Source organism: Aethalodelphis obliquidens, unplaced genomic scaffold (assembly GCF_003676395.1).
Source record: "Aethalodelphis obliquidens isolate GAN/ISIS:26980383/991018 unplaced genomic scaffold, ASM367639v1 scaffold1, whole genome shotgun sequence".
Taxonomy (NCBI): domain Eukaryota; kingdom Metazoa; phylum Chordata; class Mammalia; order Artiodactyla; family Delphinidae; genus Aethalodelphis; species Aethalodelphis obliquidens.
This window is the reverse complement of record NW_020837945.1, coordinates 1,409,171-1,547,277: the sequence shown is the minus strand read 5'-3', so window position 1 is coordinate 1,547,277 and position 138,107 is coordinate 1,409,171. Positions and strand designations below refer to the sequence as shown.

The 138,107-nt window shown below is 58.0% G+C and overlaps 3 protein-coding genes and 1 long non-coding RNA gene across 10 annotated transcripts; 1 reads left to right on the top strand and 3 right to left on the bottom strand.

Annotated features, from left to right (window-relative positions):
• Positions 1-3,091: 3,091 nt before the first annotated feature.
• Positions 3,092-20,212, bottom strand: PTTG1IP (PTTG1 interacting protein). The gene is made up of 6 exons (XM_027078822.1): positions 20,042-20,212; positions 13,282-13,334; positions 11,436-11,544; positions 7,428-7,602; positions 6,629-6,675; positions 3,092-4,888 (listed from the first exon to the last, which is right to left on the bottom strand). Exons 1-6 carry the CDS (start codon positions 20,139-20,141, stop codon positions 4,842-4,844), a joined length of 531 nt encoding a protein of 176 aa, XP_026934623.1. The 5' UTR covers positions 20,142-20,212; the 3' UTR covers positions 3,092-4,841.
• Positions 20,213-27,265: 7,053 nt separating this feature from the next.
• Positions 27,266-53,706, bottom strand: ITGB2 (integrin subunit beta 2). 3 transcript variants are annotated; one of them, XM_027078628.1, is made up of 16 exons: positions 53,547-53,706; positions 42,940-43,000; positions 42,547-42,635; positions 39,662-39,842; positions 38,221-38,391; positions 37,735-37,976; positions 36,699-36,854; positions 35,824-35,919; positions 33,435-33,524; positions 32,495-32,635; positions 30,821-31,008; positions 30,492-30,736; positions 30,155-30,374; positions 29,785-29,987; positions 27,870-28,036; positions 27,266-27,730 (listed from the first exon to the last, which is right to left on the bottom strand). In XM_027078628.1, exons 2-16 carry the CDS (start codon positions 42,995-42,997, stop codon positions 27,668-27,670), a joined length of 2,310 nt encoding a protein of 769 aa, XP_026934429.1. In that variant the 5' UTR covers positions 42,998-43,000; positions 53,547-53,706; the 3' UTR covers positions 27,266-27,667. The 3 variants fall into 3 exon arrangements, with proteins under 3 accessions (XP_026934429.1, XP_026934357.1, XP_026934511.1); XM_027078556.1 differs by lacking the exon at positions 53,547-53,706 and adding an exon at positions 44,642-44,833; XM_027078710.1 differs by lacking the exon at positions 53,547-53,706 and adding an exon at positions 43,291-43,309.
• A 15,066-nt stretch (positions 53,707-68,772) lies between these two features.
• SLX9 (SLX9 ribosome biogenesis factor) lies at positions 68,773-96,990 on the top strand. 5 transcript variants are annotated; one of them, XR_003427076.1, is made up of 7 exons: positions 68,787-69,052; positions 73,791-73,899; positions 83,432-83,500; positions 90,490-90,625; positions 92,853-93,038; positions 95,464-95,529; positions 96,557-96,607. XR_003427076.1 is itself a non-coding variant. In XM_027078344.1 (6 exons), the coding sequence occupies exons 1-5, from the start codon at positions 68,915-68,917 to the stop codon at positions 93,004-93,006; spliced, it is 606 nt and encodes a 201-aa protein (XP_026934145.1). In that variant the 5' UTR covers positions 68,787-68,914; the 3' UTR covers positions 93,007-93,038; positions 95,461-95,521. The 5 variants fall into 5 exon arrangements, 4 of the variants coding, with proteins under 4 accessions (XP_026934227.1, XP_026934145.1, XP_026933970.1 ...); XM_027078344.1 differs by lacking the exon at positions 96,557-96,607 and having other exon boundaries at positions 95,461-95,521; XM_027078169.1 differs by lacking the exon at positions 92,853-93,038 and having other exon boundaries at positions 68,793-69,052; positions 95,461-95,529; positions 96,557-96,990.
• Positions 96,991-126,540: 29,550 nt separating this feature from the next.
• LOC113625031 (uncharacterized) lies at positions 126,541-131,375 on the bottom strand. The gene is made up of 3 exons (XR_003434609.1): positions 131,225-131,375; positions 128,748-128,892; positions 126,541-127,737 (listed from the first exon to the last, which is right to left on the bottom strand). It is a non-coding gene; the product is annotated as an uncharacterized LOC113625031 (long non-coding RNA).
• Between the last annotated feature and the right edge of the window lie 6,732 nt (positions 131,376-138,107).

Sequence of the window (138,107 nt, the reverse complement as noted above, 5' to 3'; positions counted from 1 at the left end):
TGCCAGGCCAGGGAGATGATGCACAAGCCTGACTGGGCTGAAGGTGCCTCCGTGAGAGCCGCCCCAGGAGGCGGGGATGGCGTCACCAGTCTGGCTAATGGAAACGTGGGCACCACCGGCATCCGACCGCTTAGAATAACGAATGTCCCTGGCGTTCTAGAGCAACCTTCCTGACGTCCCTAGACCAGCACCATCCACATCTGCTGGAAACATGTTACAAGTGCACACTCTGGGGCCCCTCCCAGACCCACTGGCTCACAATTTCGGGGGTGGGGCCCCGCCACCTGGGTTTTAGGAGCCTTCCAGGCGGTTCCGACGCAGCTCAAGCTTGAGAACCCCTGGTGGACAGTGGTGCTGCTCAGATGGGACACAGGAGACAAATCGGCAGGGAATTCTGACTCAGCAGGTCCTGGGTAGGGACTGACGTTCTGCAGGCCTACCGAGCTCCCAGCTGATGCCCGTCCACTAAAACTCGGGCCACATCGTGAGGAGCGAGCCTCGAGGGCAGTGGTTCTCAGCCCTGGCTGTGCACTAGAACCACTTGGAGATGTTGGGGGAAAAACCACCTGTGAAATGAGACCCATGAGATGAGTGTGGCTGGGAGTGTGGCCTGGCACTGGCGAGCGCAGTGAACAGCCGAGGCGCAGGCCCGCTGCTGCGGAGGAAAGGCCTGGGCTCCCAGAAACGGCGGTGTTGGTGGGCCTATTACGTGAGCCTGCGCACCTCCCCTCCAGCTGAGCTCACGACACTCCCTGCACAGAGTCATGGAGAAATGCACGGGCAAAGTGCCCCCGTGGCTGTCCTCTGCGGACCGGGGAGGCTGCCATGGAGCAGGGTCACCCGATCTCCCTGGGGATGAGGGGTCCCGGCGTGGTGGTACCAGATGTCAGTGCTTAACACTAGAGACAGACGCAGAGCAAATGATCATGGAAGGAGAGGAATCAGAATTTTTTGAACCGATGGCAGGGACCCTGGGAATGAAACCGATGCACAGCTGCTAAACTAGCAGGCAGGATAATTCTAGGTCTTCTGGTCAAGCCCCAACCCGTCACCGTAACGGGGATGCCCGGCTCTTCCCAGCAGCTTCCAGGACTGGTGAGGAAGGACCCTGCAGTTCAGCCCCAGGTGAGACCAGCAAGTGGCGCTCAGGGCTTCCTCAGAGGGACCGATGACCGTTTTCAAGGGTCACTGTGTCCTGGAGCAAAGGAAAGCCCCTGACCCTCAGGGGTTACTACACACCAGCTTTGAAGAGGCCCGGTCAGCCACTGAGGTCCACTGGCCAGAGTGGGCTTGTGGAGGCCGGATGAGAATGGGTCTCACCCCGAGTCTAGCTCACCGGGGGCCCGTGGGAACCAGAGGCCCAGAACGCGTAGCGGGGACACGCACACTTAGCGCCCTATGGAGTCTCCCCACTTGTGCTCGGGGCCGGAGCGGAGGCCATGCCGTAGAAAGGCCCCGTGGAAGCCCGCGGAGCCCCACCCCCTGCTGCGGGAGGTGGCCCAGAGGCGCCACATCCCCAGAGGGAGTGCTGCAGGTCAGGGACCCCCGAAGCTCAATCGCAAGGCTTCCGGCCTGTGACTAGCTGGACTGTGTCCCCCCAAGTTCACAAGCCAGGGCCCTAGTCCCAGCACCTCAGAATGTGCAGAATCTGGAGAGAGGACCTTTAATGAGTTACTGAAGTTAACACGAGGTCGCTGGGTGGGTCCTAATCCAACCTGACCGGGTCCTTACGAGGAGAGACGAGGACACAGACACACACGGGATGAGCACGCGGGAACACGGGGAGGGGACGACTGTCCACATGCCCAGGAGAGAGGCCTCGGGAGGGACAGCCCTGCGACCCCTGGGCCTTGGACTCCCAGCCTCCAAACTGTGAGACGGTCGATACATGTCTGTTGTTTAAGCCCCGAGTCTGCGGTGCTTGTCATGGTGACCTGAGCAGATACCCCACGGCCCACTGAACCCCCTCTGTGGCTGTTACAGAGCACGGGTCCTGAAGAGCGGCTGGGGGTCACAGCCAGGGCCCTGGGGTCGCAGATCCTGGCACCCAGGCTTTGCTTTCTTCTCCCGACCCCGCCGGCCGAGGTCGCCAGCCGGCGGGTGCCTGCGCAGGCTGGGAGAGCAGAGCGCCTCCATGCTGACCTCGGCCGGGCGACCTTCTGGTGCGGTCACCCGCAGCGCACTCCGACATCCCTGGAGGAGGTGGGCCTGGTGCAGCCCAGATGCTCAACTAGGACCGGCGTGGGCCAGGGTGGGGGAGGAAGCGGCCCCAGCTCAGGACACATGACCCTGGTGCCCCCCTCGGGGAGGGGAGAGGGGCGGGAACGTGGAGTCGGGGTCACCAGGGCCTGGGGTAGCCTGAGCAGGGGGAGGGGAGGGAGCTGGCCCGGCTCTGAGGCCGGACCCTTGGCCACCACGCTCTGGAACCCAGGACCACGGGGTCAGAGTCGCCGAGCAGGCAGGCTCCTCACGGGCTGGCACAACCTCTCCGTCCCTCGGGTACGGGGCGCCCGGACCCTCCTGGGAAAGGGGCCGGCTCCCCCAGGCAGCCACCCAGCCTCGCTCCCACCACGGTTTCCCTTCCCTAGAAGCCGGGTCCTGGGGTGGGGCTTTGAGCCGCTCGGTCCCGGGCGTGGATCGTTGCACCTCCTCCCAGGGCGGCCAGAGGGGCCCGCAGTGCCCGCCGCCCCCTTCCAGTCACCGTCAGCAGCCCTGTCACTGAAGGCAAGCTCCCGTGCCCAGTGCACAGTGAGGCCAAGCCAACCAGAACACTGCAGTCTGGCGCAGAGAAGGGCCCCGCGAGGAGACGGGTGGCTCGGGCTCAAAACACCCCTGGGCCTTAGGGGGGGAGATGCCCGCTGCTGGTCGCTTGCTTCAAACAGGAGAGCCAGGGACTCCGAGCTCACAGGTACAGCTGCTTCCCCTGGAGCTCTCTGTACCTGGTCCCAGCGCTGCAGGGGTGCTAGGAGGGGGGCTGCTCATTCACACCGATGGGTGCAGAAGCCCATCTTTACCCAGACAGTCCCGCGGTCCTCACTCCCCAAGCAGTCACGTCCACACCGCCCAGAAATGACACACAAGGAACGCAAAGCATTGTCAACAAAAGCGTGTATTAATCTGCTGATTGGAAACTGGTTAAAGAGTAAGGCACTCAGGCTTACGGTCTCCGTGCGGTTACGGTTTCTGGCTGCTCTTAGTACCATTTCAGAAGCTCGTGACTACAGTGTCGCTCCCGGGCGGGCTCCGCGCCGTGTGGGAGGACGGCGCCCGCTCTAACGCCTCGCAGACTCGCACTCACAACCCGGCTCCGCTTTCAGCTCGGCAGCCTCAGGTCCAGAGAGTGACTTTACATCCACACGAGCTACCGTGTTAATACAAAGTTCACTGAAGTCTATCACAAAGTTTCTTTTATGAACAAACAGTAGAAAGTAAAAATTTGCAAACTGTTATAAAATACTTAGGAATGTTTCATAATACTTTCATTGCTATCAAATGCCCAAGAAACCAGAGAAATAAGACTAAAGAGTTTGTTAAAGGTTGTTTGTGAAACTTAAAGGTAGGACTGTTAACTCAAACAGATCTGTGTAGCTAACAAGGCACGTGCAACCGTTTGATGACACGTCCTTTGATCACTGGGTCCGCGTGAACTCACCCACTTGACGTGCTTGTTCACCCGCCTCCCCAAAGCTCAATGGTTTTCACATTCAAAGCAATTTGGCAACTAGGACTATTTTCAGATTTAAGAAAGGCTGTTCACGGTGACTCCACGGTCTGCTGTCCCTGCCAGGAAGCGCTCAGACCATTTACTGCAGTCACGCGTCTTGATCTGGAAGAAAAGGAACCACCACGTGTGGCCATGGAAGGAAGTTCCCAGAACACGGCCGAGACAAAGGAGCAGAGGCCGGAGCTCAGGTTGTCGGCCAAGCAGGACAGCCACCAGCGTCTGTCGTGCGCGGAGATTCCATCAGCGGCCCCGCGGAGCCTGGCCAGTGCAGGCCCCTGCTCGCCGGGGGCGGACCTGTGGTCACCCAAGAGCCCTAGGTGACCGTCGCAGATGGCAGGGCAGGTCTGATTCAGGAGACTCTGCCCCTGGGGCCTGAGGCCTGTGGTCAGCGGGGCGGGAACGGCAGGCGGAGCCTCTTAGACACTCCCCCCTGCCAGCCACACACCAGCACCTGACCGACTACTGCCCTTCAGAGAGGTTTTATAATTCGAACTTTTACTGGAAAAATATCTTGATGTTCCAGTAAAGAGACACACTAAAAAGTCATCCCATAAGTGGCCTGAACTTTGACAGTAAAGCTTTTTGGTGGAACCTTTTAGGTGGGAGAATAAAATCCAAGAATTCTTAAAAAAAGAAAAAAAGACATAAGGTGAGTTTAACTACCACTCAGTGCTATTCGGTATAGTCAAGGTCAGAAAGCAAACCCTCGTCCAACTGCGTCCTGTACCCTGATGTCAACGGCAAGTCGTCTGTGCTTTTCTGGGGAAATGACAGGGGCTGGGGGGTGGCCCCAAGACGGACTGCAGACGCCCCACTTCCTGCGCGTGGAGCTGCGCGGGCCCGGATGCAGGGAGATGGTCTGCACTGGCTCGCAGACGGAGCAGAGGCCAGGGATGTGCAGTTTCCTCCCCAAATGAACAACAGAAAAGCCCTGACAGTCATAATGTCTCAAGTGACTAAATACAGAAATCAGAGAAGAGGGAACAGAAGCTCCCAGGCCTGGGCCTGGAGGGCAGCTTCCCTCCCCAGGGTCAGAGGCGGATGGGGCAGCGGGTCCCTGCTGACCCACAGCCCGAGGAAAGGCGTGGAGACCGCTTGCCGTGCCACGAAGTGCGTCTCAGTTGTTCTCGAATCTAGCATATGGGTTTTCTTCTCTAAACAAACCTGAAAACAAAACGGGCCTGATTAGAAATGCACTCAGCCAACAGGAAACGAGGGTCAGAAAGCAGCACATGGTGTCTTATATGAAGATTTACTGCGGCCAAAAGGAAGCTGGGTATGCTAATAGGCAGGTTCAAACACTACCCTTCACCTTTTCGTGAACGTCACACCACAGGTGACTTTAAAACTGAAGTGGAATTTATTGGAAACAGTATTTCTAAGAAACACAGATCCTAAGAAATAGACTTGTTTGCTGATTCTCTCAAAGGGAAATAAGAAATTTAAAGCCACCGTTTCTTCCCTCAGTGGTTGACTAAATTATACAGAAGAAAACAAAACCACCTTACTTTAGATATTCTTATAAATGCTGATTAATTTTCAGAATTAAGGCCACACACAGAAGGTGACCGTCAGTCTACCTGCGAAGGAGCTAAGCGCCCAGAGACTCGGCGTTTTCTCTCTGCATCGTGGAAACGCGCCCTCCCCCTCTTTACACACCTGGGCTGCACACGCAACTCTCCGGAGCCACTGCAACAAATCTACTTACCGCAGGGTTTGGGGGGTGGGGGACAGTGGGGGAAAGCTAAGGGTGGGGGAGAACGCCCTTCTGTCAGAGGAACGGGGGGGGCCCGGCCGGGGGGGGGGAAGCGCTCAGCGGGGGGGGGGGGCGGAGCGCACAGCTGGTTTTGGGTAAAAAGCTATCGTGTGCCAAATACCGAATACTAGCAGTCTTGTTAAGGCCCAGCTCCGGCTCTACTTCTAGTTTAGAGGGAAAACACACAGAAACTGCTTTGTGATAAAGAAACCAAAGGCCTTCTAACGTCAAGAGACGGGTTCGTCTGCGGTGCATTTGGTGTTCATAGGGCCAAGCACCTCCCTCCCCCTCCCACCAGCAGCTCGAAGGTTCCCCACAGCTGAGGCTTCCTTCCAAAGTCCAGGCCACTCAAAGGGCTTTACACAAAGGGCACAAGAGAATTCTATCAGTGCAATTAAAGGGCAACTGACCAGCTCCAAGACAGGAACACAGGGAATCCGTGACTGTTCCAGAAAAGGCCTCGTGCAGGCCGAGCAGAGCAAAGGTCCAGGATCCCATCACGACCTGTGCTACGTTGTGTGTGTGTGTGTGTGTGTGTACACGCACACGAGCACACAACCATCTCGTCTTTTATTTACATTAATGTTAAAATCAGATTTCAAAAAGCTTTCCATGATTTCCAAATTTCGTCGGAAACCAAGTGCCAGGGAGCAGAAAACACCAGTGATATCGGTGGTTTGAAAATCAGTACAGAGCCAGCTAAACACAGAAGCAGGTTCAGTGCTGCCAAACACCGGAAACATAGTCCCCCACTGAACACCTCACCAAACAAAAGCCCAGAACAGAGCCTGGACACAGCTCCCGGGAAACAAGCGGTCCAAGGCCTCAGTGTGGCTACTGCTGACTCGGTCAGGAGGCGGGCCAGGAGCAACTCCAGCACAAGGGAGAAGGCGGGCAAAGCCCCGCAGGTAAGGGACTCACCCCACCGCAGGGCAAACAAGTCCACAAGGCGGCAAAGGGCGACAGCACTTCACCAGCAAGCAGGTGCCAGGAAGGCCGGCAGAGGCAGAGCACTTGCGGGCCTCGTCTTACGGGCACTGCTCCCAGTGCAGCCCACACCCTATAGCAGAGCCCGCTGGGCGCTGGGCGCAGCCCAGACGGCCAGGCCAGCTCCTGCCGACGGAAATGCAGAGCCAGGCGATTCTCACCGTATTTCTTCCTGATCTCATCATGTCTCGACTTCATCTCTGCTCTCCTAGAAAACACAGAAATCCCTTTCAGCAGCAAATTACAGTGTACATTTCGTGTGTGCGCGCGTGTGTGTGTGTGTGTGTGTCTGCACGGCTTGTGGGATCTTAGCTCCCCGACCAGGGATCAAAGCCGGGGCCCCTGCAGTGGAAGCGCAGAGCTCTAACCACTGGACCGCCAGGGAAGTCCCCACAGTGTAATGCCAACAGCTGTGCCTTTCACTCCATTGTGGCCTCTGGGAGCCAGAGCCAGGTGGTGGCGGCTCTGATGTGGCCACAGCCACGCTCCCACCGGGACAGGCAGGGTGCTGAGCACGGACCCCTTCATTTCAAGGAAAGCAATTCCAACACCCCGTACTGTGACTGAAGACATTTTTTCCGTATGAAAACAAGCCAATCAGCAAAGACCTTACGCTTGGTTCTGAGGATGGTTAGGAGCTCGCAGGAGCCTCGGCCCGGCCGCTGCGGGCTGACAAGCCCCCAGCCCCCCTGCGCACATGCCTCGGACAGACAGGAGACCCCAGGCAGAAGCCTTCCTCCTGCTGAGCCCCCGTGGGCTCAGAACCAGACGGGCCTCCAGAGGCCTCGCCGGCCCTGCCCCAAAGTCCCAGCTGGTGGCCACCGGCCAGGTCCCTGTCACGCGGCTTCCCACCCTCCACGCCACCACCGAGAAGCCCCCTCGGACGCCCGACACGGTCCTGACTTTCCCACGTGGAGAAAGCTGGGACCGAGTAACGGCCCCCGGGGCGCGGGGCCTCACCGCTCCTCCTGGCGGACCCGGCGCTCCTCTCGCTCCCGAGCAGCCCTCTCCTCGCTCTTGTCCGGCCGCCGGCTCCGCCTCCTCCCGCAGCAGCAGAAGCAGCAGCAGCAGGCGACGCCCAGGAGCAGGGCGCCCCCAAGCACCGACAGGGCAATGATCAGGGCCTCGAAGTTCACTGCCAATGCAAAGGCGCACAGTCAGGGCCCCGCTCACGGCCACGCCTCCTCCTCGGCAGGCGGGGGGGGGGGCGGGGCAACGGACGGACGACGACGCCCCCGCCTTCCTCCAGCCTGCTTCTGTGACTTAGTCACCATTTCCATCAACCTGAAGCAACAGGTAGCTTTTCTCATCACCTGATGCTGAAAGGCTGTTTCCAACCTGAGAAAAGTTAACAAAACCAGGAAGAAAGAGAAGCTCCGCAGTGCACTCAGCTGCTACAACACTTGAAACTCAATCTCACGCAATCAGACGCTAAGCCCGACCGGCTTCCGTGATTATCTAAATCAAAGACCAGAGCCTCCCATCTGCTGCCAACAGGACACACGCCTGCCCGCCGGGCAGGGCACCAGCCGGAGCTGCGGCCCCGGCCAACGCCCAGGGGCTGGAGAACGGTGACTGTGATTTCCTGTCCAGACCAAACGCACTCAGAACAAGTTGCAATTCTTTCCAACTTCTCTTGAGGATTTACAAATTAAAACCAGTCAGTCGGTACTTTTCCACTCCATTCAAGCCAGAGCCTATCACAGGACAGGCTGACACCTTCCAGTTAGCACCACCCCGCCCCGCCCTGGACAGCGGTGCGACCATCACAGGACGGCCTCCTGCCGCACAGAGCTCAGAGCTCGTAAGCTCGGGTGCCACTGGTCTCTTGGTTGGGGGGAGGTGGGGTGGGCTGGGGTCTGGAAGGTGAGAGCTCTTCCTCGGGTCGGGGAGGGAGACACCAGTGCCCCGGTGCCCCCAGCCCCCCTCAGGCTGCCAGTGTGACAGCACCCGCTCTGCCTTCTGAGCTTTGAACCATGTGGTTTTTCCTCCTCTGACCTGTTCTGGAAGTGCGAGAATTGCAAGATACAGTAGTAACAGGAGACCGCCACAAGCAGGTGGCGTAACTTTTTGACTAGAGAACTCGAGAACAATCAACTTTATTTTTATTTACTTTTTAAAATCAATTTATTTATTTTATTTATTTATTTTTGGCTGCGTTGGGTCTTCGTCGCTTCACGTGGACTTTCTCTACTTGCGGCGAGCAGGGGCTACTCTTCATTGTGGTGTGCGGGCTTCTCATTGTGGTGGCTTCTCTTTACTGTGGAGCATGGGATCTAGGCGCATGGGCTTCAGTAGTTGTGGTGCACAGGCTCAGTAGTTGTGGTGCACAGGATTAGTTGCTCCGCTGCATGTGGGATCTTGCCGGACCAGGGATTGAACCCGTGTCCCCTATGTTGGCAAGTGGATTCTCAACCACTGTGCCACCCGGGAAGCCCCGAGAACAATCAACTTTAAAAACCGACGAGGGGCTTTCCTGGTGGCACAGTGGTTGAGAATCCGCCTCCCAATGCAGGGGATGTGATTTTGATTCCTGGTCAGGAAACTAGATCCCACATGCTGCAGCTAAGAGTCTGCATGCCACAACTCTGGAGCCTGCGAGCCACAACTAAGGAGCCAGTGAGCCGCCACTAAGGAGCCTGCCTGCCACAACTAAGACCCAGTGCCACCAAAATAAATAAATAAAATAAAATTTAAAAGAAACCAAGAAAAAACAAAAACCCATGAGACCAGTCAGACAGCTGGCTCTAAAATACACCTGCCTCCACAAGAGCTTTTCTGATTAGCAGCTAAACCCAGTTATAAAACAGAACAGAAATTCCACCACGATGGGAAGCTGAACTATGGGCTTACTTCCGAGAAATCTACTCTAGGACGTACTAGACCTGAACAGAGAGAGAACCTGTTCCCAGACGGGGGTTCAGACGGTAAAGACCTTGCTGTTCTCCACCTGAACGTGTGTGTGTTTTTGTTTGTTTTTTGGCTGAGCTGTGCAGCATGTGGGATCTTAGTTCCCCGACCAGGGACTGAACCCAGGTCCCCCGCAGTAGAAGTGCAGAGTCTTAACCACTGAACCACCATGGAAGTCCCCTGAACGCATATATTTAAGGTCGTTACAATCACAACCCCAATTTTGCCTAGAACTGGTTAAGATGATTCTACAGTTACTTGTAAGAATAAAAGCACCTGTGGCACAGGGCTGAGGTAGTGTGAGGTGCTGCCCCGACGGGGTGGACCACAAGGCCCCACCCACTCGGCTCCCGGGGACGAGGCCCCAGCTCCCTGCAGGCCCGAGGAATAAACCCGACGAGGCCAGCGCACCTTCTCTCAGGAGCCGGGGTACCGCACCCTCCTGTTACTACAAAGTCTGCCCCCAGCGCCCCTGCTCACCCCCCGAGAGCCCGTGTGCCCTGATGCTGCCTGGAGCGGCATCAACGGGGGCAGCCACGCTTGAGAACCGTGTGGCCCACCGACTAAGGCTAGACGTGAAAGGGGTGCCAGTCAGCAGTGTGCCCCTGAGCGCACGCCCAGGGCGGTGGGTGTCTGTGTCCAGCCCACGCGGGAGCACACGGCAGCCCGCACACAGCCCGGTGTCCACCAGTGCACCGCAGCGGTCGCCCACGGTGTCCTGAGGGATAGGCGAGCGCTGGACGTGGTCTGTGTGTTTTGCTGAGTGGCGATAACCTGCAGACCCACGTGAAAATTCGCTGAGTACGCAGGCATTTGTATATGCACAAGCGTACACGCATGCGTGCACGCATGTGTCTGTACTTGCACGTGTGTACGTGTGCGTGTCCTCTGGAGTCCAGGGCCCGGAGAGAGGGAGCGAGGGCTCACGTGTGCACTGTGTTAGAGTCATGCTTCAGTTTAAAAGCATTTTAACAGTTAAGGTCCCAGATGCTGATGGTTGGTTCCCTGGTGCGGGAGCCATCTCTGCGGAACAGATGGGGAGGGAAGGTTCCACGGAGGAGGCGGCCGCCAACATGGAAGCAGACGGCCGTGTGGCCCAAGGAGCCTTTCTGGAGTGAGGGCAATAGAGGGAACGGCCAGCTGGGAGGACGTGACGGGTGTGCCTGCACATGTACACGCACCCATACACACACACTCCCACAGACACAAACTTCTGGGTTCCCTGGGTTTCAGCTGGTGAAATCAGAAGTGAGTCGTTTCAGATGGAGGCTGACAGATTCTGAGATGGAAATCAATTAGAAAAAAGACAGATAAAACAGATCATCACAATTCTCTGCAAGAGCACTGGCTCCTATGACCTGTAGCCAGGGGGCCTCCCGATGGCCCCAAACCAGAAGCCATAAAGGAAAGGATTAATAAGCCCAACTCATAAAAATGAGCTCCACGTGGCAATACACACCACAAACCAACCTAAAAGGCCACCTAGGAAACAACCTGGGTCTCACCTAGGGATCACTTCCCTTGGAGAAAGAGCAGGGTTAGGGTTAGGGTTAGGGTTAGGGTTAGAGTTAGGGTTAGGGAACGGGCACGGTTTAGGGTACAGGTTATGGTACGACAACAGTTTAGGGTTAGCGTACGTGTTAGGGTACGGGTTAGCGTTAGTGTACGGGTTAGGATTAGGGTACAGGTTAGGGTAAGGCTTCCGGTAAGGGTTAGGGTTAGGGTTAGGGAATGGGTACGGTTTAGGGTGCAGGTTAGGGTACGACAACGGATTAGGGTTAGGGTATGTGTTAGGGTATGGGTTAGGGTACGACACTGAGACAGGTGCTGACACGCCACCCGCATGGCCCCGGGACGTGGGGAGATGCCTGCAGAACAGAGCCAAGGCCGTGGCCTTCAGGGCAGCCTCCAGACCCGGACCGGCCACTTTCCCAGATGCCACCGCTCTCACCGGCCTCCCCCACCTCCCCACTCCTGGCAGCTTACATTAACTGAGCACAACCAGAATTTTCAAAACGGCACTGGTTTTGCAAGAAGCCAATGAGAACAGTGCCTTACCCCAGCACACGCCCCAGCGCGCAGAGCTCAGCTTGCAGAGAGAGCTGGGCGGCAGGATTTTGGTCACCGGGTAGTCCAAGCACGCCTTGTCAGTGTTGCACCAAAGACACTGCAAGAGGCAATGACAGGGCATCAGACGCGTAAATGCTGAAGGGCCAGCCCCGCCGGCCACACTGCTGTCCCCCCTCGGCCCCCTTCCCAACACTGGCTCAACGCCGCCAACCCACCAAGGCCCTCCTCACTCAAGCCCCTTCCACCAGGCGCCCTGCCGGCCTCGCGGCCTCCTTGCTGGTCCCCGCCCGGGGCCTCTGCATGGCCTGCTCCCCTCGCCCGGATGCTGCCCTCCCTTCTAACACCCAGAGCATCCAGGCGTCAGCCGCCTGCAGGAGGGACCGAGCCAGGCATGGCTGGAGTGGTGTCCGCCCACGGTTATCACCCTGTAAAGATGCTAATTTGATCTCTAGGACTGAACCAAGCGGTCTGTCTTATTGCTGGCTGTCTTAAAGATGATTCTACTAGAGCACAAGGGCATCCGTCCAGAACCGCAGAGCTGGAGAAAACCTGGCAGGTGTGCCCGAGTCCCTGGAATGCACGGCAGAGACCTGGCCAGCACACCAGCCGAGGGGCCCAGAGCCGGGCAGGCACTGGCACAGATGTGAGGTTTGGGTCAACCTAACAACCCGCCCAGGTCAGGACGTTCGGGATATTTTCAAGCTTGAAGGTAAAGATTTTACTACGTTTTTTTTCTTTGAAGTTTTAACAGGATGGAAAGTCATGGTATGTTTTGGTCCCAAGTTAGGGTGAAAATCTGTTACAGAGAAATGTTTTAGTGAAACCTGGGGTCCCAGGGCCACTGACACAGTGTCCACTTTGGTGTCTTGTGCTCAAAATGACAGACAGCAGGGAGGCCCTCTTCATTTCGGCCGTTTCAGAATAACTTCCGTTTCAGCGGTTCTTTCCTGGCTTAACGACTTCTGGGAAATCCACCATTTTCAAACAGCTCAAGTTTTAAACACCTAATTTTCCATTTTTACGTGACAGTTTCACCGAACGCCATGTGAGCTCACTGGGAGGATAAGTTCTCTTTGTGCTGGTGTCGTGGCTGTTTGTCACTCGTTTTTTAGATTAATGAGGTACACGCACGTGGTGAACAACGCAGGGGTGCCGGCAGATCCTTCCGGAAGCCCGTGTGCATTAAGGATTCGCACACAGCGGGGTCTGCCCTGGCTTTCATCTGCACTTCTGACCTCACCTGTCTGGGTTCAGAGCGGGGGTCAGGCTTTCAGAGGAGGTGTGCACCCCGCTGTGGTCTGGGCACCCCCCAACCCCACACAAGGAGGGCGAGCACGGGCACTCCAGCTCGAGGCCCCCTCAGCACTGCGAGAGCCCGGCGGGGGCCGGGAGGGCTCCGAGCACACCTGCTGCATCTCAGGGTCCGTCTGTAAGACAAGAGGCCTCCAAGGTGGAGTGAGCCCCGTGGGAAAGCCCTGGGCACAGGTCAACAGTCGCAGACGAGGGGCTAAACGTGCTCCCGCCTCCCTGGCCCCCACCCTGCTGCCGGACACCTCTGCTCAGGCCTGCGGGCACCAGGGGCTCACACAAGTTCCGGGCTGTGTGAAACGTACGTGCTTTATTTCAGGAGCGGAAGGAGCACGTGAACAGCACTCAAGTGGCATGTGCAGCTTTCACCAGACGCTTTAATATGCCTGAGAAAGGCTGCTAAGAGCCGTCATGAAAAATACCTCCACAAACCCCAGACCACAGAACCCGGAACACACACAAGCAGCCCTGGAGCCAGAGGCATGGGGTCTGCTTCTGGGTCACATGCTGACCCTGTGCTACTTACAGAGACATTCTTCAGGCACTCTTCACAGGTTCTGTTTGTGTTCTGAGAACAACCTGCAGGGCAAAGAACACACATCACTGAGAATCCTGCGGTGTCCACGCGGGGAGGGTGGGCAAGTGACGCTCAGAGCCCGGAACAGGCGGCCCCTCCCGCGCCAAGCCTTCAGGCACGCAGACCGGGCCTCTACAGGCAGGGCCCTGGGAGGACACACAAGCAGCACACGTGTGGTCCTGACCCCAGGGGTCTCCTGGGAGAGAAGACGGCGCCGCCCAGCAAGGCCAGCGCCTGCGTCTCACCTGCATGGTCACACACCACTGACTGTCTAGTCAGCAGACACCCTGGAACCAGAGGCCACAGCGATGCCAGGCCAGACTCAAGCCAGGCCATGGCCCCCTCGCCGGTCCCAACCCTGCGGAGCACCCCCTGCACCCCCAGGCACTCTTCACCGCACAGGTGCTACGGGAAGGGCTCAAACCCCGAGCAGCTGACAGCTCTGGAACGCAAGCTAAGCAGAAGCGAAGAGGTGGTGTACGAATAAAGGATTCCAGTCCACCATCAAGCAGCCGTTCTTCACCCCACGCTGCCCCTCAAGACACGCACACACTTGGAAGAGGCCTGAGCACATCCCATCAGCCACCAGGAAAGGCACGTGAGAATCGCAGTCAGGCCCCACTTCACACCCACCAGAACGGCTGCATTACAAAGACTGACAATGCTAATGGTGGTGAGGACGGGGCGGGCGGGCTCAGCGGCTCAAAAACAAACACGTGCTCCTCCGAGACTTGGCAATTCCACTCTCAGTCTCGTACCCAAGACAAACCAGAACACACGTGCACAGGGACACATGCACAGGGAGACATGCACAGGGGGCTGATGGCAACTTTATGTATAGAACAGCTGAGAGCTGAAAATGGCCCAGATGTCCAGGCGCCCCGCATGCCCCTCAGCCTCCCCACTGGTCCTGAGAGCTTCCAGGTGGCTCCCTGGCCAGGGCCTCTGCGCAGCCTGCTCCTCCTGCCTGGATGGAGGACCTGACCCTCCCCGGGACCACCTCCTCCTAACACGCTGTACCCAAGGGGCAAGGGGACAGAGGTCGTTGGAGGATGGACAGGGAAACTAAACTGGTCCAGTCCTACAGTGGGACACTCTTCAGCCCTAAAAAGAAGTCTACGTCACACACGATGACTCTACAAATCACGTGCGTTGGGGGAAGCCTCCCGCAAAGGCCCGCAGCGCAGGGCTCGGGGACGGGTGAGACTCCTCTTCGGGGGCCGGGTGGGGGGGAAGGATGGGTTGGCTGGGGCCCCAAGCTCCTGGAGAGGCCTGTTCTGAGGCTTGCAGGAGGTCAGGGTCTCACAGGTGTAACTCACTGGATGGCACACGTAGGATTCCTGCACTTCACTGTATGTAAACTTGATCTCAAAAGAAGGAGGTGAACGCTGAGCTCTTAGTGATGAGGTGCACGGGGAGGAGGTGGGGGCGTGCGCGGCTGTAACTTCAAAACGCGACAGACCTGGTGGTGGGCGGAGGGCCGCTCACTGCCCAGGTCTCCCAACTTCCCTCTACTTTCCAAGGTTTTCCTAATAAAATGCAGGGCAAAGAGCTTTAGCTTTAAGTCGTTTGCTAAGCAGGACTCACGCAGTAACTGCTGCTGTGAAATAGCTGGAGAGTTCGTCTATTCAACAGCCTTCCACGCTCCATTCTTAAAAACCAAAATCCTCTTTTATCTGAAACGAAAGCCCCTTCTGTGACAACACGCCGTTCTGCGCAGTCGCCATGAAGCAGCACCCTCCGCAGAGCCTCCAGCGGCCTGCTGCTGGGTTCGCGTTCAGCCGACCCTCAACTGCTTTACTCCCTCAGCCCCAGGAAGCTGGAGCCAGAAGCAGCCCCTGAAATACCTCCATTCTCAGAGGACTGCCGAGAGGGGCCCCGGGGCCCTGTGGACCAGCAGGAGGGAACGGCCTCACTCACAAGCCGGATTCGCAGTTCTGTCCACCAAGGGGCTGAGAGAGGACGGCACACATGTTGCCAGGTCTTTGGTCTCCAGCCACTGTCCCCACTAAAAGGAAACGGGCAGAACAATAACGCCACAACCGGGGCAGAGAAAGGACAACACCGGCCTTGGACAGCTTGCAAAGCCAGAAAGTGGCACAAGGACCCAGAAGCCAGCGTGGAGGGGGTCCTCCTTGCCAAAGTGGCACAACTTAACGTCAGAGTGAATGACAGTAATGGACTCTCACCTCCTGAACGCCCACGATTTCACACGGACACAGAATAAACACAGGGAAGGACAGCTAGGCAAGAGTCTCCGTCCCAGTAAACAGGGACACCAAGACCACTGCGCCGTTTGCGGAGGGACAAGATGTTACGTACGCTGTCAGAGCACCCCCCACCCCGGCTTAATTATACCTGTGAATAGAAAATGGCACCTGAAAAATGATCGGAGATATCACCAGAACAACCTGTGACAAGAACGGCACAAGTGACAGCAGGTGCCTCTGAGGGGTGCCGGAAGGACAGTCACCCAGTGGCTGGGTCCCCCCGAGATGCACCTGAATCAAATCAGAGGAAACCAGGCAGGACCACAGAGGGCCTCTGAGCACAGGACAGGCTGAGGGGCTACTCCAGGGGAGCAGAGGCTGAGAGACATGACGCCCAAAGGCAACACGCCAGCCGCCGTCAGAGGACCCAGGACGCTCCTGAGGTAACTGGTGATCTGTGTGCACAGGCGTGTGTTAACTCAAGGGTCCGGGGTCGTACCAATGGTCACTGTGCAGACGTGACCGTCACGCTCCGGCTATGCCCTTCTTAGGAGATGCACCCCGGTGAATTTAGGGTAAATGGCCACATCACAACTTGCTCTCAAACGGTTTGGTGACAAGAGTAACAGGCAGCGACTTCCCTGGTGGTCCACTGGTTAAGACTCAGCGCTTTCACTGCAGTGGCCCGGGTTCAATCCCTGGTCAGGGAAGGAAGATCCCACAGGCCGCCAGGCACGGCCAAAAGAAACAGAAGCACGCAGACACAGACAAGGAGCAGCAAAGCAAATATGGCGAAGGCTGGAAGAGCAGAAAGGACTCAGGAGTTCACTGGACCATTTACTCCTTCAACTGTTTCTCTAAAGCGCCGGGCAAGGAGGTAGGGCAAGGAGGTATGGCGGGGACTGCACGGCGCCTACCACACCCACTCTCGAGTCCTTCTGAAGCACCGTGAGAGAGGCCCCGGGCAGCAGGTGCTAAAGCATGGGAACTTCTTCTCAGGCCTCTCCAATTTAAAAGTCTGTGTGACAACTGGTCTTGCGTGAACTAACCTAACCAACATCGGCTCCAAGATACACACCATAAACCGGTCCACCCTGGGGTCTCTGGGTCACGGGCCAGATGAGTCAACAGAGAGGCCTGGGAGGGGAAGGGCCAAGGAGACGGCCTCGCCCTTCTCCTGCTCCCGGCAACGCCAAGGTTCAACAGCCCTCCCAATGTCAGTTCAGAGCCGAGACAAGGTAGTTCCCTCCTCGCCCTTGAAAACACCAGGGTGTTTTTCGTAGTAAGACAGGGAAATACGTTAACCATTTGCAGCTGCTTCAGAGACTGGGCGTCAGCAGTCACTCACTGCATCTTATCTCATCCCGGAAACAGAAAACTTTGTGCTGAAAGCCAGAGCCATGTCAACATCTGGCCTGAGTTTCCGAGGCCTAACGCTGAACGCCACTGTCCTGACTTCGGAAGGCCCGTGGCCGGGACTCTTCAGCTTGGACTCCCCTTACCAATGACTAGAGAACCTTAAGTCTCATGCTCTTGGGAAACTAAGTTAAAACAAAAAAGGTTCTCAGGACACACTAACCCGTGATACATTTGAGTTCCTTCCTAAACTGCTTAAGCACAAAAGGACACACTAGTGTGTGTAAAGAGGGATGTTGTAAAGAAACAAGGAAGTGAGTCAGTATATTTACCGTGGAACACAACAGGCCAGAGGGCTGCCTGCCTTCGGCAGCGCCCTCAGCAGTGGAAAAGCCCCAGAACCGGGCACTATGGCCATGCCGCACGGTGACAGGGCACAGAGTGCCCGCGCGGTCAATTTCACATGAGAAACGAGGCAGAAAGTTCACCTAGACAGAAAGTCCTGGCTGTCGCACCGCCTCAGCAGAAAAGGGGGAGTGAGGAGGGCAGAGGGCAAAGGCTCGGACCCGTGCACACACCCCATGCCCCGCAACCTGCCTGGAAGCCCCCGTTCTCTGCAGCAAGACCCTGTAAGGAGCCCCCGCCCCCAGCTACCCCGGCCACCACCAGCTCCTCCGGACCCCTCTGTTTAGGACAAGACTGAGGTCCCTTTAGGGGCTGCCTTCCCTCTAGATGTAAAGGTGAAACTCTGGGGTGGAGTCTGACCCCACACCCAATTAAAGCGGGGTCCAAAGCCCATGAAACTTCTTTAATTCAATGAACTTCCCTCTGAAGATCTTCAACACCTTGTCGGTTCCTAACGTCTCCCCACCACCCAAGTGCACAGTAAAGACAGACGTTAGACGTGGCTGGGTTTGGACCGTATGATGCTCTGTGACGGTTAATTTTATCTGTCAGACTGGCTGGGCTAAGGGATGCCCAGAGAGCTGGTAAAACACTTTGTTTGTTTCCTTCTTTTTTTAAGATTTTTTTTTCTTTTTTCTTTTCCTTTTTTGTGGCCTTGCCGTGCAGCATGCAGGATCTTAGTTCCCCAACCAGGGATGGAACCCGAGCCCCCGGCAATGGAAGCGCAGAGTCCTAACCACTAGACTGCCAGGAATTCCCAAAACACTCTTTCTGGTAGTGGCCGTGAGGGTGTTTCCAGAAGAGACGAGCATGAGTTGGTGGACGGGTGAAAGCACCTGGCCCTCTCCAAGGTGGGTGGGCATCACCTAACCAATTGAGGGCCCGAACAGAACAGAAAGGCAAGGAAGGAGGAGTCTGCTCTTTGTGTGAGAGCTGAGACGTCCACCTCCCCCTGCCCTTGGGCCTTCAGGCGTAGACTGGGCCGTATCCCCCGGGCTCCCCACTGCCTGGCCTTGAGGTGTGGCCTGCGCTACACGCCAGCTCTCCCGGAAAGCAGACGGCAGCTCATGGGGCTCCTCCACCCCTGGGTCACGTGATCCAGTCCCTCATAATAACTCTTTCTCTATAGCTATGTATATCCTGTTGGTTCTGTTTCTCTAGAGTGAGTTTTCCTAATACACACAGCATGCTTGCGAGGAAAACAAAGTCTCTTAAATAGCGTAGTCACATTCCTACGGCATGACAAGTGGTGAAGTCTCACAGCGAGCCCGGGCTCAGTGTGGCTAGAAGAAGAGCCACTTTTCTCCTGAAATACTAGGATTACAGTCCAGTTTCACTCCCAAGCTGTCACAGGACGTGCTCACGCAACCCACAGGAGTCTCTGCCCCTAAGTCCAGGGCGAGGGCAGGGTGAAAAGCTGGCAGTCAAACACACCTGGGGCGCTTCCTGACACACCCACTTCAACAATACACACCCGGCGGCCACCAAGGAGAGGTTCTCGGGCGACTGAGGACTCTCGGCTCTCAGCCACCCAGTTTGGTAAAAAGCACTCGCACCACACTTGTGCTGAACAAGCCATCTGGGCCGAAAGTTCCCTATTCTGTGTCACTCGACTCTGCATTAACGAACAGTATCACAAACGTACACACAAGTACGCTTAGAAGGCGATGAGAAAAAACTCAAGTAGTCCTGCCCTGGAACCGACACCCCACGAGGTCACAGAGAGGAAAGGTGCTGTGCTGTGCTAAACAGAAGGTACCGAAGCCGCAGCTAACTGGCGCTGAGAAAACCCCCGGCCCCTCAGGCTGACCCAGGTCGGTTAGGCCACCGGCCCAAGGCTCGATTCCCCACACTAGCGACCACGCGGGGATGCCACACACAGCAGCCAGATCAAACGCTCCCAAGATCCCCAGCGGCCTGCAGACCTGGAGAGAGAAGCCACCCTCCAGCACCAGCGCTTCTGGAACTGCTGGGCCCTTAGGTCATGCACTCCCCTCACCACCACCCCCTGACTCTCAACTGCCGTTTCCTGGTCAGGCCCCCCAGGAACTCGTCGCCTCCACTTGCCGGTCACCACCGTGGGCCCGGCACCTGGCACAGGTAGTTACTGAGGACAGGGGGGATCGCCTAGCAAAGCCGCCCACCTGCCCACGCAGCGCGGGCCTGCAGAGCCCAGGAACCAGCGGCAGGGCGGGCTCAGCCCAAGCACCGGCCGCTATCCCTGGAGCTCCTCGAAGGGGCCTACTCCGTACGGTGGCGGGTGTAGGGGCCGCATACAGGCCTCCTCGAAGCGAGCAGGGCCCCCAACACACCAGCCGCGCCCGCAGAAGGGCCCGGCCCCTGGACTCCGGCCGCCGACCCGCTGTGGGACGAGCGAGCTCCCCAGCTCTGCTTTCGACCCCGAGTCCACACCCGAGACGGCTCTTTCCGAGGGTCGTGGCGCCGCTGCGCTCGGCCAGGCCGACGCCGCGGTCCCGGACCACCCCGCATGCTGAGCCAGGACAAAGGGCCGGCCCACCGCCGTCCCCGAGCCCCGCCGCCCCAGGCTGCGGACCGACACTCGGGTGGCCTCCCGGCCGCAGACCGCGCGGGCCCAGAGCAGCGACCCAGAGCGGCTGCGACCCCCGGCCCTCCGCACCCCTTGACCCCGACACTGCGCCCCCCCGCCCTCCCCCTCCGCCGCGACCCCGCCCCGCACCCCCGGCCCCCCCGCCCCCGAGCCCGCCGGCTGCCCTCACCCTGCGCGGCGGCCGCCGGGAGGAGCAGCAGGAACAGCGCGGCGCCGCCGAGGGCCAGTCCCCAGCGCGGAGTCGGCCCGCGGACCCTGCCGGACGCCATGGCGGCTGCGACCCCGCCAGTCGGTCGTCGTCCTCGTCTGCCGGACGCGCAGCACCTCGGACCCCGGCCAGGCGCCTCCGCCCGGAAGGGCCGCGCTCCGGCGGTGGGCGGGGCGGCGGACGGGCCAGTGCGGAACAGGGGCCCGCCCCGCGCCGCTCGCGGTCCCGCCTCCCGGCGCGCGGATCAGTGCGCCTGCGCGGCGGGAAGGGGGCGGGCCGCGGGGGCCGCTGAGGCTCAGTGCGCTTGCGCGGTTGGGAGGGGTGCTACGCGACCTTGACCCTAAAGGGGTGGAGGAGCGCTCAGCGAGTGGACGGGAGGCCTTGCTTTCTGGCCTGGTCCCGCGGGCCTCGCAGAGCCAGCACGCTGGGGCCCTGACCCCCGCCCGGAAGACCTCCGACCCGGAGGTCACCTCCCCCGAGTCGGGGCTCGGGCCGCGGGGAGGGAGCGGGCGGGCGGAGGCCGGCGCCTGGGAGGTCTGCTGGACCCCGGCCCCGGACAGCGTCATGGAATGATAAAAACATATACTGCGAGGGTCCAGTTGCTTTCTTTTTAAGATTGTGTTTCCATAGCCAAAGTACAGTGGGGCTTTGGGTATTGTATAGGGAAGCCAGGGATACTTCTCCTAAGCTTCCTGGGGTCACTGGCTTGTGGCTTCCTGGACCAGCCTGATAAGACCACCTTCCCGGTAGCAGCAGTGCTGGGATCAGGGGTGGGCCGTCCGTCACGGGGGAGGTGTCTGCCATCTTTGACCTAATTCAGGGCCCCAACGTCACTTACTGGGTCGTGTTCCACTGCTGTCCCACACCTACCTCAACTCTTGAGGGCTGCGGTGAAATCCGGGCAGTGGGCTTTGCAGTCCAGTACGGAATCTACTGACCCCGGCGAGGTAGGTGTGGTGCAGGCTGATCAGAGCATCCCTCCCGCTCAGTGTGCTGGGATTCAGCGGTGTGGCGTTTAAAATCTTCCGTACTTGCTCTCCCTGAGACGGCCCCAACTGGTTGGAATGTAACTGGTCCTCAACCCCCAGGGTCAGTGTGGAAAGACTTTTCTCGGCCAGGAGGACACAGTTGGTTGCAGTGTATTTGTGCCTCTGCGATGTGCAGGGACCAAAGACAACGTGACCTCATCCTTCCCCGCTGCCAGATGTGGAAAACTGGGCCCAGCAGGGTGCCTGTGGAAGGTCATAGGGCCAGGAAAACAGCGCATCAGGACTGTGAGGCTGGCATCCCAACCCTGCCAGTTCCTACCTCCATGACCTCCGCTTCCGTGCGCTTTAGCGGCACAGCTCAGCTCACAGCACTGCTGACCATCACGAGGTCACGGGGTCACGCACAGAAAGGACCCGAGGGCTGCAGGTTGGGGCCCAGTGTTAGCGTCCCTCAGCCTGGCGCTCCTGCACACAGTGACTGCACGTCTGTGACGTCACACCAGTGTGGATGTCCAATGTTTTAACGAGCATGCCTTCAACTTGCCTCTGGCTCTTTGTAGAGGAACAAAGTTCCTTCCTGTTCATGTGAGGCAGCAAAGGGCCCTTGACTGCAGTAAGCTGTGTCTGCCCTACATCCTCCAGTTCAAATACTTCTTATCTCCCTTTGGTTTGGATCTTCTGTTATAGAAAAAGATGTTTAAAGACTCATTTGCCATTGGAACTGGAGTAAACACCAGACCGGGATAAACAACAAGGTCCTACTGTACAGCACAGGGAACTATATTGAATATCCTGTGATAAACCATAATGAAAAATAATATAAAAAAAGAATGTCTATATGTGTATAACTGAGTCACTTGTCTGTACAGCAGAGATTGGTACAACACTGTAAATCAACTAGACGCCAATTAAAAAAAGTTTTCTTAAAAAAGAAAGTTTTGGAATTAAAAACAAAAATACCAGCCTGGGCTTGGAACTATGGCCCCAGAAAGCAACATTGTTTCATCGTAACAACCACACAACAACCATGTACTGGCATTTGAAGGACATTGAACATTTGTAAACATTAACCAAGACACAGTGAACGCTACTGCATCTCAAAGAGTGCCATCAGCAATGGCATTTGAAAATACAACTGAGCTGTGGGACAATTCGACAATGAGGAAGTTCAAAAAATACTCAGGGGCTTCCCTGGTGGCGCAGCGGTTGAGAGTCCGCCTGCCGATGCAGGGGACGCGGGTTCGTGCCCCGGTCCGGGAAGATCCCACGTGCCGCGGAGCTGCTGGGCCCGTAAGCCATGGCCGCTGAGCCTGCGCGTCCGGAGCCTGTGCTCCGCAACGGGAGAGGCCACAACAGTGAGAGGCCCGCGTACCGCAAAAACACACACACACACACACAAAAACAAAAACAAAAAAACACAACTCAGTAACTAGAGCCCAAGTCCCTGTTTGAAAAGGGGGCGGACGGGACAGCATTATTTAACTTGACACATTCGATTGTCAAAGAGCTTCAAGCTGATAGGAAAGACCCAAAACCACACAGGATGAGAAATACGAAATACAGTGACTTTCCAGAGAAACATATGAATATTCTGTTTGCAATCTGGAATTAAAAAAGAATGTATGGTCTTTCCAGAACAGTGGTTAAGGGATGAGATTTGATACAGTTCGTGGTGTTAACTTAGGAGGAGTGCCCAACGGCAGCACCATGGACAGGGATGTCCGGGGGTAGACGGGCCACGGTGGGCTGAGGCCTGAGCCCAGCTGGTTCTGGAATTCCAGCGCCCCCGCCCCTGGACCGTGCATATGGGAATCACACAATTTGGGCCTTTCACCTGAGTTGTTTTTATTTGGTGGTTGAGTGTGCCATCTGATTTTTTCATCATTGTTAGTACATTCTTTAGTAAGTTAAAGAATTACTTCCAGAAAGGCTGTGTAAACAGATCGAAGCGTCTACCTGGGCCGGTCACATTTCAACCACCGTGATCATTAACACTGCGGAGAGCTCATTTGCAGCTCAGCTGAGGACAAAGGGTGCACTTGAGGGCCTCAGAGTTTGGAGGTGCCTCGGAGGGATCTGGAAAGGTCTGTGGGTGCTCTCAGGCCGGGGAGGGGCAGCGGGGCTCTGGGGCAGCGGGAGGGATGGACAGAAGCAGAGGACTGTGCCGACAGGCCAGAGCCCATTTTCTGTGGTTGGGTTAAGAGATGCATGCACCGTGCGTGCACCCAGGGTATGAGGATGGCTCCAAGGGGGGCTGCAATTGGGAAGGGCTCCCTGGTCCCTGCCAGGCTGGACCTCTTGGAGCCCAGGGATTTGCCCTGGACTGAGACACAGAAAACTCTGCCACCTGCCCCCTCCCACGCGGGCAGTCATGACCCTCAACGCACTTCCTCTCAGGGACGGGGAAGGGGGCTCTTGTGACCCCTTCACCTGCACTTTGACAAGACAGAAAACTTAATTCTTTCAAGGTCATGCAGCCAGTGAGAGGCAGGGTGGACGGGTGGGGGGGTGGTGGGGGGCAGGAGGGGAGCGCCCTCTGAGCTTTCTCCTGAGGGGCACCACCCCCTGCACCCACAGCACCTGCAGCCCCCATGCACAGAGGCACCCTTACGTCCAGGATTAGGCCTCCAAACTATAGAGTGTCACAGAATCACCTGCAGGACTTGGCAAACTCAACTGTGGAACTCAAGTCCCAGAGCCTCTCATTCAGCAGGTCGGGGACCAGGTCCAGCCTGGTGAAGCTGAGCCTGCTGTCTGAACCAGCCCTTCAGAAATGTGGTTCTGGGCCAGCGGGGTCTCAACCTCAGCTGCCATCACCTGAAGTCCATTTAAAAGTGGCAATGCCAGTGCTCTCAGACAGACAGACAGACACACACACGCACACACCAGCAAGGCAGTCAGAACTTGGTGGGCGAGGTGTCGTTGAAAGCTCCCCAGGCACAGGCTGCTGAGACCCTGAGCTGGGAAGTGCTGCTCTGCAAGGGCAATAAGGCACCCACTATTCTAGCTCCTCAACTGCCCAGGTGGAGAGCCCCAGGTCCCGTACAGTAAAAGGCCCTCAGCAGTTAGAATTTAAAATGAAAGTAGCGGACTCAAAGCCAGATGCCCTCCAGATGTGCCCATTCGCAGGTCTGCTGGAGGCCCAGAGGGTGGTGTGATACTGTGATTAATAAGAAATATATATTTCGTCTTCATCTGTTCAAGGCACAGAGCTCCTAAAACCCTTGGAATTTCCCAAGTAATCAGTGATACAAGAGTGTCTTTGTTATTCGTAACAGTCCCCTTTCAAGCATATCAGAGTTTGTTCGTGTGGTGACCTTTGGAAAGCAGCTGTGGATGAGATCTGGTTGCCCGGGGAACTTTCAGTCTCCTCTGCGTCCCCTGCCTTCAGGGAGGGGAGAGGGGCTGGAGTGCTTTGTTCAACCATGCCTACGCCTGTATAATGGAACTTCCATAGAACCCCAGAAGCACCGTGTTCAGGGAGCTTCGGGGTGGGGGGGGAGAGTGGGCTCAGAGGGCTTGGGGGCCCTGTGCCCCTTCCCCATCCCCTGCCCTGTGCACCTCTTCATCTAGCTCTTCATTTATTACAAAACTAAACTGGTAATCTAGTGAGTAAACTGTTTTCCAGTTCTGCGAACCCCTCTTGCAAATGAACCGAATCTCTGATCTATAGCTGGTCCGTCAGAAGCACAAATGACAACCTGGGATGGTCAAGGGATGGGGGGTGGTCTTGTGGGAATGAGCCCTTAATCTGTGAGATCTCCAGGCAGATGGTGTCAGAATGGAGTTAAATCTGTGGGAGTCTGGCCAGTGTCCTCAGAGAACTGAGTTAATTGCTTGTTTGTGTGGGAAAAACATACGTACCAGAGATGGCCCACTGTCCAGATTTGCCCAGACTTCAGGGTTTCCCGGGCTAAGGGACTTTGAGGGTTAAAACCATGACATCCCTTGGGAATTCCCTGGCGGTCCAGTGGTTAGGACTCCGCGCTTCCACGGGCTAATCCCTGTTTGGGGAACTAAGATCCTGCAAGCCACAGGCGTGCCCCTCCCACCCACAAAAAATGGGATATTCCAGGGCCTCCCTGGTGGCGCAGTGGTTGAGAGTCCGCCTGCCGATGCAGGGGACGCGGGTTCGTGCCCTGGTCCGGGAAGATCCCACATGCCGCGGAGCGGCTGGGCCCGTGAGCCATGACCACTGAGCCTGCGCGTCCGGAGGCTGTGCTCCGCGACGGGGGAGGCCACAACAGTGAGAGGCCCGCGTACCGCAAAAAAAAAATATATATATACCAGAAGGTGAATGAGGACATCGCCAAAGCTGGAGGGTGCGGCTCAGGACATTTTCTCTGGTCCACGGGCTTGTGCTGCCGGAGGAAGAAGGGCACTCGTCTAGCTGGAGTTTTGGGGACCAAGGGGCATCAGGAGGGAATTGCACCCCAGTTGTAACAGAGGAAATATGGTCATTAAGTGTCTGTGGACGCGGATGCACAGGAAGGGCACGGGGACTGCACACAGGGGACCCCAGAGGAAGGAGCCGTTTGGGGGAGAGTACGAGACTCCATTGGACGTGCCTGTGCGACATGGCGGGGGGGGGGCGCGTCTGCAAGGGCTTGGGACCGGAGTGGGGACCTGCGGCTTGCAGACCACGTGTGAGGAGGGGCTCGCCTTCCGGGGGTCATGGAGGGAAGGGTCAAGGCTAGGAACGTGCACAGCCATCCACATTTACCAGGTGGGGAGACTGGATGACCTGCAGCCCAACGTTGTCTGCAAGTGATTCCATTTTGTTCAATCGGGTTTTAACGTTTTGGAAAAATAGAGCCTGATTCTTCGCCTAGGTGTGGAAGGATGCAGCACCACTAAGGTGGTAGAAGGTTAACCGTTGGTTATTCTGTTTTAAACCCGCTTGTTTATGGACAGGCAGGAAGGACGGATGCCAGGGGTGCTAGAGTGATGGGCAACAGGCGGGAGCGCCCGTGGGCCTTAGCCACGCTCCTCACTTGGTGTGTGGATGGAGAGGCGTAAGAGGCCTTAGGTGGGATGAGGCGACACAGGACGAGACAGGACAGGGTGCTGGCATCCAAGCAGCAGTGAGTGGGCTCGAGCAGGGAAGGCAGAGCTTCCCCCCTGCGGGGGACCAAGCAGCAGTGAAAGTTCTCAGCTGCGGGAGTGTAGAGGGGGAGATGGTCACTTTTATTTTTTTAAACCTCGCTCTCAGTCCTGGACCACGTGCTTTTCCGTCTCAGTGGGCGTCGTTTACCATTTTACACTGGCTGTGAGGCTACCCTCTGTGTACCTCCAGGAGGGCAGCGAGGGTCCCTGCTTCTGCGCACTGTTCTCTGCACAGAGACGGGCATAGGCAGTGCTCTGGAAGTGCAAGTGCAGGCTCTTAACCACTGAGCCGCCAGGGAAGGCCCTGAACTGATGTGTTTTTAATAAAGAGTTATGCTGGGGTTTTAATAAAAAGTTATACATTTTACGGAAAAAAATAAGGGGAAATAGCATCTGAAACTATGTCTATGCACGTGAATGAATATTTACAGATATGCACCCCGTGCTCACATCTGTCTGCGCCTCTCAGGTCTGTGTAACGTGAGGAAAGAGCAGCATCGGCAGGGCTGCAGAGGATGTTAACACACCGGAAGAGAGCCCTTTCATTGGGGACCCAGGACCGCCCCACCCTGACGGACCCTCACGGGCCACACCCGGACCCTGACCCGCACGGAGCCTGCAGAGGTTGGCAGACACGCACACGGCTAGGTGATCACGCTGGGACCTGCCACCTACTACCATCACACCTGATCACCTTGACCTCCAGGTCACCCCAGGAAACAGCCCGTGAGAAACACACTTATTTAAACTCTCTTCCACTCATCACCCAAGAGCGGGTGTAGACAGCCGAGAGCGTGACAGACGCCCACTTTCCCATCTTGCCTCGGCCCCGTTCAAGCTCTGCAGGGGGACCCCTTTGCTGGGGCCGTCCCCTGTCTTCTGAAAGCTGCCTAGGAGGTGGGGCCGGGACAGGGACAGAGAGCGGCTTGCACGGCCAACAGGTGAGGAAGGAGGAAAAGAGAGCCCTGAGCCACGGCCCAAAGTCTACACGGACCCTAGGAGTGTGTGAAGAGCAGTGGAGGTGGGGCACAGAGCGCGGCTCCCAGGGAAGCCCCTGCGGAAGGGTTATTAATTTTTTCTGTACACGTGATTGGGGGCAGCATGATCAACGGGATGTAATTTTACACTCTGAGAAGTTCACATATAAATAAATCTGTACCACCTTTCATCAGACTGCTGTGCTAATTTTTACAAAGGACAACACATGTCTAACCTTACGGGACGCGAGCAATTCCTTCTTCAAGTTGCTATCAAGAGTCACTCATGTCAGAAGGGGGAGGCTGGCCCTTCTGATGCGTCCCTAGAATTATCTGGCCGCGTCTGTCATTCTGGGGGCAGGAAAAACGGTGGACTTTCCGTTAGTGGTGAAGTTGTCAAGTGCCGTCAGCCGAGTCCACCAGGCGACGGGGTCACGGGCGGCCTGCGGGAGGGGACGCGGCGTGGGGCGCTCCCACCTGGGCGGCGCAGGAGGCCCCGTCTTCACCAAGCAGCCCTAACTCTCAGCAAACTTAGGGTTCATGACTGTCGTGGTGGCGCTCTTGAAAAGGGGGTTGTCCTGGTGAGAAAGCAAGCGTGACTTGTCAGCGCGGGGGGGATGAGCTGCGAGGGTGGGGTGAGGCGGCTCGCGCTCCCGTGGGCGTGCCCTCGGCGCACAGGTGGGAGGCGCGCCTTTGCGGGGCCCCAGGGCCACTCACGTTATTCCACTGGGACTTCAGCTTCTCCTTCTCGAAGCGCTTGTACTCCCTGAGGTCACTCAGGTGGGTCAGGACCTTCCAGATGCCCAGGAGGAGGAGGCCGACGAGCACGACGCCCGCCACGGTGCCCCCCACGATGGTGGCGACGTTGGGGCCCTTCACGCACTCTAGGCAAGGAGGCACACACGCGGGGGCGTCAGGCCCGCCCATCCCTGCACGGTGTCGGCGCTCCACTGCTGGCTCTCAGTGACAGGCAGTGAGCAAACCGGCCCGGCCCCGGCCCCGGCCCCCAGCCAGGGAGGGTGCAGAGCTGGGCACAAGGCCAGGCCGTGTGGGTCCAAATGAAATTGAGAGGCCCTTCGTTCATGGAGAAGGAAAGGGGGCCGAGGGGGCCAGTAAGTAACCAAGGCCAGACCCTGGCCTCCCACCTGGACAGCCAATGACCCAATCGCTGGAACCTAGCCTAACCCACGTTGGATCACAGTTTAGGGGTGGGCACTCTCCTCGTAAAGGCATTCCCAGGGGAACCAATGGCAGCAGCCTTGGGAATGAGGGGGGTGGGGTCCCAGTGCCTGAGGGGCTGCACCCAGCCTCCCCCTGAGCTTGGGGGAGGGGAGGCTATGGACTGCAGCACGCCTGCGCGGCGCCTGATCAAGGCACGATGCTCAGCGTGAGCCCGTCTGCCCAGCTCGTGGGCACTGGGGTTCGCTGGCACTCCCCCCCCACCATCCTGGCCTCTCCAGGGAACCTCCCTCCCTCACAGAAGTGGAACAACTTAGCCAGCACAAAGCCAGACCTGACCCCACACGTGCCTGTTAAAACACCCGGGGACAGCTGTCTGCACCAGCAGGCTGGGCTCTGCCGCCCTGGTAACAGACAAAGGGCTTGGGCTCTATCTGCCTTCCTGGGGGTCCTGTCGTGGGGAGGGGAGCTGGGAGCAGGTCTCAGTCCTGTAAGGTCCCCGGGGTGGGCTGCTGTCCCACGTCTGCTGCGCTCACCCCAGAGGCCGGCCTCGAGGCCTGTGCCCCACCCCCGCAGCCTCTCTGAGCAGTAAAGGGGCGGGGGTACCGAGAGCTGGTGTGTCCACACGGCTCCCCGTGCTGCTGCTGTAACCCTCAAGCCCATCCCCTCGTGGGTGTGTTACTCTAAGTCCCCGCGTCCCACACACGCTTTGCCATTGTCCACTCAACCTACCTCCTCAACACTGACCTACCCTCCGACCCTACTTGTTGCCCTTCCTCCTGATCCCGCCCAGAGTTCCATCCAAGGGCAGGCTCTGTCCACGCCGCCCCCAGGACCCCAACCCCGCCCTGCTCAGTGCCCGGACTGGGCAGTGGCCCTTCCCAGGTCTGCGCCCGGCCTGTGAGAGCACAGCGCACTCCTCTGAAAGCCGGCTGGCCCTCCGGTGTGTCTGGGAAGAGACATAAGCCCAACCCCTCCCACCCCGCCCCCGCCCCCGGCCTCACAGGGGCCCAGTAAGAGCCCAGCCCAGCACCTCTGACCCTCTCATGCCCTGGTCTCAGCTGCAAGCGTCCTCTTCAGAGAGACCTTCTGACCTCTGAGACACGCCCCGCCAGCGTCTTTACCCCTGGGAACCAGTTCATGTGTCCCCACCCCGTGTCCCGGGAACCTATGAAGACAGAGTCAGCCTCTGGGACCCTGGCGAGCCGGGCGGCGGCCCCTGGGGAAGCCGGCTCCGGCTCCGCGGGCCCCTCCAGGGCCAGGGCCGGATGTGGGTCCGGCGGCCCCAGTGGTCCCCTGGGCCGGCTCTCGGGGCTTGCGCTCCAGGCCGCGCTCAGCGCCAGCGCTCCGGGAAGCGCCCCTGCGGGACAGCCGGCCGCCCCGGAGCAGGGCGCACGGCGGGCGGGCTGAGCGGTGCGGGGACCCGGTCCTGACCCCACCCATCCGGGCTCACCGCGCGTGTCGTTCACGTGCACGTCGTATCTGTCCCGCCCCTCGCGCTGCAGCAGGGTGTAGGTCATCCAGCAGCCCTCGGAGTCGCGCTCCTTGCACGTGCGGCCGGGCAGTGGCCTGGGCAGCAGCTTCGTCTCCCCGCACGCTGCGCTGCAGTTCTTGGCGAAGGGGCCCTGGTCGAACTTCAGACACTCGGCGCAGTTGCTGCGGGCGAGGCGCAGCGTGACCGCGGGCAGGAGGGGCGGGGGCGCGGGGCCCGGGCCACCCGGAGCTGCGGGGCCGTCCTCAGCGCCCTGCGCCCCGGGTCCGGCCAGACGGCGGTTTTCCCGGGCCGCGGAGGCGCGAGGCGGGCGGGGCAGCGGGATACTCACGCGTAGCGGGCGCAGGGCGCGGGGCAGCCCGGACACTCGAGGCACAGGGGCGGCTGGTAGCCGGGGTCGCACTGGCACACGTTGCAGCGGCACCGGCCGCGGCCGCTGCACTCGACGCCATCCAGGTTGAGGCAGCCCTTTGTAGACTTGAGGCACTGGCACGCTGAGCCCTCGTGGCCGTTGTGGCACCTGCAGGTGCCACAGAAGCAGAGCCCTCGCTCTGGAAGACAGGGGCCCCCGCAGACTCAGCCCCGCCCGAGCCCCAGCCCGAGCCGCCCCCCGCAACCGCCCCAGGGGCGGCTGAGGCTCCGCCGGTTGGTCTGTTCCCCGCGCTCACTCTCGCCCCCGCAGACTTGGCCGTCGTAGCGCTCGCAGTTGACGTTGTCACACTCGCAGAACTGGCCGTAGATCTTCTTGTTGGGCACATCGCTTGTGTGGCACACGCACTGCCCGCAGATGCAGTCCCCCAGCCCCGAGCAGATGATGGAGCCGTTGTCCTTCCGGCAGCTTCCCTCCAGCTCCTGGCTGCTCCGGCCCTGCGTCTGGCACTCGCAGTTCTTCCCTATGTAGCCGGCGTCGCACCTGCATGGGAGATGTGGGGTCAGGGCCCTCCCGCGCGGGCTCTGCCGCGGCGCGCCTGCGCGGGAGGCGGGGCCGCGGCCGCACCTGCAGACTCCGCACTCCATGGAGCCCCTGCCGCCGCAGAGGTTGTGGTCCCGGCTCGCGTCCCGGCACCGGCACTTGCACTGGGGGAGGACCCGCACAGTCACCGTGTCCGTGAAGCCCAGCGCCCGGATGACGAATGACTGCTCCTGGATGCACTCTGTGGCTGTGACCTTCACCTGGAAGGTGATCTGTAGTGGGAAAGCAGGGCTCAGGTGAACATTGGACCCCGGGCACACAACCCTGCTCCCACCTCCTCCCTGGGCAGCGTGGACAAGGGCACGGCCTAGCAGGGTGAGGATCAGCGTCCTGGGCTTCCAAGCATGGAGGGGACCGCCTCTGCTGGGCCCCCAGGGGAGTGCATGTCGGTGGGGGGAGGGAAGGACATGGACACTCCAGGTGATTCCAGGACTTGGGAGGGGAGATGACGGAAGAGAGGATGCAAGTTGGAAACTCAGAGTCAGAGATGCTGGAACATGCCCCCCAGCCCTCCTGCAGCTCCCCCCCGCCATCCTCTGGTGGCCTGGACTTGAGCAGGGATGTCTTTAGAATACTTTTTTTTTTCTGCGGTACACGGGCCTCTCACTGTTGTGGCCTCTCCCGTTGCAGAGAGCACAGGCTCCGGACACCCAGGTCCAGCGGCCATGGCTCACGGGCCCAGCTGCTCCGCGGCATGTGGGATCTTCCCGGACCGGGGCACGAACCCGTGTCGCCTGCATCGGCAGGCGGACTCTCAACCACTATGCCACCAGGGAAGCCCTAGAATACTTTTAATCTCACATCCCTTTAAAAAAATTTTAGAATGACTCTGTAAATGATGTATATTTTCTCCATGTATTTTGTCCCGAAGCCTGGAGGCTAAGATGCCAAAATCGCACAGGAAGTCCTAGGTTCTGCATGTGGGGTTGTATTCTGACCCCGAAAGCCCAAGGGGAACCGAGCGGGCAGGGCAAAGTCCCCGCCACTCACACAGCACTGCTGCTCAGCCAGCACTGAGCTTCAGGGGGCACCAGCTCGGCCACGGCAAGCCTCACTGCAAATCAACGTGAGTGAATCTCCAACCCGTATGTGAAGACAGAGCAGAAACATCAGGGAAGTAAGCAATCAGTCACAAGATTGAATAAATTCCTGTCTGGATCACCCCGTATGAGGGGGACACATTTCACTAAAAAGTCCCACACATTTAGTAAGTCACATAGTTGAAAGAATTCCGATGTCGTTTAGAAATAAAAGCAAGTATTTTGCTGAATATTAATTCACAGCTGGAGAAAGGAAAAGTTTAATTGTTCTGGTCACGACAAATTAAAAATATCAGGGACATAACTCAGTGCCTGTTTATAATCATTTGTGTGGCCCCTGCTTCAATGTGTTTGTTAAAAAACAAAAACACAAAAATCAAGAAAATCAAAGCAAAGCAGATGCCCCGTGTAGAAGGAACGCCCTTCTTAGGCGGCTGGCGCTGTACCCGGCATCTGCCCCCAGGGGGCGCTGCCGTCCTCGCGGCGGCCGGTGTACACCGGGCCGCGAACAGTGTGTGTGGATTTTCAAGGGAAGGAACTGCACCCGCGGTGGACTGGACCCCGCCTCTTGCTGGTCCCTGTGAAGCCGTGTGCCGGGGTGCACCCTCCCTCGCTGTCCCTGGGGGAGCCCCTTCCAGAGGCCGGGAGGGAGCCTCACCGGCACGTTGATCTGGACGCCGTCGCAGTCCCCTCTGGGCTGGTCCACCTTCGATACCCCGTTACTGCAGAAGGAGTCGTAGGTGACTTTCAGGGTGTCAGGGAGGGTGTTGTGATCCAGAAAGACTCTGGAGGACAGTTTCTGTGGGCAAAGAGCACCGTGCTCAGGCTCATCCCGCTGTCCCCGGCCCTTCCCGCCCCTTCCCAGCCGATGGCCGGCACGCCTCTCATCCCCCTCCCTCCACCTGTGTGTCCACTGAGAGCTCCACGGGTGCCGGGTCCTGCACCCCATGCCACGGCCCCCGAGACAGGCCAGTGGAAGGGACAGACGTGGAGACACGTCACAGCCCTGCAAGAACGGGAGCTTGACCGTCCACCCACCACTGAAACCCCAGTGCGTGGCACAGGGTGGGAGCTGGAAAAACTGTCTAAGTGAATGAGAGAGAGCGAGACAGACCGTCAGACAGGAAGAGAGACAGAGAAACAGAGATAGAGAGAGACAGAGAGGTGAATGAGCCACTCACTGAAGGTGGCATCGTCGGTGCAAAGACAGAGCCCCCCCATGGGCAGCATCTGGAGTGTGGGAGGGCCTGCTCGGGGTGGGGGTGGCTAGGGCTCCAGGAGGGTACGAGCAGCAAACGGAGCTGCCTCAGTGGGGCTCTGACTCAATGCAGTGTCATCAGTGCTTACTGGGTGCTCCCAGCGAGCTGTGCTCGCAAGGCCAGCAGACCCTTTGGCTGGAAGAGGGCCTGATGCCTGTGTCCCAGGGGAGGCACGGAGGGCCTGGGGTGGCACCTACCACACCGTCAACGAGGAGGACAGCTGCCCTGGGGAAGTGCCCGAGGATGGCCCACAGAACGCAGGGGCTCTCCTCCCCAGACCTTCCTCCTGCTGGCCTGCAGCGGGGCAGCGTCTTGGCCGACTACCCGGGGGGCACTTACGTTGTAGGCGTTCTTAATAAGCTGGACTACGTTGCTGGAGTCGTCTGACAGCTCCCCGACTGCAGACTTGGGGATGATCTCCGTGAGCTTCTGTCAGGGAAGAAGACAGGTGGGCGTGGCCAGAACCCTGGTACCAGGACACCTCAGTATCCACCCAGTTTTGTAGTAACACCCCAGAGGGTTTCCTTCCTGCTTGCGAGCTGGCTCAGACAACCCTGCCCCCGATTTCTTACTGTATTCAGGTAACACAGCACGTGGTCCACTGTTGTGCAGGCAAACGTTTAACCACTGGCTCTCAGGAAGCGCACCCTGAATTGCAGCGTTTGCCGATTTCCTCAGTAGAAATACTCCACCCTTGCTGATTTCCCAGCACTGAAGGCGGAGGGTGTGCCTCGCCATGGTGAGATGCCACCCCAGGGACTTCCCTGGCGGTCCAGTGGTTAAGAATCCGCCTTCCAATGCAAGGCACACGGGTTCACTCCCTGGTCGGGGAACTAAGATCCCACACGCCAAGGGGCAACTAAGCCCGTGCGCCACAACTAGAGAGCCCACGCTGCAACGAAAGATCCCACGTGCCTCAAGATCTGACACAGCCAAATAAAATAAATAAATAAATACGTCTATTAAAAAAAAAAAGATGCCACCCCATCACACAGATGTGACAGGCACAAACAACCCAAGGGCACAGGTAATCGTGAAATGTGGCACAAAACCAGCAAGCGATGTGTTCTGAGCGTGTGAGCTGACCTAATCTAACTTTCACGATGGCTGTGTGTTAAACAACATTGTGGCAATTGGGTCTGGCAGGCGGGGCCGGCTGGTCCAGCGGCACCTCTGGGGTGGGCAGGCCGCAGCCCGAGGTCATGCAGACAAGCCTGGGGCAGCCTCCAGGGAACATCTGTGTTCCTGCCGCCCTTAGTTTAGCCCATCTTTCACGGGAAATTGCACCATCACTTTGTCTTGCAGAACCAAGGGTGGGTCACGTCCTGCCACAAAGCCCTGCTGTGACGCCCCAGAATGGAGTCCAGGCTCCTCCACAAAGCTCACAAGGACACACAGCCTGGCCACCCCACCTCCGGCCTCCGCCACCCTCTCCTCTCCTCCTCAGCCTCGGGACCCCCCCGGCCACCTGCTCTCCATTCGGTGCAGAAACACATACTGAGGAGGGTCCAGCGTAAGCTGCCCATACAGACTCGGGCCTCCTTGACCCCCCCTCGCTAGGAGCCCCGGGAGTGGGGTCAGGAAGCTAAGGCTCAGAAAGGCCTGGGACCTGCCCGGGGCCTTGTCCTTGCTGTTGGGGAGCAGGGCCTGGGGTCCGAGTCTCCCGTCTCCAGCTTCTACCCCATCACCACACTCCCTTCTGGGACACGATCCCTGCCCCTAATAGCAAATCACTGGGACCTGCTACCACCTGGCGAGGAGGAGACTGTCACGTCCCGGAACACGGTCAGGGACACGGCAGCTGCGAGGCCCTGACTTGCCAGCGCTCGGGAAGCTCATGTGGGTGGGTGGCCTCTCAGCGGCACCCGGCCACCAGCCTTGCTGTCCTTGTGGCTTGGCCAACACCCACTGCCAGCCCCCGGGGGGTCTTCCGGACACCCGCCCCTCCTCCCTCGGCATCCCCTGGGAACGCTGATGGCAGGCGCAGCTGGCCCCACTGGCAAACGCCCCACACAGGCACAGCAGGCCACAGGCCTCAGCAGGAAGGGGACCGGGACTTAGGGAAGGACAGGGGCTGGGAGGCGCTCCCAGCCCATCGCAGCCAGAGGCCACCACGCTGAGCCCGGCAGATGAGAGCACAGCAACTAAAACAGCCCCACAGTGACTGGGAGAAGGAGGAGGGATGAGAAACGCTCTACGACAAAGAAACTTCCCCACGAGAATTCCACGCCACAGAAAAATTTAGTATGAACAGCAATTCAGAAAAGTCGGGACAGACCCAGGTCTCCTGAGCCGTGAAGGAAGTGCTGTCACAGCTGCTGGGGGGCCCGGGCGCCTGCTGGTTATGGGGGTGTTTTCCTCGCGACACTGAGCCGTGCGCTGGGGGTTCCAGAGCCCTCCTGCGTACACCTTACACTGTGTGAACAGTGCTGACCTGCAAACGTATGTGGACACAAAACAAGGAACTTTCCGTGACGTGAAAAACGGGGTGTGCAGACCCAAAGGGTTTCGTTGAGGCAAAACCACGATTACTGAAGTGCAAGGACTTGTCAGTGTCATGCGGCCTCAGCTCCTCAGCAGCAGTGCTCACTCCCCGAAACTCGGGGCTGCTGCGTGGCCACAGCCCACGCACCCAGCCTGGAAGCAGAACTCAGGCCGTGGTCACCCTGGATTTGGTCACCATCCAGTTGCGACGCCTCTTCCTGCCGGATTGCTCAAGCCCGCTTACCTCGTACGTTGCCACCATTCTCTTGGTCACAGCGAAGATGGGCTGGATATTGCTTTCTGCCAGCTTGTGTGCCAGCTGGCCCACCGATGGGTAGTCCTAGAGAGGGCACCCCCGGTCAGATGGCTCCCAAGGCTGGGGACAAGCCATCCAAGCTGCCTGTCCGCTCCTGTCGGCAGAAGTGACGGCCCAGGGCGCAGAGGCTCCGCCTGCCTCCTGCTGTGATGGGGCCCGTTCCCAATGATGTTCGCAAACGCTCGCAAACGCGTAAGATGATGGGATTAGAAGGGAAACTGACAATATTGAAATACACTCAAGAAAATATTAAAAGCTGAGAAGTGCTTCCTGATCAATGCACTAAAAAAGAAATCCAGTGGCCAGTAGCCGCTCCCAGACATCCAAAGCGGAGGAGTGGTGAGCAGGGTTTTGCGGTGTCCGCACTGTGGGGCGCTGGCGAGACGCCTCTGCCTTCTCCGGGAGGCGGCATCTCAGACGCTGCCCCCAGCACAGTGGCACCCATTTTCACAACTTCACGACGTGCGCGATTTCGGGCAGAGGCTCACCGGAGCCTCAGAGGTCACATCCGTCCTGTCCCAGTCGGTGGGCCCCTGAGAGCTGCCACCAACACCCACCTCCAGTCTGCAGGCTGCAGGTGGAGGACCCCAAGGGTCACATCTCTAAAGTCCTCTGCAGTGCCTGGGCTTTACGACTCCAGGGTGCCGAGCATCGTCTCACAGCAGCCCTGGACCAGAGAATTCTGACCTCTTGGTGCCGTTCGAGTGCTTCCCCCAGAGCGAGGGCCCCTCCCCACCCCTCTGGACCCCGGGCTGGCAGTGAGCCTACCGCCCCCCCGCCCCCCAAGACACCGCCACACTCACGAATTCGTTGCTGCTTTTATACATGTTGTCCTCCAGGTGGCAGCGGCCATCGTTGGGAGTGAGGATGGCGCCCAGCTTCCCGTCTCCCGCAAAGTGGAAGCCGTCATCCGTGGCAAACACCAGCAGTCTGGTGACGTTGCGCCAGCCGATCTCCTCCTGACAAGGAGAGGGCAGGGTGACCTGCCTCAGCTTCCCCAGATGGGGCGGGGGCCAAGGCAGAGCTTGCCGTGCTCGCCTCGGGGCTGTGTGCCCCCCACTCCTGGGTTTTCTGGGGGGCAGGAGGACCAGAGACAGGGCCCAGCGCCCAGGGGGGCCCGACAAGTGTCTGTGGGACGACAAGCTCCCAGATGCCCAGGTGAATGCGTGGGACACCGAAGGGACAGGAATGCATGTTTACATTTGCATACTCTGTGGCCCAGTCAGCTCGGACCTGGGGCCACTTCCTAAGGGGACACTCCCAAAGAAGAAAAAGGACTTAGAAATGTTTATCTCACTGCAAACACAGAGGGAGGAGCCCACGGCCACCGTGATGAGGAGGTGACAGAGCCAGGGCGCACGCACATCGTGACCCGTGACGTCACACAGAAATGAAAATGCGTGTCTGCGACGCAGGACGGCGCTCCCAGGGAGCAGAGGGGCTGGAGGGCTGGGGTCCAGTCTGTGAAGGGGGCGGGCTGCGCGGCTAAACGTGGGTCGATGTGTTGCAACACGTCACAATACAGCGGCGGGACAGGACCATGTGGTGAGGGGTCAGCAGGGGGCAGGGGACGGCCGGCCCCGACACTTCAGCCACATGACTGTCGGGGGGCCTGGCCAGGACGCCCTCTGTTCCTCGAGGGGCGCTGGAAGTCGGGGTGATTCTACCGCAGGAACCGCCAGGGTTGGGTGGCTCAGGGGTCTTCCTTAACAGGACCATTTCCTTGTATTTAGGCTTCAGAAGGTTTGCACAGGGTCACAAGCTGCTAATAGTGGAATCTGTGGGTGTCGTGACGGAGGCCCCCGGGTCTGGAGAAAGCAGGGCAGGCAGGGGCCTCACCGGGCACGCGGCGACTTGCATCATGGCGTCCAGCCCACCCTCGGGGGCGTCCAAGTTTCCCGAGATCAGCTGCTTCCCGACCTCCGTCCGGAACTGATTGGAGTTGTCGGTGAGTTTCAGCACGTGCCGAAAGGCGAACGGGGCCTGGCACTCCTTCTCCTTGTTGGGGCACGGGTTCCGCAGCTTCTCGGGGTGCGTGTTGACGAAGGGGAGCACCGTCTTGTCCACGAAGGACCCAAAGCCTAGGGGTCGGGCGGCTGTGAGCCCCGGCTTCCCCACCTCATGCCAGAGGGCAGCGGGGGTGGGGATGGGGGCGGGGAGGAAGCAAGGTGGCCCTTGGGGGGTTGCACCAGGGACACTAGGTCTGGAGCCCTGGTGCCCTGCCCTCAGGACGTGGGGGCACAGAGGTGCCCAGGGTGGGGGCCTGGGGGGTGTGCAGGCAGCAGGCTGGCCGGGGCTCAGGGGAGGAGGGAGCGGACAGCTCACCGATGCGGCCGGACTCGGTGATCTCGTTGAGGGCCCGGAGCAGGTCGCCCCCCAGCTTCTTGACGTTGATGAGGTCGTCCAGCATGGAGTATGAGAGGTCCATCAGGTAGTACAGGTCGATGGGGTAGCCCTTGGCCCGCTGGAAGGTCACGTTGAACACAGCCGCCTGACCTGCGGGATTTGGGAATCGCGGGAGAGTGAAGGCCACCTCATCTAGCGGGGCTCGGGGGCACTGGTGCCCCCTGCAGGCCTCAGGACCCTCATGACCCCCACTCTCTGAGGCCTGCAGGTAAAATGCAGGGTGCCTACTCAGATTCGAATTTCAGATAAAGAGCACATTCCCAAATAGAAGACTATTTGGGCACAGAGATACTGAAAAGTGTTCGCTATTTATTTGGCATTGTTGACATTCAGATCCACCTGGATCTCCCTCGATCTCCCCGGCAAGGCCTTCTCTACCACCAGCCAGCAGGCAAATCCGTCCCGTCCCAGCAAGGGCTCCCTGGCCATCCTGGGGATACCCCCCTTCCTCAACCACATCCCGCTGGCTTCTGCGCTTCGCCGTCTTAATCACCACGTGTACCTGTAATTACTTGTCTATCTGTCAGTACGAATAGCCTGTGTCCCCAGCTCCCGGGACGGTGCCTAGCACACAGCTGGTGTTGGACAAAGACGTGAGGACTCGAGCTCCGAACCAAGTCCCCTCTGCCTGGCCCACCTTCCAGCACCAGCTCCCACGTGTGGCCGCCCCAGCCCTGCCCAGGCCCGCCCGCCACACCCCCCGCTGCTCCACCACGCCACCTTCCTGAAGGGCGTTTCTCAGAGCGCTAACAGGGAGCTATGTCCTGAACCTGGGTCCGTGGTCAAGTCAGGTGGGCAGCCCTGATTTAAATGGTTACTGGGGTTCCTTGGCTGCAGGACTTGTCAGAGCCTTTACTTTGCCAAGAGTACCTGGCCTTCTGAGAGTGTGACAAATGAGTGCTTTCCAGGTGGTTTGTTCTCCCTTGTAAAAAGGACACAGAACTCAGGGTTAAAAGAGAAACTGGGGGGGGTCCCTGGTGGCGCAGTGGTTGAGAGTCCGCCTGCCGATGCAGGGGACGCAGGTTCGTGCCCCGGTCCGGGAAGATCCCACATGCCGCACAGCGGCTGGGCCGGTGAGCCATGGCCGCTGAGCCTGCGTGTCCGGAGCCTGTGCGCCGCAACGGGAGAGGCCACAACAGTGAGAGGCCCGCGTACCGCAAAAAAAAAAAAAAAAAGAGAGAGACTAGGCACCAGCCGCAGACGGGGTTCTTGGGGGCACCCTCCCCGGGGCAGAGAGAAGAGCTCAGACTGGTTCCCAGCAGTCCCAGGGCCTCGCCCAGCCCACCTGGCTGTCTGACCTGGACACATGGGATACGCGGCCATCAGGGGCTGGCTCACCCCCAGCCGAGGCCAAGCCTACCTGGTCTCAGGTAGAGTGTCACTTTCTGTGGGGACAGCTGCTTCTGGCCCCCCACCTGGTCCTCCTGGGTCGTGGCGTGGCTCCTGGGGTCGATGATGTCATCCGACGCGCAGCCCTTTGACAGCAGCTGCTCCCGCGTGTCACAGCGAGTGGAGTCAGGCTCCCCTTGCCCCGTGAAGTTCTGGGGGAGCCAGGGGTCAGGGGTCAGGGGCAGAGAAAAGATGGGAGCCCACACTGTGGATGCTGTGCGAAGCTGACCCCCTCATCTGCACCGGATTCAGGTCAGGAGTCCCGGTGGCAGCGGGACGAGGCAGGGGCTGGGCGGCCTCCAGAGGACCTGTTCACGAGGCTTCGCATCCCAGGAGAGCCCGCGAGCGGGCAGAGGCGACTCAGGAACCAACGGCTCCAGCCCCAGGTGGAGCCACGGGGATTCTCCGCGGCCCACGGAGCACCTGGCCCAGGGTTTTCAGGCCCTTGGGCAGCGTCAGCAGCACCGGACGAAGGAGGGAGTGGTTCCCTCCCAAGGGGACGCGAGCGCCCCTCTTGGCCCACGTGTCATCCCCCAGGCACCACGCGGATCCGGAATACAGGCCAGGGCTCTGGGCCAGGCAGCTCAGAAGGAAACAGGCCGGAGGGGAGCGTGGGGGTCCTGGGTCTTCCCTCGTGACCACTGTGCCCCCCACGAAGGCCCCCTGGATGTGGACACGGCAGGGAGAGAGAAGCGGCCGCAATCGGAGGGTCCTGCTCTCGGCTTCCTCCGACAAAAGAAGGCTCGAGAGAGCAACCGCCGGCAGGAGACCGGGCAGGTGCAGGGGGCGTGCCCAGCGCCGGGGCGGGGCCAGCAGAGGGGCGGTGCTTCCTGAGCTGCCTCTGAACTGTCCTCGCTTTCGGAACCCTATGAATGCTTTGAGTACTCCAGAAAGAAAATTAACAGGAATGGAGAGGGAAGAAACCCCTAAAATGGAATCCACGGGAAACCATTGAACCCGACTGCATTTCAAATGCTATGATAAACTCAGGAAAGGGAAGGGAGGAATTCACCCTGAGGACGGACTTTTTAAGCCGGCACTATGACCGCACCCCAACAAGAGGAGACAACACAGATCACACCCGATTTCCCCCCTGCAGTGCTGCAGGTAGCAACTCTGTAACCACTTTCTGTGAATCGTAGGATTAAGAAAATGGGGAAGTGTATTGCGGATGCTGGGAGGCTGGCTTCTCATGAAGGGGAACCAGGAACCCTCAGAGAAATGTCTGAGTCCCTAGTGGGGGCGAGGAAAGTGCAGACGGGCCTGGAGCTCTGCCGATCCCAGAGAGTAAGAGAGCTCAGGAAGTGATGCTGGGGCGTGCTAACAGGACACAGGGCCAGCCTGGGGGCTCCCAAAGTCTAAACGGGGAGCACTTCGAGCTTCAAAATGGCAAAATGAAAGTGATAGCTTATAAGCTACTGAATAAAATAAACATCTACGGATTTACACCGATGAGAGAGACAGAGAGAGGGAGGTTGGGGGAAGGAAAAATTCCTCCTTACATTAGAAGCCATTAGAAGGAGTAATGAACAGGAATGTCACCATTTTGCAACCGTCCCAGTGAGAACTGATTCAGGCAGCCAACACCAACAGATGCTCAGGTTAGTGGGTGTAAGCCTGATGGGAAGCAGAGTATTTCCTGGCCTCGGAGTATCTCCCCACAAATTACTTACTATTGCAAAAGGGAAATAGTGACGTCATGGTGGAGAGCCTGGCAGACGCCACCTCAGCTGAGTGGTCCAGGCTGCATCCCCAGTATCAGGACGGAGTGACAACAGGAGCCCTGCACGGGGTTCCTGCCAAAAACGCACACCCTGGGCTGAATCAGAGGCAGGCCAGACAAACCCGTAGGAGGGGCATTCTGCAAAACTGCCGTGAACTCCTCAGAAATGGCAAGGATGTGAAAGACGAAGAAAGCTGACGAATGTTCCAGATTCCAGGAGATAAAGAGACATTTGGATGCAATGTGTGGTCCTGGATTATAATATTGACCAGTGGGGTGGGTGTGGAGTAGGGTGGGAGGGGGGGATGATATCAAAGACATTATTGGAACAATTGGAAAAATTTGCACAAGGTGTGTAAATTTGATCAGAGTAAAGTACCAGGTTAAATTTCCAATCTTTGATAAATGCATTGTGGTTTTGTAAGTGAGTACCTTGTTCTCGGCAAAGTCCCTGGAAATATTAAGGGACAAAGGGGTTTGTGTCTGCAACCTACCCTCAAACAACTGAGAAAAAAAAAATATGAGTGCATGTGTGTGTTTCCAAACAGACCTGTGGTGTCAGAACCTCAGGGACCCCCATGAGGAGGGCGTGGTCAGCATCTGGGGGTGCCTAGGGAAGGGGTCCTCCCCAGGAGGAGGTGGAGCTACCCCACGTCCTGGCCTTTGCCTTTCTTCCCAGAGGGTCTCACAAGTTAAATATGAAGTAACTAAGGACAGCAGAGAGTCAGGTTTCCAGCAGGGAACTTCCCCAGTGCTCCGTGTTCTGGGAGCGGACAGCGGGGCACATGGGCGGGCGGCAGCTGCTGCCTTCCTGCTGCAAGCATCTCTGCCTTGTCTCTGGCCAGGGCTCCTGCCTCTGGGGCTCGGGCGGCACCTGTCCAGACCCAGCGGTTTCACTCTCCGGTCTGCCTCCGCCAGGCTGCCTGGGGACATGCTGAGTCTGCCTGTCTGTCTCTGACGGCACCGTGTCCCTGGGCTGCTTCTGCTCCACTAGAAAGCAGAGTGCTGACACTCCTGGAGGCAGCAGTTCCAGAGGCAGAGAAGAAGGTCCAGCCCGGGAGGAGGGAAGGGGGGAGGGCAGGCCAGGCGCGAGGCCCCTCGGGGCGGCGGACAGCGCTCAGTGAGGCCCTTACCAGCTTCTGGCACCAGGCGCAGCCAGGCCCTGACTCGACGCAGTCCCGGCAGGTGCTGACTCTGTACTTGGTGCACTCCTGGGACAGGACTAGGGGAGAGGAGACAGGCTGGGGGGCGTAGCCTGTGGCAGGCACTGGCCGACCCCCACAGAGACAGCAGGCCCTCCAGGGACTGGGGTGTGAACGGGGTGGTGGAGAGGACCAGGAGGGAGGGAGGAGACCGGGGCCCCAGGGGAAGCGGCCTCCAGGAGGGTGGGCCCCACGGTGGGCGGGGGAATGGAGGAGGGCGGCAGAGCAGGGCCCTTCCTGAGCCTCCACCAGGGGACTTGGGGGCAGGAGGGTGCCAGGGCGGGTCCCATTCCTCCCATGAGGAGCTATCCCCGCGGGACTCACCAGACCGGAGGGCGAGCAGGCTCCCCAGGAGCAGCAGCTGGGGGCGCTGGCGCAGCATGTCCTGTGGAGGGGAGGGGGCGGTGACTGGGCCTGGGACCCCAGACCCTGGGCCTAGAGACGCAGTGCTGGGCGGGCCGTCCCTGCTGCCGAGGGGTGCTCAGCGCTGGGGCGTAGCCAGAACGGGTCAGTCTCCCCGATCCCCCTCAATGGGGCTGTGCCGGCCAGCGGGAGAGGACGGCTGAGTGGGGCTGCGTGCACTCCACGCAGCTGAGCCCCCAGCCCCCGAGGACCAGCAGGGAGTGGGTCTCCTCACAGTGACATACGCACACAAGCTCACACATACACACTCACCACGCGTATGCACACACACGCGCGCCCAAGGTGCCGCGCTCCGGGTCAGGGCCCCGCGTGGCCTTCGTGGCCCCGAGTCCTCAGTGACTTGAGCTGAGCTTGGAGCAGAGGCTTGGCCGGCCCAGGCCTCCTGGGAGGAGGGTGAACCAGGACTTGGAAGAGAAGCCAACTCTGAGCACCTACCGGCGCCAGGACTGTGCCAGCTGCCCGCTGGGCGAGGATGTGTAATCGGGCAGGACATCTGGGGCCTGCCTGGGACAGACCCCTCCCCCCACATCCTCTGCCTGCCTCTTGTCTGTAGAAAAGCTTAGTCTCCCAGGCCTCCCCTGACTCACAAAAGCCTGGCTGGAGAATTAACGATTGAAAGGATGTGAACACTTTCAGTTGGGCCAGGAGAACTGGTAAGAATTTAAACAGTAAATCAGCCATACGGCGGTCACAGAATCTTTAGTTCCTCCTGGAAGTACCCAGATAACGAACAAACGGTACCTGATGCACATCCTCTGCTGTTTCACAGATGCTAAACCCCTACCAAATGGGAGAAGTTAATTGCACAATGACCATGAACGTGTAGCCCCCAGACCTACTGGAGCCTAAGGATTGATAAGGTGAACCTCTGTGACCCTGCCTTGTTACCTCACCATCGGCCAATCAAAGAACTGTGCACGAGCTGATCGCATACCCTGCGACCCCCCTCCCTCACCTGGCCTTTACAAACGCTTTGCCGAAACCCTTTGGGGAGCTCGGGGTTTCCTGGGCCTGAGCTACCCGGCTCCTTGCTCGGCCCTGCAATAAACCTTTCTCTGCTCCAAACTCCGCTCTTTCGGTTTGTTTGGCCTCACTGTGCGTCAGGCACTCGAACTTGGGCTGTTTGACAACAGAAGGGCCCGCAGAGCCATCACCTGCTGTGCCCGAGGCCACGAGCTCTAGGTGACCGTTACTGAGCTCTTCTTCGTCCACACCTGCTGGGCCTGGGGTAAGGTGTGGACAGGGTGTTGGGCCACCACCGGCTGGCCCTGATGCTCCCAGAGGCAAGAGCGTGGGGGCGGGCTGGAGGCCTGGCGCTGGAGCTCCGGTCTTGGAGGTGGAAGCAGCACCCTCCCCCGGAAGTGCCCCAAGGGACCCAGGCTGGGCCCAAAGCAGCAAACATCCTCCAGGCCAGCTCCCGGGAGGGGTGGCAGCGCTTCGTGGGCCCGCGAGCCCCCACGTGTGAGAACCTGTAGGGCTGCTGCCTTTTAATCTGACGCCAAGAGAGCAGAGAGGGTGCTGAGCTGCCAGCAAACCAGAGGCAGCAGGCAGGAAGGGGGGGGGCGTTATCCGCAACCAGGATCAACAGGCTCACCCTGAATACCTGCAAACGCCAGCTCCCCTCCCCAGCACACTGCTCGGTGCTGGGCCGGCAGATGCTCCCACCCAAGGTCCACTTGTGGCGAAGACCATGTGGCCCCTGCCATGGTGGCCTCTGCCGTGGCCTGTGGGCTCTGGGTGCACCTGGAGGTGGGTCCTGCCCTCGCCTCTGCTCTCCCATAACCCCTGCATGTGTACCAGCGGCTCTGGGGTGGAGGAGGGTCCCAGGGGGTCCCATGGGGGGACCCGGTGCTTAGAGGTCCCGCCCAGCCCCACTCTCCGGTCTTTTGGGGGTGACCCCGCACCCCGGTCCCCACCAAGCTTGTAACCAGGAGCTAGAAGTGTCATAACAGAACAGACCCCTTCCCTCTTCTTTCCTGTTCCGGTCAAAAGCAGAACTTACGCCCTGCTCTGGCTTCCGGGGTCACAGAGCGGGAGCTGGGAAGGTGCTTTCAGTTTACTCCACGCCCACCCACTTGCGAAAGCCCCGTGTTGCCCCAGAGCCCTCTGGGTCCCTAGCATATTCCGCAGCCGGACGCCCCGCGAGGCCCGCGCGTGCTCACTGACCCCCCGGCTGACCCGGGTGCCGCCGGGCCCAGTCGGCCTCAAGATAGCACCCCACTTCGGAGGCAGAGGCTGCTCCCAGTAGAGGTCGGGGAGCCCCCGCCCCAGGCGCCCCAGCTGTGCACGTATCCGGCGGGGGGGCCAGTCCCGCCAGGGGTGGGGAAGGCCCTCCAAAAGCAGCTCGATGCCCTTTCCTGTGGCCACGGACCCCAAACAGTCACAGCAACCACAGGCAAACCCCGACCCTCGCCTGCGGAAACCGGGGCCCCGGCAGCGGCAGGATGCGGACCCGGTGCCGCTCACAGCTGGAGCATCCTCCCACGCGGTGGGGAGCGCACCTTGGTTACGGCAAGAAGACCCACAGGCCATGGGAGGGGTGTCGCCGCTCTCTCTTCCCCCTTAAGCACTGGGACTCCCGCCGCGCCCGGCTCCGCCCCAGCCCCAGCGCCCACGGCCCCTCGGGGGCAGGACGCCTGCACACGCAGTGGCTCTGGGAGCTCGGAGCGCGGAGCCTGCAGCCAGCCCTCCTCTCGGCCCCGGGCAGGGGTGCCAGCGGACATGCCCGGCGGCCAGGACTGGCCATCAGAGGCCCCGATGCCGCAACCATCATGGCGGGGCCTCACAGACCGAGGCCTCCTCTGGGTGTCGTGCTGGGGCCCGGCCCCCTGGACGGCGCAGGGCAGTGCCCGTGCCCGGGTCCCCGGCTGCCCCAGCGGCATACTCTGCCTCGGCTCCCTCTGCGTGCCTGGAAGGGCTTGCGGGCCTGGTCCCGCTCTGGGGGAGGGCAGGCTCGGGCCGCCCTCGTGAATGTGAGGCCCCGGCTCAGCTGGGACAGCTGATCCGATAGCAGGGAGGAGGGCGCGGGCTCCAGCTGGGCCACCCGAGCCCAGACCTGCAGCACCCTCCCTGCCACCCCGACGGCCCCGAGGCTGCACTCTCCCCAGATCTAATGGCAGCCCCGCCCCAGGACTCAAGGTGCAAAACCCCAAGTCGAGGTGGCTTGAGAAACCCAAGGCCCCACGGGCCTGTGAGGACATTCCGTCAGAGCTACCCTTGAGCCTGACCCTGCCCGGCAGGGGGCTGCTGGCGCGACCGAGTGCGACTGCAGGAAGTGGCGCATCCCCGCGGACCCCGGGCACACTGAGGATCACCCTTCACGATGAATAAAGCTCTGAGCGTCGGGGTCCGTCAGGGAACACCAGAAGAAAAATAGGATATATTCCTTCCAAATCCCACGCACTCCACAAAAGCCCACAGTCCCTATTTGGTAAAAGACAGAAGAGAAAGAGGAAACATCAAAAAAGAAAGAAAAGTTGAAGAGGCAGAGGGAGGCCCCACGTCCGAGGCAGGGTACGCTGCTGTCAGATGAGGCTTGCTGTCCAAGACGAAAGCTTTGCCGAAGTGCAGACCCTCAGACAAGGCCCTGCGGGGCCCCAGGACTCACCGAGCGTCAGGACTTTGCGTCAGAGCCTGCCCTTGACCGTTCAAGGTCAGACCATAAACCACCTGGTGCTGGTTTCCAAGAGGCACGCCAGCAAGTGACAGGAACAGAGATGCTGTCAGGAAAAGGTTACAAGAGGGGAAGGCAGGGGTGCGGTATGCATCCCAGGAGCTGAGGGTGCCAGGCTGCTTCATGTAGAAAAAGGCCAGTGTTGACAATGGATCTAAAATAGGCATCAACCTTTTAAAACCAAAAGACAAAGTTAGGATGTGGTCGTTTCTGTTTTCTGTAAAGACAAAAAAGAATTGGACAGAAGCGGATTCCAGTGGGGGCTGGAACCCCTCCCCCCACCCCCATCCCCGCCCCAGGTCACGGAGTTTCCAGACAGATCGGAAGACGAGGGCAGAGGGGGTTGAGGAAGATGCCACCCACGTGTTCTCTGAACCCACACATTCTCGGCCCCAGGAGAATCCACTGCACGTGTTCGTCACTGCTCCGTTCACCACCCGTGAAGGCTGATGGCAGAAATTTTTAGGGCCGCAGTTTCTGACCAAATGGAATAAAATGAGGTGCCCCCCCAACACACACATGTTAATTAGAACCTTTAAAACACTCTGCTCAATATCCCTAAAGTCCAAGAGCAAATCAAATTTACACGTACAGACACTTCAGAAAAGAGACAGCGCAACTTCCTCTGTTCAACGGGTCCCCGATGGAGAAAGCAGCCCGAAGCCCTAAATGCTTTTCTGCCTGACGGAAGGGAATGATGATACACGTGCAGGATGGAAAGTTCAGACGTGAGAGGAAGAGCCACAAAGCTCAGGAAATAAGGGAAGGGAGGTGGGAAATACACAGACAGCAGAAAAAGTCGATGAATCCGAAAACAAACAAAAAAGCTAAAATTGATAAATACGACGAAAATCGTTTCTTTGGAAAAAGCAATAAAATGGGTCATCTGGAAGAGAGCATGTATGGCGGTCGCCAGGGAGCTTAGGAAGGGAAGAGGCAAGGCAGCAGTGAGCTGTGCACTGGCCTGTAAAATGCATCCAGAGCTTCGGGGACAGTCTGTGTGACCCTGGCCCTCGGGCCGGTGGCTGGGGGGAGGGAAGAGAGCAGCGGCCCCCAGACTCAAAGGCACCAGGCAGAGCACGTTCCCGGGAAGGCACGCGCCGTGGCAGTGCCCCCTCACACCATGGGACCCGTGAACCCAGGTTTAGCAAATAGAAATGATAAAAGCAATAGAAGAATGTGTATCTCAGAGTAAGGACACTCAGCATAAAAACTAAGGGAGAAAATACCAAGAGGATAGACTCAGACACCCTCGTGGTCCAGTGGTTAAGACTCTGCGCTCCCAGTAGAGGGGGCCTGGGCTCGATCCCTGGTCAGGGAACTAGATCCCGCATGCATGCCGCAACTAAGACCCAGCACAGCCAAATAAATAAATATCAAACAAAAGAAGAAGATAGACTCTAAGATGAAAACTCTAATTCGAAAAGATACATGCACCCCAGTGTTCTTAGCAGCAATATTCACGATAGCCAAGACATGGAAGCAACCTAAGTGTCCATCAACAGAGGAATGCATAAGGAAGACGTGGTGCATATATGCAACGGAATACTACTCAGCCATAAAAAGAATGAAATAATGCCATTTGCAGCAACATGGATGGACCTAGAAATTATCACACGAAGTGAAGTAAGTCAAAGAAAGCCAAACAGCATATGATATCACTTATATGTGGAATCTAAAAATGGATACAAATGAACTAATTTACAAAACAGAAACAGACTCACAGACATAGAAAACAAACATATGGTTTAAAAGGGGAAAGGGGGGAGGGATAAATTAGGAGTTTGGGATGAACAGATACACACTATTCTGTATAAAACAGATAAACAAGGACCTACTGTATAGCACAGGGAACTCTATTCGATATCTGTAATAACCTATAATGGAAAAGAAACTGAAAAAGAATATATACATAGGAAACTGAATCATTTTGCTGTATACCTGAAACATGGTAAATCAACTACGCTTGAATAAATTAAATAAATAAAAAGAAGACAAGCTCTAAAAACAAATTTTGTACCTAAAAAATTGAATAGATGAAAATATTTAGTATGTCTCATGCAGAAGGTGAATGGTAATCTTTGTGTCCAAGGAGATTTTAGAAATAATAACAAAAAGGCAAATACCCCATAGAAAAGGATCTTGTGAACAGATAATTCACAAAAGAAGAAATGCAGCTGTTACCAAACATTCGGAAAGGCCGCTCTGGCTGATAATTGGGCATCGTAAGCAAAATATCGAGATTCCTGGTCTAGCTGTCAAACTGGACACTGTTTTTAACATCCATGAGGCCCACCCAGTGGAACCTACATGGCATGAAAATGTGTGGACGGCTGCTCGCAGCTCAATTTTTACAATCAAAAGTCACTGAGCGGGAAAACAATACATGTAAATAATCGAAACAGGCCATGTTTCTTCTGTGTGGCGGCGTTATAAGTATTTTCAATTTTCTTCATTACTCTGGTTTGTATTTTCCAAACCTTCTACAATAAACATATATAATGATTTTCTTTTAAATTCACACATTTAAGAAAATCTGAACATCGTGGTGGTTGAGGAATTGCTTGGAGATGTCTCCAGATTCCTAAAGTGGTCAGTTTCTCTGTTCCCACTGCGGACACTTCTGAGGACAGTGACCCCCTGCTGGGACATCTGCTCATAGCTCGTTCGCTCACTCATTCATTCACTGAACATGGGCTGCCTGTCTGGCCCCTGGGCACTGCTCTCCCGGATTCTAGGATTCTGACCTCTGCCAAGACCTTAGGGCACCTCCACACCTCCCCCAGATTCCCATCGCACCCGAAAGCCCCACTGCTGCAGACACCAACGCGTGGCCACACCCATACTATTTAACAGTGAACTGGGGGTTTGCATCACTAGGTGTTCAGCAAGGACCCCCAGACCACCGTTGGATGCTTCCACCTGCAACAAATTCTAAAGCGTTTGTTTTGTCTTTTGTAACCATATACAAATAAAAATATGTTTACAAAAGAAATAAATTGGTGGAAGCACGGCTCCCGAGGGGCTGCCTTTCTGTGCGCCCCCAGCCCCTGGAGTACTGTGAGAGAACGCATGCCCCGTGCCCACGGAGGCCCGTCAGGCAGGAGCCCTGGCTCGCTGAGGTCTCGTCCGTCAAGGAGGCTGACCTCAGGCCCTGACCTTAGCTCCTCAGCCAGCAGGGAACCCTTCCAACTACTTCTGGCTGCAGCCCAGGGTGCGACACACCCAGACGACCTTCCCTCTGGAAGCTTCCAGAACAGCGGAATCAAGCCACATGGGTGCGGAGGCCTCTGCATCTCAGACTGGCCAGGTCTGAGCATCCGTGGGGCCTGACCCCACACCTGCCAATAGGAAAGGGGCCGTGGTTTGCTCTGTGACGACGCCTGGGCAGTGGCTGTGCAAGGCTGGGCCACAGCGCTGGGGACCACGGCAGACATGGTCAGTTCTCAAGGGAGCCTCAGCTGGTGGGTGGCGGTCCCTGCCTGGACAGGGACCCCAGATCCCAGAGGACCAGGGCAGGGCACTGCCCGTGGCAGCCACGCTGCTGGCCTGGCTACACTCTGCACTCACAGCCTCGATTCACCCGCAGCTGCCCCGGGGGTGGACCAAACCTGCTCCCTGTTCCTAGGGAGGGCTCTGAGAGGGTCAGCCCCGCAGCCACACAGCCAGGACAGACGCCTGACCCCGGGGCTGACACGCCCAAGTCTGCGCCCAGCTGCCGAGCGAGTGTGGACAGGTGACCCCCCCTCCGGACCTCAGTTTCCCCCCTTGTCACGGAGAGCCAAGGGTGCTGTGACGGTGAATTTCACGTGCCAACTCCGCTGGCTGTGGTACCCAGAGCTTTGCTCAAACCCTCGTCTGGATGTGGTTGTTTGCTGCAAAGGTGTTTCCAGACGAGCCTAACATTACGTAAGTGGACTCTGAGGAAAGCACATGGCCCTCCACGATGTGGGCGGGCCTCATCCAACCAGTCGAAGGCCTTAAAGAAAAGACTGATGTCCCCCAAGGAGGGGAGACCTCTGCCTCCAGACGGCCTTGGGCTCGAGCTGCAATGCACCTCTCCTCTGGGTCTCCAGCCCGCCCTGCAGATTTGGGGTTTGCCAGCCTCCACAATCATACAAGCCCCGAAATAAATCTCTGCCTCTACACAGACACACACGCACACGCACACACACACATCCTATTGGTTCTGTCTCTCTGGGGAGCCCGCACTACTACAGACCCCAACAAGAGCACCCCAGGCTCAGGGTTTTTCAGCACCACTTCGAGGTGAGCGGGCAGAGCCGTGCTTTCCTGCTCCGTGTGTTTCAGAGGCAGTGAGGGTACCGGGCTCCTGTTTCTCTCCACCCCCATCAGAGCCCTGCGGTGGCGGCACCCCACCCCTGGGCCTGCGTGACACGGTTTCAGACCTGGGCTGCGTGGGGTGCCGTGCTGAGCAGGGACCATGCCAGGGCTCACGCAGAAGCCACAGGGTCCGCTGGCTCCCAGGCACCCCCGACCCTGCTGCTCGACTGCTGGGAGGGTGAGCCGCCCGGACACCCCCAGCTTTTGGTCGGGGGGGGGGACCTTGGACCAGGCAGGAAGGCCTGCTCGGGTCACAGGCTGGCAGCTCAGGGACTCACCTGCACCTGCCATGTCCCTAAGACACCCACTCGTCAGCGGTGGGAGAGTCTGGAAACCCCCAGGCCCACCGAGGACTCCCCTCTACATGGGCTACCCTGCCTGGGAGGGGGAAGGCAGGCGCTCTTTCTGAGCAGCCTGGGGACCCCGCCTGCTGCTACAGCTGAATGTGGACTCCACCAGCCTGACGGGGGACGGGGGACGGGGCCCCAGCGGCCAGGCAGGTGACACGTGGCAGCATGGCTGGGACAGGTGGGTCTCGGCATCCCGGGGCCCATGGGACTCGGCACCTTCCCCCGCCAGCCGCGTGCTCCCTGGGGGCCTCAGTGCCCCCATCGGGCATCAGCTCTCCGCTCGGGCAGGTCTGGGTGATGACAGAACCGACACCCCATTTTAGGTCCAGTTTGTGCAAAGGGAAACGGACAGTGACCACACTAGCATCCCAGCCCTGCCCGCCTGGTGGTGTCACCGTGGCGTCACCAGGAGACTGCCTAGTGCTGGCGGGGAGCGCCGGACGGGGCTTCTCAGCTGGGGGCACAGTTATTAGCTGCGGGCAGCTGTCCCACAACGTGGGCTCAGGCGGGTCCGTGGGCCGCTCGCGGTGACAGGTGTGCAGGCCGCCGGACCCTGCCACCCAGGACTCTTCCTAGAGCTGGCGGGGCCCGAGTCAGGAGACGCCACTGCAGGCTCTGTGCTGCCCCATTCGTGGGGCGGAGCCTCTCCACAGCCCTGTAACCGGCGGAGCTCGGCCTGAGCTGAACCCGCGGGACCCTGTGGACGCAGACCCACACCTTCGCCCCCTCCAGGGAAGCGAGTTTTGAATTACAATTTGATATAGAGTCAGCTGGAGTGTAAATACGGGCCCATTTCGCAGATGGGAGGCCCAGCAGCAGGCCTATCTCCTGCCCACCTTGCCGGTGTGCAGACAGGCCTTTCCCATCCCCTGGACAGTGGTGACCCCTCTGCTGAGCTTCTTCAGGGCCCCGGCTGTCTGGGGTGTCTTCCCTCGTGAAATCCCCAGGAAGCGACCGTGACCGGCCCGGGGCCAGTCCGGCACAGTGCAAGCTGACAGCCGCAGGCAGACCGATCCACGCGGATTTCAGCGGAGAAACCCGAGGCCAGTGGAGCGGTGTCTGGCTGCGGGGCCGAGCCCCTCGAGAAATGTCTCCATTCACTCCCGTCGGGACAAAGCCCTGGGGCAGCCGTGAGTCCCCTCTCCCGGCGCTTGTCCAGGTCCTCGGGCCCCAGTCCCCCCAATCGTAAGGGGACAGGCCTCCAGGGGTCTGGTTGTGGGAGGTTTAGGTCACACACCCAATGCCTCACCCCCTAAAGCTTAACTGTCACCCAGCATGTTCACGTCGTTAGGCCAGAGCTGGTGAACCTTCGGGAGTCCCAGAGAAGCAGCAGACCCACCCCTGAGACAATGTACCACACACACACACACACACACACACACACAGACACACACACACAGACACACACAGAACACAGACACACACACAAATACACTCACATACAGACACATACATACACACACAGACACACACACAGACACACACAGAACACAGACACACACATACACAGACACACAGACACACAGACACACACACACACACACACACACACACACACACACACACACTGCTGGAGGACAGAACCACGCCGGCAACCACAGAGCTGTGAAGACAGAACAGGACCTGCTCAAGCAGGAAGTGGAAGGCGCAGCTGGGGAGGCCCAGGGACCCTCCTGCACAGCCTGGCTGTGCCGGCCCCGTACCCACCAGACAGCGGTTTTGCCTGTCCCCCAGCCTCCTCCTGGCTCTGCCCGGCCTCGCAGCCCCCGCATCAGGGCTCAGCAAGTGCCTGGGGCTTGTTGAGGGACCCTCACCAGGGGAGCCGAGGCTGGGGTCTGAGTGCATCCTCCCAGCGTGCCGGTCCCATCTCCTTGGTTACATCCCTCCCATCACCCCGCCACTAGCTCTGCCCACGGTGGGCTCAGCACTTCCCCTTGCCGGATCTCAGCTCAGGGGGCCTAGAGTGGACGATCCCAGGGTGTGTGACATGGACCAGGGCCGCCAGGGCCTCCGCAGGCTGGGCCCCTTGGAGCTGCCCGCCTTGGGAAGGGCAGCAGCCATGGCCGGGGGAGAGCCTCAGGGCTGAGCTGCTCCCCTTCAGAGGAACCAGCCCGGACACAGGGGGGCCTCTGTCCACTCACCTGCTCGATGCTCTGGAGTCTCAGCAGGGCTGGTCCTGGCTGGGCTGGCAGGGGCTTGGGCTCCGCTCTTCACCAGGCCGGTGCTGCAGCGGGTGTGGGAAGATGCCGGCCCGCCCGAGACTCCACTGGTGAAGGCGTGATGCTTCCTGTTCTAAGTCAGGAACTGGAGGAAGTAGTTACGTGTGGCTGGTTGCACCACATGTGCCCCTTCCAACCTCACCCCGTCTGCCTACAGGGCCCCTGACAGAGGGCTGTCAGAGGAGCAACACACAATGGGAACACACCATCCGTCACACACGCTCACAGCTGGAAGTGGAACAGCGTGCGGGGAGGACGGGGTGGGAGCAGGGCCTCTGGCGGCACCATGCGATGCCCCCACGGGCCGAGGGGGTGGCCGTGCCCCGCAGGGGACAGAAAACCCTGGAGGGCAGTGCCCAGGAATTTTCACCCCAGGAAGGGACCCGGCCCGCAGACTGTGCACACGGGAGGGGAGCATGCCCCCACCAAAGAAGAAGCAGACAGGCACTGGGGACTCAAACTTGGGTCACGGAAATTAAAAAGCATCACACGGACCAAAGGGCAGAATAAGAAGCTGGAGAGCAGGATGAGGGCGTCGGCCCGGGAGGACGACGGGACAGGGAAGAGGCAAGTCCGTCTGCCCGGCCCCGCCCGCAGCAATTCCAGGAGAGAACAGTAAACAGAGAGGGGAGAGACCCGGACAACAGAAGAGGAGTCCGAGAGAGGACCGGACCCAGATGAAGAGGCTGCCGCGTGGCTTGGGAGGAAGAACAAAGGTCCCGAAACTGGTTAAATTGTGATGCTATCACAGAACGTTAGTGATAGAAAGAAAACAGGACAGATTCAGAGAGAGACAGAGACAGACAGAGCGAGAGAACGAGGGAAGGGGAGGGTTAGGGTGGGGAGGGAGGGAAGCAGAAGAGGAGACACTGGTTACATCCACAAAGGAGCAGAAAGCAGAGCCTTCAGACGAAGCAGGGCTCAGACACATAACGACCCTAGAGTCTGTTTGGAAGAGGCACTCCCGAAATAAAGACAGACGGATGAAGGAATCCCAGAGGAATCCATGGGTCCCTGAGGGAAAGGCGACCAAAGAAATAAGGAAAGATTGTTAAGCCTAAGTAATTGTGGATTTTAAAAGAGGTAAAAATATTAACAATTGGAAACAAAAATCCTAGAGGAGCAGAAGAGATGAGCAGGTGCTGCAGCTTCTGATACTCATCAATGGACACTTCGCTAGGAAATAGTTAATTTTATATGTGACAACGATTAAAACTCTCCTAAGGAATAGAACTAGGAAGTATACATCTGAAAAAGAAGAAAATATGACAAATCCTTCTTTTAAGGCAAGGGAAACAGGACAAACAAGAAAGATTGTGAACTAAGAACACACAATAAGGTATCAGGGATGATTTCAGAAGTTCCGGAGAATCCAGAGTTCCAGGGTCACAGCACCTGCGAAGGGGTCACCTTCCTCAAATATAGTCTCGATGAGTTTTAAAAATAGAGCAAACTCTAATGATATGTTCTCTGTCAAGGGAACTTCCTCTTTATGGAACTACTCCAGAAAATACAACAAAAAAGGAAGAGATTGAGAATGTCCCCGAATCGCGCCCCCTGGTGACTGTCGCTGGCTGTGACACCACAAGGACACACTCCACGCAGACACAAGTTGCTTGCTGTCCTAGGCCTTGGAGAAAACCGCATTAGAAAGTAAGTTAATCATAAAGTAAATAACATAAAAATCACAACTTTTACTCTTGAACCCGAATCACGTCAACACTTCACCTCCCAGTACATAGGAGCAATGGGGACAGAGGGCTGGGTTAATGGTCTGGCAGGGATGCAGTGAGCAAAGTCCAGGCTGGAGAGAAGCCCCCAAGATGAAGGGCAGGTTGCAAGAGAGGAGAGGAGGTGTGGGAACCCGAGATAAGAGATGGGAGGGAATAGCAACCAGGCACAGTGCACAGACCACAGGACGTTAACAAATGACCGGTAAACTTTTGGACGTCTTAAAGGTTTTGTGATTATGTTACAGAATCGTCACCTTTTAGAGTCTCATGTTAAGATATCTGCACAGGACACGACAGGATGTTTCAGATTTGCTTCCAAATAATCAGGGGTGGGGTGGGTAGTTTTATGAGGAAGAAAGAAGAAAAAGTTCTTGGCAAAGTAAAGCAAAATATTAAGATTTGATGAAGTTGGATGGTGGGTACAAGGGTGTAGGGTTGCTGATCTCCACCCTTTTCTGTAGTCTTGACATAATCTATTTTCTTTTTTGAAAAGGAACTAATGGGTTGGGAGACTGGGATTGACATATATACACTAATATGTATAAAATGGGTAACTAATAAGAACCTGCTGTATAAAAAAAGAAAATTCAAAAAAAAAAAAAAAGAAGGAACTAACGGGGAGTGACTGCAAACGAGCATGAGGACCTTTTGGGGGTAACAGAAATGCTCTAAAAATAGATTGTGGTGATGATTGCACAAATCTGTAAATTCAGCTAAAAATCATTATCGTTAAATTGTATACTTAATATGAGCGGATATTGGCATTCAAATTCTATCTTAATGAAGCTGTGAAAAATGAATTGAAATTAAGAATAAGAAAAAAAGGCACCAACATCTTCCAGTCCCAGCTAAGACACAGTATGCACACTGCACTCCACCTTTACACTGACCAGAGCTGGAAATATCACACAGAATAAAATCAAGCAACTTTCTAGACAGACTGGGGTGAGACATCAGAACCCGAGGAAAGGCTGATATGGTAGCAAATGTCTTGTCCCCCTACATCCCGTGCGTTAGATTCAAGGTAGCCTGCACCCCAGGACAGCACAGTGAGCACAGCCAAGAGAACCCCTCCTTTCTGGTCAGTGGGCTGGGAGGAGCAATGCCCTGAAAGACAGAGAGAGTTCAGAGAAATACCCTATTTCATTTTCTTTTTCCTGGTCTTGCCCCAGAGACAAATTTCTGTCCCAAAGCCGCACTCCCAAGATGGTGGTAGCAGCAGCTATAGCGGCAGAAGCTATTGTAATCGTCACTTTGACCCAGAGGTGGATCTAGGCACAGGAAGCATGTGACAGTGCAGGAGGCTAAAATTCCTGCTTTATGGCCAGACGCCCCGGAAAGGAAGGCTCGGGAAGCCAGAGAGCATCAGAGAAATTAATAAGAAGGAGGTTAAGAAAGAGACCCTATACAGCCTATTTTAAAAAATTTTATTTATTTATTTTGGTTGCGCCAGGTCTTAGTTGTGGCAGGCCCGCTCCTTAGTTGCGGCTCTCGGGCTCGCTAGTTGTGGCATGCAAAACGTTAGTTGGGGCATGCATATGGTATCTAGTTCCCTGACCAGGGATCGAACCTGCATCCCCTGCATTGGAAGGTGGATTCTTAACCACTGCGCCACCAGGAAAGTCCCCTATAAAGCTTTATATGAAGTTCCAGACTCACCCCTGAGCTGGACATATATGGAAATGACCCAAATACCATGTCAAAGGTTTTGAGAATTGAGTCGTGGTGTAGACCACTGCCAAGGCTGAAAACTGGACCAGGGGGATGCAAGTGCAAGATGGATCCAAGTAGCACAGCAGAGACTTTGAAAACTAAACTCACATCGGAACCACAGCCCACAGGAGGCAGGTCTGAACTTGTGGTCTGACCCAACCAGGCTGATGGCCAGAAAAAAAAAAAAAAAGAGAGAGAGAGAGAAATGTTGGAGAACATTGGAGAAGATTTTGATAGGATCCAGAGTCTCATTAAATAATATCTAAAGTGTCCAAGACACAATTGAAAAGTTACTCAAACAGCAACAACAACAAAGAAAATCTCAAGCATTTGTAAGAGAAAAAAACAACTAATAGACGCCAACTCTGAGATGGTCCAAATGTTGACATTATCACATAAACCATCTAAATCAATTACTTAAAACATGCTCCATTAAGGAAGGAAAACACCCTTGAAACAAAAGCAAAGGTAAAAATTTTCAGCAGAGATATAAAAGCTATAGAAAAGAACCAAATGGGTATTAAAATTAAAAATATGATTACAGAAATAAAAAATTCACTGAGTGGGCTTAATAGGAGAGTGGTGAAGACAGAAGAAAGAGTGAGTGAACTTGAGGACCAATAGAAATTATCCAATATTAAAGACAAAGAGAAAACAAAGATTGACAAAAAATGAACAGAGCCTGGGGACCTGTGGAATAACATCAAGAGATCTACCATTTGTTGCCGTTAGAGCCCCAGGATGAGAGGCATAACGGGTTGACCCAGAAAAAGTATTTGAAAAAATAATGGCTGAAAACTTCCCAAATTTGATGAAAAATATAAATTTACAGATTAAAGAATCTCAGTGAATCTCAAATAGGATAAACTTGAAGAGAATCAAGCCTATACACACCACACTTAGACTGCTGGAAACCAAAGATAAAGAAACATGTCCTGAAAGCCTCCAGGGAAAATGGCACGTCACATATAGAGGAAGAACCATTTGAAAACATCACATTTCCCGTCAGAATCACGGAGGTCAGAAGACAGTGGAACAACCTGTATAAAGTGCTCAAAGGAAAGAACTGCCGGCTCTCAATTCTGTTCCCACAAAATTATTTCCACCAACGAAGGGGAAATAAAAACATTCTCGGGACTTCCCTTACAGTCCAGTGGTTAAGGCTGAGCTTCCACTGCAGGAGGCGAGGGTTCAACCCCTGGTTGGGGAACTAAGATCCCGCAGGCCATGCAGTGTGGTCAAAAAAAAAAAAAAAAAGATACTCGCAGATGAAGGGACAGTAAGAAAATTAGTCCCCAGCAGACAACTTTAAAAGAAATCTTAACATTTCAGGAGGGAAATGATACCAGAGGAAAACTGGGAAACTTAGAAATGAAGAAAAAACAGCAGAAAAGGAAACTAGCGGGTAACTACGCTATTTTCCCTCTTAAGGTCTTTGCAATATGTTGATGGTAAAAATGACAACATTGTCTGGTGGGGTTTTCAATGAATGTGGATGTAAACTACGTGGCAGCTCCAACATAAAAGGAGAGCAGTGAAGGGACACACACAGCTTTAAAGTTCCACTTCATTTCACTTGAAACGGTAAAATGTTCATTTTAAGTAGACAACGAGGTGTTTAGTATATATATTGCAATTCCTCCAGCAACCATTGAAAAACCTACATAAAAAGATATAGTTTAGGGCTTCCCTGGTGGCGCAGTGGTTGAGAGTCCACCTGCTGATGCAGGGGACACGGGTTCGTGCCCCAGTCCGGGAAGATCCCACATGCCGCAGAGCGGCTGGGCCCGTGAGCCATGGCCGCTGAGCCTGCGCGTCTGGAGCCTGTGCTCCGCAACAGGAGAGGCCACAACAGTGAGAGGCCCGCGTACCACAAAAAGAAAAAAAAAAAAAAGATATAGTTTAAAAATCAACCGATAAATTAAAATGTAATACTAAAAACACTGATACAATCCAAAAGAAAGCAGAAAATGGAAATAGAAAAGTGAAAACCAAAGGGAGCAAACAAAACAAAAATTTGAACAATAGACCTAAATCCAACAATTTCAATGATTACATTGTGTAAATGATCTAAATACACCAACTGTAAGACAGATACTAGCAGGTGGAATTTCTAAAAATATGACCCAACTGTATGCTACCTATAAGAAACACACTTTAAATATGATAATACAGGTAGGTAAAAAGAAGACAGATGGGAAAGATATACCATACAAGCACTAATAAAAAGAAAAATAGAATGACTGTGTTAATAAAGTCAAGCAAAGTAGACTTCACAACAATGCAAAGTACCAGGTGTATGGTGGGGCTTGACTTAATGATGAAAGGGTCTATTCAACAAGATGATACAACAATTGTAAATGTGCATACATCTAACAACGGAACATCAAAACACATGAAGCAAAATCTGAAAGAACTAATAGGAGAAATAGACAATGACAGCTGGAGCCTTCAACACTCCTTTCCCAGTAAATCAATTTTTAAAAAATTAGACACAAGATCAGCAAGTGCACAGGAGACCTAAAACGCAGCCCTGACCAACTGGACCCGAAAGACGTTCCACCCAGCAGCAGCAGGAGGTGCCCACAACACGGTCACCAAGGAAGACTGAGTCCTGGGCCGTAACATAAACCAGGACACATTTAAGAGAATTGAAATCATGCATGATACGTTCCATAGCCATAATGGAATTATTAAATGGAATTAAACCAGAAAATAAGCAACAGAAAGCCAGAAGAAATCTCCTAAGAAACAACGTACTTCTAAATGATCCATGGATCAAACAGAGCCTCAAGGGAAATTAGAAAAGATTTTGGACGGAATGAAAGGAAACACAACATACCCTATTTGTAGGATGCAGCTAAAGCAAGGTGTAGAGGGAAATTTATAGCATTAAATGCAAACATCAGAGACCCAACAACGTGAATGATTCTCAGGTATTGTGCTGAGAAGACCAGCAAGACAGAGACTCCAGCCTATGGGGAGATTAGCATCAGACCTGCCGTGAGAATCCTCCCAGCCATCTGGGGACAAGATCTACAAGGCGAATTAAAGAGTGGGGCGAAATGGGGGTGGCATCCTGCATTTAGGTGCACAGTGTGCACCCCATTCGGCTCAGCGGCACCCACCAGGAACAATACCCACCAGTGCGGGTATCGTTCTGTGTCCATCGTTCTGAAGTGTCTGTGTCTTTAGGGGGCAGTATTTGTATGAAATGTCATTAAATCTCATCTAGTACCAGGGAGATGGCCTCGGCCAACCCTGGCACATCCGTTCCTGGGAATTCACGAAGTAGTTGAAACGCCGGCGGCAAGAAGGCAGACAGGGAGTTCTGGGAATGAAAACGTGAAACAGAGGACATCACAGGCCTTTGTGGGGAGTGAGCGAGAGGGACAGGGCTTTGCATCTCGAAGAAACCTGAAGCCAGGGATGAGTGAGCTTTTGCAGCAGCATTCGGGGAATAATCTTCTCCCCTAAGTCAGTCGAGAAATTCCACTTCCAGTCACTTTCACCTCCACCTTCCAGAAAATTGACTTTATTTCACCAGGCGTTCATTGAGGACTCCAGGGCCTGGGCGGGACACTGAGCTGGACGCCCAGAGGGTGCACGGCCATGCCCTCCGGAACATCATGGCCTGGCTCAGGAGGCAAGCATGTCATGGTGATATAAAGCAGGATGAGGAGGGATACCCAAGTGTGCCAGGCCTGGGGGCTGGGGCGGGCAGGAGGCAGCCAGGTGAGTGTAGAAAAGAGGAAGAGATGCCATCCCCTTGCCATCGTGGACACTGACCTGGGCACCCCCAGCCCCCTTCCCGCCCAGCCATGTCCCCACAACACACAGCCCCGAGAGCACAAGAAGGGGGCTCCTATGCAACAGTGTGAAGATTAAGAAATATTTAATGATGGAGAACATGCGAAGGGGTTCCAAGCTCACCATACAGAGGTTCCCGGGGGGGTGCAGTTTTGTTGCCAACACTGGGGGGAGGCTGCAGTCACACATGAGGCCCACGATGCTGTGTCTGTGGGACAGATGAGGCACGAGAGCCGGAGAAAGACCAACCCAGCACCCAGCACCCAAAAGGCAGAACGCAGTCCCTTGAGAACTCGCCCCACGTGACGTGCGGGCGTTCACGGGAGCAGCAAGGCTGCCAGCAGCTCCTTCCCAGCCCCCAGCTCCTGGCTGAGACGCCTCCACCATCTCACCTCCCTCTGCCAACCGCCCTCCCACCTGACCTGCAAATTCCCCCTCCAACCCAGCCCTTGTCTTCTCCAGACCCTTCCCCCATCTTAAAAAGAGAAATTCTCTTTTTAATATCTTCCTGCCAGTAGCTTCCTCCTGCAATGTTGATTCAGCTGTTGCTCTTTTGTGGGGAGGCAGGGGTGGGAGGTGGGGTGGTGGTGGCGGTGGGGTGGGGAGGCAGGGATGGGAGATGGGGTGAGGGGGGAATGGGGGGTGGGGAGGCAGGGATGGGAGGTGCGGTGGGGGTGGGGGCGGGGGTGGGGGTGGGGAGACGGGGGAAGGGGGAGGTGCTGGCAGAGGCAGCTGCAGAGGGGGTGGCAAGCACACTCCAGGGGGGGCTGGGGGACCAGAGCAGGAAGTAGTGCCCGCCAGTGGCAAGGGCTCCAGCAGCTCTTGCTCATCTGGCCCCCCACAAACCCACACCAACAGGCAGAAAGCCACCCAGCCAGGGCAGTGGAGGGCCTTGCTCTAATCCAGGCCACGTACGTGCAGGAGGGTAGCCAAGTGAGCACGGAAAGGAGAGAAGAGATTTGAGAGGCTGGGGGCTGTTTCTAGCTACCTACTGTCCTGAACGCTGGCCACAGCACACCCAGCCCCACTTCTCACTGTCAAGCAGAGGGCCTTTACTCCTTAGCCCTCCTCCTGGCGGCTTTCTCTGTTTGTGGGAGGAAGCTGAAGAGGTGGCATTCCTATTTCCCTGACATACCTGGAAGGAAGGTGTCTGAGCACACCAGGGAGGCCGGGGTGGGGGCTGGGGCCTGGGCAGGGGTTGCCCGACTCTCATCAAAGCATAGAGATGGACTGATACGCTTCACAGTGTGGACGGTCACATGAGCAGAGCCCCTGTCAGAGGGAGGAAGACTGGGCTCTAAGTTTAAAGGAGACGGAGCCAGCAAAAATGTTAAGCGATGACCAACTCTGGAGGAAAACCAGAAAGTTGTACCAAGAAGAAAAGGTAATTACAGTGTGTCCACTTGGCTCAGCAGAACACGTTTACACAGTGAGAATAAGGAAAGCACTGAGCCCAGGTTAAAAATAAAACTGTGATAACAGCTCTACGGAGAGGTGACGGCCGGGGCGGGGGTGTGAGGAGCTAACACCTCCCTCTACTGGAACAGGAAGATCTAACGCCTTCCCAGACCCCTCCCTTCACCACAAAGGCCAGGCTGATCTGTGGGGCACCGGTGGTGGGGGGGGGGTTGGGGGCACGGGGTGGGGGGTGGACATCTAATCCTAACCCAGGGTCATTCCTCTCCTTCCTGGTACGTGTCATATTGCCATTTCCTGTTCAGTTTGTGTTTTGCACCAATGGCACTTGAGGATGCACATCACAGGAAGTCTGGGCTGCCTTTGTCAAAGCAAGTTGGCACCTTCCAACCCCGGATTGAGTGGCCCAGTCCCCAGAGGCTCTGTCTAAGCTCCTCATGCCCCAGGGGCCTGGCTGGGGGGAGTGGAGTCTGAGGCTAGAGACAGCACTTGCACTTGGGGTCCAACAGCTGGGCCCACTAGTAATGGCGGCAACTCAGGACCCTTGGCCTTGTTTTTCCTCTGGGCCTTAGTTTCCCACAATCTGCTCCCCTGTCCAGTTGGGAGGATAAATGAGGACCCGTGAAAGGATCCTGCAATGGGCCTGGCACACAGCTGGTGCCTGATATGTGCAAAGATGGAAATCATACAAAGAAAAACGAGATGTGGTCCCAGCGCTCATGGAGCTTTTGATAAAATTACAGACTTTTTTTTTTTAGGGGAGGGTCTATATCTGGATTTACAGAGACATTCTTCCCTTTAAGTTTTCTGTTTCTACCTTCTAACTTTTCAACCTGGGGGAACAATCTATCTTTTCTGCATTGGTCTCTTTCCATGTAATAGGAATTGGATTCTCTCCCCGTTCCCTCCCAGCAATGCGGTGCCAATTCGAGCCTGGCTTCCGCAAGTTGAGAGGATGAAGTAAGAAGGATGCAGAGGAAAGCATGGCATCTGAGCCCTTCCTGGGGGGTGGGGGGTGGGAGCACGGGCCCCGCCCACCCCAGGAGATGGTGGGTTTTAGGCAGGGTGAGATTTCAGAGGAATGTCTGAGAAACTCCTTCTCATCCGCCCCCCTGACAGGATCCCTGGGGAGGTCCACAAAAGCCCACGTGCTTTTGTGATCCTCCCGCACTAGGGACCCCAAGCTTTAGCGAAACCTAATTACCTGCCTCATCCCTGAGTTCGCCTGTGTTGTCCTACCCGCACGCTTGGCCCTGAAGCCCTCCTTGCCCACCCACACATTTCCCACCCTGAAGGGTCCCACCTAAACGCTGTTGGCCCCTGGACCCCTCATCCCTGCTGTGTCCCTAGCTGGTAAGGAGCTGCCCCTTCCTCTGGCCCCAGGGTGGCCCTTTACACGCAAGGTGGCACACCAGTCGTGTAGAGGTGAAGGGCAAAGGCCTGGGTGTGTGGCCTCAGACTTGCAGCCAGTCCCCTCGTCCACCGATGAGAATGACGACCACGGCGCTCTGTCACCAGGTGTGGGGTTATGAGCCACACGGACACAGAACAGCGCCTGGCACAGAGGAAGTGCGATGGCTCTGCTGGGGACGGGGAGAGGCAAGCTTTCCTGAGAAGAGCAGATAGCACCTGTCTTCAGCTTGGCTGCTGTGTGACCTGTGCTGTGACAGCCACAGCCCATCCTGCCTTCGATAAGCAATTGCATTTAAACACAGATGGAGGGCCAGCCTGTGGGTTGGGGCTCTCCGGGAGTGAGGGCAGTGGCGATGGGGGCGGGAGGAGGGAGCGCACTTGGGCGCTTCTTGGGAGCGCAGATCCACTGGTCCACGTCCAGCCCGCTGGATCGGAGCTCGGGGTGGCCCCGGTGTCTGTTTAACACACTCCGGTGGCAGGTCATCAGTGGGGGGACAAGCCCAGATGGGACCCTGTGTCCCACGCCACACTGGCCTGCACGGGAAGGCACTAGGCACTGGGGAGGAAGGAGAGGAGGACGCCAGAGGCTGGAACAGAGCCCAAGACCACCCAGCGCTGAAGCAAACCCCAAAGGTCACTTCTGTCTTGGAAACTTTCTCTCTTGGCCTTTCCTGTCATTTCAAGACTCCTCCTCCACTGAAGCACCTCGTTGGCTCCCCAGTCCCCACTGAACCCCCGAAGGCGGGCGTTGCAGTGCCTGACCCACCTGGGCCCCCGGCACTCTTGCAGGCATCCCGGCTGGGGCCAGGGGCCCCCCTCTGCACACCTGCTCTCCTCCCCCTTCTTCCTCCCTCCTGTCTGGTTCTGGGTCCCAGCCCAGAGGCAGCCTCTCGGCCCGGAGGGGCCTCTCCAGAAAGGTCTTGCCCTCCTTCACCGGGGAAGCCCCTGTGGTTGGGGGGACGGTCTCCTGTCTTCCTTCTCCCCTTAGGTCGTGTTGTTTTTCTCCAAGAACTAGCAGCTGGTCTCCGGCGCGGGCCCCACGGGTCAGCCTTGCTGCTGGTACACGAAGGAGGGGGGCAGGTGGGAGTGGCTGAGCTCGAGAGAGCCTGGGTCCAGGCCGAGCGCAAGCCGGGCAGGGGGCTGCAAGCCTTAGGGCGGTTTCGGGAAGGCGCCTTCTTCTACCTGTAGAGTGAGGGTGGGGGTCTGCCTCTCAGGATGCTGAGAGGAAGTACAGGAAGCTCTCAGCAGAACCTGGGAACACGGAGGTGGGGCAGGGGTCAGGGCCAAGTGCCAGGCCAGCCCAGCAAGGCTGCCGAAGCGGGGGCAGGGCAGGCGGTCAGGAGTGGAGAGCAGGGCACCCAGAGGCTGGCTAAGCTTGGGGTGAAGCCGAGGTGGAGCTGGGGAGGAACACTGCCCTAATCTGGGCGTGGCACCGTCCAGCAGGGGGCGACCCACTGAAGGTCACATGGGTAGGAGGTGGGGCCGAGCTGTCAGAGCTGAGCTGCAAGCTGGCTGACCCTGGACTGTGTGCTGCGTGGGTGTCAGGGAGACCTAATCCTTTCCGCATTTTAGCAACGATCAAACTTCCTAGTTACAAAGGCTGCACCACCCAGGGAGGGAAAAGAGAGAGGCTCGAGGGGTGTGGACACTGTGCACTGTGGGGATATCTCTGGGCAACGGGATTAAAGGGATTTTAACTTCAGAACTAGATTTCTATATTTCCCAAATTGTCTATGCTAGCCACGTATTAATTTTGTAATCAGAAAAGGGCGTTACTGTAAATCAAGTTAATGAGGCCACAAACCACAAACCTACGGACCCACCCCCATCCGCTGGCTCTGTCTCCAGATGGGGGAGGGCTACAAGGAGGAAAAGGAACAGAGCTGGCAGGAGGGCGCCAGGCTGCGGGGCTCTCCGGAGTGCCACGGGCCAGGGCCACCGCGTCTCTTAGCCCGCGGAGTCAAGTGGAAATCGCGACCCGGGTAACCTCCTGCCCGGACTCATCCTCTCGCCCCTCCCTCACCACTTCCTCCCGATCACCCCCCCTCCCCCGCGACCACACTGAGGACGCATTATTTTACCCCAAGAGTTTCCCAGTGCGGCAACTGCACAACCCCAAATAGTTTGCCAGACCTTCCTGTCGCATTGCTGGGCGCTGACGGGCGGTACCCGCTAACCCCGTGGTCGCCGCGCGCAGAGGCGCACAGGTTGGGCCCGGGCCGCGCTGTCCCAGAGCCAAGAGGAAGGCACGCGTGCCCGATTCCCAGAAATTCCTCCTGTTTGGGGGATGCTCAGACGACAAACGGCCCCGCAGAGACCCAAACCGATCATTTTTAACCCCAACGCCGGCCTCACTCTCCCAATCCGTAGCCGGTGGACGGAACCCACTCGACCGCGAGGCTGGGGCAGGCCCCAGCCGCACGCCCTGGAGTCTAGCGCCTCCATCCCGGAGCCGCTTCCTTAGGGATCCTCGGGGCGCGCCCTTAGAAGCGCAGAGGGTGGGGAGCCGCCTCCGCCCCCATCGCCCCGGGGCAGCAGGGCGGGGCAGGAAGGTCCTTTTGCCCCTGCCCGGCTCACACGCCCCAAGGCCCGCGCGCCGAACCTCCGCCTGCCGCGGGACACCCTGCCTGGTGCTGACGCTGACACCCCGACGGCCCGCCCCGGAGCCGCCAGACTGCCGGGTTTGCTTCCCTACGACTTGCTGCCACTGGAATCTGAGCACCGGCTGCCCGCAGGGGCTTCCTGGTGCTTTACCTGACAGTCCTCAAAGAACCCCTGCGGCAACCCAGTGTAGAGATGGGGAAACAGAGGCTCCTACCTTGCCCAAGTCACCTCCAAGCCTGGCCAGCTCGCTGGGGGCGCGTGAACCGGGCCTCCTCTCCAGGGAGAGGCCCCGGGGGCTCCCGAGACCTAGACTCAGGCCCGGCAGGGGCTGAGGGGAGAGGAGTGTGGCCAGGGAGGGGGCTGATAGGACGCCTTCCTGGGGCTGAGGAGGGCTAAGGAAGGCTTATCCGGGGCCAGGTTCACCGGGCTGGGCGCTGTACGCGGGAGGCTGCTGCAGCCCCAGGACCACCCCAGGAAGGAAGTCCTGACAGTGGGCACATGGAGATGCGTGGGGTCAGGGCATTGGCCCAGGGTTAGTCAGGGCTGGGATGCAGTGGGCCCTGGGGCTCCACGTCCCAGCCCGGTCACTGGCCAGGGCGGCGCCCACGCCGCAAGGAGCCGCGGGCGCTGGGAGGAGCAGCGGGTCAGAACCGGGGGTCTGCAGCCCCTCTGTTCGCAGGTGCTGTGCGCTCTAACGCGCAGCCTGGTGGGGTTTGGGAAACCCGAGAGCAGAGAGCGGGGGCGTCATCCGGAAGTCCTTGCGGAGGGCCCCGAAGGGCCGGGTGGACTGGGATGGGCGGCTGGGTGTTTGCCTCGAGGCTCCCCCGGAAGCCATCCTTCCACGACTTCCTGGGACCACCGCACCCGCGAGGAGGTCCACGCCCTGCGGAGGCTGAAGGCGCTCGGGGTCCGGGGAAGGGCCCGCGCTGGCATCCCCAGCACGCCCGCGCCTGCGCCCGCGGCGCCCAGCTCCTCCAGAGAAAGCCACGCGGGCCGCGGGCGCCCTCCCGCGACAGAAGAATTAACTCGCGCCTCCAGCACGGGGGGCGTGGCCTGTCCAGAGACCACCAAGGCCGCGAGGTCCCGCAGGGAGGCGGACGGCACATGGGACAGAGGAGACACGACTGAGCGCTGGGAAGGACAGAGCGGCTGAGGGAGGGGTCCTCCCCTGGAGGTCAAAGCCAGGGGTAGCCTTTCCAGGGCGATCATGGCCGTGGCCCCTCTGGGGAGGTAAGGGGAGGTAAGGGCCTCCAGTGAGGAGGCCAGGGCAGGAGCCCAGGTGGGGCTGGAATTTGGAGGGAGTGATAAAGGGGCTCTTGGGTTGGATGTGACAGGGAGAGGGGACGCTAGCCAAGGTGACGCCTCGGTTTGGGGCTTGGGCGGCTGTGTGAGTGCCCGTGCCATTTCTTCTGAAGGGGAATATACTGCCCGGGTAGTGGGGGCAGGTTGGGATGGGAACCAAGAATTCCACTTTAAGATTCCCTCAATTTCAGGTGGAGACCCAGAGAGAGGTCGGGGCTGCAGATGAAAGTGTCAGGGTAGCAGGGTGTGGCCTGGTCACGCAGAGGGATGAAGGGAAAGAGAGGGAACGGGCCCCAGGATTTAAAAAACTCATAACAGATCCATTTTGCAGCAGTTGGACGTTCTTTTCCTTCTATCGAGAAAGCATGGGCTGTACAGAAAATGCAAAAAGCAGACCCTGAAATGGAGGCCGCCCAGCAGGCCTTTGGCTGCATGCACCCTGGCAGCACGTGTACCCGGCAGTCATTACCTCTGTGTTCTCCTTAGGTCTGGCGGAACCAGAGAATGACTCGTGACACCCCTTAAGGAAGTTGTAGGTGCCACCAGATGAGTGGGGACACGAGTGGGTGGTGGGCTTGGCCTTCTCCATGCTCCAGAAAGTCTCCCCAGAAGTTCCACTAGTCTGGGTCACAGCCAGGAAACAGGTTCTAGCCAAAGGAAGCTGGTCTGCCAGGCGCCGGTCAGACACCCAACCTGGCCCTGGGCAGGCAGTGGTGATAGCAGGGCCACTGACAGAGTCGGGGTGCCGAGTCTGAGAGCTGGCTTCTGGGGTTTCTTCCAGGGACATTTCTCTCTGGCCCCAGCCCAGATCCGTTCTGTGAAGTCGCCCCTATAAATCCTGGCCTGATGCCTCTGAGGTGTTTTAATAAGTATGGGGTTTCCTTTAGGGGTTCCCCAGTCCTCCGATTCTCTTCCTCCCCGCAGGGCGTTTTTGACAGGCACAAGCAAGCACACTCGTGTATTTCAACAAACTTGATCCCCTCCAGCGCTGTAACCATCATTCTCCAGATCACAGGGAGGCTGCGTGATTCCAGCAATTAGCCACACCTGCCCCGGGAGGCGGGGCGGAGCCAAAGGCGGGACGAGGAGCGCGATCCCGCCCCCACACCGCAGCCCCGCCCCTCTGCGGCCCCGCCTTACTCCTCTCTGGCGCTTCGCGGCCGGCGCGGGCAGGATGGCGGACTCCAGCCACAGCGGTTCTTGTTTCCACCGGGCCGCCAGAGCTAAGGACCGGCTTCCGGCAGCCTGTGCCGCGTGTGCTCTGCGGCTTCCGGCCGGTTGTGGGTCTCCGCCGCGGACATGGGGAAAGTGAGGGGCCTGCGGTCCCGGGTGCACAAGGCTGCCGTGAGGCCCACGGGGGAGGCCGCGCCCGGCCCCACGCCCCCCGCCCGGGAGGCGGCCTCTCTGCAGGCCTCGGCTGGCGGAGTCGGGGGGAAGGTAAGCTAGGGACACCGCGGGCCGTGGGAGTGGGGAAGGGCTGCGGGTGGGGGAAGGGGGCCGCGGGCCGGGGTCGGGGCTCCACACTTTGCGGCCTCGGGAGTCCCGGGCCGGCTCCAGCCCCGCGTGCTTTGTGGGCGCCCCTCTGTCGCCCCCGAAGGGTCCCTGCGACCCCAGGACCGCCCTGGGACTCGGCGGAGTTTACCGCGCGGCCAGCGGGCCTTCCTGGTCCGCGAAGTGTCGTGGTCTCCGTGGGCCCCGAGGCTCGGCTGCTCAAGTGCGCGACGGCCTGGGAGGCGTTGACTTGCTCCGCGTTTGGAGTTCTGCGAGGGAGGACCAGAAACCTCCCATCCCCACGTGTAGAAATGCTGCGCGAAAATGGCAAAAATTCCTGTGCATCGTAGCTGTGTTCCGAAGAAAGGAAAGGGAATTCCCAGGATTAACGAAAAACACGAAGAGCAAACTGAAGAGACGCTGTACCCTGTAGCAGTCCCCCCCGTCCCCCCATCTTACCTAGCCCTAAGCAACCACTGATCTTGCTGCCTCTGTTCGGTACATTTCCTGTGGATGGAGTCGTGGCCTTTGCATGTAGGCTGTGGCCTTTGCGTTTGGCTTCTTGTACTTAGCATAGCGTTTTCAGCGCTCTTGCAGGTTGTATGATGTATATCAGTACTTCATTCCTTTTTGTGGTGGAACAGTGTTCCACTGTTCGGTTAGACCATGTTTTGTTTATCCAGGTGCTGACCCTGGAGCTTCCTGGAAGCATTTACTGGTGTTTGTAACCAAGGGGCTAGCACCCGGACAGTGGACAAAATCTTGCTGGTTTGTGGGGACTGTGGCTTTGGATCAGTAATGCTCAAGAGAGCAGCCATGTTTGTTAAGCACGTGCTGTGTGCCAGGCACTTTACTTCTTCATAACGGCCCCAAGCCTCATTTTGTTGAAATGAGGAAAAAGCTGAGAGTTTCAATAAATTACCAAGGACATTCAGCTGCTCGTGGAGGAGCTGATGTTTGAACCCAGGATCTGGCATCAGTGCCCTGGTTTTCATGAAAACTTTATTGGGGTAGAATTCATGTCATAAAACTCACCCATTTAAAGTGTACAATTTAATGGGATTTTTTTTTTTTTAGTATATTCACAGATTTGCACAACCATCACTACAGACTTCAGAATATTTTTATCACCCTAAAAGGAAACCCCATACTTATTATCAGTCATTCTGGCAACTGTGAACCTGCTTTCTGTATATATATGCCTCTTCTGGATGTTTCATACAAATGGAATTATACGATATGTGGCCTTTTGTGTCAGGGTTCTTTCACTGGGCATGCTTTTGCAGTTCATCCTTATAGTACTATTTTTGTAGCATCCATTTCTTTGTTGTCTTTATTCTTTTCATGGCTGGAAAATATTCCATGGTATGGGTATACCAGACTATGTCACTTTTTATTTATCCATTCATAAGTTGGATAGTTAGGTTGTTTCAAATTTTTGGCTGTCATGATAATACTGCTGTGTACAGATTTTTCTGTGGATGCATGGAGTGGAATTGCTAGGATGTATGGAACTCTATGTTGAACTTTTTGAGGAATTGCCAGATTACTTTCCACAATGGCTGCACCATCTTAGAGTCCCACCAGCAATAAATGAGGGTTCCAATTTCTCCACATCCTCACCAACACTTGTTATCATCTGTCTTTTTGATTATAGCCATCCTGCTGGATGTGAGGTGATATTTCATTGTTTTGATTTGCATTTCCCAAAGGGCTAATGAATAATGTTGAGGATTTTTTTCATGGGCTTGTTGACTGCATATCTTTGGAGAAATGTCTATTCAAGTCCTTTGCGCATTTAAAAATTATGTTGATTGTCTTTTTGTTGAATTGTCAGAGTTCTTTATATATTCTAGATAGTAAACCCTTATCAGATATATATGGTTTGCACATGTTTTTTTCACTTCTGTGGGTTGCCTTTTTACTTTCTTGATATTGTCCTTGAAAGCACAAAGTTTTTAATTTTGATGAGGTCCAGTTTATCTTGTTTTCTTTTGTTGCTTGTGCTTTTGGTGTTGTGAAAAGTCAAGGTTTAGTTGAAAAGCTCAGGGGAGTCTGAGCAGAGTTTGGTCATGGAGAGACTTTTTGTCAGTGGATGTCCTTTGCTGGTTGACATAGGGCTCACGATGCACATCAGTATTTACATCTTAATTCAAGTGAAAGACGGAACCTTCACAACTGTTTAACTCCATTCCCTCTTATCCCCTTGTTGTGCTGTTATTGTTATGTATGCAAGCTGATATCATTTGCTTTCAACCTAAAAAACTTTATTAGGATTTCTTATAAGGCAGGTCTACTAGCAAGAGACTCTCTCAGCTTTAGTTTATCTGGGACTGTCTATTTTACCTTCATCTTCGAAGGATAGTTTTGCTGGATATAAAATTCTTGGTTGACTATAGTCTTTCACCACTTTTATGTTATCCCACTGCCTTCTGGCCTCCATTGCTTCTCATGAGAAGTCAGCTGTTAATCTTATTGGGGTTCCCTTGTATGTGATGAGTCATTTTTTGCTGCTTTCAAGATTTTCTCTTTGCCTTTAAACGTTTTGACTATGATGTGTCTTGGTGTAGATCTCTGTGCTTGTTCTGTTTGGAGTTTGTTTATCCTACTTGAAGTTCATTGAGTTTGGATGTATAGGTTAGGGTTTTCCATCAGCTTTGGCTAGTGTTCAGACATAATTTCTTCGAATACTTTTTCTGCCCTGTTCTGTCTCTCTTCTTCTGGTGCTTCCGTTACATGTACATAGGTTGGCACGCTGAATGGTGCTCTGAGGCTCTATTTGTTCTTCTGCAAGGCTGTTGTGTAAGGTTATTTCTATTCATTTTTTTCTGTGAAGCTCTGTTCTTTTTCCGTCTTTTCTTCATATGGTACAATTTCTATTGATCTTTCTTCATATTCACTGATTGTTTTCCTCTGCCAGCTTAGATTTACTTTTGAATCTCTGTAGTGAAATTCTTCGTTTTGATTAATGTACTTTTTTACTCCAGAATTTTATTTACTTATATATATATTATTAAAATATATATTATAAAAAACATATATATATTTTGTTACGGTATGCAGTAGGAGTTGAGAATCATTTTTTCCCTATATAAATATCATTTTGTTTCTACATAATTTATTGGAGTTCTCCATTAAATTATCTTGGAACTTTTGTCAAAAATCAATTGACCATATATGTGTGGGTCCATTTATGGACTCTAATATGTTCTGTTGATCTGTTTGTATATCCTTATGCCAATGCCACACTGAATTGATTGCTGTAATTTTATTTATTTTTTTCTGTTTTTAAAAAATTGAGGTATAGTTGATGTACAACGTTATATAAGTTACAGGTGTACAACATAGTGATTCGCAATTTTAAAGGTTATATTCCATTTATAGTTACTGTAAAACATTGGCTGTATTCCCTGTGTTGTGCAGTATATCCTGGTAGCATATTTAAGACTTCTATTTCGAATGGTTTCTGTCTCTTTACTGACGTTCTCTGTTTGGTGAGATGTTGTCAGCATACTTTCCTGTGGTTCTTTACACAGGGTCTCTTTTAGTCCTCAGCATATTTGCAGTGGCCGCTCTGAGGCTGTTGCCAGGTCCAACACGTGGGCCCCTCAGAAGCAGCTTCTGTTGCCTAGGTCTTGCTCCCCAGTTTCTTTGCACAGGCCCCGCTCTGTGGTGTTGAAAACCGGATGTCTTAGGCAGCGCGTGGTGGCGCTGCGGGGGCTTGGTGCTGTGTACCTGGTAGTTACTTGCTCACTGGCCTGGCTCCGGGCTGCCGTGTGACTCAGGGTCCGCTCTCTGCCAGTGCGCGGCCTCCCATCTCCCTGCTCCTGTTTCTTCTTGTCTTTATCTTTCAGCCTGGCAGCCTGGGTCAGCACAAGCCTCTTACTGGTCCGACTGTGCTTAAGCCCCCGTGGCCACAGAGATCTCTGCCCTTTACCACTGGATACGTGTGTGTGGCTGGGAGGCTGCTCTCATAGTTCAGGGAGCTGACGTTTTGACCCGCCTTCACAGGGACTAGTGGCTTTGCCGTTCTGTCTGGCCACTCCTGAGCCAGTGCAGCCTTCAGCTCACACCACCTCCAGCCTGCCATGGCGCCGCTTCCTGGAAGCTGCCCCCGGGCCAGGGCGGCCTGCTGCCCGGCCAGCTTCTGCTCAGAGGTTGTGCCTACGCCCCCGTGTTATTGATGCCCCTTCCAAGGCCCCTGCCTGGAGCTTGGACCCGAATGAGCCGGCCAGGCCTGGGAGACGGGGTCTGGGTTAGCACAGTGTGATGGGCAGGGTGACCTGGAGGATTTTGAAATCTTGATGTGGGATGAATGGGGCTGGGAAACAGTGAGATTGCTGAGATGGAACTGTGGCTGTGAAACGGGAGGGACAGTAGGAAGGTGGGAGGTTTGGGGGGAAACCTGGCTCCTCTCACAAGGGCTCCTGAGTGTTGAGGGTGTAATTCATAATCATTACTGATCCTGCATCTGGTCTCAAAGGGTCCCTCAACCAGGATGCAGGCCTGGGTGGTGAACTGAGGCTGCAGAAAGGATGTGGCTTGAGAGCTCTGGGGTCTGAGCTGGGGTGGCCTCGGGCTCCTCTCCAGCTCCCGCTCTGGAAAAGCCGGGGTCCGGCCCTCGCCGAGGGGTCTCTGAAGCCACTCTGAAGCAGGTCTTAGGTCTCCTCTGTTTCCATTTCAGGAGTGGGTCTTCATGAATGCCAGTGTGTTTGCCGGGACCACGATAGACCCCAGCGCCTTGGTGCAGAAGCTGGACGTGGACGCGAGGAGCAGCGCCTCCGTCAGGAGAGGTGAGAGCAGGCAGGACGGACCTCAGGGGTGGGCGCCAGGCCCGCTTCCACATGCTCGCGGGCACAGGTCAGAAAAGACTGCAGGTGCGCCTGTGCACTTCGAAGAGATTTGTTTTATTAGTGGAAAATTTTAAGGATGTACTAAGCAGAAGATGGTATAAGACAGTCCATGTGCCCATCCTCTGTTTTCAGCACACACAGTACTGGGTTATTTTGAAACAAACAGCATTTCCCTCAAGAATTCTTTAGTAAGTATTTTTAAGAGCTCTTAGAAGAAAAGACGTAAACACGCCTACAAGGCCATTATCACACCTAAACAGATCAGTGGTAATTCCTTATTTCAGATAAATGAAGTGAAAGAGTCTCCCATCTTCGTGCTTGCCTCAGTCAGAACCAGGTGGGAACAAGGGTGCGTGGCAGCCCCCGCTCCCCTTTTCCTTCACGTGCTTATCACGTGGGGGAGGTCTCTTTTCCTCCTGCACCTCCCCCACTTGGGGCTTTGTGGTGTTCCTAGCTCCAGCGTCCCGTCTGGGCTGCTCCTGAAGGAGAGGAGCGGCTCTCCTGCCCTGGGTGGCCACACCACCACCGCTTCCTGGAGAGAAGCTTCATGCCGCACACGTGAGCTGCACATCTACAGATGAGCCATTGAGAACAGAAGCGTCTGTAGCCCTGTGGGGAGCACCCTGGCCTCCGGGGCAGGGCTTCTAGGGTTTCCATCTAAGTTTGTAAACAGCTGTTGGGGTTGTAAGCTGTAGTTATCTCACAGGTATGGCTTACATCAGGCATCTCTCATGAGGTCATGTTGTTTGCATCACTGCTTTGGATTTTTTTTTATTTCACTGGGGAGATTATCGGAATCTCCTTGCCATTCCTTGTATGTTGAAGCTGTAGGGAGGGAAGCCTTCTCCCCTCTACCCTCCTAGGTTCTTGGCTAGGACCCTGCAAGTTAGACTAACAGAGAGAGATTAACAAGAGAAAAACAAACTACTACTGTGTGCAGGTCACATCACATGGGAGAAACCTCAGTGATACGAGTAACTCAAAGTGGAGGTGAGGACTTGGGGCTCTGTAGCATCTTAGCGAAGAGCAGTGATGCTGTGGGCTTCCGAGGGCAGACTTCGGGGGGGGGGGGTGGTAAATACATAGAGGAAGGTTCACGCAGGCCCATGTGCGCCGGCTCTGGTGTCCTCGTGGCCCTGAGACTTCCTCGGAAGAGGGGATGCGTGGTGGCCCTCATTTCGGAATTTTCTGGTTTTAGTCAGATAGGGCAGTTTTGGATGGCTTCTTTCTGCACCTGTGGATTCTGTTTGCCTCCAGCCCACAGTAATGCTGACATCCAGAGTGGTGTGTGTGGGTGCCGTATTCCCGGCCTCAGGCTCTCCTGCTGTTTCTGGGGATGATTCCGCAGAGCACGTTGCCGCTCTGGCTGCATGACCTGCCTGAGTGCTTTCCCATGGCGGGTGCCGCAGGGACTTGCCTTCGTTTGGGCGGGCAGGGTGTGCCTGGGGGGGCCGGAGCCATGGCCTCTCAGGTCCCTTTGGTGACCCACGTGATCAAACAGCTTTCTGTGTGTTCATTGGTCCTCTTACGGTTTGTGTACCGGGAGCTTTGATGGCTTTTCTGGCCAGCACCAGCATCCCTGGGGTCCTATCCCAGACTTGCAGAACCTTGTTTTCACACCCCCTCCAGGGGTCTCTGATGCTGCCAGGTTCAGGACACTGGCCCAGGGCCTAGTGGGTCCTGCCTCGCGGCTGCAGGAGCATAGAAGCCCCCATCTCCTCTCAGTCCTGAGCTGTGATGGGCCGTCATCCAGATCTCCTGATCAGCCCTTGCGGTCCTGATCTGCAGGACTGTCTCAGTGTGCGGCAGGCAGACCTCAGTTACCCCTGAGCCTTCGTAGTAAATCTGAGGGGTTTTACAGAATTCCAGGCCGCCTCCCACAGCATTGGCTGCCCGGAGAGCATGGCCAGCCAGAAAGAGCAGACGTCACTTCCCATCAGAGGGGGCACTTAAAATCTGGGTGGTGTGGCCTGAAAACCACAGGGTGTGGAGGGGGACAGGGAGAGGAGGAAGGAAGGGTTTATTTTCTTTTCTGAGGTGGTCTGTGGGCTGTGACCAGGAGAGAGAGCAGCTCAGGAAACGGCTCATCAAAGCCTGCAGAAAGCAGTCTCTCTGCAGCCAGAAAGGTGTTTTGTTTTGTTTTTATTAAGGATGTCAGAGTGTCATAATATACAGAAAATTAAAGAAAATTTACAGAAGGAGAGGGCCCGGGCTCTGGGGCGCAGAGCGCTGGCTGCTGTGAGCTCTGCGGCCTTGCAGCTGGCAGAGTCCCTGGGGACTGGAGGAAGTGGGTGGGCCATGGTGGTTGTGGGGCATGTGCTCCGGAGCCGCAGCTGGGGGCTTGGGCGGGGCACTTGGCTCTCTGGCCCCTGGCTGCTCACCTGTAACGGGGTGATACTGGTCCTTGCGTCCTCAGTGCCGCATGCTTTGGGGTTCAGATGAGTCAGTAAACGTGGAAAGTGAGGAACGGCACCTGGGCCTGGCTTCCGTAAGTGCCCGGTGATGCCGGAGGAGTAATCGGCCACGTGTCCCGTTGAGCGAGGCCCTCTGCTGGCTGAGGTGCCCTGGTTCCCGGTGGCAGGTGTCTTTCACCGCACCCACGCCTCCCTCTCCAGCTACGCTTGCGTTTTGGGGTTCCTCAGACCTGCCTCCTGATTGGCCAGTGCCCTGGATCTCTTGAGCTATGGGCCTTGTGGCTCCCCCGGGTTTGAGCTGGGACCGGTGGCCCGGGGCAGAGGCGGGTCATGTGGAAAGTGGCATCTGGTGACTCAGCTCTGCTCAGTGACCTGCTGGGCCGTGACGGCGAGGGCGCTGTCTGCCTGGATGAGCACGTCCTTGCCCTGGGCTGAGGCGCAAATAGCACTGCTCCCCGCGCCCCTGGCCACTGTGCCTGTGTGGTCCATGTGGTCCCAGAGGAGCCTGGTTGTGGGTCCCCCCCGCTCCCCGCCCCGGGGTGGACGCATGTCTGCTGGACTCCCCTCCCAGTGCAGACCGGCGCTCACACCCTGCCCTGCAGCCTGGACGCAGTGGGGCCTGGTCGACCCCTCGGGGGTGGGGGGCGGGAGGGTGGGGCTTGCTGGTGGCATCTCTTTAGCTTCCTCCGGGAGCCTTTGGGACCAGGTCTGCCCCCCAGTTTTCCTTCTGATTCCAGGCAGGGGCTCTGAGTTTCCTGTGGGGGGACCACTGGGCTCTGCAGTGATGGGCCTCCCCGCCCCCCACCAGCAGCAGAACTCAGCTTCGCCCTGAGGCTTGGGCCCGCGGCCCACGGATCTGCACCTGCAAGGGAGCAGCCTCAGCTCCTCCGCATCTGGACTGGAGGGCCGGTGGAGGGCGGGGCGGCCCCCGGGCTCCCGCGTCCTGCCCCGCACAGAGCACCGCCCTCCAGTTCTGTGTTCTCTGTGCTGTGGTGCTGCGGGAAACAAGCCCACTCCGTGCTCAGGTAAAGCACCTGCGCTGTTGCCAGTTGTTCGCCTGTACCCTGGGCTGGTCAGTCCTGGCCCCTGGACTCAAACGGGGACGTGAGTGGGTGGAGGACGGGCTTGGTTAGGGACACGGGAGCAGAAGGACAGGAGGGAGGACGTGGCGGTGGCAGCGCGTCTGCGGGGGCTCTGGGTGGAAGAGGTTGGGGAGGAGACCGTGGTGAGTGGACAAGCAGGCCTCGAGGCCCCAGTGGAGGGACTTGGCCTTGGGGTCACCCGCCTTCATGTCCTGTGGGCTGCGCTGCTGAGACGCCCCCTTCCCCCACCCAGGCAGAGCGCTCTGCCCTGACCTTCCCTTTCCCTGCGGCCTGAGCTTACCCCCGTTGGCCAACCGCTGCGGTTTCCTGCGGAACTCGGTTTCCTCCGAGGCAGGTGCTCAGCAGAGGGCAGCAGAGCTGCGTCCCTGCGTCTCCAGGCTGAGCCCAGACCTGGAGCGGGTCCTGCCTGGAGGAGGAGGGGAGGCTTGGGAGGGCTGACCTTGGGGTGCAGGCGGACCGAGCGCTTCCCAGAGGCTGTCCTTAGGGACTTCTGATGCAGCTCCCCATTGAGGGACTTGCCCCGCCTTTCAAGTCAGGTCTGTGACGCCAGGGCTGTGACCCCAGGGCTGTGACGCCAGGGCTATGGTGCCAGGGCTGTGATGCCAGGGCTGTGACAGAATAATCCACTTGGAGCTTTACTAAGCTTTACTCATGTCCATCCGGCCCGAGTATAACAGGAACAGGAAGGTCAAGGCCTGGAGGGAGCTGCTGCTCCGTGGAGACCCACTTTGGCCACGGGTGGTTCACTCTCCCCTTGGCCTCCCTGGCCTCTTGAGGCCACTGAGGGGAGTCCTGGAGGTCTTCGGTGGGCAGCGGCATTTGTGGGTCTGGGGGCTGGAGGATGCCTTCCTGGTCTTGGCCGTGGTGCGTGGTGCTCGCTGTCCTCTGTGGCCGCAGGCTCTGAGCACCCCGCGTGCTGCCCGGGCGCTTGCCTCCTGACCATGGGGGGAGGCCCTGGGAGGGGTGCCCACTGTCTCCAGGGCCACCTTGACTAGCGGGGCCTGATCTCTGTGTGCTCGACCAGAGGATGGAAGGCATGGGCCCCTGCTCTGGGCCTGCTGGCAGCTGGGGGACAGGAAGGGCCCCACTGCTGGGCTCTTCTCACCTTGCTCTGCCTGCGTTGAGCCCGTTCTTTTGGACAGAGGGAAGCAGGGAAGGGCACGGAGGAGCCTGCCTGCTGGGTTTGGAGAGCGAAGGGTTGGGGCCCTCGGGCCGCTCCTCCTGCTTGCAGGACGGGGTGTTTCCCAGCGCCTCTTCCCAGCTCTGGACGGGCTCTCGGCTGGTGGGAAGTGCAGGGGATTTGGCCGCAGCGTGGCCTTGTGAGGAGGCGTGTGTGGATGGGCCCAAGGTGCCGAGGAGCTGGGTGCACAGGGACCCCAGTGTCCCGCAGCGTGCCCTGCACCCCAGTTCTCGTGCTGTTCTGTTGCAGGGCCCAGCGGGAAGGGCAGGTCGGAGTCGCGGGGGTGGAGGTGGACGGTCCCTCGGCTATGGCGCACGGCACAGGACACAGGTGGTCAGAGAGGAGAGGTGCCGGACCACTGCCGGAGGCTTCGGGTAGGAGGCGGCATCTTAGCCGGCGGCAGGTCCCCGCGGCTGAGCAGGAGGGCCTCGGGCAGCGCCTCTGGAACAGCTCTCGGTAGCGTGGAGTCGGTTCCAGTTGCTGGGCTCAGGGGTCTCTTCAAGGAACAGCGTTTGTCCCAGGAAGGGGGTCTGGGCTTTATCAGTTGTTTCTTCTGTTTCAGTGACGTACGTGCCCCGTCAAACTTCTCATCTAAGGTAATGCTCTCAGTTCATCACTAAGACACTCGCGGTCCTGCAGCGGACGTTTCAGAACAGCTGACGCGGAGGTTCACATTGGCCACTGTGGCTCCATTTTGAACCATCTAACGTGTCTTCACAGCTCACATGTGTGTCACACGGGATGAGTAGGAATTATAACACAAAAGAAATCACATCATAGCACTTGCCCTCCGCCCGCTGCCCCACTTCCCATGCTGGGCTGAACAGTGAGAACCCCCATGCCCGTCCCACCAGTGCCAGTGCAGGGGTGGCTGAATTCTTTTTTTTTTGGGGGGGTACGTGGGCCCCTCACCGCCGCGGCGCCTCCCGCTGCGGAGCACAGGACCCGGACGCGCAGGCTTAGCGGCCATGGCCCACGGGGGCAGCCGCTCCGCGGCATGTGGGATCTTCCCAGACCGGGGCACGAACCTGCGTGCCCTGCATCGGCAGGCGGACTCTCAACCACTGCGCCACCAGGAAGTCTGGGGTGGCTGAATTCTTGCGTCGGGGGAGGCCAGGTGGCCTTGGGAGGTGTCTTTGTGGGCAAAAGCGAAGTCCACGTAGTGTGGTGAACGTTTGCTAAGTGCCCATGCCCGCCGGGATACTGGGCTCAGGGTGGGCGATGGGAGTGGCCCAGAAGCCCCCTGTGCCCCCTGCCAGTGGCTGGAGCGTCCCTACGGACACGGGGCCTCCCTGCCCAGCTCCAGGGCCTCTCTCGGCGCTTCCCTCTCGGAGCCTCAGCCTGGCCTCTGCTCCCGGTGTTGCCATCCCCCTCTGTGGCACCCCAGTGGCCTGACTGTAGAGTGGGGTGTGGTCCTCCTCCCACTGACAGGTGGGACCTTGGGCCCTCAGTCCCGCAGAGTAGCTGCCTGGCCCACCCTGGTGGGCCCCCTTCATTCTTCTGAGGGCAGACACGAGTGAACACTGGCCCGCCTGAGTCTACCCTGGGCACTGGCCAGCGACAGCATGACAGGTGGGGCCTGTACCCTGCCGTGGCTCACACTGACCCTCGGAGCTGTGACACGATGGGTGTGTTGTGTACCCTGCCCCAGCTGTGCTGTGCTGCTGGCGTTCGGGTCATGGGTGCAGGAGGCCTCAGGTGGGCCAGGGTCCAGACCCTGGGAGCGCTTGCGTGCGGCGCTGGCAGGGCGGGCGCTCTACTGGCCTGTGCTCCGCGGTAGCTCTGGGCTCCTGTCGGAGCTCCTGGCTCCACGGCAGCTGAGCCAGTGCCTGGGTGGATGCCGAGTCGTCCACACTGAATGGCCACGGGGCCCCTCCTTGCAGCGCAGCGCGCCGCTGGCGGAAACTTGGAAGTTAGGGACCAGCCTCCTGCTAACATTACTTCTGTAAAGTACAACATTTCATAGTTGAAAAAGCAGGATGTGCACGTTGTAGAAGAGAGGGAAGCGACATTACAAGTGAAAGCTGTTCCGGTGTCCCCACGTGGATTGTGTGTCTGTGACCCATCCTGGTGCGCAGGTGCTCCCTGACCTGGGGGAGCTGATGCCGCCCGGGAAGGGGCCGCAGGCTGCTCTTTGTCTAGACGGGCCCCCTCACATGGGCAGCTCAGCGAAGCTGGGGCCCCGCTGGGGGGACGTTGGCCTGCTGTTAGCCCTGGTTGTCTCCCACGAGGTGCACGGAGTGCCTCTATCCTGTGCTCCACACACTGGCCAGGAGGCCCTCCTGGCCACTAGGAGGGACAGGGGCCCCCCTGAGCCGCCTGCATGGGGGTGGCAATTTCTGGAGCTGTGTTCTCAGGTCGGTGAGGCCAGGCCCGGTCACCGGCAGGTGCTCCTCCCCTGTCACCAGGTGGGGTGGCCTGAGCACCTGCTCTGTCCTCTCCTCTCCTGCCATTCCAGAACCTTCCTCTGAGGGGGGACACTGGTCTTTGGCCTGTCCCGGGCTGAGTCCGAGGGGACTTGGTGCTGGGATGGAGAGAAGTGATACGCAGGCTTCAGGAGGGAGCGGACGGGACAGGCTCGACGTGGTGCCGCTGCCTCCTTGGTGCTGGCCAGCGTCCCCCTGAGTGTCCCCCGTCCAGCCTGGATGGCCCGTTCTCACGGGGTGTGTCTGTAATCGAGCGGGACCCATTGGGGCCTTGGGGGGGTGGGCAGACCCCTCTCGCACATCCTCTGCCGTAGCTCCTTTCTGAAGTGCCCAGGTAATAGTACCTTGAGCATATTTCCTGAGTTTTTCAGGTGCTAAAAACCACCACTAAGTGGAAGAAATTAACTACTTGATGACCCTGAGCACGTAGCCCCCAGACCTTCTGGTGCCCCATGTTAACCAGCCTGTTACCTCACCATCAACCAGTCAGAGAGCTGTGCACGAGCTGATCACATGCCCTGCCTCCCGCCTCTGTCACGGGGCCTTTAAGAATGCTTTGCTGAAGCTTTCAGGCAGTTTGGGGTCTTTTGAGCACAAACCACCCGTCTCCTTGCTTGGCCCTGCAAAACGCTTTTCTCTGCTCCAAGCTCTGACGTTTCCGTTGTTTGGCCTCGCTGTGTGTCGGGCACTTGCACTCGGTGCTTGGTAGCACGTCCGCAGGCGGGACCCTTCCACAGGGCTGGCTCAGACACCTGGGGACTTACCTGTGCCTGCTGTCCCAGAGTCCAGAGGATGGGCACTGGCCCATCTAGGTTGGCTTGAAGTGCCAGGGTCGGGTGGGTGTGGTCAGGACACTCAAGGGCTCTTCACAGGGCCCTCTCTCCTGTGAGTCTGAAAACTTCCATTAAAGCCACTGTGGAGCCAGGCCCTCCTGCTTTGGCTGGACATCCGTGTCCTTCTGCAGCCCTGGAGATGTCCAGAGACAGGATAGAGCACCGCCCCGGGCAGCCGTGCTGCCCTCACGCAGCCCTGACCGCAGTCCTGGGGACGTGGTGGCCCTGCCCAGATACCGCCTCCTTCTTAAGGCTGGTCCGCCTGGCCCGCTGCCCCTCACTGTCCCATTGAAGGGCTTTGCCAGCCTTGGGGGTTGGGCTTGTTGGGCTTTTGGAGCTTCCAGATGCCCTCGGGGTCCCTGGTGGGATGCTGAGGCGAGCAGACCTGAGGTGCCCTGGCCCCGCAGTGCCCGTTCCCGCTTGTTCCCTCCCGTGCCCCTGGGGGCAGCGTCTGTTGACCGCCCTGGGCCAGAGGCTCCCCGGTTCTCGGGCTTGCAGCCTCCGCGAGACTGAAGCTTCCCAGTCCCCTGGGCCTCACAGGGTCAGCGTGCCGGGTCCCATTTCCTGGGCTGCTGGGCAGGGGTCCTGGGTGGCGCGGGGAGGGTCCCGACCTGCGTGCCAGCCTGCCGCTCGTTCAGATGCTGCATGCGCTTACGGTTCTGTCAGTCTCTGCGGGTCGTAGACTCTTTTCTTTTGAAATTATTTCAGAATCAGGAGCAAGGCAGAGAAGACTTCTCCCTGGATCTCTGAGGGCGGGTGCGAGGCTCCCGTGTGAGGCGCCTCTGCTGCCTCCTGCCGCTGCTGCCCTTGCTGAGGCTCCTGCCCCAGACATGCTGCCCTCACCCCACTGGCAGTTGGGCCCCGCGCTGGCCCGGGGACATCCCCTCCCTCACCCACAGTCCCACGGCCGCTGACGCCTGCAGGGCGCCTGCCATGCAGCCCCTCCCTCCCGTCACCCTCCTGCACACCTGCCCGCATCCCGCCGACCTGGCACAGGGTGGCTGATGGCCCTGCGCCTCCCCTTCCTGCTGGGCTGAGAGGTCGGGGTGAGTGGGGAGGAAAGCAGGCCAGCTCCAGACACGGCCGCAGCGTGTGGGATCTGACTCTTGGGAAAGGGGTTAGATCCCCGTGGGAGTCACGGGTTACGGGCGTTTACAGGGGATCCTGAACTGACAAGTCCAGCTGACCAGGAGCGCCGCCCTGACGGAGCTCGTCTCTGCGCTGTTTCTCCTTAGACGCCGTGGGTGTGTTGTACCAGCTCGGGAATCTGCGGGACGGTCGGATCCTGTACAGAATGCGCCCCGGGTGGAGCGTGGCCTGGGCTTAAGCCGCGTTACCTCTGGGGAAACCAGCTAAGGCCCAGCGAGCGGGGCAGCCTGGTGTCGCTCTGCCTGGGGGGCCTGGTGTCCCGCAGCCGGGGCCAGGCGTGATGGCCGGGCACCCTGAATAGCTACACCTGTGTGCACACCTTGGGCTCCTGGCTTTGTCCTGCTCACCCTGTGTTCTCTGTCCGCAGGTGCCAAGGCCAAGGCTGTTTTGCCCAAGAAGGAGAAGCTGAAGCTGAGGCGTGAGAGGTGGCTGCAGAGTAAGCTCCCCCTGTCCCTGGCGGGGCCCTGTCCCTGGTGGGCCTTATCCCTGGTGGGGCCTTGTCCCTGGAGGGGCCCTGTCCCTGGCGGGGCCTTATCCCTGGTGGGCCTTGTCCCTGGTGGGGCCCTGTCCCTGGAGGGGCCCTGTCCCTGGTGGGGCCTTGTCCCGGGCTGGCTCGGAGCCCGCTTTGGGTGGTCCAGGGCCCTGGAGGAGGGGGCCTGCGATGTGACAAGTAGGCGGCCCCGCGGGGGGAGGGGCTGGCCCTGTCACCTGTACAAGTGTCCACAAGGCCTTGCCTCAACCCCGACCTCCCCCACCGGGAACGTCGCAGGAAGCTGCTTCTCCCGTGGAAAGCGTTGCAAAGGGAGTGCGTGCGGGTTGGGTGTTTTATGATACCTACGAAATTTCCCACTTTCTGGTTCTGCGTGTGTTCCTCCAGGCCCTCTTCCGGGCGTGTGACAGTACAGGGTCCCCAGCAGAGGCGGCTCTTCACCCACCTGGTGGGGTCAGGGACCCCGGGCCTCCGCTCTGCGGGGGTTGGTGGCTCCCTCCTTTCCGAGCACCTGTCTGTGGGGTGGATTTCTTCTTATTAATTTTGCTTAGAAAAGATACTTATATTTCTTGATGCTGAATATCTGCTGATTTTTTCTAAAGATTTTCTTGTGAAGATTGTTTTGAAATTTTTTTCTTACAGTTGTCTTTTTAGTGTTTTGCTGACTTTTAAAATTAATTTGAAATGGTTTTTTCTTTATGTTCTCACACAGAACATGATTTGCATTATTTTATTTATTTATTTATTTTGCGGTACGCGGGCCTCTCACTGTTGTGGCCTCTCCCGTTGCTGAGCACAGGCTCCAGACGGGCAGGCTCAGTGGCCATGGCTCACGGGCCCAGCCGCTCCGCAGCATGTGGGATCTTCCCGGACCGGGGCACGAACCCGTGTCCCCTGCATTGGCAGGCGGACTCTCAACCACTGCGCCACCAGGGAAGCCCTCTGCATTATTTTTTCCTTGATGGTTTTAAAGAAACTGTATACTTTTAATTTTTTAGAGAAATTTATCAATTTCTTCCACAATTGTTAATTTTAAGTTTTCTTTCACATTTTGAATGTTTCTTAAGGAAATGATTCATTCATCCATCTTTTTCACAGTCCCTAGCATGGAGTTGTGCAAAATATTCTTTGTAAAATGGATTTGGAAAAGTTAATAGGCCGGGAGCACTGGGGCCCTGAACGTTCCTGGGCTACAATTTTTTTTTTTTCGCGGTACACAGGCCTCTCACTGTTGTGGCCTCTCCCGTTGCGGAGCACAGGCTCCGGACGTGCAGGCTCAGCGGCCATGGCTCACGGGCCCAGCTGCTCCGCGGCATGTGGGATCTTCCCGGACCAGGGCACAAACCCATGTCCCCTGTATCGGCAGGTGGACTCTCAACCACTGTGCCACCAGGGAAGCCCATGGGCTACAATTTTTTGAAGACGTTTAAGTTTTCTTCCATGATGGTTGGTCTTTTTCTAACTACTTGAGTTAATCTTGGTCACTCATTTTCCTATAAAAACATCTAATCTAATCAGATTTCAACATTTATTAGCAGAGTTGTTGGCTTCTCATTATTTAATATCCTGTTTATCATTCTTTACTTGTATCCCCTTCTCTAATTTCTGGTTAATTTTGTCTCTTCCATGCCAAGAGTTCTTGTATGTAGTTGTCACTTCTACTCTTCCTTTTTCCAAACTGTTAGTTTCTATTTTTTTAGTACCCCATTCTTGGTTTCTTTAGGTTTGTTTTAGTGACGTATTTATTTTTGTATGTTTTGTTTAGGAATGAAAGGCTGCATGTCAGCCTCTGAACATAGCTTTAGCTACGTCTCCGCAGTTGATTTTACTTAGTATTTCATTACGAAAAGTTTTGCATGGAGAAGTAGGAAGAATTTGACAGTGGGCGTCCTTATGCCCACCACCCACGTTTTACAATGAGCACCTCACTTCTTTATCACATGTCTGTTCATCTGTCTATCCAAACACCAACCCATGTTTTAGCTACGTGTTCCAAAGTCAGTTACAGACTTCAGCACGCTTTCTCCCAAATAATTCCACTGGAGTTCAATATTTGCTTATGGTTCTTTTTAGTTTTTATTGTTAGGTAAAATTTACATGCAATGAAATGCAAATCTTAAGTGTGCTGTTCAGTGATTTATGACAAATGCCTACACCTGTACAACCAGAATCCCTTTCAAGGTGCAGACCATCACCATCACCCAGAAATGCCCCGCGCCCCTTCCCAGTCCCGACTCCCCCCGAGGTAGCCACCGTCTGGTCTTTTTCAGGCAGAGTTTAGGTTTTGCTGCTCTAGACATCGTATAAAAGGAGTCATGTAGGATGTGCTCTTTCTGTGTCTGGGTTCTTCTGCTCAGCTTGGCATTGGGCTCGTCCGTGCTTCGTGTAGCCGTAGTCTGCACCCTTCTGTTGCTGAGAAGTGTTTCTTTATGTGGACGTACCGTTTGGTGTCCACTTTCCTATGGATGGACACCTGGTCTGTTTTCTCTTTTTAGCTGCTGTGAATAAGGCTGCTATGCACATTCTCTACAAGTCTTTTTGTGGACATATGTTTTCATTTCTCTTGGGTAAACACTTGGAATGGAATGCTGGGTCATAGGGCAGGTGTATGTTTAGTTTTATAAGCAACCGCCAGACGTCTCTCTGCTGTGGCTGTACGTTTACGCCCCCAGCAACGTGGGAGAGTTGTGGCTGCTCCACGGCTGTGCCGGCACGTCTGTCCCTGCAGTCCTAGCTGCTGAGCGTGAGGTGCCCGTTGTCATGGTGGATGGGCATTTTCACGTGCTGCTGCCCCTTGGGGCGCCCTCTGAGGCCCAGGGTCTGTTTCATGAGGCCCTTGCTGGGCTCTTTATTGTTGAGCTCAAGGAGTTCCTCCGTCCTGGAGACCAGTCTTGTCAGGTGTGTTTTGCAAATAATTTTCTCCCAGACTGGGACTTGCCTATTTAATTTCTTAACAGTTTTTCTTTTTAATGAACAGAAGTTTAATTTTGAGGAGGCTGATTTGTCTTTTCTTCCTTACGGGGCTAGTGTGCGTCTTGTTTAAGAAAATGGCCCAGTCCCAAGTCAGGCAGATAAATCCTACTCTTCTAAAAACTTTGCGGTTTTGGCTTTTTCGTTTAGGTTTGTAATCCATCTTGAATTAATGTTTGTGGTGTGAAGTCCTGGTTCAGGTTCTTCTTTTTTTTTTTTTTTTTCCCAGTTCCAGCACAATTTGTTGTAAAGACTTTTCTTTCCTCATCAGTTTTGTGTCTTTGTGAAAAGTCAGATGGCCTCTCAGTACCAGGCTGTCTCAATTGTGCAGCTGTGAAGCAGGTCTTGGCGTCAGATAAGGGAAGTCCTGTGTCCCAGGTCCTCCGTTTCAAGACTGCTTTGGGTGGTCCAGGTTCATAGCCTTTCCATATGAATTTTATCACAGGCTTGTCAATGTCTTGAACGTCACCACCACCAACACAACCTATGATAGCAATGACAGGGATTGCTCTGAGTCTATAGGTCAGTTCAGGAGAATGGCCATTTTAACAGTATTGGGTCTTCATCCATGAGCGTGGTGTCTCCCCTTTTATTTACGTTCTCCTTAGTTTCTGTCGTCAGTGTTCGTGGCTCTCAGAGCAGAGGTCTTAGGTTTGTGGGGTTTGGATAAGCTCATTGCTGTTTGACAGTTTTTGAAGCTGTTATAAATGAAATTCACAAAAGCTTCATTTTCCGGTTTTCTGCTATTTATTATATTATTAATTAATTACTTATGAATGATTATTAATCTTGTATCCTCTGGCCTTGCTAAAATTGTGTTGGTTCTGGTAGTTATCCTGGAGATTCCTTAGAATTTTCTGCATAAATGATCATGCTACTAAAATAGAAACAGTTTTACCACTTTCTTTTCAAACTCTGTTTTATGTCGTCTTCTCATCCTACTGCAGTGGCCGGAACCTTTGCAGTGTTGCTAGAAGGGGTGAGAATTGGTCCCAGTCTCCACGGGCTGAGGACTGGGCCGTGGTCAGTGTCCCGTGAGCCAGCGTTGCTCAGGGTCAGTAACCCCAGGCCGGGACAGTGCATAAAGGTAGTGGTCCCCACGCGAGCTCTGCTTCGGGCCCTGTTTATAAGGAACTTCCCTTCGGTTTCTTACAGGTCAGCAAATGTGGGCCAGGAAGCAAGGAGAAAATGACCAGGATGGCTGGGCCTTCAGGGATCTGGCCCGCCCTCCTGGGCAGCACGTAGAAACACAGGTTTCAGCACATAAAAATTGCCCACGTTCAGCATCCCACACGCCAGTGAAATTGTCTCATTTGTAGTATTCAGTTCTTGCGTAGGTAATTTTTAGGAGTAGCGGGAGGGAGGGACCGCCCCCCCCTTTACCCAGGATGGCTGGTCGCAAAGCCTGCTCTTCGAGTTCCCACCTCCCTGACGCCTCCTTGTCGGAATTTCCCTCGTTTCATAATTTGCTCTAATATCCGGTAGGCCAGCTCTCTTGTTTCTTGTTCTTTTTCAAAAATGTTTTGGCTATTCTTACACATTTAGTGTTTTTAAAAAATAAGGTTTGGAATTAGATCCCAGGTTCAGTTACAGGCCCTGTTGGAGTTGGAGCTGCGTCAGACCTGAGGCCGGTGTGGGAGCCGCGCTCGCGCCCTCCCTGGGCTCGGGGCCGCCTGGCCAGGTTGGCGGGGGTGTCCGCCATCCCTTCTGTGGCCTGCTTCATCAGAGAGTCTGCCTGATGTACACAAGATGTGGAATTTCTGGTAGATGATCTCTCTCAAATTAAGGAAGTTCCTTCTGTTCTTGGTTTCACTGTAACCTTTACCCTGAGTGGACAGTGAATTCTGTCAGACTCTTCGGGCACTTCTGTGGTGACTGTAGTCTCTCTCTTTGAAGCAGCAACTGCAGTGGCCACCCGGCACGTGTCCCTGTGCTGTGCTGTCCTTGCACGTGCTTCGGATGCGTCCTAGGTGGACCCCGCGCGCTTTGAACCTAAAAGGCTCTGGCTCTGACTTGCTGGCGTTCGCCTCCGTCCTCCTGTGAGCTGGGCCTGCTTTGCCTGGTCCCCCAGCTTGGGCGCCGGGCCGGCACCCTGTCCCTTCCCCTGCCTGAACCCCCCCGACCCCCTGCTACTGCCTCGGCCCTCCTGGGAGCCAGGGCTCTGGGAGGAGTCACCCGGCTTGATGAGGTACTGAGTAGATTGTTATCCTGTCAGCATGGAGAGTACTGAATTGTCACCCTATACATCCTAACATCCCTGGCATGGAGGGGTGGCCCGGGGCCCAGGGCAGGAGGACCCGGGAGGACGGGCGGTCTTCGTCCCCAGAGCTCAGCTCTTTGGGGTGAGTTGAGGGTCCCCTGGACTCTCCCAGTCTGGGTGCAACTGGGGGGGGTGTGTCCCTGACTTGGCTTGTCCAGGTGGCCTTTCCGAGCTTCTCTGGGCGGCGCGGGCCTTCGAGGGTGGACTCCGAGCTTGGGGACGAGCTGCTCCTGCCAGGCCTCCCACGCACCTTGTTTCCAGAAAGTGTTCTCTTTTGGAAATGCCTGTTAAGGGTCGCTACACATCTCTCACTTCTCATACACCTCCTGGGGCTTGGGTGGACCGGGGCCAAGCCGAGTGCACGCATGTTCTTTGTACTAATAATCGGTGGTGGGCTGTCCTGAGTCTGTCCTCGCTCGTGGGGCCCCCGTCCAGGTCCCCGTCCTCCTGGCCTGCCCCGTGCCTGGTGTCATCACCGCCCTTCTGGGTGCCGTGCCCGCCGCCATCGCCTCCTGCACCTGCCCCGAGGGGTGGCCGGGCGGCCACAGCGCCTGAAGGACCGGTTGCAGACTCACAGCCCCTCGGGAGGGAGACGCCCCGCGCCGGGCCACCTGGGCCGCGGCTGGCGCTTCTCTGCTGGCGTCTCCAGGCCTCTGTCGGCTGGGCTGTGCGTCTGTCGGCTGCTTGTCAGGAAGGTGCTCTCAGTTCCCTTTTTAGATGTGATTCAGAGTCTGCAGCCTGGTTATTTATAGCCCAATAAACCTCGTGCAGTTGGGAGGCAGGAGAGCCTCTCAGGCTCCAGTCTGATTGTCCCAAATCTATCACATCAGAGCCTCATTTCCAAGCTTTTTAGTAGCAGAGCCTTTTTTGTTTTTTTAAGGAATCTAATGCAGAACAATCAGCAAATCAATTGTCACAGATTCAGGCAGTTTCCCTGGAGCAAGGTCTGCACACAAGCTAGTGAGCTGGTGTTTGCCACGAGCCACACTGGGGAAATCGTGCATTTGAGTACGTGTTTTATTAGCAATTTTGAAATACATGTATTTTAAAATGAAAGTCAGATCCTGAGGCCACGTCCCCGTCCAGGCCCTGCCGAACCCCTTCTCTGTAGAGGCCGCAGCCCTGCCGGCCGCCACAGCCTCACCCCGGTGGCTCGTCCGTGCCCTGCCCTCTGCTCGGCACCCTGGGCCCCCGGGCCGCGCCGCCCCCTCCCCAGGGTCTGTCCCAGGCCCCCCCACCAGTGCAGGAGCCCCCTCGAGACCCCGCGGTGCATGTTTCCTCTCGCTTTGGACCTGGCCACTCGCACCCTGTTGCCTTGTTGGGGACCCTCCTGCCTGCTGACGTCTCCCGTGGGGACCTCTTTTTCCCTCCTGGGCGTGTCCCTAGGAGGCACAAGGGAAGCAGAGCGGGAGGGGCCGGCCGCTCTGCCTGTGCGGCCCCTCCCTCCGCCCGCCCCGCTCCCCGAAGCCGGCCGGCCTTCCCAGGGGCCGCTCCCCGCCTGAGCCCGTCTCCTCATCAGCCTGTAATTCGACAGCCACCTCCGGGATTCAGGGCAGCAGACCGCTGGCAGCCAGCCCGCCCCCGGGGTCCGGGCCGAGCTCGGGCTCTGTGGGCTGGGAGTCGGGACCCTCTGTCGCTGAGGGCGGCGGCCGGGCGCTTGTCCTCCTGGGTCCCCTCTCGCTGACCCCTTATCCCCCTTCCTCAGAGATCGAAGCCACAAGGCTGGCGGAGCAGGAGCGCAAGGCGGAGCAGAGGCGCAGGGCCACGGTGGTGGTAGGGGACCTGCAGCCCCTGCGGGACGCCCTGCCCGAGCTGCTGGAGCTGCAGATGGGTGGCCAGCGGTGAGTGTCCTGGCCACGGGGCCGCCGCCTTGTCCAGGGCGGGAGGACGAGCAGGTGGGTGGCTGGGCTGGGCACTGACCCCGGAGAGGCCCGTCTTGACTTGGACACCCTTGTCCCAGGCCCAGCCGTGAGCCAGGGGCCCTGGGTCCTCCTCGGGGGCGGGAGCCCGGTGGCACGTGGGCAGCACTGTTGCTCTCCCGCCGCGTGGCCAGAGCCGCTCAGCCGGGCCGCCGCCGGGCTCCGTGCTCTCCTGCTTGTCTCCCGGCAGCCGCAGCTGCTGCCTTTGCTGCCTGCCTCCCAGGACCTGCCGTCCTCTTGGGGCCCTTCCTGCCTCCCTGAGTCCTGTGTGCTTTAGGAGAGCACGTCCCTCTGCTGTGCCCGGGCTGCCGTTTCCGAGCAAGGGTGAGGCCGCCTGGCCTGGCTGGGAGGCGCCAGCGCAGGTGTGACCACGACCTCAGCCTTAGGGCAAACGGGCAGCAATTGGAGGGCCTTTCTGTTCTGTCACGGTTGCTGGACCGCCGTCGTTTACTGTGTTGTCTCTCATTTTGCCTTTTTGAAATAATTCTTTCTCCTACCGAATTCCCCTCTGAGGGGGAAGGATCCGGGGTTGGCAGGGGACATGCCCAGGGCCCCTTGGCTGCAGAGCCAGATGGTCGGTCCAGGCCGGTTCCAGGATGGAATCGCCCAGAACATCAGGTCCAGACAAGGAGTGGCCACCAGAGCTGAGATTTGGCGACAGAACCAGAACCCAAAATGCACATTCCATTCCTGGTTCTTGAACAAAAATGTGACCCGGTCAAGCATCCTCTCTCTCCCTGCTTTTAGTTTTCTCATCTGAAAAATGTGCTCGGGGCTCCCCGAGGGGAGAGAGCTGCGTAAACACCGCGGCCAGCAGCCCGAGGAGGGCCGCGTGGGGCTGCGGGGGCCCAGCTGCTCTCCCAGCCCCAGCCTCCGGTCGACCGGGGTCACCGTTTCCCCGTCTAGTGCATCTTGGCACTGGGGAGCTGTTCGTTTAAGTAAACATGATTTTAGGGCAGTGTTTGAATGTAAATAGAAAAATGACGGAGAAAATACCGACAGTTCCAGTGCAACTTGCACGCGGCTTCCTTTCTGTGACGTCTTACATCAGCGTGTGCGTTTGTCACAATTAAGGAACCAACACTGATTTATAAGTAATAAGCTTAAAATAATAATTGACTAAAAGCTCACAGTTTATTCACACTTCCTCAGTTTTCCTTGGTGTTCTTCTGCTGTCCCAGGACCGCATCCAGGACCCCACATGGCATGTAGTCATTGTGTCCCCTCAGAGCTCCTCTGGGCTGTGACAGTCTCTCAGACCTTCTTGTCTTTTTTTTTTTTTAATAAATAAATAAATAAATTTATTTATTTATTTATAGCCGTGTTGGGTCTTGCTGTGCGGGCTTTCTCCAGTTGCGGTGCGCGGGCTTCTTATTGCGGTGGCTTCTCTTGTTGTGGAGCACGGGCTCTAGGCATATGGGCTTCAGTAGTTGTAGCACGTGGGCTCAGTAGTTGCGGTGCACTGGCTTAGTTGCTCCGCGGCATGTGGGATCTTCCCACAGCAGGGCTCGAACCCATGTCCCCTGCATTGGCAGGCGGATTCTTAACCACTGTGCCACATGGGAAGTCCCAACCTTCTTGTCTTTAATGACCTTGACAGTTTTGAGGACCAGTCAGGCATTTTTCAGGATGTCCCTCAGTGAAGACCACAGAGGGGAAGGGCCTGTCTCATCACGTCCCCTCCGGGGTGCGTGCTGTTACATAACCCGCACCGTGGACGCTGACCTTGGTCACCTGGTGCAGATGTGTCTGTCAGGTCTCTCCGCTGTGCAGCTGCTCCCCCCTTCCCCACTGTCCTCTGGAAGGAGGTCGCCGTGCACACCCCGCACCCAAGGAGGCGGGACGCTCCCCTCCCCTCCCCGAGGATGGAGTGTCTGCAGAACCACGTGGATTCTCCCGCAGAGCAGATTCCCTCTTCCCCCGTTTCCTTATCAATCACTCATTTATGTCCGTTTGCACCCATGGGTGTTTATTTTATACTTCGGGCCATGATCCAATACGACTTTGTTCTGTTGCTGAACCGGCTCCAGCTCTGGTCCCTGGCAGCTCCTTCGGTTGGCTCCGCTGTCCCCCCGACACACCCATCCATGGAGGCTGTTGTGTTTTGTTTCCGAGCACTTTCCTCCCTCTCTGGCACGAGGTGCTCCAGGCTCATCCCGGGCATTTCCTGCTCCTGTCCGAGAGTCGGCGTTTCTCCAGGGAGCCCGGCTCCCTTCCGTTGGAAGTGGTGTGAGAAACCAAGATCTGGGCGCTGGTGTGCCGACCGCGGCTGCGGTGTGCTTCTTCTAGGCCCTCTCAGCTGACAGCAGGGACATGCGTGCGTGTCCTGACCCAGGTGTGTTCCTGTGAAATTCGGGGAACAGTCAGTCCATCCTCACTTCTCATGCCGACCACAAGTCTGGGGTCCCCAAGATCACTCTGAGGTTTGATGATTCTCACAAAGGCCACTACACTCAGTTACAGTTTATTACGGAGAAGGAATACAGATTAAATCAGCCGGGGGAGGAGACCGTGGGAGGGCCCGGGAGCGTTCCAGCCTTCCCTCCCTGTGGGGCCAGCACAGAGGTCTTGCCCAGGACGTGCAGGGACCCCCACCTGTCTCCACCCCTGGGGGGCATGGGCGAGCAGGCCGGCATGGTTTGCCTGTGGTCCCTTCACTCCATTCCTGTGGCCTTCTGGCCAAGTGACACCTGGCTGGGAGCCCCCAGCCCCATTCACAAGACTGGGGTCCCCATGTCATCAACCCTCAGTCTTTCAGCTCCTAGAGCAGACCCAGCCCTGGGATGTTTGCTGCACAAAGTGTTTGGCCTCTTCTGTGTCTTCACAAGGGCAGGGTTTCCTGGAGCTGAGAGAAGGCGGTGCCCTTCAGGGCAGCTCACGCCAGGGGTGCCTGCTACAAGCAGCAGGTTACACGAATGGCCCAGCTGACAGGTGACTTCCGGACGTGCCCCCAGGCATCCGAGTTGGGTGGAATGTGTTGGGGGCAGCCTCGTGCCTGGGAACCCAGATCCCGAGTGCAAGGCCTCCGTCCCCAGTTGCCATCTGGGACACCCTGACTGAGGCCCTGGGCTGCTCCCAGCCTGTCCCAAACCTGGGTGGCCCTGCAGGGTGGCGGGGGGAGAGCCCGAGGCTCTGAGTGGGCCCAGCGGGTCCAGGTGTTCCCCACACTCCGGGTGGGCGCTGCCCAGCACTGACGGGGCACCAAGGCCCCCTGGAGAGCCCGCGGGGCCCCTGAGGCCAGAGCCGGTGAGTGGGCAGTGCCGCTGCCAATGGGCCGCGCTCATCAGGGAAGATTAGACTCCCCAGGACGTCGGTCCTCCGCGGCCCGAAGGTCGTAGCGGACGAAGGTGGAGGGCCTCACGCGTGGAGCCTGGACCTGACGTCAGCAGGGCTCACTCGGCCCCTGGGGCCTCCGGGGTTCGTCCGCTGGTGCTTGGTTTTAGGCCCCCGTCCCCTTGGGCTGGGTGTGATACATGGGCTCCTTCACGTCAGAGGGGGAGGGGCAGGGAGTGGCACAAGAGCCTCAAAGCTGGGAGCCACCTGGGCGCACCTGGGCGCTCAGTGCCGCCGAAGAGAGCCTGTCAGGAACGCACTGGCCTGTCCTACAGTTGGGGAAACAGGCTTCGAGGTGGGGCAGCTTCCCTGAGGTTCCTCCCAGGGCAGCCAGGGCTGGGGTCCTCTTTCAGCCCAGGCACCTCCGTGGACACTTGGGCGGCGGGCAGTGTGCTCTGAGCTGCAGTTGGTCCTGGCAGGAAGGTCTCTATCCCTGTCCACCCAACTCGGCCGTGCGGTCAGAGCCAGGCCTGGCCACCGTAAGTGAGCTGGGGCCCTCCCCGGGGGGACTTCAGAGCGGGCAGGCAGGACCGGGGCCGGCGTCGGGTGTGAAAGCCCTTGCCCGGGCCGCTGGGGTGAGTGCTGGGGGTCAGTTCCTTTCAAGCCCGCGGCCGCGGCGAATCCACCCCGCCTGCATCTGTCCACAGTGGAAAACACCACTGGGGAGGGTCCTGCCTCCCACTGTGAGTGGCCTGACAGGCCCTGGGCGTGCCCTGAGGCTCGGGCGAGGGTCCTGCCCTTCCTTGCCCCCCAGCCGTGCCCCCACTGCACTGTGCTTGGCTGCATCTGGACCCTGGCCCCGAGGGAACTCCTGGGTGTGTGTTCACACCTTGGTGCCCTCAGCCGGCCGTGGGAAGCCTTTTTACCTTGTGCTAGACGGGGGTGGAGGCCCAAGGCCTCCTGATGCCCCAGCGCGTGGCTGCCTCCTGGGGGTGCTGGCTGGGGGAAGGGAGCCCGGGCCCACCGGTTCGGCAAGGGTGGGGCCTCCCGGGAGCTCTGGGTGGTCGGCGGGGGACTGCTTTCGGGTGGACACAGAGGGTGTCAGCGGTCGGACGAACAGGGCCGCAGTGTCCTGGGACCGAGGCTGGCCTGGAGTGGGACGGAGCGCCCCCAGAGCGGCCGGGACCCGGGGAGCGGAGACAGGAAACGCCTTTCATTCATAACTTACGAAGAAACTTGAATACACGATGAGGGCTCCCGGTCTGGAGGCTAAATTTAGGTGTCGACCCAGGATTTCCTGGTTTTCTGGGCCCTCCCCCCCTGCCGGGTCCCTCCTGCCGTGTGGCGCCGTGAGGCCGCACGTGCCCCCAGGCCCCCAGGGAGGAGAGCCCTGTGTGCACCATGGACCGTGGCCTGAGTCAGGTGCTCTGCTGGAGGTTCCAGGTGGGTGCATGCTCTCCTGACTGTCTTCTCTGTGTCCCCAGCAGAGCGGCCATCAGGCCCCGGGCAGCCCAGCTGAGCCGGATGAGTGCGGCGCAGAGGTTCCAGCTCCTGTGAGTATGGCCCCGCCTCTGCACGGCCCACCCCCGGGACTGTCAGGCGTTGGGCCGCGTCCCCTAACCCCGGTCCCTCGGGTGCTGGGGACAGCTCAGCCAGGGCCAGCTCTGGGCCCAGCCTGACTCCAGGGGCCAGGAAGCCCCTTCCCCCAGCGCAGTGAGGGGAGCAGCTGCTGGCTCTTGGGGGGCCGCTTCGGGCCCCAGATCCTAGGCCTCTTGCGTGTGTGGACATGTGGCCGGGCAGTCAGTCATCCGGTGGAGTCCAAGTCTCCCCGTTGGCAGCAAGGAAAGCTGGGGCCCAGTGTGCTTTGGCCTTGCCCTCGGTCACACACCCGTGGGGGCAGAGCACGGCTGGGCCCTCCACCCCATCTTGCCCGCCCAAGGCCAGGGCCGTCCCCACCATGGTGCCACGACGGGCTCATGTGGGCTTGTGCTGGAGCTGCTGCCCTGCGGTTCTGGCCAGGCCCCCGTGGCCATGCTGGGCTGTGGGCCCGTGCAGCTCCAGACGGGGGCTGGCTGGCTGTAGGGACAGGCACAGAGTGGCAGCCCCGCAGTGGACTCTGCTGCGGAGGGGCGGGCCCACTGCAGCACCCCCATCGCCATGGCCGCCGTGGGACCCGGAGCCCCTGTGCCCGGTTCCTGCTGGAGGTGCCGCTTACGTGAGGCCTCGTGTGTGCAGGGCGCCTGCCACCTGCTGCCTTCGATAGCCACTCACCGTCACAGTCGGGGATGAGGGGCCTTTGTGACCACGAGGAGGCCCCCGGCAGCCACTCCCGTCCTGCCCAAAGCCCCCATCGGGCCTCAGACCCCCCTCGGCCCGCCCCACCCCCCAGACGCTCCAAGCAGAGCTTCCCAGCGCACAGCCTTCCTCACTCCCCACCCCTCATCCTGGTCCTGGACCACCCTTCGCCGGTGTCCCTGCGGGCTGGCCGAGCCGAGGCTGGTCCTGGGGGTGCTGACGGCTCATCCCCAGCCCCCCACTGCGGGCATGGGGTTTTCTGACCTCTGCTCTCCATTCTTTCAGTGAGGAGGAAAGGACGCGGTTTCGGGAGCTGCTGGCCAGCCCGGCCTACAGAGCCAGCCCCCTGCAGGCCATCGGGCGGCAGCTGGCCCAGCAGATGCGGCTGGAGGGCAGTGGGCAGTCCTGACGCAGCGCGGGGCGTGCCTGAGCTCCGGGGACGCCCACGAGGAGGTGCCCAGGGGGCCAACTCTGCCATTGTCGCCCTGCTCCACCAGCCCCTAAGCGACGGGGCTGCTGTCCTCGGCACAGGCGGGTCTACTGAAGTGAGACAGGCAGTTGACGTGGTAGTGTTGTGACTACCCGTTTATTTTTGCAATAAAGTGCTGGAAGAATCCAGGATGTCCGTGGAGCTCGGTGCCGGCCCCCCAGGAGGTGGTGCGGCCACTCGGCGGGCACTCTTCACGCTTTTCTGTTTTGTCTGAGTTTGTCAACAGTGACTGCACGTTGTGTATTATTTTAAGAGAAAAACCTTCTAGCTTCCTGGTGCTCCAGTGGCTCCAGGCTGACCGTGGCTGGGCGTGGCTCTGCCCCCTTCTCCAGATGCCCTTGCTCAGGGCCCCCGACCTCTGCCCGGACGCCAGGAGCTTCCCCTCCACTGTGCTGGGGGGGATGGGGGGAGGGAGGACGGGGGTGCGGCGCCAGACTGGCGCCACTGTCCACCGCGGCGGACTCGGGCCTCGCCCCGGAAAGTGGCCTGAGAAGTTGCAAGCGTGTGGGGACGCCACCCTCCCCGACATCAGGCAGGTGCAGGTGGGTGGTGAAAGCAGGCGGGCGGGTGGTTTTAATCTTTGCAGAATGAACTTGGACTATCTGGTAATAAAATTAAATGACAAACGGTTCCATGGTTTTTGTGTGCATTTTAAATGCACACAGCAGGAGAAGGCTCGCAGGGCTCGTGGGCCTGGGCTGTGGTTCCCACCCGGCAGGGCCCTGGAGGGGCTCTGGGCCAGGCCCGTGGGAGGGAATGGGGGGCTGGAGGAGGAGCCCCCTGAGGGGCCGCCGGGGAGGCAGAGTGTCCAGACCAGGGGTGTCATCCGGCGGCCGGAGCAGCAGGTGCCAGGCTCAGGAAGCCAGGGGCTGTGCGGGAGGGTCGAGCACCGCCCTCTGGGGAAGCGGGTGGGGCGGGGTCCCCAGGGAAGAGGCGACATTGGTACACACGCAGCAGGGGGTGCCAGCTGCTTGCCTGGAGGCTGGGGGGCAGGATGGGAGCAGCTGGGAGAGGGGACTTGAGGCTGGGGGCAGCAGGGCCCTGGGAGAGGGAGGACATGGGTGGTGGTGTTCTGGGTAGAGGGTCAGGGTCGCTCTGGGGCCCCCAGCAAATCCCTCCTCTGCCGCCGTGCTGGGCGGGGTTCAGGGCGGGCCAGGGGAGGAAGGGCCCAGCGGGTGGGAGGTGGAAGGCCTAGGAGCCCTGGGGACTGGAGGGTGGCTTGCGTGGGGGCCACGCCCTCGGACGTCGGGGTTATCGACGGAGGACCCTGCGCGTCTGCTCCTGGCTTTGTCCAGAGGGTCCCGCGTGGGGTTCCCCGTGGCCGCCCACCCGCACTGAGTCGTCGGCGGGCCCGACCCTGTTTGTGCCTGGCGTTGGGTGTCACCAGATGTGTCTTGAGTGGGCATCCGCTGGGTGGGGCAGGGAGGGGGGCAAGGCCCAGACGTGCTGCCTCTGGCGTGTTGCTGGTGCGGCGATAGCGCTGGTGACGCATCCTGGCCGAGGTCACGGTGCTGAGAGGCCTTCAGGGTTCCCAGGGTCGGGAGGGCGGGGCAGGCGGGGCTGCACGGCAGCGGCTTCCACGCCTGTGGTGCCTCCTCTACAGCGGTTCACGTGGCGTAGGTTGGAGGGTGAGGACAGGCGTGTTCCTGACGTCGGCTGTGCTTCTTGAGCCTGCCTCAAGGTTAATAAAGCGTTACTTTAAGATTCTGGGAGAAAGTCTGTGATTACTTGCACTGATGTTTCTTCTGGTGCCACAGAGGCTGCTGGGATGTAGGGCCTCCTGCTGGGCCTGGAGCCTTGTCTCTCCTGTCCCCCTGGTCCCGCCCCCTGAAGAGGAGGTCCTGGGACCTTCTCTCCAAAGGGAAACTGAGGTCTGGAGATGGGGAGCTTCCCCACAGCCGGCGCTGGGCTCTCGGGAACCCAGAGCTTCTGGCTGCCCCGTGACCTCGCCCTCAATTCAGGCCAGCAGCAGGCGAGCCACAGCGCAGGGCTCGGGTGCCCCGGGAGGAACGGGCCCCGGGACGCCGCCCCCGCAGCGCCCTCCTCCTGCCTCGGCATCTGGTTTTCAGCACAGCGGTAGTTACTCCCAAGTCAGCGTCTCTCCTGGGTTGGGAGCAGAGTCTAATCACTAGCGATGTTTAATTAGAGAACCAGGCGCAGGTCGGCCCTCTGGCTGCAGGGCTCCTGCGGGGACGAGCGGGCCAGCCCTCCCTCTGCCTCCCTGATGTGCCCTCGTCCCCGTCCCCTGGCAGGGCCCACCTGCAGCCCTGTCTCATTCAGCCAACCCTTTCTGGCCTAATCTGTGGCCGGCCCGAGTCACCCCACCAGAGGGAGAGGAGACCCCTCCACACGGGGAGCTGTGTCCGGTAGGGCAGGAACAACTGTCCTGTAGCCCAGTCCGGGCTTGCCTGGGGCCCACCGGAGGAGGAGGCAGGGGGACGGTGGCAGGTGTGAGCGACGGGGGCATCAGCTCCGTGCCAGCTGAACTCACACCCCAAGGGCAGACGGGCTCCTCCTGGCTCTGCATCTGCATGGTTGCGGTCCTGGAGGCGTCAGGCTGGGTGGCAGCCCGCAAGGGCGGTTTGCACTGGCCTCCGGATGACCGCAGAGCAGGCTGGGGCTGCTGTCTGGCTGAGGCCCAGGAGGAGGAGAGGGGTGCCGTGGTCATCTGCCAGTCCCCACCACAGGCTGCTCGCTCGTGACAGGAAACCCAGGTCATCGTGGCCGATTGTTTAACATGCGGGAGAGTTGTCCCCTCACGGCGAAGATCTGGGAGCGGGCAGTCCAGGTCTGCAGAGTGCCATCAGCAGCCCGGGCTCCACTGTCTCTCCTCATCTTTGTGCTAAAACAGCTGCCAGTGCCCCCCCATCACATCACATTCCAGCCATGGGAGGTGGGGGGGCGGAGGGCAGACAGCAAGAGGGACGGGGAAACCTGCCCTGCCCCCATTTTAAGTCCTCGTCTGAGGCCCACCCAGGGATGTCCAGCCCCAGCTCATTGGCCAGGGCTGGGTTATGTCCCCTCCCCAGGTTCCAGGGAGGCTGGGCAGGCAGGGACGGCCCCTGCTGTGGAGAGCAGGCCTCCTGCCCTCTGGCCCTTGGGGCGGCCGCCAGTCCCTGACCACGTGCCCCTGCCTTTGGCCTCAGCGCCAAACCCTGCAGCCTCTCTGGGGGATTTGTCACCAGCGTCCGGGAGGGAAGTTCCCATCCCAGGGGTGGTGATGGCCTGGCACGGGACTGCACGGGAGCACTTGTGTGGAAGTGCCCACTCCACAGCCCAGGCTGGATGAGGCAGGGTGCCCATGGTGTCCCCTCCAGGCCCGGGAGGGGTCCCCAGAGCAGAGGTGGCATCCCACCAAGAAGCAGCTCTCAGGAGGGAGCCGTCCCAGGGCTGTGGCCCAGGCTGCTCTGGGGGCACATGGCGGGTTGGGGGCCAGGCCAGCCCCTGCACGCCCCACACCTGCCCGGAGGCCTCGGGGAGGCAGGGCCGTCCACTTCGGAGTCCTCCATGCCGCTGGGCACGTCTTCCTGTCGGGGTGCGTTGGGCAGATGGCTGGTGCCTCCCTCTGGACGTCAGGGAGCAGCCTGTGTCCCCTCGCCAGGCCCTTGTTGCCAGGGTGTCTGCGAGCCGCCCGCAGGCCCAGCAGGGGCAGCAGGTGCTTTCTTTATACTTGCGCTGAGCATGTGGAAGCGGCTGGGGGAAGTGGTCAGCAGGGCGGTGGCTGTCAGCTGGGGGGGCAGGAGGACTCCCCGCTAGAAGCCTGACCCCTGGACCAGGTGAAGGTCAGATGTCCAAGGGCAAGATGCTCGGGGATGAGAAGGCGGCGGAGGGTGTGTTTTGAGCTCCGGCCCTGCAGAGCTGTGATGGGTCCTGGTGCGGCGAGGGTGCGGGACACCCGGTGGGAGCGGGGAGACCCCAGGCGCCGGGGCTGGGCAAGGGCCCCCTGTCGTGGGCAGACCCAGCCCTGGGAGTAGGCGGGGTCCCCATTTTCCGGAAAAGAGCAGGGGGGTGACGAGGGGGCCCTTGGGGGTGATGGAGGCTCTCGGGGGGCTGCTCTGCTACAGGGCTCCTGAGTTAGACGTCGCGTGCTGCGGGCCAGGTGGGCAGCTGGGCCCCGCGGGCCCCAGCCCTGCTTGGACAAGGTCCCGGCTGGTGGGTGATGCTGGCCGGGAGAGCGGGGCAGTGACTGCTGGGACGCTTGGCTGTTGCCGCTCCAGAGCCACGTGCCCCAGGCTCGCCGCTCAGTTTTGCGCCGAGAGGTGAGTTCAGGTTTGGACGCGGGGCAGGTGTGGGACGTGCTGGTGGGGGCCTGCAGACACCTCTGCTGCTGCTGGCCAGGGCCACGTCCTGGGGAAGAGCCGGGCACTGCCCTGTCCTTGCCCAGCCGCGCTCGGCAGCCCGGCTGTCTTCCCGAAGGCCCTGTCCCAACCCCAGCCCGTGGCCCCAGGCCTCTGCTCACCCACAGACCCTCTGGGCACGGGTCACTGCGACGGTGCCATTGGGCTCTCCTGCCCGGCCACAGGGACGTCTGCCTGCTGGGCTGGGCCTCTCGAGCCCCTGTGAGGCCACCTCTTCCGTGGAGACTGCCCGCTGCCCGCCGGGCGGACCTGTCCTCCCCTCTCGTGGCCGGCCTCCTCCTGTGCCCTGGGTGGGCTCTGGGGCCCCTTTCCCAGAGCCAGGTCAGAGGTCCCTTCGGGGCCCACCTGCCCCTGGTCCCAGAGAAGCTTAGAGACTCGACCCAGCCCTCAGCTCTCCCTGCCCTGGGGCCGCACGTCTGAGTGTCATTAACCGTCATCCCTCGGGGGTCGCACCTCCCGGGTCCCACCTCCCGGGTCCCATGAATGTCCTGTTTCCTCCGTGGTTTGATCCCTCGGGGGCCCCACCTCCCGGGTCCCGTGAATGTCCTGTTTCCTCCGTGGTTTGATCCCTCGGGGGTCCCACCTCCCGGGTCCCGTGAATGTCCTGTTTGCTCCGTGGTTTGCTGGAGTCGCTGCACTGGGTTCTGAGGTCACTTGGGACACCTGCTCGCTCTGCCTGCTGTCAGCTGGGTACAGCCAGCTTCACCTGCTTCCTTTGACTTTTAGGGGCTGCTTCTTAAATATTTAATTTTGTTTCATCATATGTGAACTTGAGCTGCATTGTAAGGGTCAAGTCTGCAGTGTAAGATTTAATCCTCCTTAACAGTACTTGACAATTGGGGGGGGGGGTTGCTCCTGTTCTGGGGGAGAACGTGTTTAAAAGCAGGGAGGTGTGTTGCATCTACAGCAGATAAGATTGATTTTGTCCATAAAGACCGGGGGCCACACTCACACTGGACAGGACGGCTGGGGTCAGGGGCTGGGCGTCCCAGCTGTCACTCAGGCCCTGGGTCCTCGGTCTGTGTATATGGGAAAAAATAAGCCCACAAGTGGATGTGAGACTTGGGTGAGTGATGCCGTCTGGACACCCTGCCACGTCCAGCGCCATGTCCCCACCCTCCTGGTGCCTGGGGGCCCCACGCTTAGGACAGGACAACCCCATCCCCTTATACCAGCCCAGTGGGAGTCCTGGAGCCCTGGGCCGTGCAGCCCGAATCCCAAACAAGAATGATTGGGGTAATTATTACGACTGGGACTAAACGAAGAACAGGGAAGAAAGGCAGCTCCGGTGGGGCTAGGCTGGCAGCCGCCACCCCGACTCCTGCACCCAGAGACCACCAGCTCCGACGGGGTGGGGCGTCAGGCCCTGTGATGCTGACCTGCCGGCCGTGGGGTGAGTGTGTGAGTGTGAGCGTGTGTGCATATGCCTGCGTGTGTGCATGCATACATACATGTATGTGCACGCGAGTGTGCTTTTAGGAGCAAAGTCTGCAGGTGCAAGGCAGGTGTTTGCTCTCCGGCACGGCCCTCTCAGAATAGGAAGGACACCTATGGTTCCTGACCCTTGAGCGCTTCTGCTGAGGGGAGAAGCCGAGTTTTCTTGGATTCCTTCTCGGCTCCTGTTCAGAGTCATGTGTTTTGTTATTACTTTTCCTGCCGTGGGGGCAGATGGTGCGATTAGTTTTCCATGTGCTGCACGGCTTTGCATTCCTGGGGCCGCAGCCTGGCTCAGGGGTCCCTGGCCGTGCTGTGTCCACTCTGCTCACAAATGAGGGGCCTGCAGCTTTTCCTGGAGACTTCCCTTCAGGTCTGCAGGAAGGTCCACAGTGTCCATGAGCTTCCTCCTGCTGGAGGGGGGAGGGGTGTTTCCAACCCCAAGGCTGGACCCCACCCTGCTCCCACGCCCCCCAGAGGGAGGAGGCTGCTCTCCAGGCCCCTTCTGCTGCAGGACCCCCTGGAATCCCAGGTGAGGCTTTGTTCTGGTCCTCGTCCCATCCAGCCCACACCCTGAACTCCTCCTGGGGTGGGATCCTGCACAGGACACATGGGTTCCAGCAGGACTGCACCCTGGCCTGCCCCTAGGATGTCCTGTTGTCCGGCTGGTGTCCTGGTCCCAACATCCCAGAAGGAGCAGATAGCTGGGCCGGGACCTCCACCTGTTCTGGGGTCCCACGAGGTCCCTGACCAGACGGGCCCTCCCCTCCTGCCTGGCCTCTGGAGCCTGCTGGTGTCTCCTTGTTACCATGTGACAAAACCTGCTTCGCAAGGAATGTGTCCACGTCCAGTGCAAAGCAGACACCTGGCACCCGTGCCCCGCCCCCACCGGGACAGACATTACTAATCAATCACCACCTCCTCCCAGCACGATGGGGCCTCAATCCCTGCCTCCGCGGACCATCCAGAAGCAGCTCCTAGTGACCGGGGTGCAGGTAAGGCGCCCGCCCCCTTCCTGTCCTTGTCTCTGTGGTGGAGACTACCATGGCCAGTCCCAAGGCCGAGCACAGAGCCTGATCCTTCCCCGGCTTGCTGTGGGCCTGCGCCCTCTGATTCTCTGGGGTCGAGCACAGCCCCCAGCCTGATCTGGACACAACAGTGAGTGCACGTAACACGCACCACTTTGGGGGCAGCTCCCAGAGTCAGGGCCCCATGCACCCCATGTGCCGGGCTGCATGGTGACCAGCAGTGCTGCGGACGGTGGCCTGTCCCCCAGCCTGGTCCTGCGTGAGGACGACACGGAGCAGAGCCCCGCTGACTCAGGTGGACTTGCCGTGCCACGAGAGGTGAACCGTGGTCGTGGAGCCGCTGACTTTTGAGAGTGTTTGTCACAGCAGCAGAACCGGCGCCTTGTGAGTGACACGCCTCCTTCCTGTCCCCCCACCCCCACCCCTACCCCCGGGAGACCGAGGAGTAGAAACAAGTCGCCCTGTCTGTGCTGAGGTCAGGGCAGGCTGCCATCAGCAAGTCGGCTAGAAATACTGAGAAATAAGAATTTTCTGCAGGAAAGAAACAGCAAATCAGATGTGCTTCCAGGGAATAACAACTAAAGAAGAATCTCCCGTGGTGGTTTTCACACCGACATGGTACCAGCTGTTCCTTTTCGTTTCCTCTCTGGAGCTGCCTGGGACGTGGGACATTCAATAAACTCTGCTGGACACGTGACGAGTTCTCCGACACACGCAGTGGAGCTGAAATTAACCTCTAAGTCACAGTTAGGTGAGTGTAACAACCTGGAAAAGAAGCACGTGCTCTCCAGAGTGACTCGGGCCCCAGAGGAAGCCATGCGGCCCGATGGGCGGTCTGGAAAAGCCTAGCACAGAAGACGCTCCCCAGTGCAGCTTCTAGAAGGCGGCCAGAAATGCACTCGGTGGAGAACTTTCCACTGTGTTTTCATTATACACAAGAGAGAATAAAAAATACATGAACTAAGCATTCAGTTCCAGACCGTGGAGAAGAAAAATAAGGCAAAGCCCGAAGCCCAAGAAAGCGGCAGGAACACGTGAAAAAAGAGAAAAGAAGTGGCTGGTTTGCAAACAGAGAAACAATAGAATCAATAAGCCTTAAATGTCCCCTGGGAGTTGCTTGTGGAGGCGTCTGGATGACCTGGGGGTCCCCCTCGGGCGGCTGTCAGGAAAGTGGCTCCCCGCCGGCTCCCCCTGGGACCGCTGTGTTGGCCAGGAGCTCTCTGCGCTGCTCTGCCAGGTGCCGGGGTCGGGGGGGCAGACAGTGGGGTGCGGGTTCTTGGCTTGTCCCGCCCTTTCTATGAAGGACAAATATTCGACCAAGGCGCAGGGAGCCGGGCTCCCAGGATGGAGTAGGGGTCACGGGCCCTGGCGGCCCCAAAGGGGTCAGTCGTTTCCCACGGCCAAGCGATCCCCCAGCGCTTTGGGAAGAGAGCCAGAGCCCCCGATGTCCGGGTGTCTGGAGGCCTGAGCAGCCAGAGCGGGGCCTGAGGGCCGGGAGGGGCCACTTGCACCTTGTCCAGGGCCCGCTGGGCCGGGGGCCTGAGCCCAGGGCTGGTGCCCAAGAGGTCCCGCCATAGCCACGCCAGGGCGAGTCCCCGGCCCCCCCTTCCCCGTCCTGTCCAGGACAGCCGACCACAGACGTCAGGTGTCCATGGCAACACAGCAGCCCCCAAACAGAGGGCCCCCAGCCCTGAAGGAAACCAGGCACCACTCTCCTCCCCCCCGACCCCAGAACCGAAGAGAAAGCAGGGGTCTCTCTGGAGCTCTGGAGCGTCGTGGTGCGACACCTTGGCCGAGGGACCCCGCATCCCTGCTGTGGCTCCTCTCACAGCGCTGTCCTTCGCTTCCGCCTGGCTCCAGGGCTGCGAGCAGAAAGACACGCAGCTGCTCGGGGCGAAGGGAAAGTTGTTTGGACGAAACTAAAACAAGACCGTCATATATTAAAGGCAGCTGTAAAACAGGACTTAGCCTTGTAATAACATTTTGGTTTTGTTTGCCCTGTGCGCATCCTGAAAAATGTGACCTCAGCCGGGGGGTGGTCACACTCCGAGCCCTCGCGAGCACCTCGGCTGCCGTCAAAGACCCCGCGGCCCCCAAGTCCAAGGGCCACTGTGGCGCCCCCCTCACCGCGGCTGAAAGGGGATGAACTACCGTCGGGCGTTTTCCACAGCCAGTCCCTGGAACCACGGCCGATGGGTGTTAATACAAGTGGCATCAGGGCATTCTCCACCCTCAGTGGCGGCCAGCTCTGGGCCGAGTGTCTCCACACATTGTCTCCTGGAATCCTGCCAACCCCACGACGTAGGTGCCACTGCTGTCCTGTGTGACGGGTGAGGGCCCCGAGGCTCAGGGAGGCTGGGGCCCCGTGCACCGAGTGGAGCCTGAGGCCCTGCAGCAAGGAAGTCCTCGGGACTGACAGCCATGCAGCCCTGTCCACACCCGGGGTCTGGTAGGCCACGCGGCCCCCACACGACGGGAGGAGATGGGCAGCCCCGGGCAGGCACAGCATGAGGCCGCAGCCAACGTCTCTCCTGGAAGCGGACCCTCCGGCTTCCAACCTTCGGGCGGTGCAGCCCGAGGGTGCGGCCAGAAACCGCAGAGACTGGCGAGCTGGCCAAGTGAAGCCGCTACATTTGGGGAAATTTGTGAGGCAGTGACAGCTAACTCTACACTGGGGTTCTGCTTGGGCGGCCAAATCCCCCACCCCGTCCCACCACAGCCCACTCTCCGCCCCAGGCAGCCCCTCCCCCGAGCCTGCGGCCCTGCAGGCTCCGCACGCCCCAGCCCTGCCAGGCCCCGTCCCACAGTTCGCACAGGACCCTGCTCCTGTTGGCCCCGAGCCCTCTGGCCCCTGGCTAGCCCCCTCCCATCTCCTCCTTCCTGCCACAAGCCCACTGAGGGGCCCAGCCTGTTCAGGGCGTCATCCTCACGTGTGACCCTAGGCCCCTGTGCTTGCTGACGTCCCCTGGGACTTGATCCAGGCCTCAAGCCTCATGCTCCACCCCCAACACTGCCCTTTCCAGCGCCTCTCCTGGGACCCAAGGGAGTTTTCCTGGATCCCAGCCCTGCCCGGAGGGTCCAGAATCCAGGCAGGCTCTGCACACCCCTCCCCTCCTGCCCTCCCGACCCCCAAACCTCACACCTGTCCATTCCCACCTGTCCCGTCCCCCACCTGTCCTGTCTCTCACAGCTGTTCATCCCACACACCTGTTTCATTCCTCACACCTGTCCCATCCCTCACACCTGTCCCATTCCTCACACCTGTCTTGTCCCTCACACCTGTTCCATCCCCCACACCTGTCCTGTCCCTCACACCTGTCCCATCCCTCACACCTTTTCCATCCCTCACACCTGTTCCATCCCCCACACCTGTCTTGTCTCTCACACGTGTCCCATCCCTCACACCTGTCCCATCCCCCACACCTGCCTTGTCCCTCACACCTGTCCCGTCCCCCACACCTGTCCCATCCCCCACACGTGTCCCCAGCCCCTGTGAGTGTGTCAGGTACCCACCCCTGGCAACTACTACTTAGGTTACAGAACCCAGTCATCAGCCTCCACAGGGCGCCAGCGGGCGACAGGACCCGAGGTGCAGTGGAGTGAAGCGTGCAGCCCCTGTTGGTCATGTCCTTTGAAGAGGTGTGAGGCGGCGTGTTGTCGTGAGGCCCGAGCACTGGCTCTGTCCACTGCCATGCCTCCGGAGGACCTCGGGGCTGGGACGCGGTTTCCCAGCCTTGGATGAAGAGTCTTGGGGGTCCTGAGGCACCGTCCGGCGGGAGCCTTGGCCGGCCAGTGACTGGCCCGGGGGAGACCCGGTCCCTCCCTAAGTGTCCCTGTCTGCCCGAGCGCAGGGGCCTGGTCTTGGCACGTGTAGCCAAGGCTGTGGGCTTTGGGGTGTGAAGGCTCAGGGCATCTGGGGAGAGGAAGGGCGATGACTGGGGGCAGCTGTCAGTCACGGGAGGCTGGGCGACGGAGGAGGTGTTTTGTCAGTAATTCTGCATTCCTGCATGTTGTAAACAGAATTCCCACTTGCCTTTTGTTTATGAGACTTTATTAATGATTTACCTTTCTGCTCAGTTATTTATTAGGTGTTAAGCCAGTGTTCCTACAACTGCACCCTGGTGCTGAGACGGGGCTCCCCGTGTGTGTCTGTGCACACGTGCATATGTTTATTTGTATGTGTGTGTCCAAACATGGGTGCATGGTGTGTTCCCGTGTGTGTGGGCTCACGTGTGCGCCTTGCACGTGTGCATGTGTGTGCCTGTGCCTGTGCTTGTTCTTGAACTTGAACTCCTGGGCCTAGGCGTCCGTCTGCTTGAGGGGTGATGGCCTGCAGAGGGAGATCCTGCAGCCATTTGATGCCCGAGAAGCCACGCCGTCATTTGCTCTGAGGGGGTCCCCCAAGTTCTACCGTCTCCCCATTTAGAGCCTGGTCCCAGCCTGGAGGGCAGAGCGTGGCGGCCCCTCCCTCAGCCTCATGGTGGGCCGTGGGCACCACAGCCTCTGACTGGCAGGCCTGGACAGAGCCTGTTTAATCAGATGGTGTTTCCAGGAACCAGATAACAAACACACTTTCTGGAAGCAGCAAGAATAGCCCATCTCCCAGGAGAGGAAGGAAAACAAGAACCTGCTGGTGGCCACACCCAGGACGGCGGCCAGGGCCTGGGCTTGCCAGCTGGCACACGGGAGGCAGCTCTGCATGTGCAAAGGCCCTGCACACGGCAGCCTGCAGACTTGGGGCTGCTGTCTGGGCGCCGGAGGTGCAACCCCACAGCCAGGCCCAGAGCAGCAGGGATGGGGGCTCTGCCAGCCCATCCCCTGGGAGCAGAGGAAGGAAGAGCAGGGATCTGTGAGGACAGTTGGGAAGAGGGCTTCACGAGGCGCTGCTTCTGTGACCTGGGGCCTTCTGGGCGGGGCTGGGGCCGCTGAAGCACGGGGGCCTGGAGGCTCTGGTGGGGACGGAGCTCCCCCTGCCCAGAGGCCACGGCCTCTGCCTCAGGTACCTACCTGCTCCCCAGACCAGCTCATTAGAGGTACCTCCGTCTCCATCATCCCTCCAGGCCCTGATGGGGGCTGAGGGGCCTTGCCCTCAGAGGTGGGTCTGTGGCCTCCTCCCTGGACCCCGCCCTGCAGGGAGGAGGGCGGGTGGGCTCTCAGAGGAAGATGATGTCCTGCAGGCGGCAGGGGGTCCTGGCCTCAGCCCTGTAGGACCCACGTAGGACATTCTTCAGAAAACCACAGTTTTCCTTCTAAACCTCATTCCTGCTGGAGCAAGAGGAGGCCCGTGCCCACGCAACGCTGTCTGCTAATTGGAATTGGATCTTTTCGCATTTTGCATGTGAGCCACTGGTCTGACAGACCGCCCCCCATCCAGCTCCAGGCCATCTGCTGAGGCTGCAGCCCTCGGCAGGTTGAAGCAGCCAGGGGAGGGCGCCTGCCTGGGGACTCAGGTGGCACCGTCGGCTCCGCCCACCACACAGAGACGGGGAGGGGTGAGCGAGGGGCCGGGAGGACCTGCAAACCCGGAGGTGCTCTGCACACACTGAGCTCCCAGGGCCAGGTCTCTGAGAGGGTCTCCTGGCAGGGGAGGACGTGAGCGAGGGGCTGCCGTGCCTGGGGGCGGGTAATGGCCGGGCGTCGGCCGGCTCCCTCGCTCTCTGCTGAGTCCACACTCACGGGGAAGGAGGGGATTTCAGGCCCCTGGAGTCTGTCCAAGGCCACGGCTCCCAGCTGTGTGTGGGCTGCCCCAGCCCTGAGGTCTAGATTCCTCAGGGCTGGGGTGGGGACAGAAATCCAGATCCCAGCCACTCTTCCCGGGTGATTCTCACATGCATGTGGGTGTGAGGCCCCTTGGCTGGGACGCAGGGGAGCGAAGGCCCCCCACCCAGTGGTGCTCCCGGAGAGGCTGGACTGTGGGCTCCAGGGGTGTGGGGCGAGGCCAGGAGCCGCTGGGCTGTTGGAGGCGGAGGTTCACAGCCTCCAGTGCAGAGGGGCCGGCGGTGAGTTCCCTCCGTCGGCCCCTCTGAGACCTGGAGGGAGCTCAGGAGCTCGCTGCGGTGAGGGCATCGTCACAGGCTCAGCGCTGGCCCCTGCAGGAGAAACACCTTTGATTCTTAGCCTGGGTTTGCAGCTTTGCCGGCAGCCGAGGACGAGGTGCTGCTGTAACCGTGCATCTCGCCTCCGAGCGGGAAGCTGGGGCATCCTCCCTGTGCACCTGCCTCCCCGCCCGGAATCATCTGCTCAAGGGACGTGCCGTGAGCCCTGGGTGAGCAGTGTGTCCACAAACAGACAAAACCCCTGCGGGCCTGGTCCTGCGGCCGCTGGCTCAGCAGCTGTGTCTGGAGGGTGTGGAGAGATTCCCCAGGACACACCAGAGCCCCTCATTCCCTGCCCCAGGGCGGGGACACCAGGGAATTGCAGCAGTGGGTCTGCCGGCCTCTGCCAGCCTTGGGCACATCCCTCCCGGGGTGCCCCGAACCCACGGTCCCCCTGGAGCCTGCAGGGGAGGGGCTGAGGCCAGCCAAGTGCTAGGAGCTGGGGAGGGGGCAGGCCAAGGCAGCAGAAGCCCCGTCTCCGGGTGGGCAGCAGGACCCTGGCCTCTCCTGGCTGCTGGAAGCCCCCAGCATGCGGGCGCTCTGGGTGCTGCCGGCGCATCAGAAGGAAGCACAGCTCCGGGTGCCGAGCCAGGCCCTGCTCCCCTGCAGCCCCCGCAGACGGGGCTACGTCTGCCTCCTGGCCCCCCGGGCGGTGCCCAGCCCTGACCACCCACGTGAGTCCTGGGCAGCGGGTAACGCTGTCTGGACTCCAAGCAGGACCTCTCTGCGGTGCCCCCCACCCCATGCTCCTATGCTCCTGGGGCAGCTCCCCCGGCTCCGGGCCCACGTTCTAGGGTCACCCCACTCTTCCCCTGCACACATCCCGTGGGCAGGACTTTGCCTGTGAATCTGGACGCTTCCAGAAAGGACGGTTGTGTGGCTCCTTAGCTGGCTTAGCGTCAGTGCATCTCACTCTGCTCTGTTCCGGACGATTCCAGAAGAGGCAGCTGCCCCGGACCCCCTCCCCTGGGGGTCTGCAGACAGGCCCCTTCCCCCAGGGGGCTACCCTGCCTTGTTCTTGGGCCGGCAGTGGGGCTGCCCAGCCGCAGACGCTGAACCCAGCTCTCAGCCCCACGTGTGCCCGAGGGTCGGCTGGCCTGGCAGAGTCCGTGTCTGCCCGATGGGTCCGCCACCTGTGTCCCAACACCTTGAACGGAGGCCAGGCGCCTGGGCAGTTCCCACACGGCTGCTCTGAGGTCGATGGCCCTGCTTCCCCAAAGCCAGGGCTGTGAGCTCCAGAGACCGGGCCGGGCTAGCACCTGGCTCTCCCCTACTACAGCCTCCCGTGCGTGGCCAGCGCGTGAGAGGTGTCCCTCTGGGCAGTGGTGGCAGCTGTGGGAGATACCTGACCACCCTCGTGCACACCTTCCCCTGTCCCCCAGGCGGAGCTGCTCTGCACAGGCCAGTAGGCTGGTGGTGGTGCAGGGACTCGCTGACCCAGGGCTGGGCCTGACGTGGTCCTGAGGTCTGGGATGTGGGGCTGCCAGCCCCACTGCTGCCCCACTAAGTGCTGCCCAGCTTCCCTGCGGTGGGGGCTGTAGGGGCGGATGGGGTTCAGGAGGGGTGAGCTCACCCCAAAGGCGATGTCCCCCCTCGGCCTCAGTTTCCCTGATCTACCAGGGCTGGACCACACAGCCCTGAAGCCTCCCCAGCGCCCTCCCCCACCCCCACCCCAGCTACGATGTTCCCGAGGGCCTTGTGGTCTCCACGCCGTCCCTGACACCACGGTGAGGGGCCTGGTGAGGTGACAGCCACCTCCTCTCCTCCTGCCGGGCAGGGACACCCCTGGAACGGGGCGAGTGGCTGGTGAGCCGTTTTGTACCGAGTCAGGTGCATCTCGGAGAAAGCGTTTGCTTTGCCCAAGACGGAATGAAGGAGCGACTAGAACGTGGCTGGGGGAGCAGCTGAGGGTGCCGGGGGGGGGGGGGCCCGCATAGTGGGGGCCAGGGTCCGCGGGGGCCCCCCTCCCCTCCCTGCCCCGCAGAAACCCCATATGGCTAAATGGTGCAAGAAACAGCACCTCAGGGGGTCCTTCGTGTTTATTATGATGAAAATCAGGTCCCTTGGCTCTCTTTGTCTCTTGCCGGTTAGGGTTCAAGGCTGTGTGTATTAGTCAGCTCAGGCAGCTTAAACAACTGAAATTATTTTCTCCCAATCCTGGAAGCTGGAGGTCTGAGGCCCAGGGGTCGCAGGGCTGTCCCTCCCGAGGCCTCTCTCCTGGGCACGCAGACGGCCGTCTCCTCCCCGTGTCCCCAGGTGGTCGTCCCTCTGTGTGTGTCTGTGTCCTCATCTCCGCTTCTTCCAAGGACACCAGTCCCTATCGGAGTGGGTGCCACCCTAGTGACCTCACTTTAACCTAATTAGCTCTTTAAGGCCCTGTTTCCAAATACAGTCCCATTCTGAGGCCCTGGGGTCAGGGCTTCAACATACGCTTTTGGGGGACACAGCTCAACCCATAATAGGGGCACTGGCAGCCTTGGGGTTGGGGGGCACTGGCTGCTCACCCACCCATCTGGCCGCTGGCGTCTCTGGGCTCCAGGGGTGTTTGGGGGTCGCAGAGGCTGAGCATCTGATCTGAGGAGGGGCTGGGCTATGGTCAGGGGGAATCCTGACTGTGGGCCTGTCCTGGGCTGGGTCCACACGCCCCACCCCTGTCGGTGCCCGCAGCCCTCCCCTCTGTCAGGAGAGCCATGTCCACTGTCGGGCAGCTCAGTGAGCCCAGCCCAGGCAAGGGAGGGCGGGCTGAGCTCACCAGCCCAGGACGGAGCCCAGCGGAGGCTGGCCTGTCCCCGTGGTCCCCATGCTGTGGTGTCACCAGGCCCCCTCGGCCTGGGGCAGGGCCATGCATCCTGTCACCTCTGCCCGTCCATCCACCGCCAGCCCTGCCCTTCTGCAGCTGCACTTCATGCTGTTGGGTGACTCCCCACCTCTGACTGTCCCTCCTGCTTCTGTCTCCAGGCTCCGTGTTCGCTGCTCTCCACTGGGAGAAAGGGTGCCGTCCAGCCTGGAGCCTAGAGGAGCCGAGAGGCATCACCCAGTTTCAAAGTCCTTCCGCTCAGGAGGGAGCCGTCATCAGGAGGCCGGGTCCTGCCTGACTCACCCTCTATGCTGTTACTCTAATGCAACTTTACCCAAGGTCAGTTTTAGGAGTTCTGGGTCGGTATCAGCTACTACATGAAAAATGGGGCTCTTTGGCCAAAATTGTTTGGGGGATGCAGAGTTAGGCGAGGTTGAAAATAGGCCCTACAGCAGGACTTATCAGTGCCTTTAACGGGCTAATATGAACCCTGACACGCTGGGGATGGGGGGGGGGCGGGCAGCAGGATTCTCAAACTAATTGGTGTTTTAATTTTCATGGAAATTCTCACAGGGTCAGTGTCTTAGGAACATATTTTGAGAATGCTGCTTCAGAACAGCCAACAACAGAAAATATAGGGCAGAGATTTTTTAAAAAATGAAACCTTAACTCTTCCTCACTTTCTTCTTATTGTTTAACATCTGAGAAGGACCTTCTCAGTCCATCCTCCCACCTGGCTCTTTCCTGCAGACGTGGGGGCCTCTGGGCAGGGCCCCCTCCCGCCCAGGAAGAGACGACTCCCTGGCGCACAGGTCCCGGGTTAGTTACCTCCTCGCTTCGACTGGGTTCTCATCAGGCTGGTTTCTTTGTCCCTGAGGACGCCCTCGTTGTTCCCTTGACTTCAGGGACCCCAAATGCTCTTTTCTTTTAAATTGTTACAAGTACAGGGCTGTTGGATTTTAACCAGTCTCCTTACATGTTGGAATGTGGGTGTGAGGACGCTGCAGCCTCCCGCCACTTTCTCCTGCGTGATCCAGGCGGGTGATGGGAACTCGTGCGCGTCCCCAGCTGCGCGGCAGAGACCCCGTCTCCTCGACCCTCACTGTGCGTGGCATTCTGATTCTGTCTTCGCATCCTGGGGTTTCCCGACACCCACTGACGGACTAACCGTGGGGGACCCTGCGGGCTGGTGGACCGGGAGGGTCTCTGGGTTGCCGGCCAGTGTCAGCTTCAAGGCTCGGCCGTGCCGAGGCAGCTGATGAGAGGCGATGCTGACCTCAGCCCCGGGCGGAGCCCTCTGACAGGCGCCACTGTTCTTGCCCCCCCGGTGGGGGGCTTGTCTCCATTTGCAATGGAAGCTGGGGACAGTGAGAGGTAAAGGACGGGCAGAGAGGGCAGACCCGTTGCTCCGGTCCACGCTGACCTCGCTTTCAAGACGCCCCACCGTGCGGGGGGCGGGGTGAGGCCAGGACAGTGGTCGGCGGAGGGGGACCCCGGGGCGAATGGCGACACCCTGTCTCCTGGCCTGTGGCCCTTGTGCCCATCAGGAGCCTGGAGGTGGGGGGTCTGAGCCTGGCGCTGTGCTGGCCGGGAGGTGCTGTGAGGAGTTTTCTGGGTGAGTGAAGAAACGTAACCAAGAAGAAGCAACAGTCCAGTGAGTTCTGAGCTGTGTTCTGCAAAGCTGCAGCTAAATTGCATGTTAAGTTAATTTCCCACTGACTTGTTGGAGTTTCGGCAACGTTCTCTCTCTCTTTCATTCACGCTTACACTTTGCAGCTGGCAGCGGGCCCTGTGAATGGCAGGTACCTGCAGAGCTGCATGCTGGTTGCGGGTACTCCCCACATGTGACACCCAGAGAAGGTCGTCATAGAGGACTTTCATGAAGGAGGGAGGATTGGGTTGGGAGCGCAGCCCTGGGGGCCGGGTTCCAGTTCTGGGTTGGCCCAGGCCACGTGGGCTCCTCCTGAGTCAGCCAGGCCCCTGCCGCTCAGCGGTCAGAAGCATCCTTCGCTGGGAAGCGACCACCGGCGGGGGGAGGATGTGCGCGGTCCCTGAGACCCCACCTCCGCCCGCCAGGTGCCACCCAGCCTCGAACCCCACCTCTCTCCTGGGTCCGCCACGGCCCCCTGACTCTCTGGACAGTTCTCCAGCTGGTGGTCCAGCTCTTTAAAACTGAGCTGCTCTGATCCCAGGACCACGCCACCCCCAGCCCCGGCCCCCTGTACTCTGTCTGTCCTGGTGGGCAGGGTCCAGACCCCCTGCTGTGCTCGCCGCTCTGGGGGCAGCAGGGGGTCCCAGAGGTCTCAGCAGGGAGTGATTAGGGCCGTCACAGACACCCGGCGATCCCTCCTTCCAGGGCTGCATTTCCTGTCTGCTATGGGGTGGCCACTAGCCTGCTTTGGCCAGCGAGGGAAAGCGCGTCACCTCTGCGCAGAGGCATTCAGGCCTTGCGTGGCCCACCAGGGTCCTGGTCTGTGCGGCTCTGGCCCTAGAGAGACTCCGTAGCTGATCTGCACAGGCAGGGAGCGTGCGAGAGGGGCGCTGATGTGAGATCTGGGGCCTGCTGGTAACGCAACGTGGCCCGTCCCACTTCGACTCCAGGACACACGTAGGAGCTGGGAAGGTGGCCAGGGATGGCTCCCACCTTGGGGGACCGTGGCTCAGAGGCACCGGTGTTTTCAAAGCTGTACCGAAATGAAACCAGAGCTCCGTCACGGGCCTGAGGACCCTCGGATGTACACGACCTGGACTTTCCCTCCTTCCCGTTTCTCCAAAAGTTCTTGGCTAGAGGGTTGATTGTGTGAAATTTTTTCCAGGCAAGGGTAATTTCCAATTATTCTGTGATATTTGCAAACTCTGCAAGAGCAAGCAGATCTCTGCTGTGATGTTTTCCAAGAAATCTAATCTCCCCCAGCAGCCCTAACTGCTTTCTTCAATGCTGCAGGGGGAACAGGGGGCCCTCCGTCTGCCTGCTCATCCGGCACCAGTCCTGTGGGCAGTGGGGTAAGAGGGCGGCCGAGGGCAGCGTGGCCGCAGCGGTCGTGGGCCCTGGCTCTGGGGACGTGTACCCATCCGTCTCCGAGTTCTTTGTGGAAAGGCAGAGCCCAGAGCTCAGATACGGCGTCGGCATGTCCACCTGGACGGTCACGTCAAGCTGGCTTGTGGCCGACCTGCTGGACCGCCCGTTTTGGCCCGGCCCCGACCTCTGTGCCCCCTCCAGGTGTCCCCGCGTGGGCTCTGTGGGCACGTGGTCCTCCTCCAGGCTGACGCTCACGCCCCAGGGCCCACCCCCTCCACCTCGGCAGGTGCTGCCCCTCACGAGATGACCGGCCTCCGCATTTGTGGTCCTCCGAACATAAGACAGTATTTGGGCCCCACTGGCGCACAGCAACTGCAGTCGACCCGATGGCGAGTTTACAGTTTACGCCCGGAAACACTCCGTGGGCGTCAGCTCCACATTCATGCCAGTGAAGGGCTCATTCTGGAGATCTTCCCCCAATAAAGAGACTTCCTATTCTGATGATAGAATCCTGTTTAAAAAGAAATCTTAGAAAATTAGGCACCGAGGGGCTTCCCTGGTGGCGCAGTGGTTGAGAGTCCGCCTGCCGATGCAGGGGACGCGGGTTCGTGCCCTGGTCCGGGAAGATCCCACATGCTGCGGAGCGGCTGGGCCCGTGAGCCATGGCCGCTGAGCCTGCGCGTCCGGAGCCTGTGCTCCGCAACGGGAGAGGCCACAACAGTGAGGCCTGCATACGGCAAAAAAAAGAAAAGAAAAGAAAAGAAAATTAGGCATTGAGAGACACCCTTCAAGGTAGTATGAAAATCCACCATGAACCATTAGCCCACATCCCATCCAGCGATAACACAGCCGTGGTGAGCCCATCAAGGTCAGACACGAGACCAGGAGTTCCAGCGGCGAGCGAGCGACAACACACAGGTCGCCACTGCAGGCCAGACCGTTGCTTCCTTCAGATGCCCAAGAGAATTACCTGGAAAACATAACATACGAAAGATCAGTGAGATGTCTCATCACAGAAGTTTTAAGCATCTGTCTTTCCTGTAGAACAGAAGTAATCCATTTAGAAAATAGAAAAGCCTGTGTATCAGGCTAAAAAATGCCCCCCCCCCAGAGATATATGCACGCTCTCATTTCTGGAATCTGTGAATATTACCTTATATGGCAAAACGTGATTGAATTAAGGCTTTTAAAATAAAGGGGCTCTCCTGGTTTATCTGGGCAGTCCTTAAATGCCATCACAAGCGTCCTTACGTGAGAGAGGCAGGGATCCGGTGACACATGGAGGAGAAGGCCGTGGGACGTTGGGATGGAGAGAGATTCAGAGACAATGCTCTTGAAGGTTGGAGGGATGCGGCCACAAGCCCTGGAGTGCTGGCAGGCGCCAGGAGCTGAAGGAGGCAGGAAGGAGCCTCCCCTGGAGCCTTGGAAGACGGTGTGGCCCCTCCCACAGCCCGACTTTGGGCTTCTGGCCTCAAAACTGTGAGAGAACCAATTTCTGTTGTTTTAAGGCAGCAAGTTTGTTGCCGCGACCACAGGGACGTCCTGTGCTCACACCTCCTGAGCCTCTGTCCTGAGGTTTCTCCTGCTGGAAAGGCTTCTTAGTGAGGGCTCGTGCCTAGGACAGACGAAGATTTTGACTTCATTGGTTGTACTTACCTGTACTCACATCACGGAACAGCAGGCCAGGAACGGGAGCCCCTCTGCCCGGAGCAACCCCCATGCCCTTCCCAGGGCTCCCCTGTCTCCCTGGTCTGCAGGGACACTTCCAGGCTCCCCTGAGCACTCTGTTGGGTGATGGGACGTTCCACCTGCACCCCATTCTTGGGAGCTCTGCTCAGGCCATCCCAGGAGGAGTAAAGGGAGGAAGGTCAGGGAGGGGGACTCAGGGCCGGCCCCCCTTCTGCCGAGGAGGGCTCAGGGCTTCATCTCCCGAATTCCAGGGACTGAGAACAAGCAGGGTGACCACGTGGCACCAGAAAGGCCCAAGGAGCCGCCACTGTTGTCGCCACCTGCTGGGGGCTGTGTCCCCTCCCTCCCTGTCCCCCTGGGTCTCAGTTCAGCAGGTGTGTGTGAGGGGCCTGGTTTCCAAGGTGGGCTGTCTTTGCAGGCTGAAGGGGAGTGTCCTGGTGACACTCCCTTCAAAGCTGCCGGGTGTCTTTGTTCAGGGCCGTTCAGAAGCTCCTGGCACGGCTGCCCCCTACCCCTCCCTCTGCACCCCCCTGCAGCCCCTCCAGCCAGAGGGGCCCTGTATCTGCCCAGGTGAACTGAGAGCTTGTGCTCACCTCTGCTTTGCAGGGACCAAAACCTGGACAGAACTCGGGTGTGTTCGGCAGGTGAGTGGATGAGCAGGTGGCGGCACGTCCACGCAGTGGGACCGTTCGCAGGATGGGAAGTGACACGCTGGTCTTCACACAACACAGACAGACGAACCTTAAGTGCGTTCTTCCACGTGGGAGAAGCCGGAGCCCAGAGGCCTCTTCCCGTCAGACCCGTTTCTGTGACATCCCGTGGAGCGGTGGGGCTCACCGCTGCTGGTTGGTCCTGTGACAGCCCAACCCCGAGTGAGCTGGAACCTGGAGCTGCAGACATTCCTGTGACCAGAGACCCCGTGACCGCAGCTTGGAGCCTGAGTTCAACCCGTGGGTGCGTCCCCTCGTCCTGGGCTCTGCCTGAGCGGCCAGCCCTGCGGGCTCCGCACCTGGTCTCACCGTCCAGCCCCAGGCTCTTCTTTCTAGAAGCCATCTTTCGGAGTCAGCCTCTTAAGGAGGGGAAGCTGGCACAAGCTCCGGGGCTTGGGGACCTCGTGATGCCTGATTCGGTAGCTCTGCCGGGCGGCTGGCACCGGAGATGGCGGCGGGAAGCCCAGAGCGAGTGGGTCAGGGCCGGGACATTGGGAGGCGGACGTGCCTCTAAGGTCATCCTGTCCACGTGGCCCGGCAGAGGGGACAAGACTTGCTGGATGCAGCTGGCACGTGGCCGAGCCGGGCCCGGAACCCAGGTCTCCTGAGCTCCCACCCCCGCCCCACAGCTTCTGCAGAGGGGGAGGCCCCAGATCCAGCTGGCAGCAGAGGGGGGCTCCTAGAGGTGGGGGCCTAGAGGGCTGGCCTCCTGCAGACGCCTCGGAAGCCAGCAGCGGCCCGTGCAGGAGCTGGCAGTCCTGGCCGGCGCTGAGCTGGGGGGTCAGGACCCACGGCCGCTGCTCTGTACCCCAGACCTTGGTCTCTGGCTTCGAGCCTGACAGGCAGGTCAGCGAGTCCTGGTGGGTCTCAGCAAGCCCGGCACGGAAGGTGCTGCACTTGGGGACCTGGGATATGTTGGAACGAGAGCAGGAGTTGTGTCTGTCCGTCCTGATGTCTGTGTGCCCAGGCAGGGTTACGGACAGACCCCAGCCTGCCCGAGCGCCTCCCGGGAGAGGAGAGTAAGGGTCACAGAACCCAAACCCTCTTGGTTCTCCCCAGCCACACGCCTTCTGGATGGGTGGGTGCACCGGGGGGCCGTGCGGCCCTAGTATTTACGAGTCATAAAGATGATTTTTAAATGCGGGAATCTGCAGTGTCTTCTTGCCCAGTTTCCCGTGAGTAGCAGCTGGGAGCCTGGATGCGAGGCAGTTCAAGGCCGCCTCTGCCCCGTGGCGGGAGCCTGGCTGGGCTCCCTCCTACCGCCTCTGTCCCTCCTCAACCCCTGATGCCAGGCCCTGGGACGGAGCTCAGGCTGCCCGGGCATAGGCACGGTAGCCGAGGGCCAGGGCACACCAGCCACCTCCCCGGCCCCGAGGGTTGGCTCCTAGAATCTGCCACAGAAACACGCTCCTCTCACCACACAGTAAACCACAGCACCCTTCGAATTAGAAATCAACGGCAGATGCAACCAGATTAGGCCTCGGAGTGACAGGCAGGGGAGGGGCTGGGGGCCGGCCAAAGTCAGAAGGAACTGCCGCTGCTGCAGCAAGGTGCCAGGGCGCTCTCGGCACGAGAGCATCCACGTCAGGACAGGGCCAGCTGCTCCTTAGACCCGCGGCGGGAGAGCGGCTCTGTGGGCCCTCGCGCCCCTGCGTGTGTACTCCCCCGAAGGCGGGCACAGCGCCACCCAGGCCCAGGAGCACAGTGCAAATGGACTAGCGTGCTGCCCCCTTTAACCATAGTGACCATCTTTTAGAAGAATCATCTCTTACAGAATTAAAAAAAATTGAGATGTAATTCACATACCTTGCAATTCATCCTTTAAAAGTGTCATTCAGCGCCATTTAGTACGTGCACACTGTTGTATGCAGGACACTGTCACCTCTCCCTAGTTCCAGAACTTTTCCACGACCCCAAACACAAACCGCTGTGCCCACTAGCGATCCCTCCCCTCTCCCCTCTCCTGCCAGCCTCACCGCCACCACTCAGCTATTTGTCTCTATGGGTTCCCCTGATCTGGACGTTTCCTACACATGGAGTCACACAGTGTGGGAACTTCTGAGTCTGGTTTCCTTCCCTGAGCATAAGTGTCAAAGCTCCTGCAAGTTGTAGCATGTTGGGGCGTTCCTTCTCATGGCTGAGTAATATTCCGTTGTCTGGATGGACCACATTGTATTTACCCCTTCATCGCTGATGGACGTTTGGGTTGTTTCCACCTTCTGACTATTATGAATACTATTGCAATGAACACTCCTGTCCAAGGTTTTGTGTGGCTGTATGTTTCCATTCTCTCAGGTATGTACCTAGAAGTGGAATTTCTGGGTCATGTGGAAGCTCTGTGTTTAGCTGTTTGAGGTTACAAATGGAGAAACACGTCTGTATTGTCTTTTATATTTACCTTTCCTGATGTTCCTTACTTTTTCATTTCAGTTCAAGTTACCGTCCAGTGCCCTTTCTTCTCCACCCAAAGCCCTCTCTTTAGTGTTTCTTGGAGGGCAGGCTTACTAGGGATGGATTCTCTCAGATTTTATTTACTGTTGTTCATTTTGTTAAAAACATATCTATATTCATAAATGTTTAGTATTTATATCACTTTATCTTGTCATTTATTTTGTTTATGTGTCTTAATTTCTCTTGCGTCTTGCAGGGCAGTTTTACTGTCCATAGAATTCTCAGTTGATCGTCTTTACCTTTCAGCCCTTTGAATACGGTCTCCATGGTTTCTGATGAGAAATCAGCTTTCCATCTTACCCAGGATCCCTCGTACGTGCCACGTTGCTTCTCTCTTGCTCCTTTAAGATCTCTCTTTGACTTCCCAGGCAGTCCAGTGGGTAAGACTCTGTGCTTCTACTGCAGGGAGCATGGGTTCGATTCCTGGTCGGAGAACTAAGATCCTGCGTGCCACGGGATGGCCAAAAAAAGAAAAAAAAAATCTCTCTTTGTCTGACTTTTACAGTTTAATTATGATGTGTCCAGGTGTGGATTTCTTTAAGTTTATCCTAGTTAGAGTTCGTTGGGCTTCTACAATGTGTAAGTTAATGTTTTTCATCAAATTTGAGAAGTTTTAGGCCATTATTTTTCCAAATATTCTCTCTGTTCTTTTCTCTCCTCTATTTCTGGGACCCTATTATGTGCATTTTGGGGTGCCTAGTAGTGTCCTACAGGTCTCTGTGTCTCTGTTCACTTTTCTCTCTTTTTCCCTCTGTTGTTCTGTTCCTCAGACTAGGTAGGTTGACCTATCTTCAGGTTTTCTGATTCTTTCTTCTGCTGCTCAAATCTGCTAGTGAGCCCCCAGGGAATTTGTTTCAATTACCGTATTTTCAACTCTAGCATTCCTATTTGGTTCTTTTTATGTCTCTTTGTTGATATTCCTTATTTGGTGAGGAATAGGGGGAGTGTTATTGTACGTTGTATACATTGTTCTCATGCTTCCTTTTAGTTTTTTTAACTTGGCTTCCTTCAGTTCTTTGAACATATTTAAAACAGCTGATTTGAAGTCTTTGGTAAATTTAGTGTCTGGGCTGCTCCAGGGACACGTTCCATTGACTGCTTTTTCCCCTGTGTATGGGACATACTTTCCTGTTTCTTTGCATGTCTCTATTTTTTTGAAAAACTGGACATTTGGGACTTCCCTGGTGGTGCAGTGGTTGAGAATCTGCCTGCCAACGCAGGGTACATGGGTTGGAACCCTGGTCCAGGAAGATCCCACATGCCACGGAACAACTAAGCCCATGCGTCACAACTACTGAGCCTGTGCTCTAGAGCCCTTGAGCCACAACTACTGAGCCCAAGTGCCACAACTAATGAAGCCCGTGTTCTAGAGCTGGCGAGCCAGCTACGACTACTGAAGCCCACATGCCTAGAGCCCATGCTCCACAACGAGAGAAGCCACCACAGTGAGAAGCCCGCGCATTGCAGCCAAGAGTAACTCCTGCTCGCCGCAACTAGAGAAAGCCTGTGTGTAGCGATGAAGACCCAATGCAGCCAAAAATAAATAAATAAAATGAAAAACTGGACATTTAAAATAACATAATGGGGTAACTCTGAAAATCAGAGTCTTTCCCCTCCCCAAGGTTTGTCGTTGGAATTCGTAGTTTGGTGGTTGTTACTAGTGCTTTTCTGAGTTAATTGTATACAGTCTGTACTCGTTGTCTTGTGGAGCTACTCAAGTGTCTTCTCAGCTACCTTGGTGATCAGCTAAGGACTGGACAGAGGCCCCCTTAAACCCCTGAGCCAGTGCATCTCAGTCTTTGCCGAGGGGCTCTGAGCGTGTGCTGGGCGCCTCCAACCCTCAGCCCGGCAGTTGGCAACTCTGCTTCAGCCTTCCCTTCCTCCCTGAAGGTTGGCCGGAGGTGAGAGTGCAGGGCCTCCTCAGCTCCTTACCGAGCAGGTGCACAGCCCTGGGCGTGTGCGTGGCCTTCCAGGCTCCTAGGAATATGCGGGAGTTGCCCAGATCTCCCCATGGACATCACGTTCCCCAGCGTCTCCTTTTAAGCTTGTCTGTCTGTCTTTTTTTTTTTTTTGGCCCCAGCTGTTATGCACTGCTTTGGGCAGCTGCAATGTTAAATGATTGCCTTTGATTGTGTTTTTTTTCTTTTCTGGCCGTGCTGCAGGGCTTTTGGGATCTCAGTTCCCTGACCGGGGATTGAACCCAGGCCACGGCACTGAAAGCCCAGAATCCTCACCACTTGCTTCTGCTTTTTTTTTAACAAAGCAAATGCCCTCGGGGAAATGGCTGTTCCTGTTCGGTGAGCTCCAGGTCAAGTTAGATGAAGACAGCCTTGCAAGCGTGGGCTCCAGGTGGTGACGCTTCTCTGGGGATAGGACATCAGGGGACGCCACCTCCATTCTGCCCCCTCTGTCAGCTGCCAGCCTGTTGGTTTTCAAGGCTACTGGGGAGATGCGGAGGGGAGGGTAGATGGGAGTAGGGCGAGTTAAAATGCCACAGAGCTCACTGTTCTTACCAAGATTCAGCTGTTTTTCTTGAATAAACATTCCTCATTGCAAGTCTTTGGTGAATTTCCAGAGGTCTGAGAAAGTTGATTCTGATCATTTTTGCCAATGTTCCCGTCGCTTTTATGGCTCAGAGGTTTCTGGATGTCCTCATTCTGCCATTTTACCAATGCCATTACTCTGAATTTTAAAAACAGCCTTATAAAGTTGACATATATTAAACTACACAGCCGTAAAGCCCGATTGACAAGTTTTGGCCTACGTGTGCACCTATGAACCATCACCACAGTCCAGCCACCCACCTCCCCCAGACTCCTCACGCCCTCTGGGGTCCCTCCCACGCTCTGCGCTGCCTTTGTCTCCAGGCAACCGCTGACCTGCTTCCTGTCACTGTAGATCAGTTTGTATTTCCTACAGTCTTACGTAAGTGGAATGATTCTGTCACTCAGCATCAGTATTTGGAGACTCATCTATGTTACTCTGTGAACCAGACTTTCATTCCTACTTAAAGCTGAACAGAATCCCATTGCTTGGAAACGTTACAGTTTGCATATCCCTTCCCTTGTTGATGGACGTGTGGGTTGCTTCTTGTTTTGGGCTATTACAAATAAAACTGCTATGGACACTTATGTACAAGTCTTTGCGGGGACGTATGCTTCTCATTACTCTTGGGGAGTAAAATGGCTGGATCGCTTGGGAGGAGTATGTTTAACTTTTTAAGAAGCTGTGCAACTGTTTTCAAAAGCAGTTTTACATTCCCGCCAGCAGCGTGCGGATGGATCCGTAACCTCATCAGCGCTTGACGCTGCTGGGCCTTTTATTTGTAGCCCTTCTAGTAGGTCGATTGTGGCATCTTATTGCAGTTTTAACTTCCCTGATGGCTAATGATATTGAGCATTTTGGGGTATTAATTTACTCTTTGTATATGTTCTTTGATCATCATTTGTTCAAATCTTTTGCCCAGTTTTTAAAAAGGGTTATTAGTTTTCTTATTAATGAGTACTCTGGATTCAAGCTTTATCAGACCTATAGTTTGCAAACATTTTGTCTCATTTTGTGGCTGGTCTTTTCATTCTCTTAATAGTAACTTTTGAAGAGCAGAAATTTAAAATTCTGATGAAATCTAGTTTATCAGTTTGTTCTTTTATGGACCATGCATTTGGCGTTGGAGCTAAGAAACCTTTGCCTAAGCCAGTCACAAAGCTTTTCTCCTACGTGTTCTCCTAGAAGTTTTATAGTTTTAGGTTTCACATTTAGATCTATGATCCATTTTGAGTTAATTTCTGTATATGGTGCAGGGCATAGATAAACATTCATGTTCTATCCACATGGCAGCCAATTGTTCCTAGACCATTTGTTAAAAAGATTCTCCTTTCTCGACTGAACTGCCTTTGCATTTTTTGTCAAAAATCACTCGTTCACGTGTGTGCGGATCTATGTCTGGGCTTTATATAAGCATCTTATCTTGGCCGCTATCTTTATAAAGTCTTGAAGTCAGGTGGTAGAAGTCCTCCAACTTCATTCTTCTCTTTCAAAATCATTCTGGCTCTTATAGGTTCTTTGCATTTCCTTATGGATTTTAGAGTACGTTTGTCAAATTCTAATGAAAAAGAAAAGAGTCTTCTGGGATGTTGGTTAGGAGTCTGTTGAATCTATAGATCCATTTGGGGGTTGATAGCTTAAGAACCTCAGGTCTTCCAACTATGACGCAGAGTGACTTCCCATTTCTTTAGGTCTTCTGCAGTTTTTTCTCGGCAACGTCTTGTTGTTTTATGTGTACGTGTCTTTCACATCTTTCATCAGATTTATCCTTAAGTATTTTATATTCACTTGACTATAAATGGGGTTGTTCTTTTCGTTTCAGTTGTTGATTGCCCATTGCTCACTCCAGAAATACATGTTGACCTTGATCCTGTGACCTGGTGGACTCCCTCAGCTCCAGTCACTTTTTTGCAGATTCCATTAGGTTTTCTGCATAGATGAGCTCGTCATCTGCCAAAAAAAGACAGTTTCACTTCTTCCTTTCCAGGCATGACCTCAGCCTTCCGTTTCTTTTTTCTTGCCCCGGCTGGGACGGAGTGTGAGAGCAGACCTCCCCCCCGGTCCTGATCGGGCGGGGGAAGGCATCCAATCTCACCCGTAAGTATGATGTCAGCTGTAGATTTTTTTTGTAAATGCTGTTTATCAAGTAGAGGAAGTTCCCGGCTATTTCTGGTTTGCTGAGAGTTTTTATCAGAATGGATGTTGGATTTTGTCAAGTGTTTTTTCTGTGTCTACGGAGATAATCGTAATTTGTTTTTCTTTCAGTTTGTTGGTTTGGTGAATTGAATTGATTAAATTTTGAATGTTAAATCAACCCTGAATTCTTGGGCTGAACTGGGATGTATTACATTTTTTATATATTGTTGGATTCAACTGAGTAGACTTGTTTAGAATTTTTCATCTATGTGTGTGAGAGATATTTTCTGCATTTTTTTCTGGTAACTTCTTGTCTGATTTTTGTGTCAGGTAACTGCTGGCTTCATAGAATGACTTGGGAATAATTCTTTTCAATTTTTTGAAAGGGTTTGTGCAGAATTGCTATGAATTCTGCCTTAACTATTGGAGAGAATCCTCCGGGCCACCGTCTAGGCCTGGACTTTTCTTTGTGGGAAGGTTTCTAAGCACAAATTCGCTTTGCAAATCTGTGCTCTGCCGTGTACTCATGGGACTCTGCATCTCCCTGGGCTCTCTGGATGCAGCTCTCTCCTCTCTGGTACCTGGCTGCAAACTGTCACTGCCTTGGTCTCCCTGAATTCTTAAGATCCTCCATTCAGGATGCCCACCAGGCTCTGCTGGGTCACCCCTGCACTGTGGCCTGGAAGCTCTGTGCAGGCAGCTGGCCAGGGTTCCCATCGGGCTCACCCCCTCTGTTCCCATCTCTCTGGCTTCGCGGCTCTTTGTGGCCTGATGTCCAGTGCCTTGAAAATCCTGGTGTCATATGTTTTGCCTGTGTTTTGGTGGTTTCAGGTAGGAAAGTAATCCAATCCCTCTGATTCCGTCTTGGCTGGAAGTGGAAGTTTTCCATCTTTTTTCCTTTTATTGGAAAGTAATACTTTGGACCAACTGTAGAGCACAGGGAACTCTACTTCGTTCTCTGTAATGACCTATATGGAAAAGAAACTTAAAAAGCGTGGATATATGTATATGTATAACTGAATCACTTTGCTGTACAGCAGAAAGGAACACAACATTGTAAATCAACTATTCTCCAATAAAAATTTAAAAAGAAGACAGTAAGGAACTTCCCTGGTGGCACAGTGGTTGGGAATCCGCCTGCCAGTGCAAGGGACACGGGTTCGAGCCCTGGCCCGGGAAGCTCCCACATGCCATGGAGCAACTGAGCCCATGCGCCACAACTACTGAGCCTGAGCTCTAGAGCCCGTGAGCCACAACTACTGAGCCCGTGCGCCACAACTACTGAGGCTGTGCTCTGGGGCCTGCGAGCCACAACTACTGAAGCCTGTGCGCCTACAGCCCGTGCTCTGCAACAAGAGAAGCCGCCACAATGAGAAGCCCGTGCACCGCAACGAAGAGTAGCCCCCACTCGCCGCAACTAGAGAAAGCCCGCACGCAGCAATGAAGACCCAACGCAGCCAAAAATAAATAAATAAATTTATATATTAAAAAAAAGAAAGTAATATGTTTATTGTAGGAAATCTAGAAAATGCAGAGATGTAGGAAGAAAAAAGTAGGAATCACAGCTAATATCACTGGCAGCTAACACGTTTGACTTAATGGTATAGTGTGTCCTAGTCTGCTGTGCCCACCCCAGCAGAGGGGTGCCCCACCTCCAGCCTCTTGGCACTGCCAGGCCAGTGCTGGACTCAGAGAAGCCAGGTATGTCCGGGGCTGTAAGGCCGAGGTGCAACCCACTGCTGCCTACTGCCCCTCCAGCTCCGGAGTCCCAGCAACTGTCAAAGACCTTGGCCCTGCCCAGGCCCTGGTGCTTGGCACCCGGGAAGCGGCCCCAGCGGTGTGGGAAACCCCGCAGAAAGGCTGGGATGGCTCCCCCACCGGGTCTGCAGAATCTGCGGAGTAGTGTCTTGAATCTCAGATGAGTAGGCGTTAGGCCCCTTCCCTTGTGTGTAGAAGGGTCTTGGTGTGGCATTTCCTTAGAGCGGATCCCAAAAATGGAGTTTCTGGGTCAAGGTGTGTGAGCAGAGCGGGCTCTGACATCCGGCCGAAGCTCTCTGCAGGGTGGTGGTCCCGTTCACCAGGAGACTATTTAAACCGAGACAACAGTGCAGGCACAGGCACCCGGAGGCCACGCAGTTTTCTGGCCGTCCGAAGCCTGTCAGGCCCGAAGATGGCACTCCGGGTGTTGTCTGGTCCCCTGCGGGCTGGTGGGCACCGTTTCCTGTCGCGGGGGCCGCCGTCCTCAGGAACACCCTCCGGGTCAGGGTGAAGCTGGAAACCCTCCCTCCTCCCTTGGGCCCCGCCCCCCCCCGGCCAGCCCCCCTCTGTGCCCACAGCTGTCGGGGAGGACCTGGTGGGGGGTGCCAGGGATTCCAGGGGAGGGTCCCGTGGTATAGCTGGGATCACGAGGGTGGGCGTGTCACGGGCTCTCCCAGGAAGGACACTTTGTCCCAGCCCCAGCCCTGACACGGACATTGATGCCGCACTTACCTGGAGCCCAGGGCCCCCCAACACCATCCCCCCCGGCCCCGGGCTCAGGCATGGGCTGGATGGGCTGAAGTTGGCCGGGGGCGTGACTCAGCAGGAAGCAGCCTCCCTGATGGACCACGTGGACGGGAGAGGCCTGGGGCCCGGGGGGCACAGGGCCCCAAGCTCTGGAAGGTCAGTTTGTCCTGATGCCATCTTCGTGGAGGGGGTGCTTTCAGCGGCTTCATCCTGTCCAGAAAAACCTTAATCAATATTCAGTCTAAGGAAGAGTGGAGAATTGTATTTGAGAGAAACTGAGGACTGCAGCTGCGAAACAGTCTTTCAGTAGCTCTGAGATCTGTTCCGAGGAGATGGGGGTGGTCAGCATATGTGTGATTTGGGGGAAGGGGTACGTGCAACCCAGCACGCATGTGGGTAGAAGGCTGCCGCTGGTCACCAGGAACAGACATCTCGGTTAATGGTTTGGGTGCTTTTCTAAGTACGGGAAGAGGCAAGAATCCAGCATCATAAAAATTGTCTCCTGAAGATATCATCTGAGGGCCGGTTCTGCCAGTTTTCCCAGAGCCCAGAGGGCCTCATTCCTGATCTCCACCCCGAATTCCTTGGAGGTCAGCGACTGCAGTGGCTGAGGGCTTGATTCTTGTAGAACCGGAGGGTGGGCAGCGTTCTTTATTTTATAATTCCCTCCCTTTCGGTCTTAATTTCAACCCAAGTGTGGGAGGCATTTCATGACCAATTTATCCCACGGTGCTAGGAATGCTCGTTCCCAGGTCAGGCGAGGACTTCCTTGATCGGCCCGTCAAGGCGCTGTTACTGGACTGGGCCCTGTTAACGGTGGCCCAGCGCCTCTGGGTCTCTGGTCCTACTGGTCTGTTACGGTCCAGGAAACGTTTCCCTGTTGCTGCTTCTTCCCATGCCTAGAGTTACACTATTACAATCACTGATCTTATAGAACTATATGTTTGGTCAATTGTTTCAGGTCCCTTAGTCATCGTTAATTTTTATCTGACGCTCAGTCACACATTTGGTAATGCCAGAAACGAAAATCTTGTAAAATAGAATACAAGTAATACAGCCAGTAACATTAATAAGGTCGTAAGTATTTAAGCTAAGAACTTCCATGAAGTGCGGCCCAATATCTCCCCAGGTCGTCTGAGCAGTCTATTCTAATCGCTGTCTTTAAGGGAAATGATATATCGGCATTTTATGTAAAGTTCACCAAAGACGTCTGTACGTACAAGGCGAGTGGCGGGTCATTGTGACCCCTCACAGGAACGCTGTCTCCTAAGGAGTTACACGGCTGGTGTCAGAAGGAGAAAAATTAGTCTACGTGGTTGAGCAGGTGTTTCAGCTTGGGGAGGTCTGGTTAGCACAGATGCACAACTGGAAGCCAAACGACAGAAAAATCTTTATGTTAAAATTCTTCTCGTCTTGTCTTAAAATGGGAATTGAAAATTTTCAGTCGGCAGGTGGGGGAGCAGTGGCTGCGCTCTGGTGGCCGAGGGGAAGCAGAGTCCACCCAACGCCCCACATTGTCTTCTGAGGACGGGCCCCCCTGCACCCCGCCGCCCCCGGTTCCCTGAGCCCCCTCACTGCGGAGGGTGGAGAGATGGCGGCCGGAGCTACAGGAGCGGAGCCCTGGCCGGTGAGGAACCACTGGGGTCCGGGGGGGAGGATGTCCCCGTGGGAGCAGTGGGACCACTAAAGGCCAGGCTGAGGGGCTGCGTGCGCAAGGGGTAGGGTGAGGGGGAGGCGGAGGGGAGGGGCAGGAAACGGGCCGTTGGGTCCCTGGGCCCCTGGGGAGGTTTGGGTCGGACTCTGGATGTGACCAGAGGCCCCCGGAAGGTTCTAGCTGGGGTGGGCAGATCCAGTGCGATAATTTAACTGCTCTTGTGCCCCCTCTATGGGAAGGAAGAGGGAGGCTGGGAGCCGCCACCTGCGAAGCTGTGGGAGCAGATCGCAGCCCCCCTGCGAGGGGTCCCCAGCCCTGGGGTCGTGTCCCCCTGCAGCATAGCGATGCTGCGCTCGTCTGGGTGCTCAAAGCTACAAGCCTCCACCCTTTTCCTCTTTGCCGGCCGGCCAGAGACAGCCTGTCTTCCAGACTGAGCAAAGCCCCAGTCTCCTCGAGGCCGGCAGGCCGGATGTTCAGGGGATCGCCCACCCGCAAATGTGGCCTCATTCACCCAACGGCCCTCCTCAACCCCAGCCCGTTCCCAGCCCCGCGGCTCCGTGGGGAGGCCCCTCCCTCCACGATTCTCTCCGTCCAGATAGAAGCAGAACGAGCAGGTAGCACGTGCTCTCTGTCAAATTAACTAATTCTGTCCATTTGCTGGATGGATGCCTGAGCAGAGGAATTCAAAACGTAAACGTAAGCAGTGGGTCTGCTTCAAAGTGAATTATTCATTAGAAACAGACGAGCATCCCGTGAGATCCATGCTTGGGCTCCTGTTTTTAGTTTTCTAAAAGGATCGCTTAATGCTGGCGGGGGTACAGCAGGGAGACTGGGTGGTGGTCTTGGGGAGCGGCTTTGAGTGGGAGCCCACGGCCGGCTAGCTTTCGGGGTGACGTGCCCCTTGAGTTGTGGGCCCCGGGTGGAGGGGGTGCGTGTGTTTCTGCTGACACAACCAGACCTCTCACTGTTGGGGGCGTCAGGGTCGGGGTGGTGGGTCCTGCTGACACAGCTCAGCAGCGGGTGGGTGACGGGGGCAGGGCGTCACTGGGGACCTGCTCTCAGCTCAAGTGGGACCGATGGCCCGGCTGGGGGGGCGCCTGAACGAGGCCCTGGGCCATGGCTGGGGAGGAGGGCCTTTGTGCGGACCCCTGGGCTGGTTGGAGACACCCCCCTTCCTCTTGGAGGGCGACCTGTTAGTGGGCACACGGCGCAGCCCACAGGTTCCCGCCGAGGGCGGACCCGGGCTTCTCACCAGGAAGGAAGCCCGTTCCCACAGCCCCTGCTAGGGCCGGGGCAGGGGCTGGGACACCTTCTGACGTGCTATTAATAGCTTTTCCTTTTATTACAAAATTAATGTGTGTTCCTTTGAGAAACTTGAGAAAAGGCAGATTGGCAAAAGGAGGGCAGTAAAACTTGCTGGCATCCCACCCACTCTGATAAGATCCACGTTGGTATTTACTTCCTCGTGTGGCCTTTCAGATATGTGTGGGACCCCACTATTTACGTCTCCTGGCAGCCTGTTTCTCCACGTCACGCTGTGTCTGTCTGGGAGACTACGAGCCTCCCCACGTACAGGCTGTTCCACGTCCCGCCAAGTGTGTGGACCTGAGCTTGTTTAACCCAGCCCCGTGGTCAGACGCTCGGTTATTTCCGGATTTTCTCTCTGTGAATAACACAGCGGTGAACACCTGTAGCCGGCTTTATGCCTTGTATCCGCCTAACACCCAGCGGGAAGCCCCGTTCTCGGACCACGTGGTCTGGGTGGAGCTGCCCGCTCTTCCGGCTCCAGACGTGGGTGAGGCAGGCTTGACCCATCACCCTGGCCAGAGACTGGGTCGGGGATGTCGCGTGGCCTGGGCTGAGCCAGCAGAACCCCTGGGGAGAGGGCCCCCTCTGCTCCTGGAGCTTGCTAGCCATGGGGGTCATCTCTGGGCCACCCTGGAGGGAGAGCCCCTGCAGAGAGAAACAGGTGTGGGAGGGACAGTGGCCCGGAGACTCATCTGGGCTCCTGGCTCAGCTGGGCCCAAATCATGGTCCCCTTACCTGTGTCCGTTGCATCAGCCGTGGGTGTATCTGCTTGTCTGAGCGCGAGACACACCAGAGGACAGACCTGGGTCTGCAACCAGAGCATCTGGACGGATGCAGAAGTGGTAGCAGGCCTGGGTGTTGCACGTGGCAGTGCCGGGGGCGGGGGGCCGGGCGGGCGCAGGTTGGGGCGGGTGGAGGGCTCGTCGGCCCCGTGCAGCAGGGTCCCCGTGGAGGGAGGCGGGAGCGCCGTGTGCCCCTCGAGGTGGGAGAGCGGAGACTCTTCCCCAGACAGAGGCGGGGGGCGGGGGTGGTGGGAGCCCTGGCCCAGAACGGTGCTGCTGCGAGGCCCGCTCCTGGCGCCCCTGCCTTCCCGCTCCTCGGGTTGCTGTCTTGAGCGTCCTCTGGTGGCAGCCTGGGGAGTGGGGTGTGGGCCCCTCCTCCCAGCATGTGGCCCCCTCCCTTCCGGGCCACTGGCGTGGGCAGGGCTTCAGGGCGGGTGCTGGAGGTGGACACCCCAGGCCAGGTCTCGGTCAAACGCTGTTTCCTCCTTTTGTTGCCGCACCCTCATCCCACCCCCCATAAGTGAGTGAAAGCAATGAACCCACAGAAATCCCAGGTTCTGCAGACAAGGTCATGGTTGCTCCAACCTGGGCGGCCTTGGGCCTCCCTGCCCTCTGTGGGTACCTGCTGCCTCCCATCTCCCCCAGCTCCTCTGTCCCGCCCGGCGTGTGCCCACCGGGGAAAGGCAGGGGAAATGTTGGGGGACCCACATCGACTGGACATGGCCCCTCCTCCACCATCCGGCTGGGCTGTCCAGGCTGTGGCCTGGGGCCTGCTTCCGCCCCCTTCTCAGCACTGCCTGGTCCACTGTTTTTGTGGCCCAGCTGTTCACACGGGGCCTGAGTTGCTCCGTCCTGACCACCTGCGGGGGCACAGGTCAGCGGGGACTGCGTGTGGTGGCCTGTGCGTGGCTGGGTGGGGACCTTCCTTTGCGTGATGGGACGGGACCACCCTCCGCAGTCAGCGCACCTGTGATCCAGGTGAAACCTCGAAGGATGTTCCCTACAGCCCACGTGTGAGCCGCGAGAATGACCTGGATTAGGGACAGGGATCCAGCCAGGGGAAGGCAGAGGGGCCCAGGGAGAGGTGGAGGGAATGCGACCGAGGGAATGTGGCGCTGTGGCGAGCTGCGATGGTCCCAGAGCCTCGGGCCAGGCGTGGGGAGAGATGGGGAGATGGTACAAAGACAGCCGTGGGAACGTTAACACGGACAGCTCTTCCCGTGGTGGGGAGGAAGTGCACAGAAAAGAAGGAAAACAGCCGGGGTGCTGGGCTGAGGGCCCCTCGCACGGCCCCATGTCAGGCTGACCGCCGGGGGGACAGGCAGGGGCCGAGGGCCACCGGGGTGACGGTGATGGCCTGGGAGGGCCGTGGCTGCAGCCTGGCTGAGCTGGCCGGCCGACTGGGCTTTCTGTTAGCGTCGCTCGACCTTCACCCCTGGCGCAGGTGCGGCTCAGCAAGAAAAAGATGAAACAAAAGGAAAAGCTGAGGCGGTCGAGCTCACGCTCAGCCCAAACCCGCCGAGGGTCCCCGGGGCCAGACGAGCCCCCGGGCCTGTCCTTCTGCCACTGCTCAGCCCAGCGCCCTTCAGAAACCCTTTATTGCCAGATAAGCTCCAGTGACAGGATGCGGGGGGCAGAGGGACGTGGAGTTGCTCCGGCCCTGCCGGCCCCACGTCCTCCCTGGAAGCCGGATCTGGATGTGGAAAGTTCAAGCCCCCCAGCCCGTCCCCTCCCGTCCCCTGCCGGCCCCTCCTGTCCCCTGGCGCCGGGTCCCCGCGTGGGTACCGCTGGAGCCAAAGTCAGCAGCCGGCCCGGAAGGGAGAGCAGCCTTATCTGCCGCACTGTTTCCCTCGAGGCCGGCCGCACCCCGCTGGCTGCACACTCTCGCCCCCGCCTGCCGTCCAACATTCCCAGACATTCTTCAGGGCCCTGGGCCCCTGGCATCCTGGCGGGCGGCGCTGGGAAGTGACCCGGCTCCGGCTCCCACACGCCGGCTCTGTCGCGGCTGGGGCTCTGGAGAGGCCGTGGTCACCGCGCTGTTTTTGTGGGCAGGACACCCAGGGGCTCGGTTCCCACGCCGCCCCCCGGGCCGCCCGTTCCAGCCACTGTGCCGTGGACAGACGGGCTGCGGTGGTAACCCGTTCCCACAAGGCCCCCACCCCACAGAGGAAGACCGAGGCTTCTGGGCGCCGGCGTGGAGTAGCGGCCAGTGGCCGCCTGTGCCCTGAGGTGCCCGTACGACCAGTGGTCTGAGGTCCCAGGATGACGTCGGAACAAACAGGCCACGCACGTGCTCTGGCCGAGAACACTTAGCAAACCAGAGTCTTAGCCCCAGCGGTGAGCAGTTCGGCCACTCCCCTGGGCGGGCCTGTGTCCTGCTCTACGGGACGAGCCCAGGGCATCAGCGGCAGGCGCTCCCTGTGGGGCCTCCAGGCAGGGACCCCAGCTTCCAGCCTCACGTCTACACAGCCGGCGGTGACCACCGGGCCAGCCAGGCGATGGACACTGGGCCTGCGACGCCTGCGTGGGGCTGTGGAGCTGGCGGGGCACGGAGGGTCTTGGTAGTCCGCCGTCAGGTCTGGGGCCGGGCCCCCTGTGGGAGGGACATGGCGGCGTAGTTTGTGAGGCCACCGAGGGTTTTCAGTGGGTCCTGCACTGGGTGTAGCCTTTCCTGAAGCCTGCCGGTTGCTGGGGGAGGGACACCCATGGCTTAAGATGCCCCTGTCCCCACCAGTCCCTGTCTTCAGAGCAGGTCGTTCCTGCGGACCCATCTGTGGGTCACTGACTGAAAACCTAGGGAGTCCAGGCCCGGTACTGGGGCAGCCTGCTTTCGCCCTGGGCCTCGGCTCCGGGCAGGACGGGGAGCACACGGGGAGATGCGGACAGTGGCCTCGGCAGAGGGCGGGGTCCCGGGAGAGAAGGGAGCCCCGGCCTCCCCACAGGGGAGCACAGACCTGACCCTCTGGTTGCCTGTTGCCGCCGTTACGAGCAAACCAGCCGGGCATCCAGACGGTGTGGGCGGCTCCAGGGCAGAGCCACGTCCTGCCTTTTCCTGCTCTGAGAGGCTGAGCGCTCCCTGACGTGTGGCCCCTCCTCCATCTTCAGGCCGCCTGGGGGCCGGTCCTCTTCACCCCCCCACTCTGTGCCTCTCTCTTCGCTGCCTCCTCCGTGTCAAGGACCCCGGCGGTTGCACTGGGTGCCCCCCTCAGCCAGGAGAATCCGCCCTCCAAGTTCAGCGGATGGCAACCCTCGCCACGTAGGCTGACAGGGTCATTGGCTCCAGGGTTTCGGACATGGTGTCCCTGGAACCACTATTCTGCTGACCACCGTCACTGGGGCTCTGGAGCTGCACCGGGACGGAGGGGTCCGCCTTGGGACCTGGCAAAGGACTCTGGCCGTCAGGAGAGGCTGGGACCTCGCCTGTGGGCTCCTGGGTGGTGGGTAAGGGGAGCGGCTTAACAAGAGTCCTCAGGGCTGCACCTGTTCCTCCGGGGGGTCCTCACCTGGGTCAGTCTCCAGGGTCCCGGTCCACCACGATGGTGATTCTTGGCGTCAGGAGGGCAGCGGTGTGGAGCGGGGCTTCTCCAGTGTAATTCCCGGTCTCCCGGGACTGTGTGGGTCTGGGGCAGCGGGTTGGCATGGCCGGATGCGGGCAGTGCTGCCCGGAAACCTCCCTGTGAGTATCAGGGGATGGAGGTTAGGGAGGTAGCACAGGACGGCCAGAACCAAGGTCTGCCTCGAGGGCACACTGGACGCTTGGCCCAGCCTGGCCGGCACAGCAGGCCACAGCAAGGGGACGGGCCTGGGGAGACGAGGAGGCCCCGAGCTGCACGTCACACGCCAGCAGCTCCCCTCTGGCTGCCACTCCAGAGATGGACCAGGGTGCTGTCCACAGCGGCGCTGGCAGGGCCTTGGGACAACCTAACAGCAGATCAATCAGACCTTGCTCTACCTTCAGAAACAAGTCGGAACCCTGCCCCCGGCACCCATCCAAGGCCAAGCTGCTCCCTGCTCTGCCCTGGCCCCCACCCCCATCCTGGATACAACAGCTGGAGGGCCCGTTCCTGGGGCTCCCACGTCCCCAGAGAACCCAGCCCCACGGCTCTGGCCACCCCTCTGACCTCACACGTCCACCCCACCGCACCCCTGCAGCACCTGGTCACGGCCTGGCAGCCCGGTCTTCCTTCAGCTGTCTGCCCGAATGTAACTTAAGGGGGGGTTCTCCCTGACCCATGTGTAACATGCACCGCCCCCCCCACCAGCATCACCTGTCCTCCCAGCCGCTCCAGCTTTCTCCGAATACTTTCCCCCAGTGACCTGTCTGCTGCTCGTCCCCTGTCTCTGGCAGTTGGGCTCCCTGCTCCATCCTGGCACGCGGAAGGTGCCTGGTAAGCGACAAATGCCTGATGGACAAGTGAATGAAGAGCCGTGGAAAACACTTCCGGAGAGGGAGTGTCCAGGAGCCAAAGCCCTGGCTGGAGTGCCTCATGCAGCTGGGACAGATGACAAGAGGGGGCGCTGGTGGGCTGTGACATCCGCCCAGACGCCCACCCCGCACAGACAGGGGGCTCGCGGGCACACGTGTATGCAGAGGGAGCAGCGAGGGGCTGGCTGGGCACCGGACACGCAGCCGTGTCCTGGGAGGAGGGATGGGTGGATGGCAGCATGTGACGGGTCACGTGGGCGGCTGCTGTGGTGCAACTCGGCTCCCGTGGCGAGAGGTCAGACTCGGGGACTGGCCTGGACGGCCGAGCGCTCTGTGCACCAGGCCCACATGCCGTGTGCCACGCGGGTGCAGACTTTTGGGGGCAGACTTAGAAGATTCACGGAGGACTCACTGTTACTGATCTCAGAACTTACTACAAAGCTGCAGGGGCCAAAACAGTGGGGTGCCGGCCAAGGACAGACGCGTAGACCAGTTGACCAGACTGGCAGCCCAGAGATCAACCGTCACACGTGTGGCCAAATGGTTTCGACAAGGGCACTAAGACCCTTCAGCCGGGAAGACAGTCTTTCCAACAAATGGCGCTGAAAAAACTGGACCTCCACATGTGAAGGAATGAAGTTGGACCCTCCCCTAACACCACATAAAGAATAGACTCAAAATGGATCAAAGACCTAAATGTAAGACCTAAAGCAATCAAACTCTTAGAAGAAAACATAGGGCAAAACTCCATGATGTTGAACTTGGCAATGATTTCTTGGGTCTGACACCAAAGGCACAGGCAATAAAAGCAAAGATAGACAAACTGGAGTAATGGGTCATGGGGTCTTCCGGCCTGTGCTGGGGCCCCCATATCTGCAGAACCCCCTGGACTCAGGCCTCTGCTTCCACCCTCTCCTGTGGGAAGATCTGTTCTCACCTGTGCACAGAAAGGCCAGATGCCCTTGGGGCCCCCTGAGACCTATCTGCTGACCCCCGGCAACTGGGATGAGCCCCAGGGGAAGTGCATGCAGCTAAGCCCACTTCACCGTGGCTTCTGCTGCGTCCGGCGGGGCGAACACTTGCCGTGTTTCTCATACGCAGGTGTGACTGTCACGGGGCAGAGCTGACAGTTTGCCATCTGAACTCTGGAGAGAGGGGAGGCTGGGTTCCGGAAGCAGCACGTGGAGAATGACTAGAATCCACACAGGTGTTTGAACCCCTGTGACGTCTGCGTCCGTGTGCTGAGGGGACACGGCTGTGCATGGCGTCCGCCCCGAGGTCAGCCTGCAGGCACTGAAGCCTCCACCTGAAGGTGGAAGGAGACAGGAGAGGGGAGGGGGAGACGGGACAGGCCCCCAGGGGTCTCTCCGCGCAGCTGGAGCCTGGTAGCCCTCCTGCTGTTCTGCCTTTCCAGATGGTCCCGGGTCCCCGGTTCAGGGGGTCTCTGTCCCTGGAAAGGAGCAGAGGAAAGGCAGGGATGAGGCCCCACAGATGCCGACTCAGGGCAGGATCCCGTGTAGATCAAGTGGGATTCAAATGTCGGGGTCCGCAGTTTACACACAGCGCGTGTTCATTTGCATATCGTTTATGTGCGGTCTGGGCTGCAACCGTGCAGTTGAGAAGTTTCAAGAGGCCGCAGGGCCCACAGAGCCTCACAGACTGACTTTCTGCCTCTTAGAGAGAAAGTCTCCAAGCCCGCGTGGAAGGAGTGAGCACAGCGCCGCACTGTTTGCAGAGCAGCTCCGGGCGGGGACGGCTTCGGGGCCCTCTGCAGGCATCGCCCCCGTCTTGCCTCAGAAGGGCCGGAACCGCGTGGGCAGCGCCAGCCGTACCCGTGTCCTTCCTCACCGCGGCCGGCTGGGTGGGTGGCAGAGCTGGGCCCCGACCCTCCCCTGAACCTGGAGGCCTCCCCCTGCCCATGTCCACATGGGTGGCCAGTAGGGGAGGGACCGCGTCAGGAAGCGAGCTGCGGTGTGAATGTTTGCTACGATTATGTGCAAAAGGGACTTCGCTTATTTCGCTCATCTTTATCTAGATTTATGCCATTTTCTGGTACAGATACAAACTCAAAATTGGGCTGTTCGGGGTCCAAAATGCCCCCTGCCTCACAGCCCTCCAGGCATCCCTTCCCGACGTCTCACCAAAATACCAGTGAAGACTCAAAGCAATCCAGTTCCAGATGGATAAAACCCTTATTTTTAAAACAAAGTGATTAAAATACGAGGAATAAATGAGCACAATGTTTGTATTCTCGCAGAGTGAAGAAATACTCTCTAAGCTTATCATAAAGGCAGAAACTCTAAGGATTCAGAATTAAATTAAGGATTGAACTTTTCTTCATGACTGAAAATATCCCAGGAACAAAATGGAAAGGCAAATGGCTTTGGAGGAGGCAGGAATTTCAGCCTTT

Bases quoted from the DNA above. Each gene is read 5' to 3' on its own strand.
- PTTG1IP (XM_027078822.1), bottom strand. From the start codon at position 20,141: ATGGCGTCCGGCAGGGTCCGCGGGCCGACTCCGCGCTGGGGACTGGCC. The intron at 6,676-7,427 runs GTGAGGCCCCGC...TGTGTTTTCTAG, and splicing joins CGGGTCCGCCAGGAGGAGCG to GAGAGCAGAGATGAAGTCGA. The intron at 4,889-6,628 runs GTGAGAATCGCC...TTTTGTTTTCAG, and splicing joins TGAGATCAGGAAGAAATACG to GTTTGTTTAGAGAAGAAAAC.
- ITGB2 (XM_027078556.1), bottom strand. From the start codon at position 44,818: ATGGGAGAGCAGAGGCGAGGGCAGGACCCACCTCCAGGTGCACCCAGA. The intron at 30,737-30,820 runs GTGCGGCCGCGG...TCTCCCATGCAG, and splicing joins ATGGAGTGCGGAGTCTGCAG to GTGCGACGCCGGCTACATAG. The intron at 30,375-30,491 runs GTGAGCGCGGGG...CCTGTCTTCCAG, and splicing joins CCAAGTCTGCGGGGGCGAGA to AGCGAGGGCTCTGCTTCTGT.
- SLX9 (XM_027078169.1), top strand. From the start codon at position 68,915: ATGGGGAAAGTGAGGGGCCTGCGGTCCCGGGTGCACAAGGCTGCCGTG. The intron at 73,900-83,431 runs GTGAGAGCAGGC...CTCTGTCCGCAG, and splicing joins CAGCGCCTCCGTCAGGAGAG to GTGCCAAGGCCAAGGCTGTT. The intron at 83,501-90,489 runs GTAAGCTCCCCC...CCCCTTCCTCAG, and splicing joins GCGTGAGAGGTGGCTGCAGA to AGATCGAAGCCACAAGGCTG.